General features: G+C 45.7%; 6 protein-coding genes across 6 annotated transcripts in view; 1 reads left to right on the forward strand and 5 right to left on the reverse strand.

Annotated features, from left to right (window-relative positions):
- Positions 1-378, reverse strand: part of LOC137910466 (WAP, Kazal, immunoglobulin, Kunitz and NTR domain-containing protein 2-like) — a 1,842-nt gene extending 1,464 nt beyond the window's left edge. The window contains exons 1-2 of the mRNA XM_068754902.1: positions 193-378; positions 1-87 (exon numbers count right to left, since the gene is read on the reverse strand). The exon at positions 1-87 is cut by the window's left edge and continues 1,464 nt beyond it. Of these exons, the coding sequence (XP_068611003.1) occupies positions 1-87; positions 193-378 (273 nt within the window). The remainder of the gene's footprint in view (positions 88-192) is intronic.
- A 3,807-nt stretch (positions 379-4,185) lies between these two features.
- abcc3 (ATP-binding cassette, sub-family C (CFTR/MRP), member 3) lies at positions 4,186-27,240 on the reverse strand. The gene is made up of 31 exons (XM_068754252.1): positions 27,205-27,240; positions 22,317-22,493; positions 21,945-22,070; positions 21,452-21,589; positions 20,733-20,858; positions 20,486-20,547; positions 19,820-19,951; positions 18,147-18,392; positions 16,861-17,038; positions 16,565-16,726; positions 16,349-16,441; positions 15,769-15,972; positions 15,351-15,497; positions 15,181-15,268; positions 14,819-14,885; positions 14,614-14,740; positions 13,352-13,528; positions 13,068-13,235; positions 12,070-12,250; positions 11,874-11,979; positions 11,480-11,636; positions 11,118-11,325; positions 8,837-9,150; positions 7,784-7,983; positions 7,005-7,131; positions 6,613-6,714; positions 6,236-6,382; positions 5,991-6,149; positions 5,373-5,539; positions 5,098-5,292; positions 4,186-4,881 (listed from the first exon to the last, which is right to left on the reverse strand). Exons 1-31 carry the CDS (start codon positions 27,238-27,240, stop codon positions 4,770-4,772), a joined length of 4,629 nt encoding a protein of 1,542 aa, XP_068610353.1. The 3' UTR covers positions 4,186-4,769.
- A 2,888-nt stretch (positions 27,241-30,128) lies between these two features.
- On the reverse strand, positions 30,129-46,729 carry LOC137910467 (ras-associating and dilute domain-containing protein-like). Its single transcript, XM_068754903.1, has 18 exons — positions 46,602-46,729; positions 45,945-46,126; positions 45,690-45,849; positions 43,785-44,017; positions 42,058-42,491; positions 40,037-40,333; positions 39,550-39,948; positions 38,789-38,826; positions 38,501-38,691; positions 38,192-38,304; positions 34,905-35,160; positions 34,148-34,320; positions 33,901-34,045; positions 31,777-31,928; positions 30,999-31,434; positions 30,718-30,902; positions 30,318-30,457; positions 30,129-30,222 (listed from the first exon to the last, which is right to left on the reverse strand). Exons 1-18 carry the CDS (start codon positions 46,727-46,729, stop codon positions 30,129-30,131), a joined length of 3,756 nt encoding a protein of 1,251 aa, XP_068611004.1.
- A 2,033-nt stretch (positions 46,730-48,762) lies between these two features.
- On the forward strand, positions 48,763-77,303 carry gas7b (growth arrest-specific 7b). The gene is made up of 14 exons (XM_068754579.1): positions 48,763-48,942; positions 58,747-58,864; positions 63,622-63,699; positions 64,614-64,702; positions 67,231-67,284; positions 68,957-69,046; positions 69,316-69,431; positions 69,648-69,722; positions 71,914-71,992; positions 72,591-72,719; positions 73,286-73,409; positions 76,348-76,427; positions 76,614-76,712; positions 77,190-77,303. The coding sequence occupies exons 1-14, from the start codon at positions 48,763-48,765 to the stop codon at positions 77,301-77,303; spliced, it is 1,425 nt and encodes a 474-aa protein (XP_068610680.1).
- Positions 77,304-80,099: 2,796 nt separating this feature from the next.
- Positions 80,100-99,944, reverse strand: LOC137910468 (myosin-16). Its single transcript, XM_068754904.1, has 22 exons — positions 99,861-99,944; positions 94,122-94,349; positions 92,597-92,686; positions 92,285-92,424; positions 91,674-91,764; positions 88,382-88,438; positions 86,396-86,482; positions 85,707-85,952; positions 85,519-85,636; positions 85,111-85,238; positions 84,834-85,030; positions 84,621-84,753; positions 84,327-84,543; positions 83,412-83,548; positions 83,217-83,320; positions 82,181-82,373; positions 81,905-82,108; positions 81,704-81,829; positions 81,453-81,623; positions 80,753-80,953; positions 80,525-80,671; positions 80,100-80,249 (listed from the first exon to the last, which is right to left on the reverse strand). The coding sequence occupies exons 1-22, from the start codon at positions 99,942-99,944 to the stop codon at positions 80,100-80,102; spliced, it is 3,249 nt and encodes a 1,082-aa protein (XP_068611005.1).
- An 8,571-nt stretch (positions 99,945-108,515) lies between these two features.
- On the reverse strand, positions 108,516-110,604 carry pts (6-pyruvoyltetrahydropterin synthase). Its single transcript, XM_068754639.1, has 6 exons — positions 110,500-110,604; positions 109,662-109,741; positions 109,563-109,585; positions 109,193-109,249; positions 108,732-108,802; positions 108,516-108,657 (listed from the first exon to the last, which is right to left on the reverse strand). The coding sequence occupies exons 1-6, from the start codon at positions 110,586-110,588 to the stop codon at positions 108,534-108,536; spliced, it is 444 nt and encodes a 147-aa protein (XP_068610740.1). The 5' UTR covers positions 110,589-110,604; the 3' UTR covers positions 108,516-108,533.
- Between the last annotated feature and the right edge of the window lie 692 nt (positions 110,605-111,296).

Consider the following 111,296-nt stretch of genomic DNA (forward strand, 5'->3'; position numbering starts at 1 on the left):
GCCTTTAGCAGCGTGCACGTGACGGGCCGCCACACAGCTCCTGTTCCCGCACACATTCTGGCAACACTTTTCGAAGGTCTCACACTCCTGCAGGAGGAGAGTCGCACAGTCAGTGTTCTAAACACGACAGGAAGTGCTTCAGATCCGTTTCAAGCGAATATTACATCAATATAAAACGCTCCGAGACATTACCTTATCGGAGCCGCACTCTCTTGTGCACGTGCTCATGGCATCCACCCACAGGTTGGGGTTCATGTCATTCGGACAGATCCCCGCATGCGTGTGGGTGACGTGGGGCAAAACTGCCGCCTGGTGCTCCATCCACACGGAGACGCACGCCAGGAACGCCATCCACCTTGGAAACAGCATCCACCACATCTCCAGAGCCAGAGCCCAACGCAGCAAAGAGGCAAACGTTGATGTTGGTGTTTCTGCTTTTGAGTCAGAGAGAGAGAGGGAATCCACTTCTCTTAAAGCGTGAGGCGTGCGTGAGTCTGCGAGCGAGGATGCTGCGCGTCGGCGGCCCGGCCCGGCTCGATGTCCTGCTCCGGCAGCGCCGGCGCTCTATTTGAAGGCTGCGCCCGCTCTGCAGCCATCACTCTTCACAACTCCCTTTACATGTCAGTAATGGCTTCCTGCTGGGATGCTGGAAGACGCGGAGCACCTGCCTGTTAAAGGCATTGCTGGCAACCCCGTTTAACCCTTTGTGGGCACGGAGCGCTCTGTGCTGTAGAAAACGAGTTTTAAACAGTGCTTATATATTAGTTATATAATATTTAGTTTCAGTGTTTATCTTGGGAAAATAATCCTAACAATAATCCGAAATAATAAAAGTACTTCTCTTGATATGTAACATGATAAAATAAAGTCAAACATGAACCAATCCGGTTTGTTTCGCTCAGTTTATGACAATCAGTGCGAGTAAATAAGTCCCTGAATAATTCATCCAGATACTTTTATTTTGTTCATTTCAATCCAAATGATTTACTTTTTGATCTTTTGAAGACGAGACGTGAGCAATGTGAACCTTCCTATTGTTGCAGGAAACAGATTGGACGAACATGATGGACAGAAGAAATTATTGACAACTTTAAGTAGATATCGGTGTAATAATCATTTAATAATTATTGCAAGTTTGTGGGCCGGCACAGCAAACCACTACCTCTGGCGTAGTGGTTAGCGCTGTCACCTCCCAGAAAGAAGGTGCAGGGTTTGAATCTGTCTACCTGTCGTAGTTTGTATGTTCTCCCGGAGTCTGCGTGGGCTTTATCTGGTCCCCTCCCACCTCCAAAAGCATCCCCTCTTGTGTGTGTGTGAATGTCTGTCTATGCAATAAGCTGGCGGCTTGTCCGGGGTGTACCCCGCCTCTCACCCGTAGGGGACCTGCTCCAGCGGTACCGCAACCCGGTTACAGATACAGCGGTTAAGAAGACGAACGAAGATGATTACTCCAAATTGTCTGTACTACATGGGTGTGTGCGTGAGTTGTCTGTCCAGGTGTGGACCCTCGATGCCCTGGTGACGCGTCCGAGGTGTCCCCCGCCTCTCGCCCATTGCAAGCTGGGATGGGCTCCAGCAACACCCACAAGGCGTAAAAGCGCTGTTTCCATGCAACATTCTAAAAGTTCCTCTCCGTGTGTGTGACTCACAGGAGGTGAGCTGAGGACAATACAACCTAAAAAAAACCCTGCTTCTAAGATCAGGTGATGTGTGCCACGGTGGGCGTGGCCCAGACAGCGGCTGAATGAATGACAAGTGTTATGCTAAACTCTTTTCCTGGACGTCCTCCGGTTCAGCCGAGGACAGGCGAGCGATCAGACCTCCTTCAGCGCAATAACAGTGGACTCCTGCTGCGTTTAAGGGCTGGCTTGTGTGTGTGCGTGTGTGTGTGTGTGTGTGTGTGCGCGTGTGTGTGTGTGCTTGACAAGCAAATAAATAAAACCTGTTTATCTCAAGCTCACTAAGCTTCCAGACTTGCAGGTCTCAATCCCATAAAAATGATTATATTTGCTCTATTTCAGCGCCAATGACAAACAAGCAGGCGCATTCCTCAGGTATGAAATCACAGCGCGTTATAACAACCGTTATAACCATTAAAACAACCGTTAACCGGCTGGCCGGCTATTTCCTGTGATTTATCGACAGCCTTCAAACTCTGTTTGCACAACCTGACAGAAAAAGGCAGATCAGCTTTCCAATGTGTCAAGAGTTCAATATTCAGAATCAGAATCGGAATCAGAATACTTTATTGATCCCTGAGGGGGAAATTGCTGGCTGACGATTGAAAATGTCTGCTAACTCTAACTACCAAAGACGCCTCCACAGAAAAGTTTTCAAGAGAATAAAATCACACTACACTCTAAAAAGCACCCGGTCGTCCATTAAGCCTTCAGAATCAAACTTAACAATGAAAAAATAAGATCAATAAAAAAAAGTGCCCCTTTTAGTTACCGAGGTTTACATCTTATTGTTAATGTGCTGTTTAAACTGAGGCATACAGAATGCACGGAAAACGCTAAGAGATCAATAAAGAGCAATGTGTGCCAGCCTGTTAGCTTAGCATAGCATTAACACTGGAAACAGGAAATGGGTTTCTTTCTCAGGAAGTCTACACCCTGGACAAGTCACCAGTTCACCGCAGGCCCATCAGAGGTCTGGCTGCGACCCAACGCCAGCAGCAACTCTGAAAACAACTACCGGTAGTGTTAATCTGCAGTTGATTTCTTTAAGAAGATCACAAGTGAATGTAGTGAATTATTTTATTTATAAAACCACAGAACGCTGGTTTAACAGAGAAATCTCTGCTGCGACGTCAGTCGAGCGACGACTGTGCGTGTTTCCTCTTTCATCGCCAGTGTGTCTTTGTGTTTCTGTTTTTGGACTTTGAATGTCTTCCCTGCTCCCTCTGGACATGGTTTACTTGTTTTGGACTGCCCCCCCCCCCCCGTACTATTGCTTTTTCACGTTAAAATCTTTTTAACAGCAACTCTTTTCGCACCAATATCTTCCCACTTCTTGTTTCCCTGTGATAAGTTTGCAGACCTCCTTTCAGCTTGAAAATAATTTGTAATTTCAAACCTCAAATTCTGATTCTAATGTCACTCTGCTCTACTCCGGAAGCAGGTTTTGGGTTTAGTAAAATAAAAACGTTGTCGAGTCACCATAACGTGGCGTAACATTAGTGACCTCACATGGCATCTTGTTTTGGAGGGACCTGAGTGTGTTGGTGTTTGTGATCAGATCTAAAGGGACGTTTAGAACAACCTCGCCTCGAAGAGATGAAATGTTCTCTGGTTGGCTGTTAGCCCCATCTAGTGGGAGAAAGGAATAATTACAACCCCCTCAGCAAAGCCATTCATTCAGAAAAGAAGCGCTAAAGAGCGTAAACTCTTCTGGAGCGGTGGAATAGAAGCATATGGTCAGATAGTCCAGAATATTGACTAAATATTCACTTCAAGCAATGATCAATGTTATAAAGGGGGAAAAGAGACATTTCTCTTTCATGTAAGATAAAAAAAAAGTCAACAGGTGCCACCAATTATTTTGCAGAAAATGCATATTCTAAACAGGAATTTGCTGTTTTTGTGCTGTATGATTTGCTAAATGTTAGTTTTTGCTCTTCAGATTAACACATCAACACAGATTATTTACGGGTGCGCGCACGACCAGAGTCTGTGCACGTTTGATATGGATTTTTTTGTACTTGCACACATTTCTAAATTGTATTCGTAGGACAGAATTTAGGACTTATTCTACGCACAAAAACCTGGCGGGACGTTCTCATGTCAAAGTTCATGGCTGGTGTATGCACGTTCCTACAGCTGTTGGCTCTTTGGCGACACTTAGAGGTGATGCTGGGAACTGTTCTATTAAATAAATGTTAAACGTGACTAAGAGTATATATATATATATTAAAAATCATTTTCTCATCCTTTATAAAATAACCTCAAAAAGACTTAACGTGATCTCCTCTTGAGAACACCAGTTCTTAACTTAGTATTATGTATTATTATTATCAACTTAGTACTTTACTTCATAATTACTAGGATGGAGTGGATTGAACATGAACCCAAGATTACAACATGTAGCAGAAGATAAATTAACTGGTTTGTATTAGCATTCATTCAGATCTTCACTTTTTGGATTAAATTGTTTCAATGTTGCAGCACCAGAAGTGAACGTTTCAGTGGTTTATTAGATGAATCCTGACTTCATAGACAAATAAAATGACCAAACTGGCTGCTTTAATGCACCAAATCAGACCAACTAAAACCGTAAAGTTCATCCAGCATCGAATAATAAAAAAAAAACAGCATTTAATAAAGGCATTTCAATATTTCCATATTTTGGTGGTATAGAATTCAAGTTTTAGAGATTTGTTTTACAAAGAATTTCGTTTATAACTGAACAAACGTCGCTACATCAAACAGTTCCTTAACAAGTAGGTTAAATAATGGTGCAGTACAAAAGTAAGTGGGTGTATCACAAAAGTGTGTGTTTTATCAGGAGCGCACCGTTAAAGAAAATAAAGGTTCTTCTGTTGTTTGCAGCAGACAGCTGATGAGGAGGAGCGGATACATTCATTGCTTTCTTCATCCCTCCTGCAGAAGGCACTAAAGAGCAGCTTTGGATCAGAAAAATGTTCCATCTTAATGTATAAAAACAGTAGAAAGCACCCTGGAGACGAGTTCTCTTCAGTCCACTGCCCAGGGCAGGACCGGAGGAAGCTGGAATGGACATCCAGCTGGTTCGTAACAGCAACGGCGGCGCTACTGCGTCAGTCCGGCATCTTTCACCATGCCGTAGAAGATTCCTCTCTGTGACATGAGCTCTGCAGGAGTGTCAAACTCTGCTATCTGTCCCCTGTCCAACACCAGCACCCTGCAAGAAGAGCGAAGAGACAATATCCATAAAGACGCCGAGAAGCCTGAACTCGTCCTCGCATTCATTACAGGGGAAACGGCATCATCGTCACATCACCTTAGCATGAACATAAATACACGAGTATCTATCGTAAAACATTCATGTATTAAAACGTTTATCTGGAGTACGACTCCAGATAAAGGGGAGGAGCCAGGATAAAACAAAATACTGAACCTGGTGTAATCCATGATCGTGTTGAGTCTGTGAGCGATGGTAAAGACAGTGCAGTCTTCAAACTGAATCCGAATGGTGGACTGGATGAGGTCGTCCGTCTCCAAGTCGACGGCGGCTGTAGCTTCATCGAGGACGAGGATCCTGGTCTTCCTCAGGAGAGCTCGGGCCAAACACACCAGCTGCCTCTGGCCCACGCTGTGGAGAGAGAGCACCCGTCAGGCACGGCGCTGCGGGGGGACGCCTGTCAGTCAAAACGCAGGGCCTCCGTCGCCTACCTCAGGTTCTCGCCCCCCTCGGAACACTCCAGCTCCAGCTTTGCTGGCTGGTTGCTGACGAACTTCTGGAGGTGAGAATGTTCCAGAGCTTTCCACAACTCCTCCTCGCTATACTTGTCGAAGGGATCCAGGTTCATCCTCAGTGAGCCTGAGAAGAGCACAGGCTCCTGCAGCGGCGCGACCCGAAACACAACCAATAACCAAAGCCAATGATCAGCCGAGATATTGAGAAACACATTTTGAAGCTCCATTGACTGCAACGTTACCAACAATTTCAAAGTAATCCATAATCCAGGGATCTCTTCTTGATAATCACCAAAATGTAATAACCTGTTCCTGGTAACATTCCCAACATTCCCTGAAAGTTTCATCAAGATCAGTCTGTAACCTTTTTAATTGATCTTGATAAAAGTCGGCTGGATGGACAAACAAACAAACACTGGCGAGGCAAATACGCACATCCAAAAATCAAACACACCTGATACCTGCCGGACTGTCCTGTGAGTGCGGGTGCGGGTGCGGGTGCGGGTGCGAGTGCGAGTGCGAGTGCGGGTGCGAGTGCGGGTGCGGGTGCGAGTGCGAGTGCGGGTGCGGGTGCGAGTGCGAGTGCGGGTGCACCTGTGGTATGATGGTGAGTTTGGACCTCAGGTCATGCAGGCCGATCTCAGATATGTTCACTGCATCGATGGTGATTTCTCCCGCTGCAGCTTCCAGCAGTCTGAAGAGGCATAGCGTCATGGAGGACTTGCCGGCCCCTGTGCGACCCACAATCCCAATCTGTACACAAACATCCACACAGCTGTGATCAGTGAAGCCCCCCCCCCCCCCCCCTACAGTCCATTTCTGATTACTGATCCTTTCACCTTCTCGCCCCCTTTGACGGTCAGCGAGAGCTTCTTCAGGACGAGGTCCAGTCCCTCCCTGTACCGAACGCTGTAGTCGTGGAACTCCACATTCCCCTCTGTAGGCCACTCAGGTGGGGGCTTCTTGTCCTCTATTTCCCAGGGGGCCTGAGAACGCAAGGAAAACGACATCTTCAAAAGAAGTGGCTGCCGGAAAAGTACAATTTGTGCACACAATAAGGGCATTTCTGGATCTAGTTATACTTTATAGGTTTCCAGCCCTTGACCTTTTTTGTTGTACGTGGGTAAATTCCTACTGTTTAACTACAGCACACACATAAAAAGCAGCCGTTTGTTGTCTGCCGTAACACACAGGACAGAGGTGGACACATCTTTACCTCCGTCTTTGTCTCAGAGTATTCTTTCACTCGTTCCACTGCGACTATGTTGTTCTCCAGATCCGAGGACATTCGCACCATCCAGTTCAGAGACATGGTCACCTACAGAGACAAAGTTTAGTGCTAAAGATTTGCCTGTGACATCATCATCATCATCGTCATCCCAGGATGAACGTCTGTGTTAACCTGGCTTGCATTGAGGATTGTGGAGTAGTCAAAAGAAAATTATAACCATAACATGGAATGTAGAAGTAAAGGTACTGATTTTGAAGAAATAACTGGCTAAACATAACAGACCAGCTTAAACTGGCAGCTAATGGAAGCTAGCGCTTTAACACAGTCACACACATGACATCATCACCACCAAGGAGCAGCTGAAATCGGTAGAGCACCTGTAGAGCGTAGGACACGGACAGACCCACGAGACCCGGGTTCAGGCTCTCTTTCCCAGTCACAGCAAACAGAGCAGCGAACAACACAATGCAGTTCCCAATGAACTCAATACGCACGCCGAGCCACCTGCAGGACAGCAGGGGGCGCTATGAGAAAACACATCTCCAGAGGGGCTCTGATATAAAATATATATCCGGCCGTTTCCACTGAAAATCATCGTCTCTCATTGGTATCTCATCAGTTAGAGGATCTTTTCTTTGGGAGCAGAAGCGTTCCGGGGTTGAACCGCCTTCCACCTTCTGTGCTCAGCCACTCGTCTGCTCTGACCAGACAGGACCGCAGCAGACGCTGGATCTGAGACCTGGGAGGAAGACATGGCGGTATTCTCCAGGTCTAAAATGCACTATTTTACACGTTATATCCGGTTGTGGAAAATTAGCAGGAAGTGCTTGCCCCGCCCTTCTCTAATAGCTGCTCACCGACTTCTGGATTATGATGTTCTCGCAGAAGGTAAGGGGAAAAGTGAAGTGACTTTGTGGGCTCCTGTCATCAATGTGAGACTTTAAGTAGCCAGGGGACACTCCAAAGAGGAAGTAGTCATAAAAAGCTAACAAGCTGACAACCTGAAAGCCGTTTTACAGTTTGAAATCTGCAGTTGGATCTTGTTCTGGATGTGCTATTCCTCTCAGGGCCATCACCCAGTGGCTGCGCACAGAAAGATAGAGCGCTTCTGAACAACCCTGGAACGCAGCTCCTGCCCTGTTGAGATGACACCTACCTGTTGGACACTATACCGGGGTAGTAGCTCTTTTGGTTGTCGTCCACTCTCACATCGCTCATTAGAACAAAGGCCGAGTTTCTGCCGTAGGCTCGGATTACGCTACAGCCCGTCACGGTCTCGGAGAAATGGGAGTAAATGGGAGAGCGGCTGACTGACTCCAGACGCTTGAGCTGGCGAGATGATGCAACGTAAAATCTCTACAGGGGTTGAGGGACAAACACAAACATTACAGCTGGAACAGATGTTTGTGATGCACACAGATTAACGCACACAGATTAACAGAGAAAGCCAGCGTGCACAAAATGCCTGCAGATCTCATTTGCTCCAATTTAGATGCTCTTGTCGGGATGCCGGAAAGCATGATACGAGTCAAATCATATTGGTTAAATGTAGTTTAGTTATGAAATCCCATGAAGCTAATCTGCAGGCGTTTTGTTTTTATCACGTAGAGTTGCAGGGGAATCAAAGTTATATGCTAATCAAAAATTAAAATCCCTCGAAGGATGCGAAAAGCTTTGGTTTTCTTGCACATTTCATGCTGTTAGTATAAAGCAGATGCTGAATGCCACATGAAAGCGCTCTAAAATCATTTCCAGTCCGAGATCAAACCATGCTGGGGGAAATGAAACGGTAAAAAATAAAACAATGAGATGAGATCGATGACTGATTAAACTGTTTAGTATGTCTCTTCCATAAAAATGGATGGTTAAGACTAAAGAGACGAGTAGTGGTCGATGGGTTTATCGCGATGTGGATCTACTGCCTGTAAGTAATATTTAAGAAACTTCAAATAGCATGTGCTGGTTTCTGTTTCTGTGGTTCACCAGAGTAAAAAAAAAAAAGGTTGAAATCAAATGTAGGTTTTATATTTAGTTTCATACTAGAAGTAGAAATCTCTGCTGAATAAAGCTGCCAGACTGGCCACTGAGGCTCCTGGTATCTATGACTACTAGCAGAAACTGCACTGCACTGACCAATGCACCAACCGCATGCAACAGGCAACCAGCACAGACGCTCAAACATGCATGGTGTTTCTTGTTTCCTATTTACCTGAACCCACCAGTAGAGCAGCATTAATGGGGCTACGACTATGAGGAACATTGGGGTGAAGGCAGAGCACACGAGCAGCACATTCAGAGTGTACCAGAAGGTGCGCATCCATATGTCAATATTTTCTGGGATATGGGCGTCTATCGCGTCCACGTCTTTGCTGAAGCGGTTTAACAACCGCCCAGTGGGGGTGCTCTCGAAGAAGGCCTGCGGCGCTCGCAGGATCCCCTGAAGCATGTTGCGGTGCATGAGCTGGGCTGCCTGCAGCATGCTGTAAGCCCGGCACAAGAGGCAGTTAACCAACAACAGCACACCTACGGGAAGGAGGAGAGGGGCGGGGTCAAGTGTGACGACACAACACCTGAGATTAGGACTTAATGGCCAAGGAAAAACAGCTTCTCTCCTCATGGGTGGCTTTTTATTTTTATTTTTTATTTTTTAAACATCTCCTCTGATAGAAAACAGTAGAAAGTGAACGCTATTTTTAGTTTATTTTGGCGCTGCTTCTTCTTCTGATTTGTGTTTGGCTATTAGCATTCAAGCTAACTGCCAGGGGCAAGTTTCACTAAGGCTAGCCAAGTTAACAAACAGCTGCAAATCAAGCTTTAAGTGTTTGTATTACAAGCCATGTCTGCCAAAATGAAATATCACCAGATCTGAATGTGCGACTATCCTCTTACATCAAACCCAACCCACGACCAAAGATTCCACTCGTATTGAAGTCAAATCAGAACCTTTAAAGAAACACTGTATAACAGGAAGTAAACTATTTGTCTTACAGCCAGCCACCGTTTCTTTTCTACTTCAACATCTGCTCTATTTCAGGGGCTGCACAAATGAATGGCTCCAAGGACGTTAGTTGTGTTAGGTCTGAAATAAATCCCGTCATCGCACGCTTAGTTAGTCTCATAGGCCCAGACCTAGAAAAAACGGGCCGGGGGCTGGAAAGGAAGTTAGGTGCAAAACTATAGAAGTCACGTGAGTGTAAAAGAGGCCATCTCCACGGACACACCACAAAGCTACAGAGTGACAAAAGGCAAAACTGGGTTATTGGTACAAGCTGCAGTGGCAACATGCAAGCGGTACGCCATTCAAGGAGGAAAAAGCAATCATGGTTTAAAAAAGAAACGGGGAAGGACAGAAAAGAACAATTTTCCTGAGTACCTGGACCAAGAAGTATATGAAAGCCAGAGGTACTATTACAACGGCGAAGATGGGTGTGCTGCAAACGATGACTATAATGGTGGAGAGGGAGATAAAGACGGTGGCCAGCAACATGAACACAGTGGATGGGAGCGCTTCGTCTATGATGTAGATGTCCTTGGAGAAGCGATTGATGATGCGTCCTATAGGCGTGGTATCAAAGAAAGACTGGGACGTTTGAAGTTTGTTGACAAGCAGATTATAGTGCAGCTTCCTGGCTGCGCTGATGTTCCCCATGGCTAGTGTGAAGGAAGACATCATGACCAGGATACCTGGGGTTGGTGTGAACCAGAGGGGCAGGAGTAGAGCAGAGGAACAGGTTTTAATGTGGAACGAGAAAGTCACGGAAATACAGTACTGGTAGACTCAGGGAGGGTCTGTCTTTATTGTAGAGGGAAAAGAAAAGCTCGGCGTCTCTCTCCAGGACACGTAATGTATAAAACAAGAAGAGTCCTGCAAACAATACCGTCGGCTAATTTCAAAACACGAGAACAAGAAGCCAACGGGCGGACGCGGCACGTAGCAACACAAAGTGAAAGTATCAGAACATTGAGCCTAAAGCAGTGGTTCTCAAATGGTGGGGGGTGCGATGTCAGGGGGGGCGCCTGTGACCGCGGAGAAAATGTTTTTTTTGCCTTACGAGAGTAAAGTGTAATTGCACATCCACTCCAGTAGTTGGCAGTGGCGCCCTGATTGTCAGAGTGCGCGCAGGGAGTATTAGCAGAAGAGCGGTTGTAAACAATCCGGTGGGAGAATTAGAAAGACATGACTTCCTTATTTTCGGTTGCAGACTAAAAAAAAATGGTAATAAAGCTTTTATTTGTTGTAAGTTAATCTATATTTCTTTCTTTTTCATATTTCTTTGTATGTTAATAAGGATACAAGAGTGTTTTTTTTTCCGGGGGGGGGGGGGGGGGGGGGGCGCGAAAAGTTTTTTTCTTCCTAGGGGGGGCGCGACAGAACATAATTGAGAAGCATTGGCCTAAAGCAAAGAGAGGCCTGCACTAAATTCATTTACACAGTATTTAAAATTAGAAAAGAAACCTCATCCTCATTTGGTGCTTCGTTGTGTGCTTACCTTGTGCGATGCCCAGTGCTGCGTACACCCCCACCCTCATATGGACGTTCTCCTGAGTCTGATTTGTTGAAGCATCATTGGTCCACTGGCTGAGCCAGATGTTTCCTCCGATGGATGCTGCGCTTTGACAGCAGTAGAGGAAACAGATGAACACTGACAGCAGGGTTCCCACCGCTTTGACATACTCCAGGTAGACTTTAGAATTCACCTGGTTCACGAGAGGACAGTTAACAGACCGAGTTAAGGCAGGATCAGCCGAGAAAGTCACAATAATTGCCTAATGCACCACTCAGGCATCAGATGAATTAGAAACTGGAAGCCGAAGGATAAGCCGAAAGGGAGCTGCTATCTGATGGACTGACCCGGCCTGTTTCTGTGGTTTCTGCCTGAATCAGTTTCTGCTTCTCCTCTGGTTTCCTCTTCTCTTGTGACTCTGAGTGTTTCCTCTGGCGACAGGAGTGCTTCTTCACCGAGCGAGATCTGGGGTTCTCTCCATCTGCTGAAATAACGCTGATCTCTCTGAAAGGGGGGTAAAAAAAAATGATGTCAATGACAAATATTTAGAAGATCCTTCGTTTACCATTTAAGAGTAACTCTTCTCTAGATGTGTTTTTTATGTCCTCAAAGTCTTCATTTAACTAGACAAGTACTGCAATGCTGTTTTAGAATGAAGCTCCAGAAAAGAAGAAGAAGCTCAAGGCTCTTTCTGATTTCCAGGAGATAATGACTAAACGTTTCACTTTATCTTGCAGCTACCTCATGAACTTTTTCTTGGCTTCATTGATTCCAGGCTCATTGTCCGCCACATCTGCGTGGATGCTCATGGAATCTTCAGGGAAAAGTTCCTCATCCTCAAATTCCTCTGTAAAAGCATCGCATGGACTATGTTAAGCATCCCTTTGCAAAGATTTTTAACCATGAAAGTATGTGAGTAGAGGAAGCGACACTCTACCAGAGGCCTCGTCCTCCTCGATGTCGTCCAGGGCGTAGTTCCGGAGAAACTCGGCAAAAGCTCCGTTCTGTTTGAGCAGCTCCTGGTAGGAGCCCATCTCTGACATGCTGCCCTCCACCAGGACCATTATGTTGTCCACCTGAGGCAGGAAGCTGATGCCGTGCGTCACTAAAATACGTGTCTGGAGTCAAACAACAACGGAACGCTTTTACAAAAGTTGCATTGCCAGAGAATGATCCACATACTCAGCTCTTCTTTGTTATAACAAAGCAAAACAATGAACAGCCCAACCACTGCTAACTTCCCATCAGTCCAAAGGTGAAAGCCATTTATTTATTTTTTAATTACTATTATTTAATTGACTACTGAACAAATAAAAACACATTCCAGTCCAGGACACCATGCAGAGCAGAGTCAAGCTGTAAAAAAATGTGTCTTTCATTTCCTGCAGGCTTGTAAAAGCTGACATACCTTACCAGGATGAAATTATTATGTCTCTCTACCAAAGTAGAGAAACCACCACAAGGCCAAAGGATGAATGAAGGTCACGTTGCAGAAAAGCGACATGCATTTATGAACAAAGGTTATTCTGGTTCACTTTTAAATGAAACAGAATAATAATAATAATACATTTTATTTATATAGCGCTTTTCTGAAAACTCAAAGACACCAGAGACAACAGACACGTTTTTAAAGGTTTCTTTAACCCCAAAAGGTGGTAGGTTGGAGCAAATGCAGAATTGTTCTGCTGGAATGGGACACGTTTCATTTTCCCGTTGTAATTAGAGGGAACTCAATCGGCATGCCTTCAATATATAGTATTATAGTACCTCTGATCAAGCTATTTGATTGTATTGGGTTTCTTGCATGACAGATGCTTGAAGTCCTCAAGGAATTATGATCATGTTAATCAACCACAATAATCTATTTCCTGATTCCTCCCAGAGTACATTCAGCACCACACCTGTGGATCGAGGTAGATTTTAGACTCTCCTAACCTTTCCCTTTAGCGCCCCCTCTGGACCAATGAGGTTGTCAAAGATGTGTTTGGCCACGTGGGAGTCCACCGCCGACAGCGGGTCGTCCAGCAGGTAGACGTCAGCGTCACTGTACAAGGCTCGGGCCAAACTCACCCTCTGCCTCTGCCCGCCAGAGAGGTTGATCCCCTGAAGAATTGAGATAGTCGATTAAAAAAAGATGTCCGTCTAGACACAGCCTTCATCAAAGAAAAAAACCCAACAGATCCAAAGCTGACACACTCCATGAGAAAAGAACTTTGTACCTTCTCCCCTATTTCAGTCATGTCTCCGCCGGGCAGGACCTCCAGGTCAGGAGTTAAGGCGCAGGCCTCCAGAACACAGCTATACTTCTGTTCATTGTAGGGGTTCCCAAACAGGATGTTGTCCCGCAGGGTGGCATTCTGTATCCAGGCCTGCTGAGGCACATAGGCCACCGAGCCCTGAAGACAGAGGCAGATGTAATCTCTTTACATCCAGATTAACGACCCTTAACATGAGAACATCTATTTTTGTATCGGATCGAGAGAATGTCAGAACAAAGTGAAAAAGAATGAATCAATTCAGAATGTTAAACAGTATACAGACTAAAACTATATTATAGCCGCTCGGGGGCAGCTGTTCATGTTGCTGGATCATCGCGAGGCTTAGAGAAAAGAGGAATTGAACAAACTGGGAAATGCATTTCACTTTCTCATCAATAACTTTGGAATAGCAGTGAGTTGAAAGCTCGAAGGTCGAAGACTCAAAGCAGGGAGAAACAGCTTGGCTGGGTCTTTCCCGAGTTCAGAAGTTCCCAAAACACCTTGAAGCTCACCCACTGACATCAGATTCATCTGGAGAAAATACAGATGTAAAACGAACTACCTAGTTTGGGGGTTTTTCTCCTCTAACATGACTTCAAAACTCTCAGGTTCAAAGTTCTACTTTAACTTTTTTTAATTTGCATTGACATTTTCTTTTTAGGTCATTTTGTAAATGTGCTATAGAAATGAAGCCTTATTGGCTGAATAAATTCCTTTTCTTTTTTTACATTTCCTGATGATGAGATTAAATAAGCTTTAATGATTTTTGAATCCATAAACGAGGTTTTCAATGTAAAAAAAAATGTCTGACGTCATTCTGGATCAGATCCAGAAGATATTTGGACCCCTCTATGACTGGGATTTTTTGGTGAGTAATGTGCGAACTCCTCACAGAAAGGCCCCAAGTTGGATTTGAACCTGTGACCTTCTTGATCAACAGCGCTTACCACTGCGTCACCATGCTGCCCACTTTTATAATAATTATTTTTTTTAAGCCTCCATTATAAAGCAATGGGATTTTTTTTTTTTTATCCAGACGGGTATTTGGATTGCTCTTATAATGTTATGGGATCTAAGTTAGACCAGGACATCAAGATCCATCCAGGAGTTTTTCGGTAAACGTGGAGGCAACAAACAGCGTCTAGGATTCATCGTTACAACATTTGATACGTAGGAATATTCAGAGCTGCAGCTTAGAAGGAAGGCAAAACATGAAGTCCTACCCGTATAGAGACCTCTCCCTCCAGTTTCTCCATTTCCCCCAGAAGAGCAGAGATAAGGGAGGACTTCCCACAGCCGACTTGACCCACCACTGCCAGCAAGGAGCCTTGGGGAACCATCACGTTTATACTAAAGACAACAGCAAAGTCAGAACAGCCTGAGGCGTGACAAAAGCAAGCATACAGAATGTGGTATTTAGTGACATACTTGTGCAGAACAGGAGGATCGTCTTCAGCCCACGTGAATTTCCCATTAACTACCGTCACTGAAAAGTCTGTCGAGCAGCATAAAGTCAAGAGAAATTCTTTGCAGCTGTTGCATGAGAATAAAAAGGCTAAAAGACATTTACTAATGGTTCGGCAACCGCAAGCACTTCAGAGGTTATTGGGTTAGATTAAAACTCTTGAAGCTTCCTTGAAGGTTAATAGTCTGCTTAAACAATCAGACAATCATATTTCTGGGACAATTAATGTTTATTTGCTTTTAAAATGAAAACAAACAGTCTAAAGTTGACAGAGGAAAAGAACGTTTACTTTCACATTTGAACCATTAGCGCCGTTTCATCTCACCTGTGGCCGTGTTCTTTCTGCTCACTGCATTTGGGTCAAGCTCATCATGACTGAGGAAAGCTTGGATTCGCTTCAGTGAGACATTGGCCTGGGACACAGCACAAATGAACACACCACACAATAAAAAAAGACTGCTGCAGAAAACAAAGTGAATAAAAGAAAGTTCCCACCTGAACAACACTGCTGATGACTTGGGGAAGCATGTTGAGCGGGAACCTGAGGATGTTGAACAGCGACAGCGACACAAAGGCCTTCTCTGCATCCAGGATGTTCTTCTCATCCACACTCACATACACAGCAAATGTCGTCAAGGCAACCTGAAAATATAACAAAGAAATGATTAAATATGAATTTAGACAAATCAGTCATGATGATACAGCATAAGGAATTCCACTTGGAGCTAAGGAACACTTGCTAAAGTGCATTTACAGTTCTCAGACATGACCTCAACCTACGTAGGCTGCATGGAAGCACCCGGTTTCCTCTAAGATTATGGGATCAACAGCCGAGAACGATGTTATCCAAATGATCAATTCCAAATTCACATAGAAAGAAACCAGCTTCCCAATGCAGAGCAGAGAAACTGACCAGGAACGGCGCCGTGCTCCAGGCCATGGTGGACAGAGCTCCGAGGTAAGCCGTCTTACGCAGAACATTGAGCTCCTTCTGGCGGATGGCCAGGACCTTTTCTTTGAATGAGTTCTCCCAGGCGTACAGCTTTAAGACTTTGATGCCGTTCAGAATCTCATTCATGAGTTTGATACGAGCATCTTTGTACTTCATCTGCTCCACCTGGCAGTGACGAAGAGGAGGAGGAAGACCGGGACGAGAAAAAAAACATCAACCAAGACAAAAGCGAAGTGGCAACTCTGCAAAGTATCGTAAAACCCTGGAATCATACTTACGTGGCAGCAGGGCGCAAAGAAATCAAACATACACAAATGAAAATGAAACCGCTCAAATATTGTGACGGAAGGAGTCTCTTCTATTCACTTTTGTTTTTTTTTTGACAGGTTCCTAACTGCTCAGAAGAAGAAGCATCAAAGCATCCATTAAGACACCATCGTTGGAACTTGTGAGGTATCATCCTGCACAAAACTGTATACAAAACTTTACCCAAGTAAAACTGCAGCCCGCTCATTCACACGTTCATTCTGACGGTTCACACCTGGTAGGCCCGAGTCTTCATGGCAATGACAGCATTGAAAGGGATGAGCATGACCATGACAGCCACCCCGGCCAGCACAGAGGGACCAAGGTTCTGTAAAACAGAAAACCTAAGCAACGGAAACTCAGATCGGGATGAAGCAAAAAACCTCCAAATCACGGAGGGACTCGACCTACTGACAAAGGACAATGACACACGTTTAATTCGTGTATGTACCTGCCAGAGGAAATAGAGCGCCAAAACAATCTGAAGAGGAGCAGACCACAACATGTTGAGGAAGGTGGTTAGGTCCATGAACCTCTGTGCATCCACGGACATCAGGTTGACCACCTCTCCCACCGTAGACGAGCGCTTAGCGGCATTCGTTATCACGAGAGCCTGCAGGACAAAAAGCCTTTACTGAACACCATGCATGATGAACTCGGTCCTCTGGGAAGCAGCGCATCTCCAGAGACAAATGTACATGATATATATATATATATATATACGCATGGTCGGAAGCGTGCGGCTACCTTTCTGTAGATCGCTCCAATGACAGCGGTGCGTACATTCATGCCCGTGACAAAGCAGTACTGAAAGTGACGGTGCAGGATGAGAGTCTGCAGAATGGCTGTGAAGAACATGAGGAAGGCCAGTGAGTAGCCCCACCAGTCTGGGGCGCCTTTCTGCTTGGTGAATGAGATCAGCATCCTGTAAGGGAGAAAAGAGAATCATTTATTTAGATAAAATACCCAACAAATATGAAAACAACTACGCTGACACTCACATAACTAAAATTCTAATGGAGATTCCTTCTCTACGTCTGTTAGGCACGGACTTCGTCTCGCATTAAATATATTCACATTCTGACTACAGTTATTACTGACATACGAGAATAAGTCGCTCCTGGACCGAGCTCGTAACTCAAATCGCTCGCATGTCAAATCAAGGCCGTCTAAATCCTTCAAATCAGCACTAATAACAATGGAAAACACATTCTGAATTGCTATATTGATACACACACACACACACACACACACTGAAAGGCTGGGGACTGAACCACCGGCCATCTGGTAAGCAGACGACCACTCTATCACTGCCCGTCTAACATGAATGACTGGCTGGCTTCCAGCAGCTTTTGGACGACGCTGCACTGATGACTTCTGTTCCGACAGTTAAAACTTTACTTTTTTGTGTACTACTTTAAAACATTTTTGCACACATTGTGCACACCATTCGATGTGAATTTGTGGATTAAATTGAGATTGAAACACATGGAATAAGGAAAGAGCACAACTTCCTGACATGTTAATGCTGAGGGGCTTCTTCAGATACCGACCGGAGTGCAGTGCTCTCGGTTTTCGTTCTAGTTAGTGCCAGATTACATGAAAATAAATTAATTGGATAACATTTATCATCAAGAAATAGTACAGCAAATCATGTGTTGTGGTCTTAAATGACACAGAAGCAGTATATATTATTAAAGCATACAGCGTAAAATGTTCCGTTAAGTAACTCACAGAATATATGATAATAACTATAAACCCACAAATAAGCAGCTAGTCCTGATATCACTAAATAGCGCTTTGAAAGAACACCCTGTTATTATTGTTAGATTTCTCCTTGTTATTATAAGCTTGAAGGAAACTATGTAAAAAACAATAAAAAAAAACACACACAGTCCATTAATAACTACGAGTAGGATAAATGCTGATGGATAAAAAATGCAAAAAAAAAAATGCAAATCCGACACTCGTAAAATAGCATTTGCAAATATTGAATCAACCGTAAAGCTGAAAATACGATCGAACCTTTTTACCTGAGCAGCTGAGGGTTCACAAAGGTGATGATGTCTTGCAAGATTTTGTAAGCAGAACCAATCAGAAAGTAGGGGCCAAAGGCTCTGATGAGGGCACGCAGGAACGATGGCTTGTGAGCAGAAGCTTTCTGATTGGACAACAGCACCTCCACTTCTTCTGGACTGGCTTCACTTTCTCCTCCGGTGACATGGTTGGTTGACGGCGAGGGCTTGGAGTATTCAGCCTGGCTGATCAGATTCTGTTTACTGGAGAATTTTAAAGTTAGATTATTGGTTTATTTGTTTGGAGGAAAATGTTTCAAATGATAAAAGTTATGCAACGTGTTAAAAAAAGAAAAGAAAAGGTGGCTAGAGCACATCTGTGGGACCAAGAGAGTTGTGACAGAAATAAGGATGTAATTTCTAAAGCAAGAAAATCTGTTCTAAATAATATTGGTAAACTAGCAACAAATGAAAATGACAATGAATAAATAATTATTATGGCGGCTGAACTCTCAGCAGCAAGGACACAAACAGACTCGCTTCATGTTTCAGAAGCCATGTTTATCTTTAAAATAAAAAAAAATCTACTTGAATGGTTGTTGTTGAGCAAACAAACCAAAACTCAAGAATGCTGGTTTGTCCAGAAAGAACTCAGGGAGTGACATGTAATGCAAGAACTGCTGCAAGCCACAAAATATGCATGTAATTACTAACTTTAAGTGCAGAAGTCTGTGAAATAAGCTTAAGAGAGCAAACGGCAACTCAGTCAGCAAACAGGTTTGTGTAGCACAAAAGAAAAGACTGGAACATGCTGCCCCGCCTCGTTTCACAGGCAGCTCTTTAAACATTCTTACATTCAAACACAATAAGATAGCCGACGCTTTCTATTTTTAAACACAATGACTTATTTTGAGGAGTTACATTAATCTTTTGGAGGTTTCGGTCCAGTGAGGACTTACAATGCTGCTTAATCCCAAACAGACAGCCTTCCCTCTATTCAACACCTGTGAGCCGAATATAAGTCAATTAACAAGCGTCTGGTATCTGCGCAACCTGCAGCCCCACGATGCCATGCTCACATCCCTCCTGGACAGGGTGCGGGTGTCTTTTACTCAGCGGAGGTTATTTTCGTCTTTCTCCGGATGCCCCCCCCCCCCACCCCCAGCAGCCAGTGCTCCTGCAGCACAGGTAAGGCATCTCCCCAGAGCCACACCATATGTTTACAGGCCTTTATCTTTGCTGTTTGAGTAAACTGCAGAAATGTCAGGTGCTCTTTGTCTGCAAATGATTGATTTATTGGCCCCGCAATGCACTGGCGACACATTCGGGGTGTACCCCGCCTCTCGGCCATAACCAGCTGGGATAGGCTCCAGGAACTCCCGTCGGAAAAAGGGGGGGATGAATAAATGAGGGTGAATGTGAATATGTTGATGTGAATAAACTTCACATCAACATATGTGGGGGGGCTTTCATTTGTAGTTCATCAACAAGCTTCTCAAGGTGACATTATAATTGAAGCTATATGAGCTGACGTTGCATCAACACTGTGTCTGATAAGTCAGAGGTCAGAAACAGACAAGCATGCAAAACAACTCAATGAAGAGTCGCTATTGGTTCGCAAATACGGGAGGGGGTGAATCTGACCGTTTACCCACTGGCCATTCTGAAGTATCCAGAGTTACCAAACGTACCTCTTGGCTTCGGTGTGCTCCTTGTCCCACTCTTTCAGGAGTTTGGGCACCATCACCTTGGAGCTGTCACGCGGGTTCAGAGACCAGAGGTCTTTAACCTCCAGTGGCATTTTGTAGCCTTTAATGGCCATGCTAGGAGACAGAAACAGGAGTTAAGCTCAATCTGGTAGATCAAGAAATTCCAGCGAATAAGCTATTATCTTAAACGTCGGGGGCTTCAGCAACGTCTGATGTTCATTATCAGTTTTGTAATGTTCCCCCCGACTACCATTCTCTGGACAAACGATGATTCTAAAACTTCAGTGTCTCAGAAACAACTCTTAAAAGAATGCTCTCTGTAAATACGCTTAATTGAATTTCCTGGAATCCTAATCACCATTATGTACTAGTGGATCAGATGTCGCCGCAAATTGTTCCTTCATGCACATGTAACAGAAAACGACAAAATATTTTGTAGGGGTAAACAAGAAAATAAAAGAAGAAGCATAAAAAGTGCTGCAGAGGAAATGGTGTGATGATTTTAACTAAAGGCATAAGGTGTCTTTATGAAACGGGAAATGAAAATGAAACTTAGACAGAAGCATGTGTAAAATAAAGCGCACATTTCACTATATTTTAGTTTAACGTTAAACAATTTGAAGATTCATGAACACAGAACAGACGCACCTCGTGAACCACCAAAACGTAATAGTGGAGAGGAATCCTGCTGTGGTTTCAGGGCACGGATTCTGAGAATACAAATGTAGAAAGCGCTCGAGATCAGAAAAAGGAAGAGGAAGGCAAATGTGTGTGTGTTCTCTGTGCTTGTGACTTGCTGCAACTTGCACGAGGCAAACACAGATGTTCAGATCAGCAGGAATACACAGCAGTCAAAAGCAAACGCATGCACACTTCAGCAGGATGTGTGACTCACAGGGTCTGTGTTAACATTGGAGAACAGAGGGGGCTTCTCATTGAAGCAGCAAAGGATCAACTCACAGGCCACCAGACCGAAGTAGAAGTAGAACGTGGTGAACCGAAGTTTGTCCGTCACTTCGCTCTGAAACGGAACACAACAAGCGGACCATCAAGAGAGGAAAAATGATTAGAATGAGTGGGAAGACGCACCTTTTCCTCTCCTGCTGCCTGGTGGGTGTGGCGACTGTGTCCACACAACTTTGATCCATCATGACTTGCATTTCTCACACATTTACTGGAGTAGTGTGTTTTTTTTTTTACATACTGTAGTAATTTGTGGCTACTACACAAAAAGCTGGGGGGAGGGGTGCACTCAGAGATTATCTTCATGAACAGGGATATGAAGAGCATTAATCTGATCACTGACTATGCTCTGTTCATGTTGTGCATTTTAACAGGTTTTTTTGCAGAACGTTTACATAATCACCTCCTAAAGTTGTTTTGATAAATGTGTGAAAAATCTACATCTAAAAATATACTCTTTTCTTTTTGTCAAGAACGAGCTGGACGATGGCGAGCCGTGACAAAACTTTGCTTCAAAATGTTTTGTTGGGATGCATCCATGCCTGGTTGGAGGTTATGGATTTTGGGGGACAGAGTTCATGTACAGTATGTTGCGACACACAACGCAGTACCAGGATGAGGAAGGCAGCACAATGGGGGTGTTGTTGTCACCTGGCTGGAGGCCTGCAGGATCTTGGAGCGGAAAGGCACGATGGCACACAGTACACACAGGAACCAGAAGATGAAGAGGACCCCTGAGGACTGCACCCCGTGCAACCTCTCATACTGGATCAGAAAGGTGGCCAGCAGCTGAGAGATGGGATGACGGAAGGCATGTGAGGTAAAGCAGTCAGCCTTAACCAGGACTATAAATATAACATTTATAACGTGTGGCTACAAACACACAAAAACAAAAACACACAATCCACTGTTGGACATGGCTAACACATTTCCTTCTCTTTCTTTTACATGACGACAATTCACAAAGCTTCTGATCAGGACACAGACCTGTGTCTTTAAGCAACTTGATCAAAACACAACTGATGGAGGGGTGAGAGATTAAGTAACAGAAACATGCCCCCCTCCCCCCCCCCCCCTTAACATTAAAAACTGCCTTCTGTACATGAGCGGCACTGGAGCTTTGTTTGAATGGAGCCGTCCTCACCATGGTCATGCCAAGGACCAACGGGGTGACAAAGTAGATGGGCGGCTGGGGGAGACCTTGACGCAGCTCATGGAATGTGTAGAAGAGATCTGTCCAACACAAAACCCACAGCAACAAGCCAAAAACCTGAGAGCGCACGGAACGAGAAAGAGGCAGCGGTGAAGCCACATGCATGAAACAGAACAGGAATTACAAGAGAACATTTCATTTCAGCCCAAAACTCTATAAAGTCTGCTCTATGAAAAAAGTTATTTTATGTTTGTTTTGGAGACAATTAATAAAGTACTGATTGACCGATAGTAATCATCACAGACGTGGACGTCACTTTGACACTATGTGAAAGGCACGGTAACAAAGCCCCCCCCCCCTCACCGTCTTGAATCTGCTCATTATGGACATCATGATGTAGCCTCTGCTGTTCCTCTTGAGATAGAAGCAGTAGATGGGGCAGACCGCCCAAAGGTAGATGCACGGCAGCCATGACAGGACAGTGAGCTGGAAACACTCTGGCAGGTCCGGCCGGTCTGTGTGGAGCGTCTGATTGGCTACCTGCAGAGAACAGCACTTCAGCTTTAAGCCCTGCATCGCTTATCAGAAAACCCTCCGTCTGACCAGCGGGGCTGGAACCTCATCAGACTTTAACAAAAGTCTGCGAACCCTCAGTAAATATCTAGATGTTTGCATAGTGTATAGACGGAAGGGAAGATAATCTTGTCTGGGACCTCTAGGGCAATAAAATAATAACCTTGAGCGCAGAGATTAGAAGCTTCACGTTTAACCTTCAAGAAGCAAGTTCAAGTTCAGAGCAACACGGTGGTACATGTTTCCGTTTTCAACTAAACCCGACGTTCGGACCAATAAACACGCGGCGCATTCATAGATGCAAGTTCTTGGTGCATGGAGTCACACTGACATATAAGCAAAGCTGAGCTCAGGATGCCATGATCTTCAAATTAGTGAATAATCGTGGGAGAGTCCACAAAGAAATTCAGGTTTCTTCTACGTGCACGCTCAAAGTGCGCGGAAAAACCGAACTCGTGGTGACGTGCAGGGAAAGGTTATTTGAATTGTGTAAGCCGAGCCTCTCTTGTGACACGCCAAGATACCGCTTTCCTCGACCCTGAATGAACACAGTGGGATGTTCGGTATTCATCCTGCTGCTGGGAACGATGCCTCGGAAGGACATCCGCAGAAGAAAGGGGAAGCCATCGTTCTCTCCTGTACCAGCACGAACGAGAAGAGCACAGAGCGCAGACCTCCGCCAAGCAGCTCATTCCCCTCCTAACTGGATCTACACCGTCCGCGTGGGGATCTGGATCAGCACCGAAAGGTTCTGGATTGTTCTTGGTATCTTTAATAACCAATCAAAGTAAATCAGAGTTAATGAGCACTTTAAACAGGGTTTTTAATGTTAAAATAGTTTTTCCTGACCTCATTCTGGAACAGATCCAGATGAAATTCGGTGGTGAGATAGAGACCCCCCCCCCCCACCCCCACCCTACATGACTGTGTCAAATTCCATAAACATTGGTCAATAATCAACCACATTTTGAAGCTCCATTGACTGCAATGTTAACGAAAATGTCAAACTGATGCAGAATCCAGGATCTCTCCTGGAATGTCACCAAAATGTTATCATCCGTTCCTGGTGACATTCCCAACGCGTCCTGAGAATGTCATCCAGATCCCTCCAGAACGGTTTGAGTGATCAGACGAACGGACGGACAGACAGACTTGATGAAGGGCCGCCCACGGATGGAAGCACGATAAACACAGCTGCCAGCCCCCGGCCACTCTCCAAACATCGCCTCACCCGTCTGCGGAAGCATGAGCGCATGATTGTGTGAAGTACCGGTAGGTGGTGATCAGTGACGGCTGTAAAAGGCTCATCACTGCCATGGAGGTTCTTCTGTTCAAACCTAAAGCCCCCCATAAGGACAAGACGGGGGGGGCTAGGTGAGCCGCTCTTCATCATAGCTCTCTCTCTGTCTGGAATGCTCTTTGTAAACAGGCCGGGCTGCAGAGATCTGCCGGTGCTCAACTCTCTGATGCAAGCTCGCCTTCTCAGGAATGTTCCCAACGTGTGTTCTAACGCGATTCCTTTCTTTACACTCTTTTAAAAGCGCGGCACACATAAACAGATTATTATTACTGCCTTTAGCTGTAGTCCGTTCCACCAATTCTCCTGCGCCTCTGCAAGCACCATATTAAGTATGTTCATATTGTAAATCCCACACATCACTACGGAACAGAAAAAGGAACTCTGAAATTCAAACGCATTCAGTTTCCCTGCACACCGTGGGAATAGAAGAAATGAAATTAATGATTGACTATAGTCAACAAAGAGCCGGTTCTTCGCCGAGTAATTCTCCTCGGGTGGGATCATTTTAATCGGAGTTGGCCATGTCGGGCCCCCATGCGGATGGACGGTGGGACGTTGGAGGTGAGGACTCGGGGAAAGGTGTTCTGAACCGCCTGGTTCACCTTCTCAGCGCTATCAGGGAGTATCACCGCCGGAGGCTGATTCTATGCTGCCGTACCCGACGTTCTCTCCCACGGCCAAGCTGCAGTCCTCCACCGAGCAGCTGGCATTCGGGGGTCAGCTTGACCGCATGCCGCCGTGTCAGCCGCTCAAACCCGGCTGACCCTTTGGGTGGCCAGATCGCTCCCTACTTCCCTAAACTCACCAAAAACTACCAAATGATTAAACTAGCATAAACTGAATGTGAATACAAATAGCAAACAAAACGCTACGCTCTCCAGTCCACACTCGCTCAGCTTGGATGGGTGGATACTTCCAAGTATTCAGCAGCTTTTACATAGATCTGCTTATTATAAGAAAATATGTTATAAAAAGAAAGAAAGAAGCAAACAAACTAACAAAGAACTGATTTTAAGCAACAATGTTTCACTGTCGAATTTGTATCGCAACACCCGTACAACGTAAAGCACAATATTACACCGAGCAAATCAGACCTTATGGTAAAAAAGATCAATAAATGTTGCTCACAAAGCGGTAATGAAACATAGAAAAGACTCAATGCAACACAAATGATCAGCTTTCACCGTCTAGCGCAGGCATGGGCAAACCCAGGCCCGCGGGCCATATGCGGCCCGTTGGGCTATTTAATCCGGCCCGCCGAACTTGTCCAAATTATATCATTAAATAAAATTGTATTATAATTAAACCTATTTCATTTGACCTTTTCCCTGTAATGCTACCTGTAAAATGCCAAATCCTCTCATGTAATGGCTTTTACACATCATTTATATTAGCTCACACAAATACTCCATCCATCTGTTCCTCGCCCGGCCCCTCTATCAAATTTTAGAACCCATTGCGGCCCGCGAGTCAAAAAGTTTGCCCACCCCTGGTCTAGCGACTGAGACACAGTGAAAACAAATGTGTGGAATCTCAGAGAAATGAACACGACGAGATAGAACACAAGGAAAGCTGCTCGCCACACAGCAGCAGTCAGGCTTCGGGCTATTTAACCGACAGCGTGGCCTTCAAGGCAGTTACGAGTTTACATGAAACCCGAAACCGAAACAAAAAGTGAGAGAGAAAGGGCGAGGCTCCTCGTGCCAACAGCCACCCGGAAGAGCCTCGACCAGGCAGATTACTTCACTCAGAATCTGAAACGGATCGGCTCCAGGAAGAAGCAGACGGTGGAAACGGCTCGCACATCTCCTTCCCTTCGGAAGAAGGATGTTTGCACAGCAGCTAGTTATCGTCAGGATCGTTACGGCGCCGGAGGGAGTTAATGTTAGCAGCGGAGACGATCCCTGGCGTGAACAGAGCAGTCAGGTCGAGTGACAACACAAGCGATCAGTAATCATCGTTAAAGCGAATTAAAGCGATCAATCTATAGATTGTATGAAACCACTGACTGAAAAAAGCTTCAATCACCGATGAGCGAACGATGCAGTCGAGTCAGAAATGGCATCGGTCCTTTTTCTACGCATTTACAAAGATGCAAACATTTCCTACGACTGATGAAGATGAAGGGAGGTGGTGAAGGTCAGTGCGACCGGTCTGGACAGCGGCCTTTTGAACTTGGCGAGCCTAAATGCCATTGTGTGTTGTTCATGTGTGTGTGTGTGTTTTTGTGTGTGTGTGTGTGTGTTTGTGTGTGTGTTGTTTGTGTTTTATTGTATTGTTCAGTTAAGTTTTCATGGACCTATATTTACGGAAGGGATTCGTGCATGTTTTGTGTTTTGTTTTTTAAATAAAGAACTGAGAACAAAATGACAATCAGCCGAACGGTTTTTACACCAATTGAACCGAACTGTAGATTGAAGCTGCCGAAACCTTATTTATTGGGGCCGGGGGGGCCGGGCAGCTCGGATGCGGATCACTTTGAAGTGAGGTGATTTATTCATGGCCCAATGATGTGTCATTTTCTGATAAGAGCAGCGCACCAATATCTGATTTGAGACAGATATGATCTCAAATCAGTCTACTAGCACGCAATAAGCTACAACGGAGTATTCCAAAAGGAGCGTGCAATTCGGAACACTCGCACTCGTCTTCCTTCACAACTCAAACACCTTCTTATTTTAAATAGAAACACTATTTTTCATTTTCTAGATTGCCCTTGTCGTATGCCTCTGAGCACACGTCTAGAACTCCTCATTGTGTTTTTATGGGGGTTGTTCAACAATGAATTTCACAACTCCCGTGTTTTTCTCATTCGATTTGATTGGCTGAACCCCTGATTGAAATCTCCACTTTGCTATAACATGTTAAATAACTACACATGCATTAATTGGACATTTTGTTAGCAGGTCTTGCCCCATAACATCTGTATGAAGTTACTTTTGACTTTGATCATCACACGGAAATATTCCCAGTGAGATTGAACCTATAACAGACTTGTGATTAGGAACTTTCTACTGTGTATTTGTATTTTTTTTTTTTATCTCTGCTACTACCTCTGAGATGAGTTTTGGAGCTGTAACTAATCCACATTAACACGGATATTTGTGTATTTGTAGTTTGTTGCTCCGCTGTTTACATTAGCAGAGGTCTATGCTAGTTTACTGTAAATCCTAAATCCGCTCGTTCGCTCAGTAAATGCTATTAAAGGGCTATTCACAGTTAGCCATGGCCGCTACGTCAGAACGGCGGCGTGGAGACGACAGAAAGCAGCGCTATGACGTAACAATGACGCAACCTCATCTCCGCGGAGAAAAGGTGCAGCCGCGATAGCTCTGGGCTGCGACCAGCGGCGGGTGAGGGTGAAGGAAACGAACTCACCCAGAAAGGAAGCTCGGGTCCGCACAGCGTCTCCATCTGCGTCACGGCAGGAGACCGGAGACCGGAGACCGGAGACCGGAGACCGGAGACCAGCGGGCGGCGCTCAGTCACGTGACACTCAGTCAGGAATGTTTACGCGCAGCTCGGACATGGGTTCGGTTCTACAAGGAAACCAGTAATGGGCGGTAACTTCATGTGGAGGTACTCTAATCAGGCTCCGCCTCTTTTTCGCTCTCTCTCTCTCTCTCTCTCTCTCTCTCTCTCTGTCTATATGGTGTCATGGTGTCAGGGCCATGACGCAGAAAGGTGCTGCGTCACGGTGTCAGGGCCATGACGCAGAAAGGTGCTGCGTCATGGTGTCAGGGCTTACGTTTGACAAAAAGCAGACCCCACAAAGGCTATTAGTAAAAAAAAAATAACAAAGTCAAAAGGGAATTAATTCTAAGAAATATTCTCAGCAAACCTGCGTCAGTCTTTGTGTGTAAAGATGCATACAAGGATATAGATTGGGAAGAAATGTGGCTGTTGTCAAGAAAATGTTTTATTTAGAATAAAATACGGGAAGTTTCTTTGAAAGTATTACATAGGTGTTACCCCACTAATTTGAGATTAGCAAAATTGTATGCAAATATTGCCCCTTTGTGTTGTTTCAGCCTTAAGGAGGGATAAGACATTAATCCAGCTCTTCTGGGAATGTAGCTTTATTCTGACCTTTTAGATATAATAGGTATTACTATTGCTCTCAAAATAGAATATATGTTATTTGGACTCCCCCAGAGAAGGACTATATTGTTAATCTCATCCTCCTTCGAGCCAAACACCATGCCAGTAAATTTGCAAGACAAAAGCCAAACCTGGTTATTTTTATACCTTACCTGCACTCATATTTGAGTTGCCTGATGTATGCCTCGAGTGCAAATGTAAAATGTATACCATGTTGTTGTAAGCATTATATGCCTTTCTTCTTTCTTTCTCCAAATTTGTGTGAATCTCAAGCCTGTGGTTCATTGTTACAGTATTGTTGTATTATATTTGTTCATTTTCAATAAAATCTGTTTATTACCTGTCTGTCTGCCTGTTATTGCCCCCTCTCCATTGGGCATGAAAGCAACTATATAACCCGATCCCTAAAACTCACAGATGTGCATTTAAGGTGAATGTGAGGAAGAGTGATCTCTGTGCTAAACGAAAAACAATGAAAATGCAATCGTGATAATCGAGTTTGCAAGTATTCCTTGTTCTCGTTTCTCATAAATGTATAACTTTGTTCTTCGAATGTTTCAACTTTTTTGTGGCCACAATGTTCCGATGTATTTATGTCAGATGTTCTTTGAGATTGAGCGTTAAAGTTTTAAGCAATCTTGTAACTATAGTGGCGGTGACGGCTGATGCGACTAACCAGCTTCAACATAAACTTCAATCTAATATCTGTGTATTTCACTGCATTGAGCCTATTCAGCTCATATTTGTACAGAAAGAGCTGATGTGTTGGCTAAATGGCGAGACGACAGAAGTGTAGGGAGGGAACCTTCGTTAAGCAAAGAGGCAATCCTCTCACGAACGGGAACTCCTGCTTTATGCACTGAAGTCTGATTACCAGGCGTTAAGCCCTTCTTTTCCAAGCAGATCTGACCTTAGCCCACAGGCAAACGCCTCTGTGCCCATGATCCTTTCTGATGAGCTAGCAGACTATGAACTTACCATGACTTATGAGGAGTGCCCTGGATCGTGTGAACACTGCAGGAGCTGCCATGAATTGTCAGGCGTCAGCACTGTCGCATTATGCAAATAGAGCCTCTACAGACTTGATCCAACTCTAGAACGGGAAGATACTTTTTTCATCCGTGCTGGTAAGGAGGTATTTCTCTCGGACTCACTGGCTGGTGTTTGATATAAGCTACAAAGTTGTATTTGCATCCGGCATGGACCAACCATATTCAAATTTACGTTTACAAGTCACTAAGCTCCATTATGCTATTTTTTTTCCGAAATATGGTAAAATAAATATAAATAAATAAAACCTGTGTTGACAATATAATGCCGATCTTTATTTATTCCTTTTCAAAATTGATGTTCTTCTATTTCATTGTTCTTGCAGGTATCACAGGGCTAAGTCTGCCATCTAGGGGTCAAATGGGACTAACACAAAGATCTGAATATATTTCCTACTAACGAGGCAAATAGATTGTAATGAATAAGTATTACATTAGAAAATGCAATTAAAAGTGAACATATGATAGTTAATTGTTTTACTATTGCATCTATATCTCTGAAACAACAATTTAATTTTAAACACTTATCATTCATATCTATATTTTACAACAGTATATATAGAAATAAAAATGAAATAAATTGAATATGAACTGAAATTTTGTTTTATTGCTGAAACACAATAGACTAAGTACAAAACAGCTTTAATAAGACTATGTGTAATTAATAGTAACCCCCCCCCCCCCCCCCCCAAAACCCCCCAAAACAAACACATTTATAAATCTGAATCTGAGTTGAAGAAAAGAAATGGGTGAATTAAATTTCTGGTTAATTTATGAGACTAAAATGAAAACATGAGAATGAGAGGAAGTGGGTGGGTGGGGGAACATTTTCAGCAAGTGGCTTCAGGAGGACATGAACCCCCAGCCAACAGAGAACTGAAGCCTCAGCGCATGGGGGGGGGGGGCTTAACTGACCCCGACTCGCTTCATCCAAATAAAGGTAAACAGTGCCTCAGTTGGTGCTTGTTGCTCATAATAATGGAATTGAGTTGTGTTGCAGTGATGTAACAAAGCTGTGCAATGAAAAGCTGCACAATGACACTGAGCAGCTAAAAGCTGGTGCTCAGTTCAACCAGGATCTCACTTTATAGTGCATTTTGTCTGACACCTGAATGTTCAACAAGTTCTTTATGTCATCACTGAAAGGTTCTTTCAGTGTTCAGTTGGTATTGCTTGAGCCATCCATTCCGACTTGGCCACCAGTAGCCTCAGTCTGTCACCTGACGCCTGGATCAGCTCCTTTCCACTAACATAGACAAAGAGATGGGGGGGTCTGTTGATTAAACAAGTTTCACTTTTCTTTTTTTATGCCATCTCTAGAATTTGGACAATCATTCTTACTTCTGGTAGTCTGGCCCAAGCAAACTGACTCCATTCACAGCCAGGATCCGGTCCCCTGGTGCCAGCTTCTCACACCGGGCAGCAGGGGAATCCGGGACCACAGCACAAACAAAGATGCCTTTCACCTCCAAGGACGAGTCCTGGAAGATTAGGCCAGAATTGCTCAGTGACAGACAGGAAATTGAAGTCAGAAGCCAACAAATATAAAAGAGTTCTGTTATCATCAATCCAAAGACACACACAAAATGTAAAAACAAGTTCATGACAATACCTGTCAATATCACCAATCAATTGTTGTGAAGTAAATGAAGTTAATTAAATCATCACCAAAACGTAATCGTCTGTTCCTGGTAACATTCCCAACCTTTATCGTCACGTTTTATACATCTCTTCCTCTTACACTTGCATCAATCAGACTGAGTCCAAGTCCTCTTTCATCTCGCTCCAGCTCCAAGCTCAGAAGCTCATCATTGTTGCTATCATAATGGTCCTCCTGTGCGTCCTCCTCATCACATCTGTCCATACCGGAACGGTCCGATTTCATGTCTACCTTCAGTGCAGATAGACACTCAAACACCAATCCCCCTAAAACACACATAAAATAAGGGACATGTTAGTAGTCCTTCACTCCAGATAATCTTTGATAATCTTTTGGAAGGACAATGCATTGTTACGCCGTACCTTCATCGTATTCACCTACATCAGAGGACCAGGGACCGAGTGTATCACTTTCAACTCTCACACATTTATCTTGGTTTATCCTCACTACACCAACAGGATCTAGGAGGTGGGGGGTGTTGGGTGGTGTCAGAAGGCAGGAGGGGTCCAGAGCTGACCTCCTTATCTCACTCCTCCCAGTCTCTCTGGTCTGCAGCTGTAGATCTCTGAGCTTCTGGGTCAGCAGGAGGGCGCCACAGGAGCTGAACTCCTCCAGCTGAATGGAGGAAGACAAAGGCGTCGATGGGGACAATGGAGGTAAAGGTGCAGAAGCACCGAGGGGCAGGGGGTCATGGGCAATAACCTGAGATGAGACCGGAGATACATCAAAGGCGTCTAGACCAGCTTCTGGAAGGATGTCTGCCTTGATCAGTTTAGACCCCATGGAGACGCCATCACTCTGGATGGCAAATGATAGTGGATCAATTAGCAGCAATCAATCAGTCATGTTTGAACTTTAGCATACCTAAAGAGAGCGAGAACAAGAACTGGGCACAATATGTCACATAATGCTTCAACAGAAGCTCTTTTGGTTTGGCAAAGTACTCTCAAAGTGTATTAAGATATATGTTTTTAACCTGAGATACATATCAAACTAGCAGAGGATGGAAGAAAGTCTAGTAGTGCCATTTTTTGATTTAGACGTTTTTACCAGCACCCATTCGCCCACTGATCTCAAACCTGACACTGTGGCCATGGCCCACTGGAGTCTACCTGCCAGCAAGCTGAAATTAATTTGTACCTTATTAGACTGTGATCCAGAATGGTTCAAGATGAACTCTTTCAGCTCAGCTTCCAGGGCTGAATCTCTGACTGCCTTTCCCAGTTGGAACTGGTAAGAACCGTCCGGCAGCACCAGAGGATGATGGGTGTCAAAACCTTCCAGGATTTCATCTGCAAAGGAGAGGGCCATACTGGATTACAGTCAAATAAAAAGCACAAGTATCAGAACTGATTTGATTTGATTTGATTTGAATGCTTTATTTCGAACATGCAAATTAAAAGACAAATAGAAAACAACAAACCGAAAAAAAAATGATAATAGTCAAACCAACAATAACAGAGTCAAATTAACAATAATAATACAAACAAAACATGTCCGAAAAGGAGTAGGATGAAGCATTAGCTTTTTTTGAACCTACCCCCTCTCCACTACTCAACAAGCCATTCCTCTAAAATACATACATTGAATACATTTCCAAAGTAAATAAAAAATTGCAATTATAAACAAACATATATTTTACATATTTATTATTATTTATTTATTTATTTTTGCTAGAAAATAATTAAAAAATGAACCCGATATATCCACAAGATAGAAAATAAATGAAACAACAAATATACTTTCAAAAAATAGAGTCAAAAAGTGTAAATAACTAATTCATAAATCACTCGTGAAAACACCTGATCATTAAAGCCCTTCTCCCTCACTGTATTTCATGAAAACCTCGTGTTTGTACCGCTTTTTAAACTGGGTCATGCTTGGACACTGCTTGAGCTCCGCACCCAACCCATTCCACAACCTGACTCCACAAACAGAAACACAGAAACCTTTTAATGTTGTACGTGCCCGCTGATGTTTGAAGTAGTGCTCACCCCTCAAGTTATAACCCGCAACTCTAGTAAAGAATAATTTTTGAATATTTTCCGGAAGTCGATTGTTTATAGCTTTATGCATGATTTGTACTGTTTGAAAATGAACCAAGTCGGTGAATTTTAATAGTTTTGATTGTAAAAATAATGAATTTGTGTGTTCTCTATAACCGGTATTGTGAATTATCCTTATAGCTCTTTTTTGGAGTTTATATAGTGATTGTGTTGTACATTTGTATGTATTGCCCCAAACCTCTGCACAGTAATTTAAATATGGTAAAATAAATAAACAATAAAGAATGTGGAGTGATTTGTGATCCAGAATATGTTTTACTTTGCTCAGAACTGAAATGCTTCTTGACAGTTTGCTTTGTACATGTTTTATATGCAACTTCCAGTTTGTTTTATCATCAATAATTACCCCAAGAAACTTATTTTGATACACTCTTTCAATATTGACCCCATCTACTTGTACCTGAACCTGTTTTTTTTCATTACAATTACTGAATAACATGAATTTAGTTTTACTTAAGTTTATTGATAATTTGTTTCTGTCAAACCACATTTTAAGTTTTCCCATTTCAGTAGAAATCCTCCCCACTAATTCCTGTAAGTCCTCTCCAGAACAAAAAATATTCGTGTCATCTGCAAATAATACTAATTTTACGTTTTCTGAGACTTTGCAAATATCATTTATGTAGATTATAAACAACTGGTGTGATGAATTAAGGTAGGGATTACATCTAACCAGTATGTTGACCAGTGGCACCAGGGCAACACACAATAAAACAATAAAATAACATTATATAAATTGTCAATGTTTATATGTCTTAAATATGGAATGCACCAGTAATATGTGTGTAAGATATGATCTGTTAGTCCTCTGAAGTTCAGCGCTGGGGCGTCGGCCGGTGGGATTACGTTTCTTTTCAGCCAATGGCTGATTCGAGATATAAATAACATTAAAATCATGCAATCAGCACTTCTCAAATCAAACATCAGGGAGGTGATTATTTTGTCCCCCTAAGTTAGTTCTGGGCTCAGCTAAAGCCGTGGCGGTTTGAGTCATTGAGAGTAAATGGCGTCCCCTTCTGGGGGGTTGGAAAAACAAAGAGCCCATAGAAATGGAACATTAAATTATAGAACTAAAAGTTAGTCGTGTGTTTTTGGTTCCTTGACTCTTTTTTTTGCATTAAATCATGCTGGGATGTTTTCTGAAATGAACTGGATATGGCACAGCCCCGAATAGGAAGCTGTCCACCCCAGCTCTCACCGCTGTCGTGCGCTGCCGACTGGTCGTGACCACACGGAGTCCAGGTACGTCTGCAAGAAGGCGCTGGCCTGTAAAGGCTGAGCAGGTGGTTCAGCTGGGCCGGAGTCAGGGCAGGATAGTGAGACCGTAACGACACCCAAGACGTCTACGTGCACAGACAAGTGATGGATTTAACGGCCAATGTTTGTACAGAAAAGGTAAGAGACTGTAAAACATCAATATTAAAAATAAATCATGTGACTGTTACCTGCAGTAAGTTCCTTCTCGGTGTAGCCAGCAGATTGAGAGCTGATGACAGAGACCGTGTCTGCTCCACGGCCACTCCTCCCAGTCCAGCCGTGTGGGCCCAGTCCAGGAGCAAGTCCAGACTGGCTCGCATGTGCACGCCACTGGACCATTGGTAGAACCCGGGCTCAGAACCTGCGGTCACACGAGGATCGCTTCATTTAATAAGGTGTCTCAGTTGTTTTTTTCCAGTTTGCACGTGAATCAGAAAGAAGTGTCGTTCCATCATTTCATCAAGACTGTTCGCACGCTAACTTCATCTGCTGTTGCATGAGAAGTGCTTCTATTCTTTTTGTTCCTGCAGTTGTTTGAGCCTCATCCTGTTCACAGTCTGACATCGTGCTGGTTTCTCATTCATTGGTGAAAAGCGTCCGTTTTCTCTCTGGCCATTGGAACTCAGGTTTTAAGCTGATTTATGAAATAATCATGAGCATGCATGATGCAGAAACTCAGACTTTCCCGTGACATTTAAGACACATTTTGACTCCAGTAATTTAACCCAAAATTATTACGAATGGTCAAGGCATAAATTCTGTAATCATGTTTTTGAAAAATAAAAGCAGACACAGATCAATGAGCATCTCAATTGATATATGTTCTAATGTCATCAGGGATGAATATTCTTGCGGCTGTAGGTTTAATGCTGTTTTACGTAATTATTATTCATATAAAACCAGCTGACAAATATACTCTAGCTACAGGCCCTGATGCGCCAGTACCTCTCTCCATCAGCGAGTTGAAGAGTGACGCATTGATGAAGTAGAAGAGGTAGCCAATGAGTTGTGAGGAAATCTCTGGGTGCAGCTGACAGTCCGACAGCAGCCTGCTGGTGCTGCTCAGGACTTTGATGAGATGCTGCATCTCACCAGGGATCTGCAGTCCACTGCTGCACTGGAGCCGTGCTCTCTTTTCAGTCACCTGTGGGTCCCTGAACGGGCGGCAGTCCAAAAGTTCAGGCAGGATGGGGTAGAGGACCTGCAGAGACACGATCGGTTGACCATGAGGGAACTATGCAGCTCAGTGTGGCAGCTCATGTGGCACTGTGGACTGTTCCAATGGTTGGGAATATAAATCTAGTGTAGTGGATTTTGTCATCAGTGGGAAACATTCATTGCAGACCACCCACAAGGCCTCTGCAGGTCAGCCTCCCTGAGCAAGCAGCAGAACCATGAGCGACAGAGTTTGTAGCATTTCCTCCCTTTAGGCGTCTTCAACAGCCCTTGCTGCTCTTCAGGGCAAAACCAGAAAATGCTAAGCTTTGTTCGGGCTAATTGTACCCAGACATCCCCCTTCCCCTCTAATCCCTCTCCTACACCAACCAAGCTTCCGAGGCCAGCGCCAGCCTTGGAGCCGCATTCCTTAAAAGCTGAACATTGGCTTCTGTGGGCTTGGCAAACGGTGCAGCGACGGGCCTGCTGAGTGAAGGGTTCTGAAGGAATCCACGCTGAGCAGATCGTTTTACATTACCCACAGGCCGAACATGACCAGGAGACGTCCCAGCCCATCGCACAACAGAAGAAAGAAATAGGTGGAGATTATAGAAATGAAATGTGTTTCTGGTTAGAAAACGTCATTCAGATGAGCCAATCAGAAAGCCGCGATTCATTCTGGGTTTACCGCATGCATCTATCAATAAACGTAATCTTATTTGTTGTCTGTTGTTATTAGTGCGTCTGTGCTGTAGGCCGGTGTGTGTGGCTGCTCTGCAGCGAGCACTGACATAAATCAGCGTCTGCACAGTTTGCTGCGAGCCGGGAAGGGAAAGCATCGATACCAGAATAAGTCATTAGCCGTTCTGCTCGACGCCGGTGATCTAAGCATTCCTCACAGATTCGGATCCGCCGGTCCAGAAAAGACCAAGATGTTGGTTTGCCATGAAGTGACAGTGATGATGGATTACATGAGAGGCCCGGATGGCAAGGAAAAACAATAGGCCGATTGAAAGTATCTGTATGTCCCGACTGCAGATGATGAAATGTAATGTAAATGTAGTCTACTGTGTCACGGAGGATCAGGATCACACTGAGAAAGAAATCATTCTGGTTGGAATCAAAATGAGGAGGAAGCACAGCATCTTCTCAAGCTAAACCTCATTCCAGGTTTAAAATAAATAGTATTAAATATTTTGGGACAAAAATCCCACAAATTCCAGGACTTTAGATAAGACAAGAGACAGAACCTCCCTCTGCAGATTAGGTTGTTGGTAGTGTTTGACTTTATTCTGGCTTAACTTTACTTATTTTTTAATCACAACTTTATACATACTATTTAAATTGTATTCAAAATTCCCAGTGTGTTCTTCATACTCAACCTGCTCATCCTCTTCTGGTCAAATATGTTTTTTTACTATTCTAAAACTTTATACTACTTGAGCAAATGAGCTCCGTCAGAGGTGCTTGTAAAACTGTTAAATAATTTCAACACCTTTCCAAAACCAACAATTCCATATTCTGTCCTCGATTATCCGTCCGTAATTTTAGTCGCATACATTTTCCCCCGGAAACTTCCTATTCCTCGACCCAAAACAGTAAATCAACCTCCTTGAGATGGAATTAGTTAGTGTGTGTCACCTAACAACGATATTATTCTATTCGTTCCTCCACAGTTCAACATGTCTGTAGCAGTGAGCGTGGTTGCTAACCCACGCGGCTAACAGGTCAATTAGAGCCTGCATGTTTAAACCTTGTGGCTACAATATGCTTCTGGATTATTTCTCGATTTACTAGCGGCCACATCTGGAAGGTGTTGCTCAGGCAGCCTTGCTTTGAGAAAGGCATGCCGTCTGAAGCAGGTAGTTAGAAAACCACATCCTCCTGCGCTGAGCAAAAAGACTGTGGAAGTCCTTGAGTTTCCGCCGGAGAGAGACGGTGTCACGTCTCCGACTTCCTTCCTGTTGGGAAACGCTGTAGAAAATGCCTCAGTTCAAGTGAATTGTGGCGGGGCAGCGAGACCCTGACTCGACTGCTGCTAACCGCCGGCAAGACCGGCGCTGGGCTAATTCCATCTCTGATGCGGCTCCATCCTTGACTTCCTTTCTCTGGCTTTGGATTTCACTGGTTTGGAGCGCCCAGTCAAGCAGGAGAATCTGCATCCTAGCCGTTAGCTATGAGTTCTAGTTGGGCTAGAGAGAAAAAAGAATGTTTGTAAACTGATCTGCTCACTAATTCATTTTGCATGTTGTGTTAACATACGCCACACAGCTCAACTGCAACTTATCCTGAAAGTTTCCCGGCACAATTCCACGTGATGGGCGTGGTGCCTCAGTGAATCTGTGTAGCTCCGAGGAAACGCCATTTTCACTTCTTGCACGCAATGCTCGATGAGAAAACAGCTGCAGAAAAATGTGCCATGTTGTATGGAGCAGTTAACGCCGTACAATGAAGTGTGGAGGCCGTCAGAGATCTCAGGATGTTTGTAAATCAAACCGCCGCTTGTGCCTGACCTTCGTCTTCAGTGTGAAACATCAGCGTGGTCTGGCCGCGTGGCTGCTCGGTCTATCAGAAAGATGTCAGCGTGACTAGCAGGGCTCTTTCTCCCCAGCCTGCCCCTGATTAGTTCTCTACACATAATGAATCATCTGGAACAGGAACAGATGGCACTGCTTGACGGGTCCTGCTACTTCAACAAGAGAAGTGTCCTGCTGGCCGACGCAGGGTAGATGTTTCGCTTCCCACGAAAGATGCTGGCGTGCAAACCTGACTTAAACTACTTTCCCATCCTAGAACAGAGTAGTTTAGTGAGGGCATTAGTATTGTTCGATTCTGAGCGTGTAGCCCTCGACTTATGACCTGTGCGACTCGCGACAGTTTGACTTTACGACAGCTCTGGTCTTTTGTTTTGTTTTGTTTTATTTATGAGGTGTTTTTACGACATACGAATCGAGTGTACGACAGTTTCTGCGTTCTCACCTCATTTACAGAATCATGACGCAGCATAATATGCTGACGGTAATTTAGCACGGCTCGATTTACGGCCGAGTGGGCTGTGGTCGTAAGTCTCCTCTCACCTTCGTGATGTAGTAAACGCACTGCTGGAAGGCGAGCATGATGACCTCCTCCAGGACAGCCAGCGTCTCCTCACTGGCTGATCGGATGCAGGACAGATGGTGCTCCAACAGAGCTGAAAATCAAAACCAGCACGTGTATGTCTATAAATGTCACAGATTATTTACCTGTCCTTTTGGACACAGTAGGAAACATTTTTTTAATTAAGTTTCAAAATGTTGACATGCTTCATCTTTTCTAAAGATGTTTTTTTTTCTGTACAATTACAGGTTTCTAGGGCTAATAATTCTCCACCTCCATGTTCTCCTCACCATCCCTGGCATCTTCATCATCCTGCTCTTTTCGCGTTCGCCACTCCAGAATAAGTGGCAGCTGGAACTGGACGAACTGCAGCAACTCCAGGCTGTTTGACATCCACACCACCAGAGGGCACAGTCCTGAGATCATGTCATGGATTCTGAGCGCTTGAATTTCATCTGGGGTTGAAACATCGACGTCAATACTGAAAGACATTACAGTATAGGAGTGTGTGAACCGTGTGAGTGTGTGACCCTGTGAACTCTACGATGATGCTGGACATAGGAGTAAAGCATGCTTACACGTCACGCTGCGCTGCCGCCAGGTCCTTCGTGAGCTCCTGAATCAAAGCAACAAAAAGACAATTCAAAAACAACCAATGCATAAAAATATAGCCAGAAGTTACACACCCCGGGCAAGTCGCCAGCGCACCTGGGGGTTGTCTGTCTTGTAGCAGACAGACAGCCACTCACACAGACAATTTGGAGTGATCAATTCATCTAAATTGCATGTTTATGGAGGTAGGAGGAAGCCGGAGAACCCGGAGAGAACCCACGCGGACACGGGGAGAACATACAAACCAGGAATCACAAACATGAAGATGCATGACTCTCATTGTCTCACTGTCGTATGGAACCTTCCCATCAAAAAGAGAACCAAGTGCGTCCAATCAGCAGAAATCATTGTTGATAACAATAACCTACCTCCAGTCAAAGTCAGTATTTGTGCTTTCTGCATTTGTTAATTTGATTTAATTGGCCACTGTGGTCTGTAAATGATGTTTTCCTGTTTATTGCCATGATTTGACTTTCAGGGCCACCGTAGAGGAGGACAGCATGTCGCAATACATAGATAAAAATAGATCATCGTAAGTTACGGGACTCTGGTAAAGCACGTTTATTGTGAGCGCTAACATTAAAAGTTCAAACACCATTGCTACTAGACTAGTATCATTTATCGCTCCAGAACTAATCAGATTATCACTGACACCTCCCGAACGCCAGTGGAGGACATTCTGCCGTGAGACCCTAAGAGACAGGAAGACGTCCTCCTCGACACTCACCCACATGCTGCTCTGAACTCCACCTGCAATGAGCAGCAGCAGCCTGCGCAGATCTGAGGTACGGAGACATGAAGATGAATACTGAACACACAAGCACAGCAAGAAAGCCACAGTCAGCGGCGGTCGACGTTCGAGGCCGCCGCGTCCCATCGCCACAATCTCCCTGACGATGCCCTCCTCGCGCTCATCCTCGTATTTCAGGCTCAGGCTGCGGCCTCCACCTCCTGGTGATTTTAGGAAGGGGAGGCCTTTTAGGGACTTGCTGCTTGCATTGCAGGCGTCGCAGAGAATCATTTCTCCGGCGTGGTTTGTCGGAGTGACAGAAGAGGTCGGACCGAGCCTCCAGGAGACGCCAGTCATGATCGGGTCAGGAGCAACACAGCTCACCTGCTGTGCTTCCTAGACAGAAAGCATCATCATCCGTATGAAGGCTTCTAGATTCTACATCAAACTACTCAAGGAAGTCAAGATATCTCAGGTATCTTACCTTGTGTGCCCAAGCTAGGGGATCCTTGAACAGAAACAGGTAGCACCGCCCCATCCCGATAACATCGCCAGGGCTCAGCTGCACTTCTTGACCCAGCACCTCGCCATTCCTCGTGACCAGTGCATCCCGACTAGGACAGAGGACAGTGGGGCCGCCGGCGCCGTGGCGATGAAAACGGCAGTGTCTTGGGAGGATGTCATTGGCAAAGAGAAGGTTGGCGGACTTTGAACCAGCTTCATGTTCACTTTGAAGACCAAATACAACGTCTGGGCCGGCAAGTAGGTAGATGACAAAGTCCTGAGTGCAGAGAAAAGGGAAGTTACAGATCTATCCACCAAAGCGTGACTGAGTTCAGCAGGGATTGATTGTTTTATCTCCTCTCAGCAGGATTTACACAGAAACTGGCGGACTTTAGGAAACTATTCATTCTGGAGTGGATAGGAGTGGATTAGGAGTGGATAGGAGTGGATGGGAGTGGATAGGAGTGGATAGGAGTGGATAGGAGTGGATGGGAGTGGATGGGAGTGGATTCAGGACTTGTTTTCTCCTTTAAACATTGCAATATTATTATTTTTTTGGCAGTTTCTGTCATTGACACTTAAACTATTGAGAGACAATCAAACTGGGACTAGTGGGACTTTGGTAGATTAAAATAAATGGATGGATCTACTAACGTCTTTCACTTCCTGAAACGTTGCAGTTTGGTATTAATTAATGGTTTTTGTTAATTACACATCAATTACACATTAACTACTGGAACTTTGTCAATGAAACTTGCTTGAAGAGTTCCATAAGACTCATTATTGAATGTTGGGGCAGATCTGGACAAAAATCTTTTGTTAATCTATAGCCTTTGTAACTTCCCACTACATCCATGACTTACTATGTGAAATAAATAGTATTATAATAGGACTTGGTGGTGTTGCTCTGCTTAACAAACATAAGTCCAAACTCTCCTTATAGCTTTGTTTTTTTCTCATCCAACTCCTCTTTTTTTTGATGTTCATTGTTGCACCATGTTCCGCAGCTCGTCATTTATTCTACGTGATGTATTCAAGGACTTTGGGAATAATTGGTACTGTTAAGGCCAAACACGGAGCTAAAGGAAACCAAAGGCAGCACAGACAGAGAGTTTTCTGTGTGTTTTATACAAACTCCTTTTAGATCTTCATGTGAAGCAACGTTGAGAGAAAATACTATTTATCTGAAACAGAAGGTAATAAATTAGAGCTTTAATGCAGGACTTGATTACCTCCACCACACTAACAATAGTCTCAATGAAAGCAGTCTGATCACATGACCGGATTAGCATTATTGTCTCGAGCCAAACCTTTTTAGTACCAAGCACAGAATCGATTGGGCTTGACATTTCATTTGTCTTGACCAACAAAGCAGTTTTAACCGGGAGAATTAATTCAGAGCTAAACCCCCTAAAACTGGCGCATAGTCTTTCTTGCCTTATGAAGGGTCTCTTGTCGTGCTGAGTCAGAATGCGCAAGGATTAGTGCGTCACAGTTAAAACCACGCGTAATCAGCCAGGAAGCAGAGCTGGGCTTGTCTTCTCTTCTGTTTCCTGATGAGTGTTTTTCTATCGACATTCACTGGCCTTTCATTTAAGGATCATCCCCACTATTTGTCTTTCCACACTGAGATAACATGCTGTTCCAGTGGCAGCTCTGATGCCCCCCATCCCCCGAATAAATACCATAAAGCGCATCATTGATTCACTTTAAGGTCAAGTGCACGTGTGAACATTTTGGAAGGTTTGTAGGATCAGCCTTGCATACATGTTTGTAATTTACACAGGAGGTTGAAGATCCAGGTTTCCATGGATTGTGTTTTCATTTTGTTGTCTGTAAGTTCCACCTGCAGCGGTTTAAGCTCACGCCCACACACACCTGAGTTAATATCTGCCGGGAGGATTACCCTGCAGGCTCACTGACCTTTGATGAAGTGATGCTTAATGCTCTGACCACAAGTTAACTACTTGGTAACGAGACTTCACAACCCGGGTGAGATACCTGTAGGAGGCTGCAGCCCTGCAGCAGCAGCAGGTATGGACAGTCCTGAGGAGGGTGAATGGAGTACTGTGTGGTGTTGTCGTCGCTGCTCTCCGTTTCCTCCCTCTCTGACTCCTCTCCTTCCCGCTCTCCTCTCGATGGACAGAGGGTCTCTGTCCGGGTCTGAGCCCCTCCGTCCCCCTCAGCGGGAACTTCAGCTCTGTGAATGTGACTCTGTTCCAAGCTCGTTCTTAGCCGCTCATAACGCTGCACTGAACTTTGATTCAGGCTCTCCCTTCGCTCCTTGTGACACTCATCGTGATCCGGGGTCTTTGTGGCCTCTGTAGCAGAATCTAGGAGGTCCATCTCACTTTTGCTCCTCCACAGTTTGGGACTTTGCCCCATGGTCACCCTGGATCGGCTCTTCTGCAGCTTCCTAGCCTGTGCATTGATACCTAATGGGGGTATAAACAAATGTCACAGTCGGTAATGCAATTGAGCATTTAAATTGTATGCAAATGGGGCTGCTATATAAATGTGTAATGCAGGGGTCGGCAACCGAAGACACGCGTGTCATGGCTGGCACGCGAGGGCATTTATGTTTGCAGAGAATATTAAGAGGCAAAGAAATATTCAGAAGAAATTAAGCACACTAAATGTTCTTAAATACTAATTGTGGCGATCCTTCACGGGACAAGCCGAAAGTGAAGTAGTAGTAGTAGTAGCAGCAGTAGTAGTAGTAGTAACTGTAACGTAGTGTAACTCATTACATTTTGAGTACGTGGATGTGATCATGTGCGTCCTTGATTCAGCTCGTCACCGCAATCCTGATTTATAGATGTGCACTATTACATATAACGATCAACTAAGGCACTTGGTCGTTACGTGAAAATGTTTAAATACTGCAAAAACTGTAAAAACAGATCATTTACAATTGATTTTATTAAAGCAGTAAATGTTGGCGCTTTGGGCTCGAGTATGTTGTAAAGTGGCACGCGTCATGAGAAAGGTTGCCGACCCCGGGTGTCATGGAAAGAAGTCATCGGGCAACACCCCGTTGTGTCCCTAAAGAAAGGTGCAATCCGTATGTCGGGACATTTGTACGTGGTGTATTGGTGCCAGAGTAAACAACATACAGGAAGCAGAGCTCAGTGGAAAGAAAGACGGGGCTCGTGGAAATAAAAGAGGGAGCAGACGTCCACACAGTGACACCGATAGAAGGCCTTCACTGGCTGCGTCATTCAGAGACGGCGAACACAAAACAGGACGCGCTCCTCTTTCTGTGTCAACCAGCCTGCACATTTACGGTGCCATAAAAGCGTCTGAATCCGGCACACGCAGCACAAACCGAGTGTCTCTGTGCTGCAAGACGATTCACAAACAGGCTGCCTGTTTCATGGAAAGCTTTTATAGCGTTGTTTAAAAGCGTTTAAGTATTAAAAAAGGGCGTGTTAATGAAATCACAGGGCGTCTGCTATTTTTCTTTCAGGGATTAAAATATAAGTCTGAATTTGAAACAGAAATTGAAATCTAAGAAAAAAAAAAGAAATAGATTGAAGTCTTATTAAATAACAGTTTGGTCTGTGTGGCTTGGCAGTTTTTTACTGGAAAAATAGTGCGAGCAAACCACATTTCTACTGTGAGAACTTGAAAACTGGATTTAATACAGACGATGTTTCATTTTACAAACTTTATCCCGGGACAGGCAGACGCTCTGGGTTGAGACAGGCGACAGCCGGACACTGTACCGGCTGTAATGGTGTCTTTGTCCTTAGATGTCTTCTCCTCTATCCAACTTCTCTTCTGGATTTCAAAGCGTCTCGCCAGGCCTTCTCTGGGTTTCCATAGTGACTGCAGGAGGAGGGGTTTCTCGTTGTCGCCCACGACTCTGAACCCTTCTGTCCTCCACTGACGGTTAGCAGCAGAGCCGATGGTGTCGCAGAGCACATAGGACTCCGCCTCGTCCTTGTTCAAGCCATACCTGGAAGACACACGGGCCGTCACGATGAGCTTCTTGTATTGATCGTGGACGATAAAAGACTGCTCTTCTGAAAGATTGACGGCACAATAGACGGGATGAAGCCCAACGTGGGTAAATAGGACAAACCAGGATTTATTCTAATGTCCAGCCGGGGGTGTCTCCACTGGTCGCTCACCTGCATGCATGGATGCTAACTGCAGGGAATCCCCATAATAGATAATTCTACACGCTTACACGACAGAGGGATTATCCTGATCACGTTAAATCACAGTAGAGAACACCACACATAGATAAGACACATTAAATATTGATACGCGTAGGTATAAGCGTGGTTCACGTTACACACTCCCACAATGGAGGGGCCTCAGTGGAACTATTAGAGGGGGAGCCCAGGAGCACACACAAGAACCGGCGTTCGAACCTCAGCGCCGATTCCCTCACCGACTTGTATCTGATTTGTTTTATTGAATTGACCCTTCTGGCTCCGAAAAGCAGAATGACGGTGGGAAAAAATGCAAACTTGAGGTGTAAACATGGTTGCCCACAAATGAGCGGTGTCACAGGGGCTCCACAGATGATTGATGTTAAAGCCCCCATGTGTAGGATTTAAATCAGTAACTTCTCGTGGTCACGAAGCACTGGCAGCCAACCAGCCCAGTCAGAATCTTTATAACCCCCCCCCCCCGATCTGCTGGCGACAGCAACTCCCGTGACCCGCAAAGAGGAAAAGTGGCTGCAGACAATCTACAAGAAAACGTAATGACGGATGTCTTATTTGACTTTCATTTTAAAGGTCTCTATATTTAGGAGAAAATGGTTTCTGTAAAATGATGCAATCTGCTCATCAGAGGATTTCCTACGCAGCGATTGTGTTGCTCTAGTCTGGTCTGGATTTACATCCAGCAGCACGACAGCTGTAAGATCCAAAGAAGGACTCAAAACCACCAAAAGGGTTCACTGAACCGTGTAGGATCTATGTACTTTGTGTGTACTATGTGTGTACTTTGTGGTATACCTATCAAATGTGGCACATTATTATCAAATGAATGTTATACCCTGCTTAATCTAAAGTTAAACAAGTCCTGTAAATATAAAAGCGTAAATGCCTCCTTTTTAAGTTGCAGTTCAGACACAATGTCGCTTTCCGTAGACGGCGAGTTTATAGACGAGCACCGGGGCTTAACGGGGTTTACCCGGTTCTCTGATCTCTTATCAAAAGGCTTCTTAATGGGAGACATGCAAACATTTCAATCAATAAACCGCTTATCATTTACACTCCTTTATCCCTGTTTTATGTACACTGAGGGGAAAGAAATATGTGTTTCTGGTTCTGCTTGTGTTAATCATTTCAATCTGGGCCCGATACAAGGAGGGAATGGAAGCGGCCGCCTTCGAGACTTGGTCTGTGGTTTGCTACAGACGTCTCCAGCGCTGCTAAATAAACGACGTGCACTAAACTGCAATCGTGATAAACATGACAACAAGCCAATTCGACTTCAGTCATCACAGCGAATGATTAGCCTTTCATTAAATGCCAGAGTCTTTGCTCAACAGATGACAGCTCTGCCTGCCGAGGAAACACGTGGATGATGATGATGAAAGTCGGCCTGCGTGGACACATATGGCAGGCAGACACACACACACACACACACACACACACACACGGCCTCACCGCTCAAGGGCCTCTTTGACCAGCTCTTTGGCGCTGGAGTGCGTGGTGGCCAGGACGCTCTTGTAGTGAGCGCCCTCACAGATGACGTTTCCAAAGACCTTCAGGATCCCCGGAGCTGTGATCTGGTTGGACAGTTCCGATGGGTCGTCGGCGCAGTGCACTGTGGGACGACAAAGGGAAGACGGCGAGGGCATCTGTGAGGAAAACAGAAAGGCTCCCCGAGGAGAGACATTCAGGGAGAACCGTGCGACGTACTGCTTCCCTTCCTGGACCTCATGCCGGTTGATGTCAGCGCCACGGAGCTGGACGCAGGGCTGCGGAGGAAGACGCCCGAGAGGCGGTTGGTATGGCGACGGATGCGACTCTTGCTCGGCTGCCGGACAACCACTCCTTCAACCGACCCACTGCTGGATGGGCCGTCAGTGGCCAAAGCTGATCTGACAAAACGATGAAGGAGACCACGCCGCTGAATATACCATCATGGTCTCTGACTTAGAACCCTTGAGCCTGGGCAGTAAGAAAGCTGACACAGAAGCATTTTGACCCCGTGACTCGCTTCCTTTGACCTGCATATACGTACATGCCTACGCCCGCCGAGGCCGTCCCAGCTCCGTCTCCGTGCCTCCTTCAGCTCCCTCAGTGCCTCACTGGAATAATCATGTGGGGCTTTACCTCAAATCTGTAATCCCCTAATCTCTGTGTCAAAGGTCCTCCGCAGGTACGCCACTGCTCGGATCGGGAAAGCTTTCTACGGTTCGAATCATCGCAGCTGGAGGTTAACTATTTCTTTTTTATTTACAGTATTTTATATCTTTAGGGTTAGGAACGTTTCACTGACGTCACACGTCACACATAATAAAGACACCGCGGTTAACGCTGAACTTGGACTTCACTTGTTCTGTTCTGACTCACCGCTGCGCGCCATCGCTGGTTTTCCTGCTCAGCTGGACGAACCGAGCCTTCTGCGTCGCGGCAGGTAAAGCCTTTGGTCTCGGCGGGAGAGAGCTCAGCTCAGAAGAAGAAACTTTCATCTGGTTCATTCCTGTTTGATCCACTCGGCGTTTCCCCTTAAACAGTCTAAAACAGTCAAACCGCTTCTCTGGTGCCTTCTTACGCACGAAGACTCATCTGCGTCGTGGCTGGAACGTTTCATCCACCCATCTGCCGCCTCATTTTACGCACTCCGGAGCCGGCGCTGCTGATGTTTCCAGCGCTCATCCAGTCGTCTGGGTTGGGTTTTACGCCGAGAGATGGATCCTTACAGCCGCCTGCGTCCCGGTCAGAAGGAGGACAAGTCGAACTCCTGTCGTTCATTTGCCCCAAAAATTCAGAATGAGCACCGCTTTCCAGTTGTGCACGGACGGCGCAAGTGCGTGAGGATGCCAAGCGCGCACGCCCGCCCACCCGCACCAAAACTGACGAAACAAAACTCCTCACAGAAAAGCGCGTTTCTTCTTACAATTCAATCCATTGAGCTCAAAGAACATTTACACTGCAAAAAAAAGTGCAGCAAATAATGTCAAATATCTTATGTGGAGAATAAATGTAATAAAAAAAACAATGTTAAAATTATTTAATACGTCAAAAGGCATGACACAACAAATGCGATTAAACAATAAAATATAAAGCTGAAAACTATATTCTTGAAACTATGTACAGCTGAGCAAAGGATTCAGAAACATTCCAAAATAAAGATACGAAGAACAACTTTGAACCTTTTGATGATGATCCAGATCAACATGTGGACGAATGAGCTGCTTGGCGGAGGTTCTGCTCTCTGGGGGCCTTTTTAATTAGTTCTTTTTTAAAAGTCATGAGGAGGACACCAGATGATGCTCTTAATCTACGTATTAAGAGCATCATCTGTCCGCCATGTTAAACAGCAGCTTTTATAATTTACTCTGTAAAGTGTAATCTGTGTTCATAAATTACTCCCTCATGTGTACTCTGTAGACTACTTCCTGCATGTACTAAATACAAGGCTTGTCTTCAAAAGTACTGAGCACAAGATACATTTTTGATCCATTTTGTTTTGTATTGATCAATTGTTAAAATGTAAGGGACTCTTAATGGTCAGACAATACACACATTTGATGTTAAATTAATTCAAAGAAGATATTTCCCATAATCCAGTATTGTACAATAGTTGGATGTCCAGAGGAGAGACAGGGACTATATCGGTAAAAGGATGCTGAGGATGGAACTGCCAGGGAACAGGACTAGAGGACGACCCAGGAGAAGAGACATGGACGTAGTGAGGGAGGACATGAGAGTGGCTGGTGTTGGGGAAGACGATGCAAAGGACGGGGTGAAGTGGAGAAGGTTGGGTTGCTGTGGCGACCCCTCAAGGGACAAGAAGAAAATACAGTAGTAATACTATAAGTGTACCGGTAGTCGTGGTGTGTAATGCTCCTGTAACAGCCGCTAGAGGGCGGCATCAAACAAGGAAAGATCGATCAATAGTTTGTTCTAAAATTTTTACTCCAAACCAAAAGGGAGCGCCCCCCCCCCCCCCCCCCCGGAGGCCTGGAGGAGGTGTCTGGGGAGACTGTTGCCTCCACGACCATGCAGGCTCCATAAGCGGTGGAGGATGGATGGATGGATGGATGGACGGATGGATGGATGGATGGATGCTGGATGGATGGATGGATAGCAGGGTTACCCACTGACGATTTGCTCCTTTGCAGCTGCAAACATCACATCATAGAATAATGTTTATTATTTGGAAAACAACGACCCCCCCCCCCCCCCTCCAGTCTACTGAAGCGTGTCTGTTCCTTCCGTTTAAATGCTTTGTGCTCTTAGTTTGAAGTGACACTCCACCCGTTTCCGCTTTGCTGTGCGCAACTTGACGCGTGCGCGTCCGCGTCCAGGCTGCGAGCAGGCTGGAGGAGCAGTGTGCGTTGCGCGGAGCGGCGTCCCGACGGGAGGAGAACCTGTTGAGCCAGTCTACAGCTTTCACTCCTCCTCCGCGAGGAGCACCAGACCAGACTGACACTGTCTCCGCGCGTAAAGTTGCGTCTTCCATCCGAGGAGCGGAGCACCCCGCATTCCGCGTGCGCGAGAAGCTGCGATGTCTGGATCGTTCTGCAAAAGTTTGTACCCGTTCAGCGGGGAGCAGCACCAGCGGGGGCTGAGCTTCGAGGCCGGAGACATGATCCGAGTGCTCCAGGCTCTGCCCGGGGGCTGGTGGGAAGGAGAGCGGGATGGAGTCCGGGGATGGTTCCCCTCCAGCTACGTGCAGGTCCTGGAGGTAAGGCTCTGCGCGCGTCGGCCCGCTCCTCCGTGCGTAAACACACAACGTTGTAGTGCGCGTTACAGCAGTGGCAGTGAGCCCCCCCCCCGGCGAACACTTCCCCATTCCACTCACATTCCAGGGAAGGTCAGTCAGGTGTCTCTCCTGGGTCAACTCCTCCCTCCTCAGATTCCTCTGCGGCTCCTGCTCATCACAGAACCACGTGTTACGTGTGACGTAATAAACAGACAGATGTCTCGTAAATCCACGAGCCCTGTCCCCTGTCCTCTGTGCCCTGTCCTCTGTGCCCTGTCCTCTGTCCCCTGTCCCCTGACCCCTGTCCCCTGCGCTTCCAACTGTATCGCTGTCCACTTGTCCATCACGCTCGGCGCCGCTCTGTCCGTCCCTTGGTCTGTAGTTCGAAAACTCTCTGCAGGATGCCAAACAGTGGCAGTTGTTTTTGATGGCTGATTATTGAGACTAATCAATAATGAAAGTAATTTGAACATGTGAGACGAGGCTCCATCTGGTTTTTAGGAAGGTTTCAAATGGATGCAGGAATGTGTTCAATAAAACACTGATCATCTGATCCTGGATCTGATCATCTGATGCTGGATCTGATTCTGCTCTGAATGTCTCCCTATTTCTCCTTTAATATTGGCGCTAATCTAATTGACTTCCTCTTGTCGCCGGAATATTTTAATAATACTAATCTTGTCATATCTGCCAAAAACAAAATAATCATATTCCAACGATTCCTTTGGATAAATCAACAAAGATTGTATTTTTAAGGCAGGATGTCATATTTATGAAAAGCACTTTGCTACTTTATTGCTCCCTTCCAACCGGAACTGAGGGAAGCTTGTGCCCTCCAATCATTTCAGTTCGTTGTCTTTCTTCAGTTAAATCTACCCCGAGCTGGAGGAATTCACGCTCGTGTTAAAACATGAAAGTGTGCAAAAGAACAATGTGTGGTTAATATGTGTGGGATTATAAATGTTTTACAGATGAACAATAAACCTTCTCAAAGAAGGCAGCAGCACAGAGCAGAAAGAAGTGTTGAGCAACTGATGGTGAAAGAAACCGAAAAGAACCATTTCCTCATTCTGCTTTAACGGAGGGTTGAGGAAATGGTTGTCACTTGTTGAGGCTGTTGCACAAACTGACGCCGATAGAAGGATGATGCATTCAGGGCGTTAGTCACCGGGATGGGAACAATGCAGCTGGGGTCTGACCGTGGTCCTCCGTCGTTGGTTCTATTCTTCTGTGCATAATGAGCCATTCACGCCGTCTCTGCTGGGGTCGGCGCTGCCCGCTTCCAAAGGGCCGCTGCTTGGTGTTATTGCAATCTCGAAACACAAACTTTAATATAAAGGAATAAGCAAAAGTCCTAAACGGCCAAGCTGCAGGTGCTAACGTTAGCGGAGCCTCTCCTGCCGTCTTCCAGAAAGGCTTGATGGGATCTTTAGATCTGGACTTTGTTCTTATTGTCGTCATTCCTGACTCACTTCTGCGGCTCTTCTTACCACTAGTTATCTCTACTAGTACTAGTTTGCTTTGGTGATGGAGGTAGGCGGGGAGTTCAGATCGGGATGCTGATTTTCTTTTCCTTTCTTGAAAATCTTTTTTGAGTGATTTAAAAAAATGTGTTTATGGGGTTCTCTATAAATAGGATATTATAGGTGCCAATTAAGAAAAATAATCTGGATCTGTCTGTCTCCAGCAGACCCCAGATTCATCTCACGTGTCTGATGTTGCTTTTACCACAACAATCGAAGAATATCAAAATGATTAAATAGCTATGGCAGCACATCTTCCAGGGGGTTAATAGATTTGAATTATTTTTTATTTTTTGTGAGTCTTAAATGGTGTATTGTAGAATTTTGGGGGAGGCTAGCCATTTCCCTCCAGCTCCTGTCTTTATTCCACCCATGTATGTACGAAGGACTTTCAACGGAAACAAGACCGCAAGGGCTTTTTTGAAATGCTCCTCTTAGACAGGATGTTTGACTTTATTTGTACTGTAATACATGCTTCTGTGTGACTGTACTTGTACTCTAACATTCTATCTAATAAATATATTCATCATCATCATCAAGTAGTGCTTCAGAGCCTTTGTCAGCATATGGATATCTGAAGTGTATACTCGAGTACCGTATGAAAGTAGTAAAGAATAAAAAAGAAAGAAAGTATGTTCTTTAGTATAAACTTCTGATAGAAACTTCCACACTATGACATTTATGCGCTTTCTTTACTTTAAACATTGCATCTAAACCACATGCTGAATGTGTAGATTTTATTGGCAGATGCATTAAATGACAATTATTTTAACTAAGTTAACGATATCATTTGAAAAATCGATGACTATCAAGTCTGCTAATCGGTTAGCTCTGGTTGATCTACCCGCATAAACTTGACCTCACAATTACATCTGGTTCTTTGGATGGTCTCACAGCAAAGTTTATTTTAATGATTGAATGCATTTAACACTTTTATAAAAATTATTATAGCACAATATCTTTACTCCCCCCCCCCCCCCCCCCCCCTAACATGGATGTTGTTGGTATATTTTGGACCAATGGATGCTTTCTTTGTCACCTTTATATAAACAGACACTGCAGATAGTCAGTAGCTAAAGGCTAAAGGACTGATGCCAGATCAATGTCCCCATCAGCTGCTGGTGGTGTTAGACCATCTGTCAACGCAGCGAGCCATGCTGGGGGGCTCGGTAAAACCAGTTCAACGCTGAATCGGTGGCACTGGCTTGCAGCCGCAACGATTGGCCCGAGGGCAGCGGCATTTCTGTTGAGTGTGGACTCCAGAATGCAAAGATGGAGGCGCAGGAAAACATTTCAAATTATTTAACTTCAAAAAATAGAAAAAAAAGGAAGGAGAAGAAGATGTTGTTCTGGCGTCGAGCAGAACGATTAACAGAAATACACAGCCAAACTTCAACGGAACTCTAAACTCTAACTCGCCGGATCTGGCGAGCAGGCGCTGGAGAAGGACCCAAGTAGGAGGGGAATGAATGACAGGCGCGCCTCGTTGCGTTCTACCGCCATGCTCGCAGCCACGCCCACACCCAAGATTAAAGAGACGACGTCAAAGAACAGAAACGCAGGATCAGAAACACAAACCAAGGCATTAGACCATGACAGAAACATTTCAAAGACAACCTCCCTATCGTTTAAACACGCTGAACATGCCACAAGAACCGCCAATCGTCGTCGTGTCATGAATGTCTATTTACCGGAACATTTTTAGGTGCTTTCCCAGAACAAGAAGAACTTTTAGTGATATAAGTGGACTTCAATGCTCGTCATGTAAACAACCCTGAATACGGAACAAAGTATGGACAGATATTTCTCTCAGAAATAATATTGCTGTTCCAATCACTGGTAAGATTCTATCCAATCAGAGTTCACAATAGACCATGACGGCCATTGAGTGTCTAGGGGGGGCCGTCGACTCGACCACAATTGGGTTCCGGGGGTTTTGTTGTATGCCGGCGAGAGGAACTTCTCGCGTTCCCGCGTGAACTATTTGCTCAGCATATCCCTATTAATGAAAAGCTCCGTCCCGTTCCTGTGCCCATCAGCCTCTATGCAAAGCGCATGATTACCACACACGTGTAATGCTGACTTTAGAACGTGCACACAGCGGTTGCTTCCTCATCCACCACCAACAGTCGGATGCATCTCCCCCCGTTCCTTCTGATCGTATTGACCATTTCCACCTTTTAATCCAATCTCACATTTTCCCCTAGCAGTGAATCCTGCAGCAGCAACGAGCGTTCCCAGCGTAACGGGGCGGGCCTCACACTTCGGTGCGCGCTCTCACTATGCTGCAGCACACGAGAGTGAAAACTGCCGAGTGCGTTCAGAAGGTTACAAGTTGATGAATCCAGCAGCGCTACATCATCGTTGGATGTAATGCTCCTGAGTCGGGGGCTCACTTGATTGGCGCTTTGAGAACAACAGATGGATTGAACTAAAGCCTTATTTGATTGGCCGAGACTAAACGCGGGCGTGTCCAGATGCGATTCACGCTCCATCTCGTGCAGCACACACATTTGTTGAAGTTGTGGTCGTAATAATCTCTTCTGTCCGTCATGTTCATGCTTTTTTCTTTCATAAATTCTTGTCTTTTAATCCAGGGTTCTTTGTCTCTATGTGCTGAAGCTGTTTTAAAGACTTCGATGATTCGTTTTCTAGCTTGTCTCCACATACGATGCAGAGCGGACTTGATGCACGAGTCACCTGTTGATGAACCCGTATTTCAAGTCTGACTCCTGGTATTGTCTGTTAGAAGAAGCTTTCTTTTCTTGGAGGGCGTCGGCTCCTCTTCCGGCTCCTCAGTTGGCCTTTTCCCCCTTAATAAAGAAGTTCTCCATCGACGCTTGTTTTTGTTTTTTACTAATTTTTGCTTATTTATGGGTATATTTAGATTTTTTTAGGGTAATGTATCACGTGACCAAGACCGGCGTCTCGACGTGTGAATGTTACGTCGTTTTTCAAAATAAAACACCAGACTCTAATCAATGCAATGGAAATTATATAACTGATTTATTCTTTCGGTAACAAATGGCTCGCAGGCTGGTACCGGCCCACGGCCCGGTGGTTGGGGACCCTTGCTGTTTGAGCAAAATAAAAGCTTGGCGCAGACAATGAGACAAAGACTTGAGAGATTTGTTAGACTGCTGACACATGGAACCAGTGCTGAGCAGACACTAACGATGATTTGTCTCATGTACAGAGTAAATATACAAGCATGCCCGCACATCACTCCTCCTCCAACTTTCTCAAGTGTCTACATCTGGGAAAGTGGCTTCGCTTCAGATTCCCACATCTGCCAAAACCAAAACAACGTCTCCCAAACAGAGATGCGCACCACATGCTCCTCTCCCTCTCCTTGTCCGTCTGCCTCCGTGCTCAGCCTCATTCTCTCGCTCCTTTCTCCCCCGTATCTCGACTCAGCCAGAGACGTTTCCCTCCGGCTGCACGTCTTACATGAAGCTGAGTCGGAGGGTGCTCGGCTCAGCTTCGGAACACGCGTCCAGTTCTAGACGGGCTCGTGATGACAGAACTCCTGTGTTTGTTCAGCTCGATTCACACAGACTGTCCAAGCTGCGCGGCTCCGTCTTTTTGCGCCTCACTATTCTGTCACGGTCGTCCCGCCTCCTCGCGGGGGGGAGCAGGTCATTCATCGTAAAAGTATTCTCTTTCATCAAGGAACAAGTTTGAAACATTTGGGTCATGAATACAGCAGCAGCAACAAGTCAGACTTTGCTCCTGAGCAGCCGAGTCTTGCTTTCTACTGACTTCAGCGTTTGTGCGTGAACTCAGCTTTACCCGGGTCTGACCGTGTCGACACAGGAAGAGAAGTTGGAGGTATTTATGAGTGAATAATAGGAAGCAGACACTTCCCCTGTCTGCCACACCTCTGCCCCCCATGCCCCTCTGAACGAGGGAGCGGAGCAACGATCCCCCCCGTAGCGCATCGCTAGCAGCTGAGGACCTTCCTGCCTGGCGATGGCCTGCGCTCTCCATCTGCATCCCATCTCTTTGTGGTTGCGCTTGCTTTGCGTGTGTTTACAGCGCAGCTCCAGTATCTATACAGCTGGAACATGTTTGGTCGGTCTTCACGGGCACGCCGGCGTGGAGAATGAAAGGTCCTCGCCGTGTGGCAAACGGGAAACTCAGGCCACACACTATTCTATCAAATCAAAAGACGGATTGGAATGAAGTAAAGACGCGATGATCGTGTTTCTTCTCTTGAACTGGAGACATACTTAGACAATGCCTAAATCAGAGTGGCTAAGGCGTTCCTCGGGGAAGTCTCCAATTGTTTAAGGGAGATCAAAATAACCGATTAAATGTCCTTTCATCGTCAGTTAACATGAAATGTTGTTGTCAGTTTTATTTTGACACAGTTCGGTCTTGCATTAATGTCTTCTGCGTACGCTCAGGTGATCCCAGCGGTTTGTCACGACTTGGCTGAGACGCTTTTGTACCATGATCAGTCGCAGGATGAATGATGTAAAGAGGTGATACACACATATTCACATATGATAAATGATACCTCATCATCCGTCTCAGATATTGCTCCAGCTGTCTTCTGCTGTGTCCATTTTGCTTACTCGAAGTAAACGTTGATTTGATGCAACGTGTTGAAACCAGCGTGACGCTCACTGGAGCACAGAGGCAGTCCTGCACATTTCTGCTGAGCGTGCATAACCCATGTACTTTGTAAATGAAGTAATAAACTGCCTGAGAAGTACCATGTGGCAGTACTTTATTTTTTTCTACATACATGGCGGGTTGAGTTGAGGCTGTTACAATGTAACCATCTTACCTAGAGACGAGCATTGATTTTCAAAAATCAATCAGACACCATCTTTGTTTTATCTTAAAAATGATTTGTGTGTGTGTGTGTGTTCAATTAGTAGTGCATTAGTGCTGAGCAGTTATCAATTAGTGTTTTGGCTGGAGATGCCTACCCCTAAACGTAGCATCACGCTAGCACTCACACTCGTTTGGTGCTTTCACTGTGAGACAGTTGGAGCGCCACAAACAGCAGCACAATTATTCTGCTGCATCGTTCAGGACGACATTTAGATCCGAATATTCCAGCTGATTAGAAGAAACCATATTTAAATCTGACTGTTGTTCAGTATTTTCTTTTAAGGCATTTAAGACCTCTCTTATATTCTATTCATTTTCCAAATGCGATAAAGTTGCCAAATATGTCCCAACAATATAACTAATGTAACTAATGCAACTAATGTAACTAATGCAACTACTGAAGAGTCAGCTGTTCGGCCGAAGACGTTTCACTTCTATCACTGAAGTGGTGCTGCAGATGCTACATTTTTGACTTCTTTCTCTGACTTTCGTTCTCAGCTGGGAGCCGTTGTAACTTCCAGCTGTCTTCTCCCAACACGCAAACATTCCAAAGTCCTCTTTGAAGCCTGCAGAAGGTGTGGAAACATTTCCCCCGTTGTGTTTCCACACTTTATGTAAAATTACATGGCACAGAATCCAGATTTGTATTCCTCCCGGCGCTGTTCTCGAGATTTCAATGTGCTCTGCCATTTAGCGCCGTCAACTGGAAGTCCATGCTTGAATCTCAATTGTATGCTCGTGTCTAGGAACACTCGCATGTCGAGGTATTCCTTGTATAATCGCTCAGGTTTGAACTTCTTTGAATGCCTATAAAGGGGAGTCCAGCAGCGCGAGGCTGTTAAACTCCAGGTGAAGCCTAACAACATTGTTATTCTCCGGCTGCCCTTAAAGACTGGCAGTTTAATTCCAAGCATTTTCCGAGGGAACAAATTATTCTTAGTTGTTCAGGCAGGCCGCCAGTGTCACTAAAAATAAAGAGGCCGTTTGCTATTTTGTTTTCCATGAGAGGAGATCTTTTGTTTTTGTGTGGGAAATGGCTGCAATCTGAGAAAGAGATGTTGGAATCTGTTTCTGCTACCAGGAGGACCAGTGAAGGCCTTTTCAGCTCCTCTCCAAGCCGCCAGCTCCAGATCCCATCTGTGATTAGCAGATATCCTGCATTGATTTATTTCAGCCATGTTTAGTTTTAGTACTTATTACTGTGAGGAGTTCTCAGCAGATATTTTTATCCAACGCCGTGCAAAAAATAAATGAAATCAGTATTTATTTGTATTCAAGGCGGCTGAATTATGGATCAGAGGAGCAAATCCGGCTCTAAACTCCCCCTTGCCCCCCCCCACCACCGTTAGGTCGCTCCTTGTGCTGTGTTGAAATAAGAAATCGTGACAAAAACATTCTAGCCTCTCAGTAAGGGTCTACTTCAAACATGAATGTCGTTCCAAACCAGCAGATCCATGGATGGTGAGGAAGTGGCTTCATCCCAGATGTCCAGATGTGATTTCTGGAGTCGGCAGCCAAACATTTTTGGCTGCTTTTTGCACCGTCATTTATTTTGGGGGGCGGGTTGTGAGTAATCGAACCTGCGACTCCCACACAGAGCCTTCTACCCCTGTATGCGGGGCACCCCTAAACCCCCGCGCTGCCTGCACCCCCACTGACTTGCTTCTAGGACAACAGCCAATCGGAGTGACCGCTCTCGCCAAAAAGGTTCCTCCGCAGATTGAAACTACTGCCAACAGTAACACACTAAAACGACAAGGGCGACAAAAAGATGTTATTCTCTTGTATGCATGTCAGAAAAATGAACAAATGATGTGCTTTAGAGGTCTTAATGCTCACATTTTAAAAACAAAAACAGCGGGACATTATTTAGTCAAATGTTTGAGTCGGTCGTAACCAGTTGAGCACAATGACGCATGAATTCAATCGTGCACAGACACACACATTAGGGTGGACGAACCAGGACAACGGCTCATCTGTGCTCCTCGCCTCCGTCAGCAGATCGACCGTCTTGTGCTTTCACTCACTTCCTTCTCATCCAGTCAGGGAAATGGAATGTGAACTGGGATTTTTGACTGAGCGGCAGCATGTGTGGCTCCATTGAAGGCCAGACTGCAGTTACACACATCCGTGCACGAGATTCTCCACTGTAGCCGTAGTCAGGTTGACTATTGATCCTGTAGCTCCGATTTGATTTAATGGTATGCTGGCTTGAAGCCACTCTGACTCGCATCGCTACTTTGGTGCATGGATGTCAGAGAATGTGTATTTATTGTGTATTACATGTCACAAGTCCCCCGGGGTCGACTTGGATTCATGTTCTCCCGTCCTGTGAGCCCAGAGAGCCCTGGCCTCCACTTAAGTACGAGAATGACGTCATCCTCTCAGCTGATCCAGCTTTTACCACGAGGGACCGTTTGTGCTTCCATAAATTCTTGATAGCCACTAAGAAATGAGATAATAAGTATCTGTGAATAAATATCAGCCTGGAGGTGGTATTCTCCGCTGTCATCTCACTGGCATGAAGCAGCGTCTTGTGATAATAAATTCGATTCTCGTTTCCCATCATCCTCCTTGATCTAACACCCCCCACCCCCCCTTTGTTGTCTTTTTTGCCAGAGAAGATTTCCAGGTTCACTGATTACTGGCCTTCCCAGTCACAGCCTTTTCCATGCTCTTATTTTCGGCTATATAGCTCCATCTGAAAGTAAAAAAACTAAACTAAACCGTTTAATAAAACGATCAGCCGAGACTTAAAGGTGACGTATTATTAAAATCCTACTTTTCCCATGTTTCTACACTATTTTGGTGAGTTTGGGTCATTATCAACCCGAAAACAGAAAAATAAACCCTCCAGTCGATCCTGCGTAGTTCTGTAATCAAATACAGAAATTCTGCAGGAAATATTCAATACTGTGATCAGATTGTTAGAACGTGCACGTGCACGCAATGGCCGTGGTTTCGGTTTTGTTTCCGAAGCGTCTCCATACTGTGCTGTGATGTTCTCGGGCTGTTGTTTCCCTGCTAATCAGCAGCAGATGTGCTTCTCCTGCTCTCCTGCTCTCCTGCCGGGCCTCAGAACAGCCTCAGAGGCAGGTCGCTGTCCAGAACGCCGCGGCGGCGGCGGCTCGCCTGCTCGCCTGCTCCGCTATGATGTCATTGGTTTCTGGTTGTGAAATATTTGAGGAAAGTGGAACCTCGCTGAACCCGAGCTGATTGCTGCACACTCAAGTGCAGCTGATCCTCAGCGGTTCAGCTTCCTTTCATGCATTTATCTCCAGCAGTTGTTTCAATTATCACAGACCCTTGAGAAATAGATTTGTTTGTGGATATCGTTCCTTCACCTCCAATGTGCTGATTTCCTGTTTCTCCATTATGCTACAGATATTGTATTTGCTTTTTCCCCCCTGTTTGACAGAGGACAGCGTCCCTGAGTCAGCTGCCTGTTGAGGACCTCAGAGATCCGCTGCCTCCACAGTGGAGATGCTACATGTCTCCACAAGGGCGCAGATACTATGTTAACGCCACTAACAATGGTAAGAATCGAAGAATTCCCGAGAGGGCTTCTGAGTGCAAAGAGGAAGCGTGGGAATGGGAAATGCACACACACCAACATGCATGCCTTCAGCTTGTTGAATACGTTGCTGTCAGAGGCTTCGGTGAGGTTAGTTAAACTTTCCTAGCCTTAATAGCAGTCTATTAGAAAACGCTGATCATTAAAACCACGACACTGTGAATGAGATCCTGTTTTGAGGCAGACTCGCTGTTCTAATGATCCATTTCAATGCTATTCAAGTCATTTTGGCCAAAACGGTTCACTTTGCTCCGGTTATCCGGTAAAGATTCTTCCAGCGGTTTGAAGCTTCCCTTCATTATCGCATCACTTTTGGTTTGACTTGTTCTGCACAACTGAAATGATGCTTTTCCTGGTTGGTGTGTAAAGATAAAAAGAACAATCTAGAACCTTTTGATGATGATCCAGATCACCGTGTGGACGGTGTAGATCCAGTTAGGAGGGGAACGAGCTGCTTGGCAGAGGTCTGAGCTCTCCGAGTGCTTTTAAAGTTTTGGCTGTTGGATGTTTGTGTATTTGGATTGTGTGGTCTTTGTTTGAGGTATTTATTTATTCATAAACAAACAAATAAACAAACAAACACAGTCCTGATCCATTGTGGATCATGCCATGGCATGGTGTCCTTTAGCGACGCTGCATTTCGGTCTGTCAAACATCAAAGGGGCAAGTTGAAGAAGATGAAATGCTTTCCGTAGAAAAGCAAACCAGCGGTCCGGGATTTCTGAAAGCTGAGTCCTTAAATCATTTAGTTCTGTCTCACTGCTCAGCTTCGCTTTGGATTGACAGCAGGGACGGTGCCAGTGAGCGACAGAGGGGCGGAGTCACCCATACTGGTGATGGTGACTGGTGTCTCCATGAGAACACACACGCACACACACACACACACACACACACACACACACGCACACGCTCTCTGTTGGCTCTGACTTCACTGTCCCTCGGTGACCTCGTAGTAAAACTTCCAATCACACTGACATCTTGGGTTGGTAAGCCGGGATGGATGGATGGATGGGTGGACGGATGGATGGACGGACGGACAAGGTATTTTTCACCAAATCTTTTGACCCACGTCCTGAAGTGGTGCCTTTGAACTTTGGGAACTGTTATTGTTTCCAGGCCACAAGTCAAAAACTATTCCGAATTTTCAACTCTATCTCCCACATATATTTGGAATTTTGAAAATGTAAAAACTTTTATCTGCAGTTAACAGTGTGACGCAGGCGTCGGAGCGTTTCATGCTTACGTTTTATGCTGAGTGACTGTCAAAGTTTTTTTTTTGTCCTACTTGAAGGCCAGGTTTTTCTAAATGCTAATATTTATTGAAGCTACTTTCTGACACACGGGATCGCAGAGCCGTGCTTGCTGATCCATTTTTCTTTCTTTTGAAACATGCTCTCACAAGTAAAGTTGTAAGCAGATAAGTTGGGGACCCATCTAATCTGTCTTTCAGTAGTGAAGCTGATAATATTCCAGAAGGACGGCGTGGGCTCTGAAACCCGCCTGACAGCAGCGCTCATGAAGCTTTTTGGTATTTATAGCATTCCTTTTGTGACTACAAAGTTCAGCTAGATCAGAAACTGTCCTGCGTGTATGTGTAGTTTCGGCATTTGTGTAACAGCGTCGCCATAGTAACAGGGTCGTGTGCGTGGGCGAGCGCTCCTTGTGTCCTTGTTATTTTCTAGGTTTTTCTTCCCGTGTTGCTGGGTGTAGCGGTGCAGGCTGTACCAGCCGTCTCACTGGGCTCAGCACTCGTCCCAGTCTGACCAGTAGGCACAGTCCCAGCTCACTGCAGACCGTCCCGTCAGGTCCAGGTATATAAAACAAGCGTCCTTCGTTCAGTAGTGACCGTCCCGTCAGGTCCAGGTATATAAAACAAGCGTCCTTCGTTCAGTAGTGACCGTCCCGTCAGGTCCAGGTATATAAAACAAGCGTCCTTCGTTCAGTAGTGACCGTCCCGTCAGGTCCAGGTATATAAAACAAGCGTCCTTTGTTCAGTAGTGACCGTCCCATCAGGTCCAGGTATATAAAACACGCGTCCTTCGTTCAGTTTGGGAAAAGAATAAAACGTGTGCAGTTTGTTATCAATATATATCAGATTCATAACGAACTTTTTGAATGAGACTTAAAGTCTTGGTTCAGATCCCGATGGAGGGGCGGGGGGCACTTTCAATCACATGAATGAAGCCAGAGAGATGGGGATGTCTGGGATTATTGGCCCTTGGTGAATTATTTAGATGTCCATCTGGGATTATTGGCCCTTGGTGAATTATTTAGATGTCCATCTGGGATTATTGGCCCTTGGTGAATTATTTTGATGTCCATCTGGGATTATTGGCCCTTGGTGAATTATTTTGATGTCCATCTGGGATTATTGGCCCTTGGTGAATTATTTAGATGTCCATCTGGGATTATTGGCCCTTGGTGAATTATTTAGATGTCCATCTGGGATTATTGGCCCTTGGTGAATTATTTAGATGTCCATCTGGGATTATTGGCCCTTGGTGAATTATTTTGATGTCCATCCAGTGTGCAGGCTTCACTTTCTTGTCACTCTGAAGCGAGCCGAGCATTGATCCCGGCTTGTCCTGCCGTCTTCCTCGTCATTATTATAGTTTCTGGAGGTTTTTTGTTTGTCTTTGCATCATCAGCATAGATACCAGCCTGTTTTCATTCTGGAGCAGAAACTCAATCATACACTCTCGTTTTAACTATTTTATCTTTATATTTTAATTCTAAATGGTGGTGATTTTCACTTTCCTCAGCTGTAAGCAGAAGCTTCTTAACATTGTGTGATTGTGCCACTTCTGGCACAGCTGTCAGACCAGGAGTGGGAGCCGGACTGCCCACTTTGAAGCCTCACAATAGCTGCAGTGTTCTGCTCTGCTCCTCGTGTTGCTGGGCGATCCATGACACGGTAGCGCTCCTTTAGCATAGCCCTGATTAGATATAGGGGTTTAATAAAACAGCACAGATAGCCCGGCTTCATGGTGAATCACATATAGCAGTGCTAAAAAGCTAATGAGGAGATTTTTGTGTTGTGTGAGTGGACGAGATATTTCTGTTTTTAGACCTGCTGCTGAAAATTTCCATTCATATATTCGCACTTGTGCTACTACTGCCTGCTTTCTGCCTGCTTTCTGCCTGCTTTCTTTTTTCTTTCAAGCCTTCCTTGATCATCTATTCACATCGTTTGGATCCGCGTCAGGCCTGAAAAGGGCAGATAAACTGCTCCACAAATAGAGAAATGGGTAGATTGAGCAGATATATTCCACAAACAAGACAAGTCAAGGTAATTAAGCATGATTGGCAACTTGAGTTTCAATTGCTGTGCAACAATGAGGCTGCCGGAAATAACTTGTGCCTCTTCTTTCTGGCTGAATGTGGAAGTCTGAGTATGGCAGGTCTGATCTCGCACCTGATTTAAAGCCTGAAAGCCTGTTTGACAAAAAACATCAGCAATCTGCATTTCAAAAGCCAGTTGCCTGGAAACTAAACCTGTTCCCTGCAGGTGTCAAATGTTACAGTAAATATGTGGGCTCTTATATTTGTAAAAATTATTTTAAAATAGATGGGGTTTTTTTTACTAAAGGCCACTTGTGATTAAAAGTAATCAAATCTGTCGTATTTTGTCGATTAGATTCTAGTTTGCTGGGCATTGAATTAATAAAACTGTTCTCGAATGGTGTTTTTGACTTTCTGGCAAAGCAGCCGGTAACAATGATTACAGATTTTCCCGAGCTAAATTGATTACGTTATATTGTTTCTGCATTATCATCCTATTTTTCTCACAGTATTGATTTGTTGACTGCCTATTAGAGGGCAATTGGTGCATTTAGGCCTGTGAGTAAAGTGTTGTCCTCCGAACTGTACGTCTGCTGCCAGTTCTCCTCTCCAGGCGTGTCATTTGAGCTGATGGCCTTGGCTCAGTCATCTCCTCTGGAGAGGAGAGCCAGGCAAAAAGGCCCAAATGCAATAAAAGCCCTTCATGTCTCTGTGCCTCTTCTGTCTTTGCCGACAGTAAAGGTCATTGTTATTTTGTATTTCTGGACCTGTGGCGGGTCTTTAAAGTTCTAGGGGGGATCCCCTTTTTTATTTGTTTCTGCTCTGCAAGAGCAAAATACTTTTTTAAAAGATCTATTCAGAAGTTGATATTTTCCCACCAGTGGAGGAACATTGATAAAAGTGATGAGTGACCAAACTTAAGTGCGTGTTGATTGGTTGAACACGTGGATCAATAGAGCGCTGTTAGCTTATGCTTATTCAGTTAGCATTACTGACAGAGAAGTGGGAGGAAACATCTGATTTATTTATCAGGCGGTTTGGGAATGAAGGTTTGTATTTTAGTTAAGAAGAATTTAAAAAAACAGAAAAAAGATGGGAGCTCTGTAATTTTCATCATCGATACACTTCAACTGTGAGAGTTGAAGTGTTAAATGATAAATGAATTAGGGCTGCGGCTAATTCATGTATCAATTAATTCATTTGATTAATCGAGTAATCGGATAAAATAAATAAAAGTGTTTTCAAAATATTTTTTAAGCGGTATAAAACAAACAAATGTTAATGGTTACAATAACATTTGTTTTGAACTGCACACTCATTAGGATTAAGAATGCACTTTAATTTCACAAGAGCATTCAATGCAAATAAAAATAAATAAAATACCCGAGTGAAGCCTTGACACTCTTCTCCTTCTCCTTTTTTCTCACCCTGTATCAGAGACCACATGGGAGAGACCGTCCAGCACACCCGGGACTCCCAAGATGTCCCTCAGACACAAGAGCTCGCTTCCAGCAGGTACTATCTCACGTCTCATCAGCTCATCTCATCACAACTTTCTCAAGTTGTATTTCCAAGAGGCGGTTAACACTCTTTAAATTCCACAGTGGCTCAACGTACCCCCTCCCGTAACTGATTGTATCTGTCGCCTCGAGGACTGAGACTATACAGATACTCCTCTGTCCTCTGGCTGAAAGGCTGCCGAACAGACGGAGGCAGCAAGCTTTTTGAAATGTCAAACGTACGGAGCGAAACTCATTTCAACAGCGTCTTATTTTGAGCTCAAAACAAACAATCTCCGATGGATGCTTAAACGTTGGTAAAGTGCAGCCCGGATGGAGAAGCTTATCGGTTTAGGTGCCCACACCCGCATGCAGAAGCTCCAGTCCTCCTCCTTTTGGGGAGATTATGATTGAAGGTAATCTGTCCTGAGCAGCAGCGTGATGAATCCATAGAGTTCAGACACTGACGATGGCGGCGTTGGCGGCTGATGACTCCGCTGAGACAGACGATGAAACACCGAAGCTGCAAAGTTAGGTCAGAGGAGCAGTGCAGTCAGATACTTCCAAAAGACAAGATGATTGGATCAATAGCCTGTAGTGATCAGCTGATCTCTTCATACAGAGTCCCAGAGAATGACAGGAAATTCAAACTGGCATGAGCTGGAGGCGTGAATAATGGTTTCACTGGATCTTCATCTGCACATTGCTGAGGTCTGAAGACGTTACGTTTTAATGGTGCAGCCCCGTTTTTTGGGGTCACAACAAACCCACTTGCTGAGTCTCCACGCTGACCTTTTTTTTAAATGCTTGACATACTACAAAAAAATAAAAAGACGACTCAGCGCCTTTGTGGCTCGACGACGCTTTTACCTCCAGGTGCCAGATCACAATGACTTCCTGTCTTGCTCTCTCCTTGTCCTTTCTCTCCAGTGAATGGATTTTACTCAGGCGGCAGTCCTTTGCATCACACGGAGCATTCACACGGCAGTCTGCTTCGGACGAACAGCACTGAGCAGCAGGTAACATGAAGCGACATTAAGACGTGAGAGCGGCTGGAGTCGGGGAGGACGATGCAAAGGACGGGGTGAAGTGGAGAAGGTTGATTTGCTGTGGTGGCCCCTCAGGGGACAAGCTGACAGTACAGTAGTAGCAGATTAAATATCCAGTTCTTCATTAAGAAACGGTCACAAATCAAAGTCTGATCTTGTGTTTATTTATCCCTGGAAAAGAAACAAAGTGATTTAAGACACTTCTCATAAGTACCTGCCAGTCTCCGACATCGGGCCGAGGAAAGCTTGCCCCGCTCCTCATCACAGAGTTCTTGATTTGTCAGGTGTTTTTTTGGGTTTCTTGTAGGTGCAGCATCTCGGTAGGATTCAGATCTGGGCTTTGATTGGTCATTCCAGCACAAGCCATATCTCGGTTTTCTGCCAGTGGATTCACCGGCATGTTTTGGGCCATTGCCATGTGCCGGGGTTAGGGTTAGGGTCTCGCATGTTCCTCAGGCACCCCTTTGGGGTTGATTTTACGGTTGATTCTATGATGGTAAGCCGGCCCGATCCCGCTGCAGCAAAACATCCCCAAACCAGCGCACTTCCACCTCCATGCTTCACAGTTGCTGCTCCAGAATCAATCTTATTCCTCTGGATCTGCCCAGATTATCTTTAATTACGCGTATTATTTAGGACTAATGATTATATCGGTGCTTTCAGGGAGACCAGTTCCTCCAGTTTACTCGTTTCCTTGTTTTCTCGTTGTAAAGTAGGCCAGTCGCTGCAGGAACAGCCTCAGGCATTTGGCTTTGTGATGCATTCTTTGCTCCCTCCGGCGCAAGTATTGTCAGGAACTCCTGTCGTGTGCGATGTCCCTTTATTTATGAATCTCGTACTTTATGCATGCTTGAGATTTGAGAGGGGATAATCTGTGGAGATTCGTGTTGCCAGAGTGATGTCCTGAAACTTCTCCAGTGGTTTTGACACCACTGCCTCACCTGTAGAAGAGCAGGAAGAAGCTTTTATTGTCATTATACAATTTGTACAAAGGTTAGAATGGAGAGTCAGCCCCGAGCACGCGGCCACTATGGGCCAACATTACCTAATAACCTAATGCATGCATTTTCCCAATGGTGGGAGGAAACCGGAGCACCTGGAAAAACCCATTCAGACACAGCGAAAACAAGGAAACTCTACACAGAAAGCCCATGTTGAATATGCTGGGATTTGAACCCATGACTTTCTAACCACGATGCTACTGTGCGTAGTTAATCGGAGTTGATGTGTATTTTTAACTGATTTTTGAATCCATAAATGGGTTTTTAATGTTATTTATTTCCCTGACCTCATTCTGGATCAGCTCCTGAAGACATTTTTAGTTCATATCGGTTCCCTTTGTGACTGTGATTTTTGATGAGTGAATTAAATTCAGATTTTTTTGAAAAAGCCTCCATTATAAGTAAATGGGATAATCCAGATGGTTTTTTTTTGTAACAAAAAGTATCCAAGTTAGACCAAGGCCCATCTTCAAATTCATTTTTCGTCAAGATCCATCCAGCCTTTTTTCCGTAATCCTGCTAAATGTGTACCCCCATTTTTAGAAACATCTCGACAGTATCCGCAATCCGTATCCCATGCAGATGAAATTCGGTATTAAGATAGAGGTCCCCACCCTGTATGATTGTGTCCAATTCCATACATATCAGCCAATAATCAATCAAAAATATCAAGGAACAAATTTTGAATCTCCATTGATTGCAATGTTAAAGTGATCCAGAATCCAGGATCTCTTCTGGATCACCACCAAAATGTAGTAATCTGTTCCTGGTAAGATTCTCAACATTTCTTGAAAATCTCATCAAGATCCGTCCGTAACCTTTTGAGTTATGTTTCTAACAGTCAAGCAAACCAACGCCGGGGATCACATACCCTCCATCGGCGGCGGTAATAATGAAGCCTCCTATCAGTATTCAGATGTCTCTATTCCACCCCTCGTTATTAATGGAGAGGCTGATTGCAGTTAAATCAGATGAATCCCTCCTGGAGTATCTGCTCCATTGATCATAATTAACCAGACAGGATGCATTCATGCAGGATCCATCCGAGTTATCCCTCCGTCTCCCCACCGGCTTTTTCTGCTGCACGCATCATGCGAAGATTGTGAACGCAAATGCTACCCAGGATTCAAAGTTGTTTCCCCTTGATAATGTTACATTTTTCTGGAGGTGTTGAACAGAATATACTTCATCTTCTCTATATTTATATTGCTTTCTGACCCCCCCCCCCCCATGCATCGTCACTCACACACAAAGAGAGAGAGCCACGCTTTGCTATCAGAACTATCCTCCCTGTTCTGCACAGCAACACACACACACGCACACACACACACACACACACGCGCGCGGAGCAGAAGCAGAGAGCAGCAGACAGATGCTAACAGCCCTCACCAGGAAGACGATCGTGCTTGCCTGCGAGTGCCATTCTTTGTGTTTTGAGGAATCATGTCTGCCACAGACGATGACAGATTTGATGGAGCGTCCTCCTTCTCTCTGCAGAGCCTGGGATCAATTTCACCTACGAGGAAACAGAACAAGGAGACCACGGTCACGGTGAGTGGGGCGACCCCTGAACCCCCCCAGGGCTCTCTAGAGAAGCTCTAGAGTTTGCTTCATGTTCTGTTCGCTGCAGCACGTGTGGCTTTAGATGTTTAACTTCCTTCGGATCGATTCCTCTACATGCCGTGTATCTGCTTTCATTTCTCTCTGGTGAACAGTCGGTGTTTTGGGTCGCTAGCGAACAGACTCACAGAGACATCATCCAGCTGGTTCTCACACTCAGCAACAAGCAGAGCTGCTGTTGATGCGATGCTCTGGATTTCTGTCTGACTTTTAAAACCTTGAGATAGGGGAGACTGTTTCGGTTTCTATAGCAACCATGGTGCTGCAGATGCTGATGCCAGAAACATAGTAGAAATATAGCTGATTTACTTGATAGTAATCAAATGCATCTGATAGTCAATACTGATGATCGGGACTGAAAGAGTTCAGCTTAGAGGGATTGACTATTTTCTACTTTGGGATGAGCTGCTCTTTGAAGGAAACGTTGGACAGTCGCTCTTTGCAGGACAGGCTGAACCGGTGTCAGCTGTTTGAGGTCGTGCAAGGCCAGTGGTGAAAGTGCTGGAAGCAGCGTGCGAGTGTGAATGACTGGTAGAAGATGCCTCCCCCTCATCTTCATCAAAGGGTGCGGGGGTCCGTCTGAAGCCCTGCTAGCTGTCATCCTCTGGACCTCCACAGAGATTAAACAGAGAGCCACTGCCTTGAATTATAATCTGCCAATTGAGGGTTGGATTAGAGACTTCTTCTTCTTCTTCTTGCATTTCTGATTTCATCAGAGGAACCACATTTTCTGATTCGCTCTTGACAGTAGAAAAGGTTCTTGTTTACATCGAAACGGCTCCTTGCTGTAAGATGCGAAGCTCCTGAGTGAATTGAAATGGGTGTGAAATAAGACGAAGCTCCTTTTCCCTTCCTTGAGGGCACTGCCTATCTTCACTAAGAAGACACGGCTGTCTTTTTGAGAAGTGTCCCCCCTTTTCTGTTTTGTTTCGTCTTCTGTTTTTTTCTTTTTTGCTTTCTAAAGCGTGAAAAATACATTGTCATCTGAAGATTACGCAGAGCAAGTTTTGTATATTCATGGAAAAAATACACTATTTGTTCCCCTGATGTTTTGTTAAATCTCGTGCAGCTGTGTCCAGACATGCTGCACAGAATCTAGAGCTAAGTGACTTCTGCTGTTCTCGCCACCCCAGAGGTTTAAAGGACAAATATAACAGCTTTGCAGCAAGCCCCCCCGAGCACAGAATCTGCTAAGGTGACATGCGTTTGGTAACGTCACCCCAGAGCAGCTCGCATTGAAGAGCCCTGGAGCTAATGGAGTCAACATCGCTGGGTGTAAGAGCGAGCACTCGACAATTAGCGGCGTTGTGGTGGATCAGCAACGAACGGCGTAAAGACTGAGAACCACAAACAGCGTCCCCAAGGACAGGGCAGAGTGGCCAAAAGTGAAGGGACAATGCTGGGTCGATTGGGAAAGTCTTTACTTTGGATGATCTTTGAGAGTTGCCAAAGAAACAACGCACTGTGTGTGTGTGTGTGTGTGTGTGTGTGTGTGTGTGTGTGTGCTTCTTTAAACTGAAAGGCAAACTTGTATTTCACGGTGCAAAAAACCTGCCACCTTTAAATGCCCCCCCCCCCAGTGATCCGTCTCTCTCTGCTCCAGATTAACTGCGTGACGTTCCCGTCTCTGTCCTGCATGCCGGAGCAGCCGCTGCTGAAACCAGACGAGTGGAGCTACTGCGACTTCTTCTGGGTAAAAACATCGGCCTCTGCTAAGATGCCATCGTTTTCCTCCATATCTCCTGGGTTTTTTTATTTTTATTTTTTATTATGCTCAATATTCTGGACAACTTATTATTATGATTTTTTAATGTAATAAAAAGTTTTTTTCTAGTGTGTGAATGTTTATCACTTTTCACCAACCTATGCACCTCAGTTTTGTAAGACACCAGCGTTCCAACCTGAATCTGATGCGAGTGTTTGTTCAGTGTGTTCTTCTCTCCTTCACATGTTTATCTTCAGGCTGATAAGAAGGACGCCCAGGGCAACGGCTGCATCACGGGGTTTGAGGTTCTGCTGCAGAAACAGCTGAAGGGGAAACAGACGCAGAAAGAGATGGCCGAGTTCATACGAGAAAGGTATCAGCATGATCAATCTCCCGTTTGGGTTTTTTTGCCACTTCATCCTAAGGTTACCATGGAAACCATGAAAACAGCTGTCAATAAACCCGCTGTTTCCCCTTTTTTTTAATCTTTTCATTTACTTAACCAAATTGCACAACACAGGAAACGCATGGAAACAGCCAGATTGCAATAAAGGTTTGCTGGTAGTGAAACTCTCTACTTCCCCCTCAGGATAAAGATAGAAGAAGAGTACGCCAAGAATCTCTCCAAGCTCTCCCAGATCCCGCTCGCGGGCCAGGAAGAAGGGTGAGTGACTCGACACACATGGCGACTGTGTGGCGCAGCAGCTTGAGAGACTAGAGATGATAGCAGTGTGATGCTTTACGGCACCACAACCGACACATTTCTTCACGGGTCAAAGGTCAGGGTCAGCGCAAATAAGATTCAGTGTCAGGCGATTGACAGGGGGATAATCCAACACGCATCAGAAAGCAATTTATCAAGTAAAAATGCCAAATTTCACTGGTCCAAGGTTCTCATTGTGAGAATGTTCCGCTTCTGTGCGCTTTGTGCTGAACTGAAAAAGGTTCTAAGGCTCGGGGAACTTATAGTATTTTTGTCTTATCAATAAAATCCTTAAGCAAAAAAAAAAGTTAATCACACAAACTCGTTAAAATGAACAGCAGTAATTTCTTTATGCTTACAGATGAGCTGCAAAACCTTTGATGAACAATGGTTCAGTGTTCCCTTCGTAATGAGTTTCTATTTGTGGTGGGTCGGGGGAGATGCTGGGGGGGGGGGGGGATCCTCCACTGCAGAGTTTAATTACTAAGTTCCAAGCCCACCGCTTCACGTGTATCAGTGCAGCGTTCCCTTGGAGCCTACGCAGCCTCGGAGATACACCTCTGGAGGAGATGCAGATGTGCAGACGGGGGGGGTGAGAGTGAAGCTGAGATGAGGCCAATGGGATGGAGCCGTAAGGAAAGGAGAATCGGGAGGAGTTTTCAGCCACTCCTCTTTTCTCCGGTCTGCCAGCGGAGGGAATATCACACTGAGGCGACATTCACGGGAAGCTGAGCGAGGCGGGCCCAGTCGAAGGCGTCCACAAAGAGAAGCTGTGATTTGTTATAACATCGTTATTAAAACTCGTCCTTATTAGGAGATTCCACCGGGAGACGGTGAGAGTGCATAGCAACACGGCTCCGGAATTACAGCGCATGGCTTTCAGTAAGAAGCAATTTCCAAGAGGCCGGGTGATAAAGAACTTCCCTTCCGGCCCTTGTTCGCGCAGGGAAACAGGAAGTGCTTCAACTGTTTATTAGCTTCTCACCGGCGTCTAATGCTGTTAGAAGATAACTGGTGACATGTTGGAATGGATCCTGTTCAAGGAGCAGGATCAGGATCTATTCCACGTTAACCTGGCGAACGACCTTCAAACAGGCCCGGAGGATAAAGCGAGCTGCAGATCCATCTCGTCGTTGTTCCTGCGATTTGGATTAGAGTTTGATTTAATTTAAAGCGACTGATGATGAGTTACGACAGGTGCAACACCTCCGTTGGTGCTGAGCGAAGCTTCCCCGGAGCTCGTTCAGGTCCGCCAGCTCTCGCCTGGAGCTCGGCCTCCTGTCGCTCCTCTTAGATACAGTTATATCAGAACCAGGAAGTGAGGAACCTGAAGGTTTGGTGAGCCCGCCCCTCCCCTGCTGCCTTTAGACGGATCATCCTTCCTCACATTAACGGTATTAGAGCGAGTTGTTCCATATAGAATCCAGATTACACCAGCCAGATCAGCGCCCACAATGCTGCTATTCTTCTCTCTGACTCTCCAGGCCAGCGCTGGCGTGAAACAGGACGGCTGCTGTTTTGTTGTTCAGCTTCTGCCGTCGATGGTCGATGTGTCTGCTAGCGAAGTGGATCACTTTTTGCATAGCGCTACACTCATGAGATGTTTTAGTGGGGGGGGGGGGGGGGGGGGGGCGTATATGGCGGGATATACTTTTTCCTGAGACGTTCCAGATGTCGCTTGCAGCTTGGAATCATGGGCTGCGAACAAACAGCTCTTTTTTCCTGCTGCTCATGTTTTCAATGTTCTCGACATGGTCATAAGAGTTCGGTCTTATTTTAGCAGAGGGGCGGGAGTGGACCGGATTTCGACTTTCTGCTCATGTCTTCTGAGACAGAGTTGGATTCGACCATCGAGCATAAACGCGTCTGTGTATTGTAGAGGTGACTTTGCGGCTTGGGATTTTTACGACAGTTTCTTTTTCAAAACTCACTGTGTGTTTCTTGTGTTACGTTTTATTCACTCCAACGTTCCGAAAGGAACATATCAAGTGTTAGGGGAGCTGTGAGAATGGGACTAGTCGTGTCTCCGGCCCCACGCGGCCTCGTCTTCTGGTGAACTGTCTGTGGCTGGTGAACCCCGTCTCTGCTGGTGCCCGTGTGGTCCTTCCTTTCTTGTGCGTGATATTAAACGCTCCCTCTTATCTCTTCTCAGCACGATGGGGGAGGCTTGGGCCAGGCTGAAGAAGAGCCTCGCAGACGAAGCTGAGGTTCATTTAAAGTTCTCCTCAAAGGTAATTCATCACGCTATCCCCCCCCCCCACGTCGCCTTGGCGGCCCCTCCCCCTCTTGTTGAGGCGATGAGAGGACGCTGTAATAACGCACCTTAAGCGTCTTCTCGTTGTAGCCACCAGCAGAAACGTCGTAGCCCGGAGATATTTGGCGTGTCTTTCCCGAGTAATTGCAACGACTTCTGGTGGCGCCTCTCAGTTTTGTCTGTATGTGTACGACAGTCAGAAAACACACAGAAGAAAATTCACAGAGGCCTCCGTCCACATCCATCGTGTTTTACGTGGCTGTTAAATTTGGGACGATGGCAAATGAAAGCTTTTCCATCCACCTGCTTTGGAGCAGCGAGCGATGTTGAGTTTGACAGAGCAGAAGCGGTAAAACATAAAACTGCAATTTGTATTTCACATTTTACGTAACTTCCGGACTGTCCAGGAACTAGGAATGCATCTTGCCTTTGCAGCGTATCCCCCTGGTCTAGTAGATCTGGTGACGCACGCACGCAGAGCGCTTCGCGGCGTGCGCTCTCCAGCAGGACGAGGCTTGCAAACGTTCATCTCCATCCGTTTGTGCTGAATCATGATTGTTTTTCTGCTTGACCAGCTCCAGAGCGAAGTGGAAAAGCCTCTCCTGACCTTCAGAGAGAACTTTAAGAAGGACATGAAGCGGTTCGACCATCACGTCGCCGACCTACGGAAGCAGCTGGTTGGTCGCTACGCAGCCGTGGAGAAGGTACGTGGGAACACGCAGACGTAAGAAGCGCAGCTACTCAGGTTTAGCCTCGGTGCATCTGTGTGCGGCAGCAGGAGGCTTTGGAACGAGGCTGTTTCCCGTCCCGGGAAAGATTCCTACTTATTTATCCCAACAGTCACACAAAGTGTTTCTTCATCTCCTTTCATCCGAGCAGCTTTCACTGATCCGACGGACCACCGAGCATTTAAAGCGGAACAGGAAAGGATGATGGAGGAACACTGAGAGAACGTTTTTAGCCAACTCTTTTATCTTTGTGATGAATTGAAGTGAATGTTGCCTCTCTTTGGTGGAATTCCCCGACTCAAGCCGTGCTGTCAACACGCCGCCTGCGTCCTTGACAAACCTTCAGATGACCTTGTCTCTAATCTGGACTGACTCTGACTGGGTGGCGACTGCCAGTGTTTTTAACATCCATGTTGGTAGAGCTCATCCATGTATCAGCAGATTGGGGGCCTTTTCTCCCACGGCTGTCAATGAGCCGGTGGACGAGGCTAAATTCTGTGACTCCTCCCACTCACTGACTTCAGCCTCTTACTTTCTGACAGGCCCGTAAAGCTCTCGCCGACAGACAGAAAGACCTGGACCTCAAGACTCAGCAGCTGGAGAGCAAACTCAACAGCAAGGTCGAAGAAGACATCAAGAAGGCCCGCAGGAAATCCACACAAGCAGGTCAGAGCCAGGGGTCAAAGGTCAAAGCGCAGGGTTACTGTGGGGCATCTCTGCAGGGTGTGAACACGGGGTGGACAAGCAGACTGACAAGCCTCTGCAGCTGTCATTTACACACACACACACACACACACACCTTTTGGTTTGATAACCCGCCATGCTAAGATAAAAGAGCTTTCACCCAAAACAAGCATAAATGAAGGGATTTGGAAGCTTTTCCTTGGAGAGCTTTTCGGTACCACAGCAGTGTGGACGTGGATTTCCTGGATCTCCGGGCAGAGTGTCGCGTCACCGCTGCTCTCAGACCAGCTGCACATCAGACTCCACTATCAGCAGACGTTGAGTAAATGCTTCGCTCGCTAGACATAATTCCCTGTCCTCCTCCGGGGTTTCTTTAGCCCCTCATCGGCTGTGAGCCAAGATCCTGTGTTTATCTTGCTCCGTGATTCATGAGCTTTATCACTAAAGCCGGACGGAGGAGCGAAGGACGGGGGTTGACTGAGCCGACTTTTACTTTTTGAAGTCATCAAATCTCCGAAAGATGTAAAAAAAAAGAAAAAGCTTGGCTATCCTTAAGGCTAGCATTAGCATTTATAGTTTTATATAGCAGCTCTTTCGTCAGTGTTTTGCTCAGCAGTTTATATCTTGTACATCCTTCCTGTCCTTGTCTCTGTGTCTTTGTCTCGCTGTAGTTCTGCCTCTCTCTCTCTTTCTCAACCCAACCGGTCCAGACAGATGACGCCCGCTAGGAGTCTTAGGTTCTGTTCAAGGTTTCGGCCTGGTAAAGGAAGTTTTTCCTTGCCTCCATCTCCAAAGTGCCTGCTCTTGAGGGGCAAGTTGGGTTCTATCTTTCCCTGCTAAGTTGGGTTCTATCTTTCCCTGCTAAGTTGGGTTCTGTCTTTCCCTGCTAAGTTGGGTTCTGTCTTTCCCTGCTAAGTTGGGTTCTGTCTTTCCCTGCTAAGTTGGGTTCTGTCTTTCCCTGCTAAGTTGGGTTCTGTCTTTCCCTGCTACACCCGTAAAGTTCCTTGAGATAACTTTCTGTTTTGATTTGGTGCTAAAGAAATAAAAATTTATTGAATTGTCAACAAATCATGATAAATGTGAGCAAATTGCGATCTCTTTATATATATACATATATGTTACATCGGGATTTTTTTCACGGCAATGAGCAAACTTCTTACTCGGAGCGGATGTTGGGTGGGGGGGGGGGGGGGGGGCTACACCTCGAACTCATTTAACTATAATCTGATGCCATTTTGGTCAAAACTGAATATCTGTGGGAGCGATATGTTGTGCAGATAGCCAGACGAGCCCGACCACCTTCTGATGCAGTCACAGTGTTCACGCCTCCCTCAGGCGACTGAACAGGAAATAGCAGTATACTCTCAAAGTAGTTCGTTCAAATACGGTGCAAGGGGAAAAACGGGCGTGGCAGGGGGGCAGACCTGAGGCTAAGAGCAAACAGATGTGGACTGTCTGCTGGAGTGTGATGTCATAAGTCATCCAGACACGACCACATGCTGTCACACACAGCCGTGAATCCAGGCAAGGCCCTCCCTACACGGACGGTCCCTCCGCCATGCTGCTGATATGAGCCCCTGTTGCCGTGGTCACGGCATCTGGCGGACGGTGAAGATGGCGGCAGAGACGCAGAGCTACATTTAATGTCCAACCCTTAAATGTTTTATTTCCTCCGGCGAGATTCAATTCAATTCTCTGGCGTTGGTTTGTCTGTCTCTTAGCAACATAACTCATAACGTTACGGACGGATCTTGATGAAATCTTTAGGAAATGTTGGGAATGTTACCAGGAACAGTCGATTACATTTTGGTGATGATCCAGAAGAGATCCTGGATTCTGGATCAGTTTGACATTTTCATTAACATTGCAGTCAATGAAGCTTCAAAATGTGTTCCTCTGAGTGCTTTTCTAGTTTATTATTAGTATTTGTGGTTTATTGATAGTTTGAAAAGGAAATATTTGATTGGTTCTAGTTGAGCTGCTGATCTGTGTTGTTATTATAACATTCAGCTTTACTGTGTGATGGAGGTCTGTGCTCTGAATGGTTCATAGCTCTCATACTGAAGAAATCAGCATGTGATAAAACGAGATTAAATGAGATCAAATGAGATCAAATGGCATGTTTATCGGGAACCTGCACAGCGCCTGAAGGGAAACGCCTGGATTAACAAATAAAGTCCATGACACTCCTCTGACAGGGGGATTAGATCCGGTCTAGATTACTGAAGAAGTCACCTGTAGGTGTAAACTTCAGTCTGGAGAACTGTTGGAATCCTGGGAGGGGCCCCTACATGGGACCCCCCCCCCCCCCTGTCTGAAAGAAGAACACAACACTAATATGAATGCAGAGCAGAAAGCATGTCAGCAGGCTTCACTGTGGGCGCTTCTTCTGCTGAAGCATGATCAGCATCATTTCCTCTCTGATTTAATCTGGCAGATGATTTGTGTTTGCTGCTGCCGGCAGGATGCAGCGTTGGATTACAGATTACATATTTCCCTTTATCAATCAACATGCTATCATAATGGAATCTATTATCAGTCCAGACTCTCTGCACTCCATCAGATAATCATATTAGCAGAGTGAAGGTGGAGCCATTGCACTGTGGAGTACCGCCACCTAGTGGAGGGTGTTCAATTTAACATACACTTTATCAGGTCTAGTTCATCCATTCATTCTTCTTCTTTGATCCGAGAGTCGGTGTATTCCCTGGATGAGGCGCCAGCTCATCATAGTGCCACACGTAGACAGACGTTCACACTCACAATCACAATTAACCTAAATGGCCTGCTTTCCGAGGAGAGAGGAACCCGGAGAGAACCCCCGGAGAACGTACAAACGCCGCACAGAAAAGCCCCAGGTGGAATCGAACCCGCTACGCCACCGTGCTTCTGATGCCGTTCTCTCTATTCACACCAACAGGAGACGATTTGATGCGCTGTGTGGACCTTTATAACCAGTCTCAGTCCAAATGGTTTGAGGAGGTGGTCACCACAAGTCTGGTAAGAAGCATGAAGATGGAAGTGCCAAGTTCTGTTGTTGTTATTACCATGTTATTGCAGGCTGGATTATTTCAAAGAGCTGAAGACGCCCGGTCTTCTCTCTGCTGTACCCGCTGTGGACGCTCGTTTCCACTCCAGGGGAGGTTTCTCTGTGACTCATTCATCCCGAGCTGCTCTTCTTCTTAGGAGCTGGAGCATCTGGAGGTGGAGCGGGTGGAGATGATCAGGCGGCATCTGTGTCAGTACACCACCCTGCGGCACGAGACGGACATGTTCAACCAAAGTGTAAGCACACCTCGGTGTCAAACACGAGAAGCAGGACGGAATGGATCAGAAAAATCTGAAGGAAAATAGGCACCAGTCAAATTCATTGTTAAATGAATGATTTTACTGAGTCATTATTCTTGTGTTTTTTTGCTTATTTAATAATATACTTTATAATAATGCATTAATTAGTGTTATATAATTTCACCCTTTAAATACAGTCGTCATCAAACAACCAGCCGCATCACTATCTGAGGCTTCAGAACAAAATCACAATGAAACAGTTACAAAACAATTTTCTCTACCTTTGCTGCGAGTTTCACATTGAGAGCTTCCACATTAGCAGATTTTCATTTCATTCATGTTTTAAGCGTTAAAAGGAGCTGATTTCCCTTGTAGAATTTAGAGCCCGTCAGTGCGATCGTTGTTCTAAATGCACCAGCAGAGGGCGCCACATTGCGGCCACCTTGAGCTGACTGATGCTCTGTCTGTTCTCAGACCGTGGAGCCGGTGGACCAGCTCCTGCAGGGTGTCGACCCAGCCAAGGACAGAGAGCTGTGGGTGCGGGAGAATAATACCGGGGAGATCCGGCCGGTGGACTTAGAGATCTGACCCCAGTGCTCTCTGAGCTCTTTGTTTGGACTCCTACCCGGGAGCTGCATGGCTCGAGACCCGGCGCCTGCTGTGGACCCCTCGTGACTCTTCCCATAGTGGAGAAGGATTCTGTTAGAACCTGCTGAAGCGATGAATGAAGCAGTCGCATAGTGACAGGTCACAGTTTCCGAGGTGAGATGATGGCACGGGAACCGTGAGCCGAAGGATGAGGTGAATGATTCAAATGTAAATGTCGCGCAGCTTTACGTCGCGCAGCATCGTGAGGCTGCAGTCAGTGTGTGTTTCTGCCCTGCGCTGCAAGAAACGCTGCTGGAGAGGGATTCTGACCCGAGAGGTTAGCGAGTAGCAGAGACCAAGCTAATATCAGGCGTGTGCAGCCATTGGCTGTTGGCTAAACCCCTGGCCTATGCCCGTCGACCTTTATTACGGGTCTGGAGTTTGACAACGGACGATTTCTATTAGTTGAAAGGAAGTAAGGGATCTCTAATGTTAAAACTCCTGCTGGCTGCCTGGTACAGGAAAGCAGCACGAACGCCGGCCAGGTCAGCGAAGAATCACCGGCTTGATGACATGTCAAAGCGATTCGATCTCCATCCACCCGAAGTCTATCGTCACCAACATCATGGAGCCGTTTGATTAATATCCTAATCAGCTGCATCAACGGAGATTACTGCTAACAAAATCCATAATCATATCGAGGGGATCGATATCTGATTAATTTAACTTCAACTGGAAAAATAAAACACAATCGTCAACCACCTGATCGGAATAAATATCTGTATTTCTTTCCAGAAGTACCGATTATTTCCTACAACCTCCCTTCCTGCAGTTTCCTTACAAGCTGCTGATTGCATCATCATTGTGACCATGCCAACGATCAACGGGTTTAGGGTACGTTGTAATGACGTCACACCAGAGCTGGATTTCTGTTTCATACCAACGTCTGGTGTGTTGCTGGCACCGCCACTACTGACTTCTATCATGGCGTATTTACACACACATCATTGTCGGTTCAACGCACTAACTTACTCCAGGAATGGGCGTGGCCTGAAGAGAAAGTGGGCGGTGCTAACCCAGTTCGGGTGAATCAGAAATTGTTCATTCGTTTCACATCAATGTCACAAAAAACTTTAGATTTAACTAGATTTTCTAGTTTCATTATTTTATCTGCACTAATCGCTCACTTCATCTGAGATCACACTTCGGCCTGAACTAAAAGCACGACAGAAGGGAATCCAGAAACGTAACTTTAATGTTTCCAGCAGACAAATCAGAATTGGGCAGGCAGTAGACGAGTTCCAGGAAACAGGCAGAGTTCACACACCAGGCAGGCAGAGCAGAGAGAGTAGAGCAGGTTCCTCCGACTGGCTTCCTGACACTTCCCCATCGGGTTTAATGCATTTCATACAACAACTTCAGACAAACTAAAAATATCTCCCATACTATCTGTGCTGTGTTTTAATACCTGCCAGCAACATTAGCAGCTACACCACTACATTTACCCTTTGGTCCATTCCTTAAAGCCTTTTGGGGTTTAGCAAACAGTCAATTGCTGAAAATGAGAATCTTCTCTGACTCTGGAAGAAGAAATCTGAAACCTAGACGAGATCTTTCCTAAATAAAGAATTAAAAATCACCCAATTGCACTTTATACGGAAGTGTATTTGTAGTAAACATACTGTAGGTTGCTATTAATGTGAAAATGACTAGTAGTGTGACGGTTGTGTTCCTGATGCAAATGATTTACAATGAAAAGAGACGGAGTCAAACGTGTAAAACAAAGAGGTCATTTTAGTCGTGGAATCTGGTCATTGCAGCCGATGCCAGAACTCAGTATTACTGCTTAGTATTACCTGTTCACAGAAGAGTACTGCGATGCTTTTGTTCATTAACAACTAATGGTTGACGTTTTACATTACTACTGTACTTTTGTCTTGTTCTGAGGGGCAGCAGCCCAACCTCCTCCACTTCACCCTGTCCTTTGCATCGTCCTCCCCGACACCAGCCACTCTCACGCCCCCCCCCCTCCCTCATTACGCCCATGTATCTCCTCCTGGGTCGACATATTAATGATGTTTTACCTTAATAAAATGAAAACATGTGCCTGACGTCCGAACACACTGGGCTGCTTTTCTTTCTGAATGTAAAATGAATGCAAAAATGTAAAAAAAAAGGTTCTTTATTTCCTAAAAAAAAGCAGATTTTCACATTAAAAAATGTTTTGATTAGGTTAATGTAGCGATAATAAAGATGCATGTAAAAGAGGCACCATTTGTGACACTAACAATGTTAAAAGCCGTACCTAAGCCATTAGCTAATGATAAAAAAAAACAGTTGATCAATCATCTAAAGCTAATTAACTGTCGCATGCTGCAGGTTTCATCAGTGTGAAACCAGCTTTGGAGATCATGTATTATCTCAGCAAACAACGGTTGGTCGATCGGTCGGACGAAAGTTTTACACAAAAACGACGGCAGATTTTAGTGCAACTTGGTATTATAGTAATATATAATATAGTAATAAACGGTCTCTATATACAGTCAGTCAAAAGTAGACGGTCAATTTGGTCAGAATCAACTGATGACTCGTAAATGACTCGGTTACCTTTGCATTTAAATATTCCATTACGCTCTGGATATAACAATGTGACGAAGTAAAGCATACAGATTCAGCTGGAGTACTCCGTAAGGTACCGAGTGTGTTGTGGAGCGTTCAGACGTCACGCTGCGCCGCGTTCACGCCTTCAGAGCGACGCAGCAGCGACTCAGCGCGAGCTGTCTGACCGGCTAGACTCTAGTCAATCATCAGCTTCTTGAGCGAGTCTAGATACGCCGGGATGAGGGAGCTGACGGACTCGCCGTCGTTGAGGATCTTCTCCCCTCTGCCTTCTGAGCCCACCGAGCTGGGCGACCTGACCAGGCCGGGATACGGAGTGCTGTAGCCCTGGTGGAGAAGAGACGCGCCTTAGAGCCATTGTTCCAGCAGACAGACAACAAATACGCGCCGGCTGATTTCCACAGGATCAACGTGTAAACGAGCCATTGATACAAACTTTGGTGATTGCAGTACACACTTTATATTTGGGTTCCCTGCAGTCCCCTAAATGGGATTGTCTCAGTTTTACTATGGTGAGGGGTGAGAACCTCTCTGGGACTAAACGTTTAGGACTTGAGAGCAAACATTTGTGACTTTAAAAGCGTTGGCTTGCGACTACTCACAGAGGAGTAGCCCTTTCCGAAGCTGCCTCGGTTCTTGGTCCTGATCTTGGTGAGCGCCGACTCGGCGATATCAGCCCGCTCCTCGGCGTCATCCAGCTCGTGGACCGTCTTCCTGTACTTTGTCAAGTTCATGTTAGCTTGTTCCTCCTGCAGGCAACGACAGTCCGTGATCAATACTTCAGAGAATGTCCCCAGCGTGCCAGACAGGCTCGGAGCGCGATGGCCTACCGCCTCCTCCACTTGGCGCTTGTAGGCCTTCATCTTGTTCTGCAGCCGCTCCACCAGCTCCTGCATCCTCTGCTGGTTCTTCTGGTCTTCCTCCGACTGGAACAGCAGCTCCTTCAGCCGGCGCTCATTCTTCCGCAGCGTCTTTAAAGTCTCAGTGTGTCGCTTCTGCTCCGTGTCCAGTTCCAGCTCCAGCTCCTTCACCTGAACTCAGACATGCAAATCAACCTTCTCCACTTGACCCTGTCCTTTGCATCGTCCTCCCCAATACCAGCCACTCTCATGTCCTCCCTCACTACGTCCATGTATCTTCTCCTGGGTCGTCCTCTAGTCCTGTCCTTTGCATCGTCCTCCCCAACACCAGCCACTCTCACGCCCTCCCCTCCCTCTCTACGTCCATGTCTCTTCTCCTGGGTCGTCCTCTAGTCCTGTCCTTTGCATCGTCCTCCCCAAGACCAGCCACTCTCATGTCCTCCCTCACTACGTCCATGTCTGAAAAGGTACTGAAAAGGTTGCTTCTCGTGGCTAATGCTAACAGCTATTATTTCACATTTCTATTTTTTTTAAGAAGAAGCCAATTTGTAGTTTGTGAAAACCTGATAGGAGCCAATACGTATGTATATTTAAAAAGTACTTGGTACATGCCAATGAAAGCAGTTTAAGGTTTGTCAGGTTTGCATCCAGCCACGCTACACCTCCTCACCTTCCCTTCCAGCTTCTGGATGATCTTCTTGCCTCCTTTCAGGGCCATCTGCTCGGCCTCGTCCAGCCGGCCACTCGTCTCCTTGATCTGAGCCTCCAGACCTTTCTTCACTCGCTCCAGGTGGAAGGTGTGTTCCTGCTCCAAACGCAGCTCCTCTCCAATGCGTGCCAACTAAAAGAAAGAGTTATTACCCCATCAGTTTCAAGCGTCTAACTTCTACACGTGAGTGACGTCATCGCTGCTGTTAATACCTCCCAGCCGGCCTTCTTGGACCGGTCGGTGGTTCCTCTCAGCTCTCCTTGCAGCTCCTCGTGCTCCTGCACCAGAGTTTGGAGCTCCGCCTCCAGCTTCCTCCTCCCACTCAGAGCCAATTGGAACTGGACACACGGGGCGGGGGGGGGATATGAGCTGATGCCCCAGTACGACCCTCACACAGAGACACAAGGCCTCACCTGGTTGTCGAGGTCACTGCATTTCTCGTGGGCCTCCTGCAGCTCCGCCTCCAGAGCCTTGCGGGCCCTCTCGGCGCTCTCCAGTGCTGCACGAGTCTCCTCCCCATCGCTCAACAATAGGGAGCAGCGTCGTTCCATCGCCGCCTGCTCCTCCTTGCGCTCTTCGTGGCTCCGCACCTCCTCCTCCAGCTGAGCCTGCAGCTCCTAAAGCAGGGGATAATAACTGTGTCTTGCTCTGCGTAGGAAGCAAACGGTTACCGTCTGCTATCCTCAGACCTTCATCTGCTGCTGCATCTTCTTGCTGTTCTTGCTGAGCTCGCCGTTATTCCTGGTGAACAGGTCCACCTGCAGCTCAAGCTCATTGATGTCTACCTCGAGCTTCTTCTTCAGCTTCAGACCCTCCGCTTTGCCTTTTACCTCCACATCGAGACTGGCCTGCAGCGACTCCAGCGCCCTCTGGTGGCTCTTTCTGACAGCGGAAAGGGGGGGTGGGGGGGGGGGGGGGGTGGATTGGAGACAGGTGAGGTTTTTACAAAAGATGAAGCGTGCATGAGAGACAGTAAAGCAGGGTGTGAAGAGGCAGCCTTACCTTTAAAGATAGCGTACTATGTAAAGGATGAAAGGAGAAGACGGACATCAGTCAGAAAGTCACAGAGATTATTTCTAGAGTTCTCACCCAAAAAAGAGACAGACAGATTTATCTCGAGGCTCGAGATGACTCTCAAACATTTAGAACTGTTACAGTGACTTCCTTTAAGTTTAGTTCCCACACTTGTTGTTTTGTCCAATTGATCAGTTTTCTGTCTGAGGCAATGCATCAAATATTTAAATATTTAGTGCCAGATTAGGGTGAAAAAAGTGTGATGTTGTTCAGTAAGCGAGTAGAAGTTCAGAAGTTATGAGTGATCTGTGTTTTTTACTGATCTGGGGTCTGAAAAATGTCGGACAATTTGGAATTGTTTCATGTTTAGAAATAAACAACACAAATAATATTCTTGATGCTAAAATGACAGCATTGCCCTTGTTTTCTCTATGATTTTCTCTATGATGTTTTATTTTAGAGACGCCACCTCGACTTTTCTTTATATGCATCGAGAACTCGATTTAGCCAGTTCTCAGTCAGAATTAAGAAGCATCTGAGGCAGGCCTGGCGTTGGATATGCTATGTGGCGTGCTCGGCTGTACGGCTGGCGTTGGATATGCTATGTGGCGTGCTCGGCTGTACGCCTGGCGTTGGATATGCTATGTGGCGTGCTCGGCTGTATGCCTGGCGTTGGATAGATCCGTGTCGGGATACAAAGTCGAGGTATACCGTGCTGCTTCCGACTCGTCCTCCTTTTCCTGAAGCCTGTGCTCCAGGTCTCCTTTAGCCTGCGACAGCTCCAACTGCAGCCTCAGCACCTTGGTCTCTTCAGCCTCCAGAAGAAAGGAACATTGGGTTTCAGATGACTCGATGCAAGCGTGCTGAAGACAGTTTACGCTGACTATGGCGCCTGAAGCCCCGTACCTCGAGCGCCGCCTCGGTCTCCTCCAGTGACGCCTGGAGCTCTTCCTTCTCCATCTCTGTCTTCTTCTTTGCTTTCTGGAGCTCGTGGACACTTTTGCCTCCATCTGAGAGCTGGTCTGTAAGGTCTTCTATCTCCTCTGTCAGACACGACACGCCACAAGTCGAATCAAACCACGATCGCTGTAACGACCACGAGTCTTTCCAAGCAGGAGCAGTTCGACATTACAACACCAAAAAAACACGCTGAAGGAAAGATGAGATTTACGGAATTGCACATTCCTCTGGTTTTCCAGAGGCCGTTAGCTTAACTTAGCACGAATACTGAGAGGAAAGTGAAACGGCTAGCGTGGCTGTGAGGAAAAGGGGAACACAACAATATTTTGAGAAAAGAAAAGTTCACCCCAAAAACGAAAACTGAATCACACTCCTGATATTTTCCATCATTGACTTTGGTCTCGTAAAACCTTTCATTTGAAACCCTTTTTAACAGTTTAATCTATATATGTAGGTGTATCTTTTTATATTTCTGTAGCTGTCTCCATTTGATTTTGTGCTTTTGATTTATTGTCGTGGAAGTTATTCTTCTGTTTTGGTTGGAAAGCCTTTTGGGCTGTTGTAAAGCGCTATATAAATATTGATAATAACTAATATGCTTAAGTGCTCATCCTTATCACACATTCGGTTGAGTGGCTAGAGAGAAGATTTCAGTTTCAAAAGGTGTGTTAAAGAATTGCATTTCCATTCTCTAGACTTACAAGAATTACGGATCATCCCTCCAAAGTTAATACAGATGTTTCGTGGAAAGAGAAAGAAGAATCAAGCCATCTGTTCCCCGGCCCCTAACCCCCCATGTCTTAGTCTGGGCACCTCCTGTGCTTAAGCTACGCTAAGCTCTCCTGTCCTGCGGTCTCGTACCCTGGTAGGCCTTGTTCTCCCTGCGCATGGCCTCCAGCTGCTCCAGAGACTCTTCGTGGCTCGTCTTGAGCTTGAAGAGCTCGCTGGCGTGTTGCCTGCTCTCCTTCTGGCAGCCTTCCACCTCAGCCACAAGCTCCTCGCACTTCTGCCTCCAATCCCCGAGCTGCTTCTCCTGGATCTTCTGCTTCTTGTCCAGAGCCTGACCACAGTTGCTGGCCTGGAAGAGAGAGCTCAGGAAAATAACAGCGAAGTTCCCAACAGGGCAGCCCTCGTGCTACAAGCATGCAGCGCTACCTTCTCCAGGTCCATGCAGAGCTCTTCTACCTCTCCCTGCAACCTCTGCTTGGTTTTCTCCAGTGATGAACATTTGGCTTGGGTGGCCTGCGCAGCCTCCTCGGCCTCCTGAAGCCTGGTCACCAGCTTCTTTCTGACGAGCACGCATCGATTGGACAGACGAGCTCAGTTCGGCGTCAGACGTGACGCTGTCGGGATCGATTAGAAACTCACTTGGCGTCCTCCAGCTCGTCAGCGTGCTGGATGGCGTCCGACTCGTGCTTGCCCCTCCAGTGCGTCGCCTCGCTGTTGAGCTTGGAGATGAGACGCTGCAGCTCCTGCTTGCTCTCCTGCTCCTCCTCCAGCTGCTCCTTCAAGGCCTCAGACTCTTGGCGCAGTGAGCTCAGACTGCTACCGGCTGCCTGCCTACCCTGGCAGGCGGAGGAGAGGCACTTCGAGCGACCGCGCCACTAGTTCATACGCCATTTACTCCGAGCACTCTCTGACTGACCTTCACCTCCTCATCCAGCTGCTTCTTCAGCTCCTCCAGCTGGGACTGGAGCAGAGTCTTGGAGCGGCCCAGCTGACTCGCTCTGCTCTCTGCCTCCTCCATCTGCCGGCCCACGTCTGCATTATCAGCTGACGGGACGCACACAGGAGGGGCATTCATCCCAAATGCATTTCAGTGAGAGCCACCTTTGTTCCAAAGAACACTTTCTTAACTTTCTCAGTAACTTCTATTGCGCTGCAGAGACTCCCATTCAGAGCAGCACAAGCATCAATGCAAAGAAAAGGCACTGATTGCGTTCGAGACGGTGGAAGAAGGAGGAGCGCCGATGAACCAGCAACAATAAACAGTTTATAATCATGCTAATAATAATAATAATAATCATGTGTAATTCCAGGCTTCCAGTTGCACCTGTGAGTCGGTTCTTGGCCACGCTGAGTTCAGCCAGTGACCTCTGCAGGCCGTCTCCTCTTCTGTTGGCCTCCTCCAGCTGCTCCTCCAGCTTCTTCATTTGAGTCTCCGTGGACGCCTGCGGCGCAACGCGTCGCGTTAGAACAATCAATCATATCGATCAGTGCCCGTGGCCTCGCCTTCGTCACCTTGGCTTTGTGCGTGCTGTCCAGAGAGGCAGCGAGCTCGTCCACCTCCATCCTCAGCTTCTGCTTCTCCTTCTCCAGCTTGGCCCTGGCCCGCTGCAGGGCCTCGCACTGCTCGCTCAGCTCCGACATGGCGTCACCGTGCCGCCTCCGCACGGCGGCAGCCAGAGCCTCGGAGTGAACGGACGACTCCTCCAGGTCTCGCCTCAGACGCTGCAGCTCAGCCTCCCGCTTCTTTTTCAGCTCCATCTGTCAGAAGGTTGCATTTAAAAGCTGGTCCTTTTTTCTGATGTTTCTTCTAGTCATGAACATTTATGTTCACATTATCTTTGCCGAAATATAAAGTTTTTTTTTTTGTTCAAGACAAAGTTCCAGCGCCTTTCAGGGATTCTAATAAAATGGTTTTGCTGACATCAGATATATAATCTTATGGTGCCAGTTTGAAAAGAAATGCACGATGGTCCCAGCAGCATCTCTAAGTCTCACTATCTCATTTACTCGAGCTTCTCTGACAGACGTCGGGAACCCCCCCCCTCGCAAACAAGCTCCAACATGTTCATGAGAGGTCGGTAAGTTTTGTTACCTTAAAACAGAGTCAGACTAGATGTCGTCCCCCCCCCCCTTTTACCCAAAGATAACGTTTCATAAGAAAACACACTGTTTATCAAACACACCTGGAGCAGCGGGTTTACCTGAGCGGTGGTGGCTCCTCCTGCTTCCTCCAGGCGGTCCGTGAGGTCGTCCAGTTCTCTGGTTAGATCTGCCCTCTGCTTCTCAGCCTGCAGTTCAAGCACTGAGAGTAAAACATCCCAAAGCACTCGGCAGTAATACAGCAGCGAGTAAATGTCTTTGATTAACATGCAGGAGCTCAGGATCAAATAAACCTTCATCTGATCCTGGAGCAGTCCCACCGCTCAGGACAAGATAGTTCACCCCCAGGGATCTGGATGATTGGCAGCACAAAGGGAAGGGATTTTTCCTGAGGTCAGAACTCCACTGGGTTAGCTGCTGTCACAAAAGCTAAATATTACCCATGAGTCCTCCTGTTTGCTGTTAAGCACCCAACAACGTTAAACCGGGCAGCTTTTAGCCAGGCTTTTGCTGTACAAAGACAGTTTAGCTAGAAAGGAAATACTTTTAACATTAATTACATTCTATTCAATTCAGGTTTATTTGTAAAGCGCCAGATCATAACCAAACTAGCAAAGCACTCGGAGAGCGCAGACCTCCGCCAAGGCGCTCATTCCCCTCGTAATTGGAATGGACTGGACTTGTATAGGGCGTCGGGTCTTTGAAGGCCAGACCCACTGGGAGCAATCTGGGGTTCAGTGTCTTCAATATGTGGACGAGCGCTGGACAACCCGCTCTACTGACGGCGCCTTGCATGGTGGAATGGGCATGGGTGAATGGGAAGCGCTTTGGGCACTGCGGAAGTGTGAAAATATGCTGCTGCATAGTGCAGTGCATTTATCATTTTATAATGTGCGTGCTCTGCTTCCGCGTTAGACACACCACTTCATTTCATGAGTCTCGGCAGAGCCATCAGCCTCCACCACCAGCACCGTGTGTTTTTTTTTTTATCTGGCTGCTGCCAAGTGACTAAGATTCCTGACAGGTTAAAAGCCACATATCATCTGTTGCAACGGACAATTTTCTTGATTCAGGTGTTTCTCCGAACATAAAAGTCACAGAAAGAATGTTTGATTGGTTTGTCAGCAGGATTATCCAAACAATGATGGACATTTTTAAGAAACATTTTTGTTCGAAATGTTCTATATCAGATGACCATTGACACAAAGTCTGATTGAATATCAGATACTTCTTCTGGGTTTGGGTGTGTTTCCTTGCTGCATACATAGATGTGTGTGAGAACTGTGGGATATTCCAGGTGGGGAAAAAGAATCCAATAGAAACTAGCCTCTATCTCCTGGTGGCATCTCCTCTGTGCGAGTCAAACAATAGCGGCTCTGTCTGCGACGAGGTATGTTGTATTTGAGCTCCTCTGAAGATGCAGGCTCTGGAACAGATAAAGACCTGCACGTCTCAGCCTGCCTCTTTCTTTCTTTGGAGACTGCTGGGGTGGGAGTAGAGGGGGGGGGGAGCAAGCCAGCACCATTAGGAATACCACCCAGATTGGGCAGCAGTGTGCAAAAGCACACCCTCAGGCCCATTGTCACTCTATTCAAAACACAGGGTGAACGATGGTGCTTTGCTTTTCTGCCTTTGCGTACTGTAACATGGAGATCCCACTCGGGTCTCAGTTTAAATGTGATTTAAGAGGGCCGTCTTTAAAACAAGCACTTAAAGAACACTTACATCACCAACAGAATGTCCTGGAAACTCTGCTGTGATGCAAAAGAAAGTGGGTTTGCTTCTTACGGGTCACTAGAAGGAGAAGTGCTGGTGCGTCTGTTTGAGGGATTGGGAAAGACTAGTAAGAATGGAGAGAGCGGAACAAAACACATGGCGCCTCTGGGACCGTGTGTTGTAATGGGAAACACACCTCCACTTTATTATCACATGGGCAGCACCAACACATTTATTCCATCGTCCATTATTTGAATGTTCCTCGATCACCAGTAAAGCGAAGCTAAACCGTGATATCCTCTTCTGCTGCTCTGCGTCTCGTTTGCAGAGAGGGCAGATGTTTCGGAGCATCTTCTAATCTCGTGCCTTACCTTGGTTCTCATGGCCCGCTCCGCTTCCAGCTCCTCCTCCAGCTCTTCAATACGAGCCTGAGGAGAAAGAAAGGGAGATCTGGTGAGACGGCCCAAAGAAAAGCCGTCTGCTTTCAGTCGAACAGAACATGTGACTGGGATCTCTGGAGCGGAGCTGTAATTCTCTGGCTTCACAGCTCCCATATCATTCTGACAGCGAACAAATGAGGCGTCACCTCCGCAGACTGTTTGCTATTTCAGGGCAGCGCTTGTGTGCGGCGAGGCCGTTTTACACGCTCGGCTTTCTCCGGGGATTTGGCACGCCTTTGGCTTTTTCCTCAGGTAGCAATTTAGGGCAAGAATGTCTGTGGTCTCCATCATTTTCTGTATCCGGGCCCAGTGCTGGGGCTGCTGCGTCCGCTCACCAGGACCAAAATGCACCGTTTCCTTTGAGGGATTTACGTTACGCTTTACGTTTTGTTATTTTATTTCACAAACTGGAAGTTAGGGGACTGAATATACCAACATTTATTCCTACTCAGTCTTTTATGAATTATTGGTCCGGTTATCAGTTAAAATGATGCGCACTGTTGTGCGTGAGCTCGTGCTGATTACGCATGGGCCAGATATTTAAAGCATTGAACGATGCAATGGCAGTTCTCATACATATGATCCATATACAAATCGATCCATAAACGTATTGAAACCTGCTGAACACATACGCATGACGTCAGCGAGGTGGTGCACCTTCAGTGGGCGACCACAGGTGTGGATGCACCTGAATGTTTGAACCCAGATCAGATCCAGAGAACGCAGCCCGTCTTCTCCTGTGCTTTATTGACGCTTGACTTATGGGCAACAGATCAATAACTTATTGTAACTCTACAAATGTGGCTTCCACAGGTTAGGCATGAAAGCACCCATGTACATGTATTTGATGAAATACATACAGCTACTCATTCATAAATACATATAAATATATAATCAGTGTATAAAATAACTGCTGAATGAATGCATTATAAAGTATTTAATATACATGTACATGTCGTGCTACTTTTTATTCATAGTTACGACACACAGACATTTAAGTCTGACCCATGTCATTTGATTATATCCAAATCCAGCAGCCAAAACGATTAGGATGATCTTCCATCGATAAATCGTCTTCCTCTGATCTCATGCCAGACACGCATCGCTCTGTTCATAAAAAGGTTATTGCTCATTTCCCCACATGGCTGCATCCTTCCAAGCCGTGTCGTGCGCTGAGATATCTGCAGCTGCTGTCTCTGTCTCATTGTCAGGACGTGTGTCTGACATTCATTCATAACATTCGTCCCATCTTAGAAAAGCCTGAAGAGCCACGTCAGACACGGCAACACGCACGAGCACAGAAAAAGAAAACGCAAATAAAAACTTACATGCCAGCGGAGGACATCTACAGAGAGGACAGCCATAGTGAGGCAGCAGCAGCCCGACTGAATGACTGTCCCACACACACGCACACACACACACACACACACACAGCTTCAGTCGATCCCCTCTGGCATGTTACTGTCCACACCCCCTCATGCATGCACAGCCATCCTCGCTCTCACACATATCTGTTTCTTGTTAAATGTATACTTTCCACAACTACAAACCAGCCTCAAAATAAATATTATAAAATAAATATGTGGGCAGACGTCTGCGCCAGGATGCGTTCAGCTCGCCCTATTTGAAGCATGCAAAGGCTAATCATTGACATCGAGCAATTGTCTAAAGTAATATATTCTCTATGTTCCCACGCCAACTTCTTCACCGAGGACCACATTTGGACCTTTAAAGGAAATAAAATGATCCCATCGTTGCAGGGTTTGATCTCCCCAACAGCAAGAGCTCAAAGCTTTATTTTATTTTTACTCTGTGCTCTGATAATGATTGAGTATAAATTGCAATCAGATGTGGCCTCATGGTCAACGTTTCCCCTCTGAGTCTTGGGGGGGATATTCAGCAGCGTGGGCAGTTATATCCTGTGAGGCCACACCTCCATGTCGGTGGGAGGCAAAGACAAAGCCAAAAAGTCGAGTCCTGCCTCTGCAGCAGATGCAGACCCCTGCCGGGGTGAGTCCACCGTGCCGTCCAAGGCCAAAGAACAAATGGTTGGAATCAGCTTTGATCTCTGAGGCATTTTTATGAAAGTATCAGGTGTGCTCTGTGATGGGAGAGTATCAGCGAGGATGAAGGGAAAGGTCTACAAGACAGTGGTGAGGACAGCCATGATGGACGGCTCTGAGGAGAAGACAGGAGGCGGAGCTAGAAGTGGAGGAGATGAAGATGCTGAGGTTCTCCTTGGGAGTGACCAGGTTGGACAGGATTAGAAATGAGACAATAAGAGGGACAGTGAAGGTTAGACGTTTTGGAGACAAGGTCAGAGAGACCAGACTTTGATGGTTTGGACATGTCCAGAGGAGAGACAGGGACTATATCGGTAGACGGATGCTGAGGATGGAACTGCCAGGGAACAGGACTAGAGGACGACCCAGGGGGAGGGGCATGGACGTAGTGAGGGAGGACATGAGAGTGGCTGGTGTTGGGGACAAGCCGAAAGTACAGTATTAGTAGAACTTATGAAAGTGGAAGACTTTTCCTTCTGGGATGTGAAAGTGATCGTCTTTGGAGGTTGTGGTAATTCAAAGATTATAGGACTATGAATGGCCACAGATTAAAACTACTGTCCCAAATGTGGAAAAATATGTACGCAGTATGCACCACTATAAATATTTTTGTCCCTTGTGGCTGTGTGTGTGTGTGTGTGGGGGGGGGGGGGGCTTTCCCCTGTATTAAATTAAACTGTTAAAAGCAGATACAGACCATAGGTGTAAATTGATGCTCGCTACACTGACTGCAGTCCTTTATATGATTACTTCAGAATTGACTCTTTCAGGTTAGTAAATTCTAGAGGTAACTGAGAGCTTGATATTTTTGATTTGTGTGTCAGGTGGGGCCAACGGGTTGCCTGGCACACACTAGTGTGGCGAGATGCTGCCCTCATGGATGCTGTGCGGCGCGTGCTACGAGGTCAAACATCCGTGGAGAAGGAATCCTGCTGTACTTTATGCAGACAGAATTGCATTGCTCAGCTGGAAGGCCCAACTGGTAAAAGCATCGATCAGCCAGGCATCGCTGTCTAGAGCTGGAGTGTCACCTCGGCATTGATCATCCATGAAGCTCGAATATCAGCTGTGTTTATGCCGAATCTCAGGTCCACTGTGGCTGAGCTCAGCGTGAACTGAGACAGAACAAGCCTTTCCTTTTCCAGACTTTCGGCTCTGACCTGGAGCTCCTTGGTTTTCCTCTGGAGGCCAGTGTTGAGGGCTTCTTCTGCTTCTAGCTTGCAGCTGGCGTTGCTGATCTCCAGTTCCTTCCTACAGAAAGAAACTGCGTTAATTAAATCACTCTAAAAAATACAAATTCAGCTGTCCCAATACTTAAATACTAATAACTAACAGTCAATTAATCCAAATAAAGACCAGATCATTGGAAATTAATAGTCTTAAAATGGATTCATACGTGATGTGAAACGGACCGATGGTCGATACTTTTAGTTTCTGAATGTTTTACAGTTTATTTTTAGTTTAGTATATTTAATATGTTCAGAGAATTTCAACCAGCATTTTCTCTAGGTCACAAATAGAGGGAATAGAGAACCAACATGGAGACAGGAGCTCCAGCGGCGGGAATAGAGATGACTCTTTGATTGGCTACATTTTTGATACGCCTGTGAATAATTACTGGAGTGGGCTATATCATTTAATAGAATAGAAGAATAGAAAGCCTTTATTGTCTTTGCATAGTGGCTATGCAAAGAGATTAGGAAACATATGGTTTTAGGGCAGGTTTGACAGGCTAAAGGCCGCTGCAGGCATGCTAACAGGTGCCTCTGACCTTTTGATGAGCTCCTCCAACCCACTTCTATTCCTCTCCAGCGCCCCCTCTGTGTGGGCTCGGCTGTCACCCTCCAGTCTCCTCCTGCCGTTCTCCTGATCGCCACGCCGACAGCGCTCCTGCTCCAGTCGGTGCTCCAGCTGGAGGCAAACCCCATCAGGGGAGGCTTTGAGTTTGTGTTAACAGTAGCAGCATCTGATACGCCGATTTATCTCAATCACTTCTCTATGTTTTTTTTTTATCCCTTTGTAAAAGGTGTTTACATTTAAGATAAAATCTAAAAATGTAAACACCATGAGTAAAATGTCTTACATCTTTAGCCTGCATCTGTAACTGCGTTTTCTCTTTGGTCAACAGATTCACCTTCTCCTCTTCGCTCTGCAGGTCTTCAATGGCCTGCTGCTGGGTGGAACAGATGTGAGTCTACGTCCCACTATCACCGAGTGGAAGTCCAAGTCACCTGTCTAGGAAGTGGCAGATCTAGAAGTATTTTATCAGGGGCCATGAAGGGGCCATGAAGGGTCCAAGTGCATGTCTAACACGCATACATGTCTTCAGTCCGTAAACTCTAAACTTCACAAGTTAGTCCTTGTTCGCTGTGAACTTTAGAAAACAACGCATGCACGCTTACGCCTTTTTAAAGCACACTGGTCAGTGGAAAAAGCTTAACAAGCTTAACTGGTGAAGGAATGCTTTTATTAATAGTTATTAATGATGGCTGCAGACTTTGCATCTGCACCGTAAAACAATATTCTCCCTTCACCGCGGAAACAGATGTTATTATACATCAAAGTTTTATTTGTACATGGGACCCCGTCTGCTATTGAAGACGTTGGGATCTAAAGAGACAATGGTGATTGCTTCAAATCTGTTAAAGCAGTGAAGAGGAGAAGAGGAGGCATTGCTTGAGTCTCCCACAGATCTATTCTGTGTCAGATCAATTAGCCAAGAAAACACTCGCATCACAAGAGTTTCCTGTTGTCATCATTGCGGCCCCTACATTTGCAGTCTTCATCAGCACTCGCTACTTTTTCCCATCGTCACATTCAGCGCGGCGAAGACAGGAGAATTCTGGTTGCATTCCTGAACAAAGATAGCGTCATAATCCTTTGATACGCCTCGATGAAACAGATGAAGGGGGTTCTGTGAGGAGCTGTAATGGAGCTGTCAGAACAGCCTGCGCTCGCCTCTGAAGAGGAGCGAGCTCCAGTGGGACGGACGCCTCCATCGAGCAGGGAGGACTTCATGGGGATTGTACACTTATCATGCAGGACTTTAATTGAAACAGTCTTTAGCGTTCTTTGTAGATAGGCCCACCCAACACGTAACTATGCATCTGCCTACATTTGCCACTTTATTGTGGACTTCCCACATTCTGCTTAACCTTCTTTATTTACTTAAAGTAGCATTAATGGATTGAGACATAGATAGAGTTCACACTTCAACTTTAAAGCTCCATTTCCGAGCAGTGACAGAGAAGGGCGCCAGCTGTATGGGCAGAGTAACTGCAGAATGAAACTCTGGAGCTTCAAACGCTGGATAGGATTCCTCTGGAAGCACCCAGGAAACTCCTGCCTATTTAACCGTTTAGATGCCAGCACCACAGGATTAACCTGCATGGCGCCGCGTCCACTTTGGAACACTGAAATGAATAATTCAACATAGAGACGTCCCCCGAGGGCTTCTAAAAAACACTGGGGTCACCAGGGTAAAGACTACCCATACTATTTATTTTCCAAAACTTCATGATTTCGATTTTGAATCTGCAATATATGATCTTTAATTCATCACATGACACGTTCAATATCCATCCCTCTGGGGTCATATTACGCACTACCTGTTTTTGATGCTCCATTACAGTCAGCTCGCTCTCCAGTAGGCCCAGGTCTCTTCTAAGGCTGCAACACTCCACCTCTAGCCCGTCTCTATGGATAGCCAACCGGGCAGAGCAGTCCTCCTCCTCCCGAAGACGCTCCGACAGACTGGACAGCTGATGCTCCAGGTCGCGCCGGACCTTCTCCAGCTGGATGCAGTGCTGCTCGGATGCCTGGGCGCTCTCCTGCTCCTGGAGGTCAGACGCAGACAGTTGATGTTGATGTTGGGTTAAACCTCCTTCACATTGCACCTTGTGAATTTGACTTTTTTTCATATTTTACTGTGGAATTAAAATGTTCAATAATCGATTTCAATTCCATTCCTTTGTTATCAACTTGTCCCACAAGAGCAAGCACTTTGGCAACAGAGGTAAAGAAAAACTTCCCTTTGACTCATAGTCAAATCAGAAGGACCTGCAGACCTGGAACTGCAGACTGAGACACAAAGAGTGACAAACAGAGGGAGGGAGAGGACGTAGAGACATGCTTTTCTAAAATGTCAATTCATTTTGTGCTGGTCTAAATGGCAAAAGAGAACCTGCCCAATAGCTTGATTGCTGAAACAGAAATATAAGCGTTATTATTCTTAACATCATTGTAACAAACCATAGACTACTTCTGGTTTTGGTGAAAACATACACTAGTTGGTTAAGTAAATTAAAATGCTGAGGCATAAAACATTTCTATGGAGGCATTAGTGCAACAGAAGAGAGCATCTGACCACTGATTAGTGTCACAAGATGAAACTAATCCTCCTTCCAGTCAGATGAAACCTTCCCTTTGTTCACTTCTAGCTCGCTAATTACAATATTACTGTCGGTATTACAGCTGAAAAGCCAGTGACCTATACTGGTGACCTATACTGGTGAGTTATACTGGTGAGTTATACTGGTAATTTATACTTTGACCAGGAGTGAAACGATCTGAACTGGTCCACCTCAAATGTTGGGTCAAATATAAGCACTGAAATGTATTTGTTTCATTTTGAACGTCCTTGTCCGTAGATTTCTAACACTAGTGGCCGTTCTGCTGAAGTGACACAAATGAATGAGATTATACAGAATGTAAAATGTGGTTAGTATAAACTTTGCTATCCGCAATCAATCAATCAATCAATCACACACAAACAAACCAGCAAACGTTACCCACTGCTGCTAGTCTGTGCTCCAGTGTGGTGCTGTATCCATCCCAGTCCAGTTCTTCTGGTTCTGGTTCTGTACCCGGGCACGCCTTATGTCCGACGGCTTCCTCGCAGGCATCGGTGAGGGAGCGGCGACGCCGATGGTGCCTCGCAGATATCATCTTCCCTTCCTCCGGTCTCTACACTCTTCACCTGCTGGTCAATGGCTCAACTTGCCTGCCTGTCCTGAATGGCATTTTCACACCTCTTCAAATGACTCGCTTGGCGTTAGTCCTTGCTTGGTGGGTTTCTGTATCCCCCAGCAGCTCCTCTTGCTTCACGACTCACTTGCAGCGCCGCTTGCCTTTCTTTCCCCTCCTCACAATACTTACAGTCTGGCAGCCGTCTTTTAGCCCCCCCCGATCTGTTTAATTTCTAACCAGATGAGACCATGACTCTGTCCATGTACTCTTAGCCTCCTCAGTGCTACTGTTGCTACCGATAAGCCTATAAATACACAGTTAGCCAGTGCTAAGTCAAAGCCACCTTCTCCTTTGCCTTCTTTCCTCCCTCTCGTCTCCTCCCACTGAAACAGGTGACTTTGTCCACTCAGTGGATCCGGAGGGATGCCCACAGGGACGGCGGCCGGTATAGGGTGTCAGGTCAAGAGAAAGACCTTCATCGTTGTGCTGTTCCGCTACAGAAACCCAGCCCCCATCTGCACCATCACCACAGAAAGACAAGAACGCAGGGGCAGTTTTCTCATCTCAGTCTACATCATAACGCTCCCACGCATTCCCCCGACAATGCCACAGCATTCATACAAGCAAGAACAATGAACGACATTGTGCTTTCGATTCCAGTGTGTATATTTCCTTGAATGCGATCCACAACGACTAGAACAGACTAAAACCAGCATTCCCACATCCAGGGTTAACATCAAGTAGTCCCAGGATGAGCTCAACTTGAAAACTCCCGTGTGCTATTGGCTTTCAAAAAAACAGAAATAATTTAACATTTCAGGAAAATCATTTGAGTGCAATTGGCAGATTTTTGTTAATATGTTTACTTCCCGTTAAAAGCTAGGAAGTGATCAGAAAAATGGTGAACGGTGTTTACCTTTACTCTGCTCCAATGCTCAAAAAGCCCCTCTAACACCAAGACCATGTCTAATCCAATCATTGTTCAGCATAAATTAGTGATACTATCTATAAAACAGCGGCAGTTTAATAACACTGTCACACAGTCTAAATGTGCTCATGGGTGCACGCAGTTACACAAGCGAGGATAAGCACTCTGCCAATGCCACAGAGCTGTGGAAGAAATCCAGCCACAAAAACAATGTACAAATCTGAGCAGGATTTCTGAGAATCTAGACCGTTTTGTTTTGACACTGTGGTCTGGGTTCGTGTGTGCTGAGGCAGCAGAGAGAGAGATCTGTTCATCTGACTAGTACTAGTCCTGGAGCCTCAGAGCGCTGCCTCTTCAGACACTCATATCTCATATCTGAACCGGCAGCAGAGGCAGACGTGTTTGAGCATTAGGCTTTCATCGTAGCGGACGTGGAAACACTGTGAATGAGCAAACGGCGATTTCTGTTGCCAAATGTTACTTCCAGCAATTTTATAAAATGGATCAAATATAACCTGTGTACGTATGTAATTACGTTTTGAATACTTTTCCTTGACGCTGCTCGTAATTATAATAGTCTACTACGACTTACACACTATACAATGTTATCATGAAATAAGTCCATTGAAAGGGGTAATGGGGCATTTTGTGTAGGGTAACTGGGTGTTAGGGGGGTAATTGTTGGAATCTGGAACTGACGGTGAGTCTGATGACAGCCTCACAGAAGAGGAGACGGCGCTTGATCTTCCTCCGGAGTCGGCGGAATTGTTCAGAAGTGACACAGAGGATGAAGAACTCAATGCATTCAGTGATGCAGAATGAGATCAAGAGTTTGGAAAACTTTCTTGTTGGACGCTCGAGCTTGTTGAGCTGATTCTGCCTCTCCGGCCTCCCGGGTATGTTCTTTATCCTATTGTGTATCTGCATTACTGTTAACGTGTTTCCTTAACATGCCGTTTACCCATCCAGCTCGTTGCATCCCCTTGTCACATCCAGCCTTTCATTACTCCCCATGCCTAACAAGTCTCTGCAAGGAAATTTGACTTTACTTTCAAAGCAGGACAACAACGTGGACTTTCCGTTCTTGGAAAAACAGACGTCAACCGAGTCTCCACAGTAAGATCTGAAGAAGAGGTTAAAAAGGAAAAGCTGTGATAGCTGGTTTCTGTTCCGTTGGAAAAGATCTGTCATCCGCTCAGCTCAGCTTCAGCAGTAGGTTTAACCTCTCAAACTTGACAAGCTGTACAGGAATGTAGACAGGAAAATGTGCTATCATCTTTCTTAAGTACGCTGCAGTAATGGCTATGTTGTTTAAATACGATTTACAGTGTGTGTGGTTTAAGCGGCACAAAGCTCTGCATGCCTGCTGGCAAACCTGAACTTCCTTTACCTAAAGTCAACAGGGAAATGTAATATTGTCACCTGTTAGTGCAGGATTTACCACTGCACTTAAAAGCAAGCAATCTGCATGTGGATGCAGAAAAAATGAGGAGAATTAGTGTTACACATACAGTAAATAGTTCAGCTTTAGTATGATCCGTGGGTTCAGCCTTTCACGAGAACGCAAACATTCAATGCTTCCTTTGTCACAGCACAATATCTCTTTACCTCATGATGCAGAGTGACAAGAAATGTTTCTGTGGTTTGAAATGAAGCCGAGAAATATTTGTTCAATCCTGCACAGCAAAACAGAATTACACTGGAATTGTCCCAGTAAAGCCGCTGCCTGATACAAAGATCAATGACACTCAATTTAAAAGTTGATTTCCACACATTAATTAAATGCTGCAATGCAAAATAAAAGACATAAATATATATATATATATATAGGTATAACAAACCCCCAATTCACAACTGGGACATTGCAGACATTGAGTATCATACATTATTCCATTAATCTAACGTCACTGTTTTCTTCATTGTTGTTGTTTGGCATGCCTTGCATTCATTGTCATTAGACTGCCCCCCCCCCCATTTCCAGTGGTATTGGTCTCTGCAGAGCTCCACAGCTACACCTCCCATGCTGCTGCACAGAAACCCGACTGTCTGCTTAAACAAATGGGATTCATAAAAAGAAGAAGCTTTAATTTGTCATTTACAAAAATTGTCAAACAAAATGATGAAGTTAGAGCGGAGATCTAGTCCTAAAATGCATGTTTTTTTTATGATGGGGGGGGGGGGGGGGGCTGGATTACCTGTGGAAATCCCAGTCAGACACGGAGAAAACACGCAAACTCTACACAGAAAGAACATTTTGGAATTGCTGGGAAATGATGCTCTCTCTCTCTCTCACTTTCCCTCTCTCTCTCCAGCGCTATCTCTTTCTTGCTAAACCTGATGCTCTCAATTCCTTTACTTCTCTCTTCACCACGTAGCCTTCAAAAACACACCAACTTCATCATGCAACGCTGCTGGTGGTAGTTTGACAGGGTCATTGGCCACCACCGCCACTATTATCCCAACTCCAAGATGGATGTATATATATTTTATGTACTGTATCTGTTTCTGTTCAGTTGTTTTTGTACAGAGGAGCATTTGTTCAGTACGGCTCAAACTCAACGTGCAAATTGTTCCCAGGTGAACAGACAGCAGGGTGAAACATGGCCTCTGGATGAACTCTGGATCCAGGTCACAGAAGAACGTACCGCCAGGCTTTGATCATTGAAATGCCACACAGTATAAGACTTATGTGGATAACCTGTTGAAGGTTGGGTAAAACTACAGCAGCCTAAAACTTTACTGGCACTTGAGGGACAACATTATAAATTAGCTTCTGGGGCAGATTCTGTCCTGATATTGACTTACAACAAGTACCGGTAGACGACTGACAGTGCTGACTGTTCTTAAGTTCAATTAAACAAACACAAGTGTGCTACTATTATCTTTGGATCACAAAAAATGACTGAATTGCCCCTTGGGATAAATAAAGTTGTCTGAATTTGAATCTGAAAATTCCTTTCAATTTAGCCCCATTCAAGTGATTTGATAAATAAAACAGGCATCAAAGTGATAACGGCTGACCCAGCAGTAAGTTTGTGTGTGTGTGTGTGTGTGTGTGTGTGTGCGTGTCTGTGTCTGAGATGAGTTCAACTTGAATGGATGAACATCAGCCTTTAAAACCGATTATATTCGTAATCAAACAATATTTATGGCAGCTGAAATGTACAACATCAAGTCAGTGCAGCAGTCAGACGTTAGAAGATTATCCCACACACTCTGACGCCCCCTCTTGAAAAAAGCAGGTCCTTGTTCAAAGATGTGTGCCTGCACTGAGGAGGAGGAGGAGGAGGAGGAGGAGTTCTGAAACATGTAAGCGACACTGACAAAGGAGCTGAGAGCGAAGAATCCGCTGAGAACATATAAAGAACAAACACAGAACTCCACAACGAGAATGATGGAAACACGGAGGAGAACCGAAGGTGAAGTGGAGGGAGGCAGGCGGCTCGCTTACGTGTTCCAGGGCTCTGCTGTGCAGGGCGATGGTGGATCGGTACTGGTGGAAGTCCGTCTGGATCACACACACTTTCTTCTCCATCCTCACTGCTCACAGCCACATACTGTCTTCACCCAGGCAGGCTCTAGGGAGCATTTGATGCATGTGTGTGTGCTGACTTGAATGTGTGTGCTTGTGTGCGTGTGTGTGTGTGTGTTAGAGAGAGAGAGAGAGAGAGAGAGAGAGAGTGTGTGTGTGTGTGTAAGTGTATTGTGCCTGCTACCTGACCTGGGAGGAGGGAGGGAGGCGAAGAGCGAAAAGAAAGCAGGAACGAGCTTGAACAGCGTCCCCCTAACAACACACACACACATACACACACATACACACCTCCATTCTCCTGCCTAAAGCTACACCACCTTCTGAGAGCAGTACGACACCAGGAGATGGTGCCAGCCTCCAGCAGAGTAACATGCAACCCCCACCAACACACACACACACACACACACACACACACGTGCGCCTGCTTCTTTCCAGATTCCAGTACCACCAAGTTAGATACTAAAACCAAACACGTCTCTTAAAAAGGGAGTTTATACTAATTGCAAATATGTTTATAAAATAGATGAAATCCGCATTGGTTGGTTTTGATTGATGATATTTATTTATTTATAAGATGTAGGCAATACTTGATAAGGTTGGGGAGCTTGTGTTTGATTATATCAAATGAAATGCATTGGCAGTAAACTGATATGTTTCCACATCAGTGCAGAATACTTTAAAAATAATTTCAATATCTCTCAGTTTACTACTTCGCCTTACCGTCTTATTTCATGAGAGACACATCAAGTGAATATTATTGTTTATTACAGCAGATGATGTGTAATACATCACCTTGATGTGAAGACACTGGTGGCGGTGGCTGATGAAATGATCAGGTCTATATAGACTGGGTTGGTGTTGGGGAGGTACAGAGATATGATTGGATATCAGCATTTGAACAAACCACCTTGATTTACATGCAACATATTTATTTATAATTCATTTATTATATAGAGTTGTTCTCCTCTACTGGGTGTGGTGGGGATCCGTGGCAAATTCGGAGCTTCTGCAGTGGAAGACTATTCATGTAGAAATTAAATCGGATTCTAACCAATTTATACATACATCAAAATGGGTCAGCGGAGAGGAATTGGCGTACATTATTTGAAATGGTAAGATGTATGCTGATAGAATCAGGTTTACCCAAAGAGCTGTGGCCTTATGCAGCTAGGACAGCCGCAATAATAAGGAACAGGTGTTATTGCAAAAGAACTGGAGAGACGCCCTATTTCCTTTTTACAGGAAAAAGACCAGATTTTTCAAAAATGAAAACGTTTGGTACTGAGTGTGTGGTGTATGAGCACAAAAAGAAAAAGTTAGAACCAAAAGGGAGAAAGGGAACCTTTGTTGGTTTTGACCGTCATTCACCTGCTTATATGATCTATTTTCCAGAGACAAACAAGGTTCAGAAACACCGACTGGTCCAATTCTTCACAAAGAGCGTGACTGAGAGCCAGACACAGACCGACACGGACCAATCGGGGGATCACTTTGTAGAGTGAAGTGAAACGAGTCAATCACAGACTGAAAAAGTAGAGCCTAAAGGCTCAGACACGGAGGAAGAGCCAGACCCTACAACAATTCTGTGAGTCTCAGTGCACTGAACTGGAATGGAGGGTGGAAGCTGAGGATTAGAACACTTTGCCCCCCTCTTGTGGAAATGTTTAGGCTCACCTTTAGGCTTGGCCAAGAGGTCATACAGTGGCTTTGCCATCCTGGAGAAGGCCGGTTTATATTCGGCCTTTGGAGGGCAAACATAATGGTAATTTAACCCTGGCATAGATCATACGAGCCCGGGAACGTGCAGAGTGGCATAGCCATAAGAAACAGTCTTAGCAAAAAAGGACAGCATATAAAGATGACTGTCCAAACTCCGTGGACCGCTGTATGTTTGAAGAAAAACTTTCCCAGCTGTCGTCGCCTTACGTGTTTGTGGCCTGGTATTCCCAGGCGGTATCCCGCCCGGCTTTGAGCACTCCTCTTTAGTATCTCTGCCTGTCACGCGGACGACCGGGGTTCAATTCCCCGACGGGGGGAAGTTCTTTGGCTGCTGGCGAGTTGACTCCATCCCCACGTCATTCACCATTTGCTCGAGTCACACAACTCAATGATTAATGTTAGTTTTGCCTGGATTGTTGCTTGTCTTGTGGGTTTTCGTTTTGTTAGTTTGCATGTATTGTGTTTTGTTGTGCAGTAACATTTCTTTTCTTTGATTACTTACGTTCAGGCCTCACCCACCACCTGATACCTGATCATTGGCAGAACGCACCATGCACTGCGGGACTGAGTCGGTCAACGCAGAGGAATAAAAGGACAAACACAGGAAGACGACAAAAAGGAGGAAAAGGAAGTTGACGAGTCCCCTTACGTGTTTAATCCATGTCAATGGCGAAAAGAAAGAAAAATAAACCTTTGAAATCAATCACTGCAAAGTCATCAATCACAACTCTTAAAATTGACAACCATCTTTATTTCTGACTTTTGGCTGGAAAAAAATCAATATTGTCTCTCATCCATCCAAACGCCCTCTACCTCAGGAAAGATAAAGGGCGTACGGCACCTGGTGTTCCCTGACGGTCCTCCCATTATTTGAACTTTTTAGTTTTTTCCAGCATGTGCTGAAATGTTGATCCCTGCTTCATATGGCGCTCAGGATCAGCACTGGACAGCTCCATAGGTAGTCGGCTATATATGGGGCTCAGGATCAGCACTGGACAGCTCCATAGGTAGTCGGCTACATATGGAGCTGTCCAGTGCTGATCCTGAAAGAGACGTCTTTTCTGCGGCATTGACTTGGGGAATGTTCTTTATCTTGCCCACTTCCGTTGGTTTTTGTGGTTTCTGCATGTCCATGACAAGACAAGGTGGTGGCTTTTTGGTTTTGCTTTGATTTTGTAGCGATTATCTTTGTTCCTGCGTGATGATTGCATTTGAATGGAACCATCCTTGGAACTTTTCCACGGATGGACTATGTGTTCAGAGAAAAGGGACGACTATTCATGAAGCTTTGAAGAGCAGTGGGGATGGCTCATGCAGCTCTGCACAGAGCAGCGCCTCCATGCCAGACTAGTTTAAAAACAGAATGCAGCGTCAAGCAGCTACAGAAGAAACGTTTGACTAGATCAAATGGAAAGAAAAAGAAAACGCTAATTAAAGGCTACATGCTAAATGCGGCTGTCTAAATCTGGCTCTCTGTCATCCCTGACAACTGAACACTTTCATTTTTAAAGAATGATAAATCTCAGAAAACAAGAGTACTTAAAGGTTTCCCTGACAGCCTTTTCCAATCCTCCTGTCAGTCTGGAAAATATTTGTGAATGCTTTCACAGAGTTGCTCTCTGGCAGGGTGCCATGTCTGAGAAAAAGCTACCCACTGGTGTGGAGCGGTGGACCCACAGCCGGAAACACACACTAACAAAACCACTGAGAATCCATCACTACTAGCAAAAATACTCTACCTCTACAGCACACATAAGTACGCTTTGTGTATCCCTGATTGCATTTACTGTCAGAATCAGTTTCTGCTGAACCCCGGTTTCGTTTGCTGTGTCGGTGACTGTTGCTCTGGAGCCCTGGGCTGGCTCTTCTGCGGGGTGCGCTGGTGAGGCCCTGGGGGTTCATTCTCGGGGTGCTGTTACGGCTTGGCGTGATCTGGGGGGCGCGTCACTACGGATCTGTCACTAACCTTAGATCATGACTTTTGGACACAAATCTGTGAAAATGTATTTAAAATGACAAAACACAGAAATCTTCAACTCATCCAGTATAAGATCCTTCATAGAACACACATTACTCAGTATATGATGAAGAAAATGGGCTTCTCTGAATCTGACATCTGTTCTCAATGCTCCCAAAATACTGCTGACACTTATTTCCATGCCCTATGGTTGTGCTCACCCGTCCAGGATTTCTGGGTCGCAGTATCACATAGACTGTCGTCCATCTTAGATTGTACGTTCCCTTTATCTCCGATCACTTGTATACTCGGTGACTTGGCAGAAATCGTTATTTCTAAGAAACATACGCACCCCACACTCGCAGCCCTCGCCATCGCCAAGAAAACAATCCTCGTTAACTGGAAAAATAAACAGTCTTTAAACATCAATCATTGGTTGAATCTCCTCATAGAACACATATCAATGGAGAAAATCTCTGCTTCCAAAAAAATAAATAAAAAATATTTGAAATATTTTACAGAAAGTTGGTCTCCTTTTATTAAATCATTAAATATAAATACTGCAACCTGATTCTGCCTGCTAGCGAAAGCCACCACAACAATGTAAATGGTAATGCTGCTTGTTTCTGTTTTCTGTATCCAGGACCGAGTGGACCTCAGAAATACATCGCCGCCCAGCCATTCTAACTTTCTATGTTTCAGCTCCAGTCTCCAGCTCAATGTTCTTCACACAAGGATGGTTGATCTCCGGGGCTGTTGGCATGCTGGGCTAACTCTTCAGGGGCTGTCCCCGTGGCTTGATATGTGCAACCCGGCTCCTCGGGTCTCTGCTGGGTGGCGCATGCTTCTCGGGCGGCCGCCGGTGTTCCGCTAGGCTGCCATGCGGGGGTGCTGGCCTATGCGTTCGGGATGGCACTGAGCTGGCGCAGTCTGTCACTCCTCTGCTGGTAGTAGCGGCCGGGGTCCGGCTGGTGACCTGGCGTGGCCATGGCCCCCTCACCTCCCCTCCCTCCTCCCTGACCTCTCTCCTCCACCCTCCCCGTCCCCCGCTCGCCCTCTTCTCCTTGGTCTCGTCTCCTGTCCTGCCTCCCCCTCGCCCCTCTCCCTTCTCCTTCGCCTCCCTTCCTCTCCCCTCGTGGTCTCCCCCTTCCCCTCTCTCCCCGCATCTCCTCTTCCGGCATCCTGCCTCCCGCCGGGGCCTCGCGGCTCCCTCCTTCCTGGGGGCTTGATTATGGGGGATGGGTGGGATGCGTCGGGGGCGGCGCTCGATCCAGGCCCTGTGCATGGTTGGGCCCTCTGACACCTGTGGGTGGGATGGGTGAGGCTGGGGACTATGGTCGGGCTCCCTCCTCCCCCCGCCTGGTTGGCTGGGGCCTCATGTGCTGCGCCTCTTAACTCACCACCTTAGCACAACACATTTGTAAATATACACATAGGGTACATGCACCTGGGGGGCCTGGTGCTGGGGGGCGTTCACCGAGCGTCCCTCTGCAACCCCCCCCCCCCCCCCATTTTAATGCACCACATGGGGTTACGTGGGTGCTAGGCGGGGAGATAAGGGGGAGGGCGCAGGGCAGGAGTGCGCCGTTGCCCTCCTCCGCATCCCCCGTCTGGCCCCTCCTGCCCCAAATTTTAACGCACTACATACATGTGTATATAGCACCTGGGTGTCCACACATTCACGGTGTTGGGAGGGTTCCCCAGTCTGGGATCTGGGGAGCCATATAGACAGGGTATGGGGGGGGGTCACAATCAATTTATTTATTTTTGGCCTTGGCGCGGCATGTGGGGCCTTAGCGGGCTGGGCTTGGGGTGGGACGGTAGTCCGGCCTCTTGCTCCCTACTCTCCATCCCAGGGAATAATACTCTCCTCCCAAATGGCTGTATAGGGTCGGATATGGCTGAAGCCCCTGCACTGTCTACTCCCGTTCCCCAGACGCTGGTTCGCTGGGTTGGGGGGTTGCCCGAGCTCGGCGGTGGGTTGGGTGGTGGGGGGGAGGGGTGCGGTGGGGGCGGGGGGGGCGGGGGTGGGGGTGGGGGGCGGTGGTGGGGGATGGGGGCTGGGGGGGGGGCTGGGGGACTGTGGGGGGGTGTGTGGGATGGGTGGAGGGTGCTGGGAGGGGGGCGGGTGGTTGTGGGGGGCGTGGTGTTGGGTGCTGGTGGGGCGCCAGGCCGGCCCGCTGTGCCCCGTGCCGCTGCGCTGGCCTAGGTTTCATCGGCTGTGTTGGTGTAAGTCGCCCCCGGGCCCTGGACTGGTTCTTCTGCGTGTGGCTCTGGTGGGGCCATGGTGGTCGTTCTTGGGTTGCTGTAGCTGCTTGGGGTGATCTGGGGGCTTATGTTGCCATTGTTGGGTCCGGGATGGCTGCCCCGTTCTTAGGTGGAGGTTTCACGCATGCCAGATCCACCACTCCAGCACCTATTAAAACTCGTTTAGAGAGTCAACCCCGCACACAGATCTCTGAGTTAGTGGAGGTTGCTGGGTCAGTGTTTGTGGCTCTCACTTTGCTCTCTCTCTTTTTCCTCAGATCTGAGAACTTGGTGATCCATACTTTCCTCTAGAGACGAATGTGAACCTGGTGTATTGGGACAACTCTTGGTGATGATTGGATGGAAGGGGTAGAATTAAGGGGCACAAATAAATCCATTGTGCAGACAAGGTAAAAAAAAAAAAAAAAACTGTTGCTCTGGAGCCCTGGGCTGGCTCTTCTGCGGGGTGCGCTGGTGAGGCCCTGGGGGTTCATTCTCGGGGTGCTGTTACGGCTTGGCGTGATCTGGGGGGCGCGTGCTGCCATTGTTGGGCCCGGGATGCCCTGTTCTTAGGTGGAGGTTTTACACATGCCAGGTCCACCACACCAGCACCTATCAAAACTCAGATCTCTGAGTCAGTGGAGGTTGCTGGGTCAGTGTTTGTGGCTCTCACTGTGCTCTCCCTCTTCTTCCTCAGATCTCCTGAGAACTTGGTGATCCAGACTTTCTTCTCGAGACCGCTGAGAACCTGGTGTTTTAGGATAACTCTTGGTTATGGTTGGATGAGAGGCATAGAATCAATGAGCACAAATAAATCCACTGCACTTTCTCCTCAGAACACTGTGTATTTGTAACAACAATGTTTCATGTTTCACTGTGGTGTGCACAGCCCTCCACGGCGCAAAACAGGAAAATTAAACTTAATAAAATATAATAGGCTAGTCCACGCATGGGCAAACAAAGGCCCGGGGGCCATATACGGCCCGTTGGGCTATTTAATCCGGCCCGCCGAACTTGCACAAATTATATCATTAAATTACATTTTATTATAATTAAACCTCATTAATTTCACATTTTCCCTGTAATGCTGCATTTAAAAAGGCCAAATACTTTCATGCAATGTAATTTATATTAGCTCATACAAATACTCCATCCATCTGTTCCTGGCCCGGCCCCTCTGTCAAATTTTAGAACCCATTGTGGCCTGCGAGTCAAAAAGTTTGCCCACCCCTGGGCTAGTCTGCCAAGAGGGCAGGTGACGTCACAATAAAAATAAAATTGCATAAAACTCTAGCAGTGACTAACGTCATGTATGTTCTCAGAAGAATCAGTTTCCACGATGCAGCAGCATAACCACCGGCTTTTACTTTTTAATCGCAGCCTTTTGTCACGCTGTAATTATCCAGTTTGATTTGTTGTGCTTCAACCTGCTGCTCCATGAAGTCTGTCCGCACAAAAGAATTGCCTGCTTGTTATCACCATTTTTGTAAGAATCACTGGTTTTGTGATCTAAATGAACAAAGGCATTGAAAGGATATCCTGTTGCTATAGCTGCACATATTACTCAGACGTTTAAGGACTATGGAGCTGCAGCCAGCCCGCCTGGATGTGGCCGCTGGACCACAATTAATGACAAATGACACGATTGATAACCAAAGAGTCCAGAACAACCTCCAAAGAAATGAAAAGTGAACTCCAAGGTCAAGGTACATCAGTGTCAGATCACACCACCCGTCCTTGTTTGAGTGAAAGTGGACTTCACGGGAGACGACCAAGGAGGACACCACTGTTGAACGCAAATCATGAAACCACAAAGCTTCTGGGACAACGTCCTTTTGGACAGAGAAGACATAACTGGCTTTATTTTTATCCAGGCCTGTTTCGTTTTGCAGAGCTCTGGCAGGTCCACCAGCCTCAGGTGGGGACTGTAAGGTGCCTCCCCGAAAAACATATTTCGCACAATCCGCTCTCTCTGTGAAAGGTGCTAGTCTGTGGAATCTGCTCCCTGTCCACCTAAAATCGATGACACAATTGGTCTCCTTCAAAAAAGAAACGAAATCTTGGATGTGCAAGCAGCAGCACTGTACCCATGTTTAAATGTCCCTAAAGTGTGCTTGTCTGTTGTACCCTGTTCAGTTTTATCTCTTACATCTCTCTTTTGTTTTTGTTTTTTGTCTTGTTTTACTCTTAATTTTATTAGTTCTGTGTTAAAAAACATGCATAGACTGCTTTTTTAAAATTTCCCTTCCTTTTCATGTTTTTATAAATGTCTGTGTTAAAAGCCCATCTATGGACAAGTGCTGCGAATTAGCCTCAGCTATAAGCTCTATAATGCAACCATCGGATACCTGTGTTACATGTGTCTATGTTTATATCATTAAATTACATTTTATTATAAATAAACCTCATTCATTTTATTTTCTCTGTAATGTTACCTGTAAAAGGCCAAATCCTTTCATGTAATGGCTTTTACATGCCATTTCTATTAGCTCACACAAATACTCCATCCATCTGTTCCTGGCCCGGCCCCTCTGTCAAATTTTAGAACCCATTGTGGCCCGCGAGTCAAAACGTTTACAGTCATCAACACACAAACAATGAACAAAGACAGCATTTAATGAATGGAATATGAAGCAGCTAAAACACCCCAGTGCATCAGCATCAGACTTCTACTCTCCTCGATATATAACAATGTTTTTATCGGTCTCATGCACTTTGATCTCGTGGAGCAGGTTGGGCGGCAGCGCCTTCAGCATGTTGTCCCAGATGTAAACGGCCACGTTCTCCGTTGTACTGATGGAGGAAACAAAAGAAACGATCAGACGATGTGGGTCCAGAATAGAACGCACTGCGTGATCGGCACTCACCTCACAACATCGGCAAAGTACGGGACGTCCAGATCCAGGTTCTTGTGGTCCATTGGTTCCATGATGACATCCTACGGAGCAAATCAATCGTCTCACATTGCATCATTTGCTAACTTCATATGAGGTTATGTCAGACCTGCGTGTAACACCCAGTTCTGAGCATCACCAGCAAACAAATAAAGACGCAGCTGTAAGGAACCGACTCTTGATGCGCAAAAACTATAACAGAGTTTTAGCTGCTGTAAAATCATCTATGAAAACAAGCACTCACAAATTAGAAAAATAAACGACACATAGTTCAGTCCTTTGTTTGAATGGATGCAACCACCAAGTAGTGGTGGAAGAAGTACTTTTTTTTAAAGTAGTTATACCTCAGTGCATAAATTATGCAAATATTCTTTATTTATTCTCCTTCTTTTTATCTGATTAAATTTAAACAGTAAGAGTTGAGAAGATCTCACATCTATGCACTTCTGCAGTTCCTTCAGGTTCATAACCATTCCACTGACAAGATCAATCTGTGAACACACACACACACACACACACACACACACACACACACACACACACACACACACACACACACACACACACACACACACACACGCACACACACTGAGTTATCAGAAGTATTGTCTCAGTTTCATCCAGTAAACAGGATTTCATGTCATTTATTCATCCTGATTTTTTTATGTTCATCAGTGGGGAAAGTTTTTGTATTTTTTACTGATAAAATACTACCAATCAGTATAAGAACATTCAATATAAACTGACTTCATGGGATGTAAGGTCACTCGCCCCCGGGCTCAGAAGGACGCGGTTAACACTCACCTCCCCACACAGCGTTATCTCCACTGTGGACACAAACAGGACACTGGATGAGTGGGAGGCGTGGACACAGCGGCTGGCGTGGGGGGGAGCCTGACAAACCTTTGTAGTTGTGTCCGTGTCCATTCGGATTGTTGCACGATCCATAAACTCTTTTGTTCTCCTCGGCGCTCAGGTGAGGGCTGCAGAGAAGAGGACCCGATCAACGCGTCATGGTCCTGACTCTGACGTCACGACCGGCTATTGACTCGTGGTGCCTTCACATACACCTCATAAAGTTGATAATTTCTGTGACACTTTCGTTATGAGGCAAGCTTGTGTATGAACACTATAAATCCTGCATGTCCAACTTATTGATTTATTATGATTATGATAATTATTATTATATAACATGAATTTATCTGGGCGATAAAAACTAAAGGTGCGAATTAAATTACTATATTTAAATTATAATCATCACTCAACTTATTATGTGCTAATTTTTACTATGCAAAATATGTTAACAAAAGCACCACAAAGTCATATTTGTATGATGCGGCTATTGTGTCGCCGCTTTGCATTCTCTTTTCTAAAGCCTTTATTTTTATTTGGCTGCTTCTTTGAAGATCTCCATCCATCCATCCAGGACTACAGGTTGTTGCTTTTTACGACAGTACTTGAACACAGCACAAGAGTTTAGATCGATCCGTTTTATTTCACATAATCCGATTAAACCACAAACCTAATTACGCGCGTGGTTAGTCGAGCTTCAAACGGACTGACGCGAACATCTAGCCGCTCAACGCGCCCCGGAGGCCCGATAGCGCGTCCTGATTTATCCCGAGGAGCCTCGATCAGCGCTTCCCGTGGAATAATCCCCAGCTGTGTTTTAGTAACAGCTGACATCATAGCGGAGGTTGTCTTGTCCTCCACCTCATCGGTAACCCGCACTGATACTTACCTGTGGAGCCGGTGAGACGCACTGAAGCTCAGCAAACGCGTGATGTATCCGGTGCGCACCACCCCGTCGCGCTGTCGCGGTCCAGCCATGTCCACTGCGCTCCCGACAGACGCGCACAGACTCTCAGGACGTCGGAGGCGCTGGAAAACCAGCTCCAGCCCACGTGACTCGTGCTGCCTTCTTATTGGCTCACATCGGTGCATAAAGATGACACACGCACAACCCGTCTCCGTGCGCGTCCTCAGGCTGTGTCCGTACTGAATGACGTCACGGGAAAACTTACAGAACTAGTTTGAAAATGAATTTCAAACAAACAAAATGAGTTTGTCATTGTCACACATGGAAAAATAAAAATCATATTTGAAAGCGTGCAGTGATGATGGTAACTCCCAGCGCCGGAGCAGATAGGAGCCGATAGGAGCCGATAGGAGCCGATAGGAGCAGATAGGAGCAGATAGGAGGGCTGAGTGGAAGGTGGGTGCTGCAGACGGGATTAACCCTAATAAATGACAGGATCTGACCACAGGGTGGAGAATTCACTCACATCAATGAAATAGCACTTAGCTAATCATAGCTAATCATTCCATCAGTAAATCAGCAAGTTATGAGATAGGGGACCTAATCATTTTTGGCTCATAACTTGTTTTAATCTATTCATATATAGGACGTGTCTATCAAAGAGCAAGGAACGAAGCCTCAACTGGACTTGTTCACGTTGGATTATCCTCTCATCCAAGAGGACCGGCCCAGGGTCCAGATACTTCTATTCCTGCTGCAGGAGTATTTGACTCGTGTGA

Source organism: Brachionichthys hirsutus, chromosome 21 (assembly GCF_040956055.1).
Source record: "Brachionichthys hirsutus isolate HB-005 chromosome 21, CSIRO-AGI_Bhir_v1, whole genome shotgun sequence".
In the NCBI taxonomy this organism is placed as follows: domain Eukaryota; kingdom Metazoa; phylum Chordata; class Actinopteri; order Lophiiformes; family Brachionichthyidae; genus Brachionichthys; species Brachionichthys hirsutus.

What these genes read in the sequence shown, in the direction of transcription:
- abcc3 (XM_068754252.1), bottom strand. Translation starts at nt 27,240, where the DNA reads ATGGAGACGCTGTGCGGACCCGAGCTTCCTTTCTGG. An exon ending in AGCACTGGGCATCGCACAAG is followed by an intron (nt 9,151 to 11,117) that starts GTAAGCACACAA and finishes TCCTTCCCGTAG; the next exon opens with GTGTGCTGTTGTTGGTTAAC. An exon ending in CCGTCAAAGGGGGCGAGAAG is followed by an intron (nt 6,150 to 6,235) that starts GTGAAAGGATCA and finishes GTTTGTGTACAG; the next exon opens with ATTGGGATTGTGGGTCGCAC.
- LOC137910467 (XM_068754903.1), bottom strand. Translation starts at nt 46,729, where the DNA reads ATGAACCAGATGAAAGTTTCTTCTTCTGAGCTGAGCTCTCTCCCGCCG. An exon ending in CCCTAGCTTGGGCACACAAG is followed by an intron (nt 39,949 to 40,036) that starts GTAAGATACCTG and finishes CTTTCTGTCTAG; the next exon opens with GAAGCACAGCAGGTGAGCTG. An exon ending in CTTGGGCCAGACTACCAGAA is followed by an intron (nt 30,223 to 30,317) that starts GTAAGAATGATT and finishes TGTCTATGTTAG; the next exon opens with TGGAAAGGAGCTGATCCAGG.
- gas7b (XM_068754579.1), top strand. Translation starts at nt 48,763, where the DNA reads ATGTCTGGATCGTTCTGCAAAAGTTTGTACCCGTTCAGCGGGGAGCAG. An exon ending in CAAGAGCTCGCTTCCAGCAG is followed by an intron (nt 63,700 to 64,613) that starts GTACTATCTCAC and finishes CTTTCTCTCCAG; the next exon opens with TGAATGGATTTTACTCAGGC. An exon ending in GCCGAGTTCATACGAGAAAG is followed by an intron (nt 69,432 to 69,647) that starts GTATCAGCATGA and finishes CTTCCCCCTCAG; the next exon opens with GATAAAGATAGAAGAAGAGT.
- LOC137910468 (XM_068754904.1), bottom strand. Translation starts at nt 99,944, where the DNA reads ATGGAGAAGAAAGTGTGTGTGATCCAGACGGACTTCCACCAGTACCGA. An exon ending in TTGGAGGAGCTCATCAAAAG is followed by an intron (nt 91,765 to 92,284) that starts GTCAGAGGCACC and finishes TTCTTTCTGTAG; the next exon opens with GAAGGAACTGGAGATCAGCA. An exon ending in AGATGCAGCAGCAGATGAAG is followed by an intron (nt 82,109 to 82,180) that starts GTCTGAGGATAG and finishes CCCCTGCTTTAG; the next exon opens with GAGCTGCAGGCTCAGCTGGA.
- pts (XM_068754639.1), bottom strand. Translation starts at nt 110,588, where the DNA reads ATGGCTGGACCGCGACAGCGCGACGGGGTGGTGCGCACCGGATACATC. An exon ending in GCGTCTCACCGGCTCCACAG is followed by an intron (nt 109,742 to 110,499) that starts GTAAGTATCAGT and finishes TCTTCTCTGCAG; the next exon opens with CCCTCACCTGAGCGCCGAGG. An exon ending in TACTTTGCCGATGTTGTGAG is followed by an intron (nt 108,658 to 108,731) that starts GTGAGTGCCGAT and finishes TTCCTCCATCAG; the next exon opens with TACAACGGAGAACGTGGCCG.